The 132152-nt window shown below is 39.5% G+C and overlaps 2 protein-coding genes, 4 long non-coding RNA genes and 1 pseudogene across 12 annotated transcripts; 4 read left to right on the top strand and 3 right to left on the bottom strand.

Moving 5' to 3' along the window:
• Positions 1 to 7333: 7333 nt before the first annotated feature.
• Positions 7334 to 41907, bottom strand: BEST3 (bestrophin 3). 2 transcript variants are annotated; one of them, XM_044229325.1, is made up of 9 exons: positions 41756 to 41907; positions 38522 to 38616; positions 37819 to 38052; positions 27325 to 27479; positions 25837 to 25914; positions 25596 to 25748; positions 22100 to 22180; positions 20214 to 20365; positions 7334 to 8838 (listed from the first exon to the last, which is right to left on the bottom strand). In XM_044229325.1, exons 1-9 carry the CDS (start codon positions 41905 to 41907, stop codon positions 7896 to 7898), a joined length of 2043 nt encoding a protein of 680 aa, XP_044085260.1. In that variant the 3' UTR covers positions 7334 to 7895. The 2 variants fall into 2 exon arrangements, with proteins under 2 accessions (XP_044085260.1, XP_044085261.1); XM_044229326.1 differs by lacking the exons at positions 7334 to 8838; positions 20214 to 20365; positions 22100 to 22180; ... (3 more) ...; positions 38522 to 38616; positions 41756 to 41907 and adding an exon at positions 32673 to 32728 and having other exon boundaries at positions 37819 to 37981.
• On the top strand, positions 40258 to 44709 carry LOC122892619. Its single transcript, XR_006381430.1, has 3 exons — positions 40258 to 40380; positions 40723 to 40838; positions 44665 to 44709. It is a non-coding gene; the product is annotated as an uncharacterized LOC122892619 (long non-coding RNA).
• Positions 44710 to 47518: 2809 nt separating this feature from the next.
• LOC122892620 lies at positions 47519 to 51907 on the top strand. The gene is made up of 3 exons (XR_006381431.1): positions 47519 to 47594; positions 50839 to 51011; positions 51745 to 51907. It is a non-coding gene; the product is annotated as an uncharacterized LOC122892620 (long non-coding RNA).
• An 8972-nt stretch (positions 51908 to 60879) lies between these two features.
• On the bottom strand, positions 60880 to 80636 carry LOC122892618. Its single transcript, XR_006381429.1, has 5 exons — positions 80456 to 80636; positions 80120 to 80208; positions 77192 to 77313; positions 62922 to 63018; positions 60880 to 60933 (listed from the first exon to the last, which is right to left on the bottom strand). It is a non-coding gene; the product is annotated as an uncharacterized LOC122892618 (long non-coding RNA).
• On the top strand, positions 72441 to 78788 carry LOC122892617. The gene is made up of 4 exons (XR_006381428.1): positions 72441 to 72636; positions 74002 to 74066; positions 75191 to 75269; positions 78623 to 78788. It is a non-coding gene; the product is annotated as an uncharacterized LOC122892617 (long non-coding RNA).
• On the top strand, positions 79558 to 125204 carry LOC122892615 (RAB3A interacting protein). 6 transcript variants are annotated; one of them, XM_044229330.1, is made up of 12 exons: positions 80784 to 80935; positions 81652 to 81792; positions 95354 to 95629; positions 96372 to 96630; positions 106737 to 106832; positions 113042 to 113119; positions 113976 to 114179; positions 117161 to 117289; positions 118549 to 118661; positions 122105 to 122204; positions 122291 to 122360; positions 124843 to 125204. In XM_044229330.1, exons 2-12 carry the CDS (start codon positions 81782 to 81784, stop codon positions 124923 to 124925), a joined length of 1419 nt encoding a protein of 472 aa, XP_044085265.1. In that variant the 5' UTR covers positions 80784 to 80935; positions 81652 to 81781; the 3' UTR covers positions 124926 to 125204. The 6 variants fall into 6 exon arrangements, with proteins under 6 accessions (XP_044085262.1, XP_044085265.1, XP_044085267.1 ...); XM_044229327.1 differs by lacking the exons at positions 80784 to 80935; positions 81652 to 81792 and adding an exon at positions 79558 to 79580; XM_044229332.1 differs by lacking the exon at positions 81652 to 81792.
• Positions 81747 to 81859, bottom strand: LOC122892718 (annotated as a pseudogene).
• Positions 125205 to 132152: the final 6948 nt, after the last annotated feature.

The raw sequence follows: 132152 nt of genomic DNA, 5'->3' as shown, positions 1-132152 counted from the left end.
CCCCCAGGGCCACACCAAGTGAAGCAGGCCCAGGCTAGGGCGGTAGGCGGCGGCGGAGACTGTGGCCCGCTGGACAATCCTGGGCAAGCAAGAGCTGTGAGGAACTCAGACTCAGGCCACCGGCCACCAGTTTCCGCTGCGGACCTAGGTCATATATCCATCTCGGGCTCGGACCGTGGAACTGTTTTAAGTGCTTCTGCCCTTGCACTTTCCCTTCGCTGGGCTTCTGGGATGCCCCCGCCCCGATCCTTGGGTAATGACCCCCTCGCAGCGAGTGTATGCAGCGGCGAGGCGCCCAAGTCAGCACTACACCGGTAGAGTGGAAATGACCACGGAGAACCTCTCACGGAGCGACCACTTCATCAGGCTGTTTCCCCAGAAGCCCGCATGCCGGGATGCTGAAAGTCAGTGGAAGGGTTTCAGCGGAACCACAGACGACGTGTGGCTTCTGTTGAGGAGACAGAGTATTCGAGGAATTCTAGGGCTGTGGCTTTACACGTGGGCCTCAGGACGGGGCTGAGGGTGGCCATGAACACCCCAGATCCACCCATCTTGGAGAAGAGCCTGTTCCAGGAGGGTGAAGACAACGGTGGAAAGCCCCGCAGGTCCCAGCTGTCACATCTGCCACTCGGCGGATCCCCAGCTGGACAGGGATCGCCTCTGGGATCCCATCCCGCCGTCCTTTGAGCGTGGCAGGAGCCTGAGCTATCCAGCACAGACCTAGGCGGGCGCTCCCCGCGTGTCAGGCGTGGCTCTCACAGTTCGGTCTCGGCCCGATGGAGGACATGGCTTAGATCTCGTGGGCTTCTATGCGGTCAAGTATAACAGGAGTTTGCATGCTTCGGGCATTCAAATGGGCAAATCACTAGTCAAAAGACAACAGGAGGGGGTGCATTTTGGAAACGGTTTGTATTTAGAGGGGAGGAATTGGAGTTTGATGGAGTTGAACTCAGCTTTCTCTTCTCCTGTTCATACCCCATCTTTCTTCTCTCTCAGATGCCACTTTCCTTCAGACCAGTGTATCTGTCTTACAGGAAGTACATGGAACTTTATAGACTGCTCGCTTAGCAGGAGGCGATGAGGGGACCTGCCTCAATCTATGGAGGAAAATAAAATTGGACACCTAACACCACTGTAAAGATTCATAGGAAAATCTAAGAGAGTGGGAGAGCATCCTGACATAGGGGGCCAGAAGGATTTCTTATCCAAAACTGCAAAAGCATTAAAAACAAAACAAAACAAAACCTTGATGAACTTGATTATGTTAAAATTAAGGATTTCTAGTCAACAAATAACAAGGCAGACACTTTTAATAGACACTCAAAGGGTTAAAAAGATTGTTGCAATGTCTAAAACCATTGTTTTAGACTGTCTCCTATTGTTCTAGAATATAGAAGGAACTCCTGAAAGTCAACAAGAAAAACATAGAAACGCCTTAAATAAAAGGGCAAAGAATTTGAAAAGGAAATTCAGAAGAGAAGTCCCAAAAGAATTAAGAAGTATATAAAGGGATGCTTAACGTCATTAGTAAATCAGGTAAATGTCATACAGTGATCGGCAATACTTAATTAGCAGGTAAATGTGAATTAAACAAGGATTAGGTGTCACTTTACACTTGTTAGACTGGATAAATGCAAAACATAGGTAGTGCCGAGCATGGGGCAGGGAGGGGATGGAGGGGAGAAACCATGGGTTGGGGAGGGCCAGCCAGCGCTGTGGTTCCGGAGCGTGTCTGGCAGGAGGGACTCAGGTTAGTATATCCAGACTCTGTGACTCAGTGACTGTGACTCCCAGGATGCACTCCATGGGGGCCATAAAGGAAGCCTTTGGAGGAGGAGCTTACCGTGGAAGGGAGGGAGGCAACAGGGGAGTAGATGAGTAAGAGAGAAGACATCTCAGAAGATGCCAGAGTTAGAAGCAACAGATGGGAGGTACACAGGGAGCTTGGGGTGGGGGGGACCTTAAAAACATTGTAGGGAGTAAATAAACACATGAAGAAACAGATGAGACCTATAACATAAAAATATTAACCTAAGTTAAAACTTGCATCCAGATGGAGGTTGTGTAAGAACATTTGCAAACAAAGGGCTTTACGTTAAACAAATTAAAATAGTTCAGAGGGATGAAACAAACATATAAACAGGAAGAGAAGGACAGATGATGTGGGAGTCGGAGGGTCCTAACTCCCACCCACTTCCACCCGCCCCGCTTCGCGGTTGACACAGCAGTTGCTTCACGAGTGACTGTGAAGAAAAGTCATAATAAAAGGCTGCTGAGATCATCCAGGGTGACACTAAGTCTCTGATGTTATTCTCCTGGGAACGCTGGGAAATCCATGATGTCGCTTGGCCTGTGGGGAGGAGGTAGATATCCTACTCATTGTAACAATTCTCTAATGAAAATATTCCTTCTATACAAAGTAAAATGCCAAATTATTTCTCTAGAAGATATGGCTTATTTGTTTGATCCTCAGGGAGACATAGATAAAGGCTGAAACTCTCCATTATCTAGCAGTGCATTGGCGCACGTTCTTATGTAATGTTTGGTAGAATATATTGTCACCACCCATTCTGTGAGCCACACCGCCAGGCTAGCAATGGTGTTTGGCCACTTTTCCTGGTGAAGAGCCATCCAGGGAATTCTCTCAGGGCAAAACTCTGGGTTCGTACCCACTTTTTCTGGATTTGGCCCATCGGCTCCTTTAGCGTCAGGGAGAAGTTGTGCCCAGCTTGCCGCTGGCGCTCACGGCTGGGGTTCAGCCAGTGGCTGAGTTCATCTGCTGTTCCCTAGTCCTCACTCTTCTTCATCTCTCTTTGTTAGTCTCCCCAATGGTTGTCTCATTTTAACCTTCCTATTGGCCCCAGTCAGGGTTCCCGACCGCGGTATCTGTGGTCAGCTAGCTGTTGTGGTGGTCTGTCCTGTCCAGTGTAGGATGTCTAGTTTAGCAACATCCCTGGCCAGTCGCGCTCCCCAGTGTGACAACCCCAAACATCTCCAGAGATTGCCAAATACCTCCAGGGCGGGGGGACAAAATCACCTCCAGTGGAGAACCACTAGCTTGCACACACCGGCATTTCTGTACACCATCTGTTTGAGAAATGTTCTTCCTTGTTTCAGGGTATAAGATGCTGCAGTCTGTTTGCTGACTCTGTTCGGTAAAAGTTTAAAACCAGAAGCTCCGAGAAGGTGGGTCCAGGTAACCATCCAGCCACATCTACTTGTGGCAAAAAGGTTGGGGCCCATTTCCTGAATTAATTCAGAAATAAAACAACCACCGCACGAAAACGGAAACCCTTGGTCCGAGTTAACTGAGTCATGAGGGCAATTGTGGTTCTTGGGCCGCTGCGTTCCTGGGTCAGTGCCTTTGTTTCCTGTTTGCATTGACCACAGGCGCGTGCCCCGCAGAGATGTGAAGGGAGGCTGGGAAGAGTGGGTGCCAGTGTGCCAGTGGGTTGGAATCCTTCTGGATTCTCTAGGATTTGCAATAGGAGGACAAGGCGGGCATTCTCGAATTGGTTCTTTTGACTCAGTGGCCTTTTTGGTGGGAATACTGTCCCCAAAATTAGGGTTGGTAGAACTAAGAAAAACAGAATGCTTGTGAAAGGACTGAGGATCTTCGTGAGATAGTACGATAAGATGAAATGAAGAAAATCCTTGGTTATGACTGTTAATACCCCTCCCCCCCCACCCAGCACTTCAGAAAATGTTTGTTGTGGGTCACGTACGTGATGATTTGATGAAGGAAAGGCAGGTGGAATCAGATTCGAATTTGGCTCTTGCTTCGGAGTTTTTACAGTTGTGGTGCTTATTCCAAAATACCCAGATTTAATTCCAAAAAGAACCAGGTTTAGGGAGATTAGCTGCCCTAAGGCAGTGCTCTGACTTCAAACCAGGGGTGCGAAATCCTCTAGAATTATAGTGGAAAGAACAGGAACAATTAACGGTTCCAAGTTCCACATTTTGGCTGAGGAGATTGGTGCAGAGACTGGGTGGGGGAGGCACTCATCACCACGGTGATAAGTCTGGTGAGAAGTGAAGGAATGACAAAACACTAGAGAGAAGGAAGACGGGGGAGATGCTGGGAAGTGTAGGAAAGAAAAAAAAAATGAAGCCAAAAGAGAACTGACAAGTTTCTTGAATGAAAGAGATTAGAATCCTTGAGAATAAAGGGACCTCAACAAGCAAATGGCCAAAGTGGAAAGGGGCAAGTCCTTTTTCTTGCAGAATCATGGGGTCATCAAGTTCAGCCCAGCCCATCAACAAGACATTGCTGCCTGGGACTCCCAGCCTTTTCTCATAAGCCCCTCAGTCCCTCCCAAGGGCCAGTGAGGTGGTGCTGAGAAGAGCCCATTTCACAGATGAGACTGCGAGAAGCAGAAGGACAGGGGCTCGTTCAAGTTCACAGAGCTACAGGGGCAGAAGTCACAGGCCGGTTTTGTACTCCTTATTCCATTACACCACATGGCGGCCTGGGCTCAGCGGACTCTCAGAAAGTAGATGTTACAGTGAGAGGATTTTAGAAAAATGATTGAGGACTGAATCAATTTCTCTGGAGAAGAAGCTAGAGAGCGAAGGCACTGAAAATGAGGACATGTGAGGGGATGCCTGGGTGGCTCAGTTGGTGAAGCGTCTGCCTTTGGCTCAGGTTATGATCCCAGGGTCCTGGGATCAAGTCCCGCATTTGGGCTTTCCTCTGAGCGGAGGGCCTGCCGCTCACCCTGCTTGTGCTCACTGGTGCTCTCTCTCTCTCTGACAAACAAATAAATAAAAAATCTTAAAAAAAAAAAAAAAGAGGATGTATGAGTCTTTAAACAAATGGACAATTTTACATTTCTCCATTCCATTTAAACTGTGTTTTCCATGGCTTAGCTGAACCCAGCTGTTCACGTGACAGTTAAAGAGGGGAGAGAACAGCCTTCTTAGTTTTGTGGGGGGCCGGTCATCCCTGAATTCTTGGATGACAGAGAAGAAGTTCCACCGGCCTTTACCTTCCCTGATTTGTGGACAGGACATGGCTAGCTTCTGTGGGCTGAGAGAGAAGGAGGTAAAAGGGGTTTGGCCTCGTTGCACTCTCTGGCTTTGAGGACTGCATCCGATGCATGGGAGAGCCTATTCTAGGGGTTGGACGAGCCAAAACGACTAAGCCAGCAGGCCAGGTGACCATTTATGCAGGGGGTAGAAGTTTCCAGAGCTCAGGAGAAAATGGGCTATGCAGGCAATAAAATCAGGCACCAGAGAAGAAATTTTTTTTTTCTTTTTCCAGCTTTGGTCTGTGTTGGGTATTCTAAAAACCCGTTTTAGAATGAATAGAGATTTCTTCATCTGATCTGGGCAATTGCTAGCTTGAATTTATTGCTGAATTCAACCACATGGGCTCATTGAATGAGTCATTATTCAGCTTGCAGTGCAAGGAGGAAACAGGAGGCCCCCTCAGAGTCTGATGAAGTACTGAGGAAATCAAATAGTTCTCTGGACAAAGGTGCATAAGTGATGGATAGAAGCAGAAATGAACGAACACTTCCCTAGTCTAGGAGAGTGGACACCTGGAGTCATACATTCTGTTTGTGTGTCGTTTATCACCTTGGATATATGAACAAAGATTGCTTATATTTTGAAAGCAGCTAGGTAGAACCTTGTTTGAATTTGAGCAATAGATAAAGCCAAAGAGAAGAGAATTTCAACTTAAGTTGAAATAGCAAAAAAAAAAAAAAAAAAGATAGCAATTTGAGGCTGGGGGAGGGTTAGGGCTGGCTCTCAGCTGCGTTTATATCGGGGCTTGATTGCATAGCCCTTACAAACGGTTTGGGAATATCAGTGCCTTCCCAGGTGCTAACCCTCTTGACCCACATAGAGAACCATCGATGTATAGTATTTCTCCCAATATTATTTCCTTTCAGTCTTTGGAGAAAATCCAGTTAAAGTAAATGTCACTGCTGTCATGCAGCCTGGGTGGCCCAGTTGGACGCAGTGTCTTGTAAAAATGTGCTAATTATAACATTGCATGTTGGGAGTGGTTGGGGAGAAGGGTTCTGACCGCTTTCTTCTGTCAGAAAAATGAAGCGGATGATGGCTGAGTACAAAGGGGGAGCAATGCCCTCCTGTATGCGTACATAAAAGACCGGGTAGGAGCACCCGGAAGGCTCAGTCAGTTGAGTGTCTCATGAGCTGCATGAGTGGCTCAGGGCATGGTCTCGGGGTCATGGGATCGAGCCCTGCATGGGGCTCCACGCTGAGTTTGAAGTCTGCTTGCGATTCTCTCCCTCTCCCTCTGCCCATCCCCCACTCTCATTCTCTCTCAAATAAATAAAGTCTTGAAAAAAAAAAAAAAAAAAGACCAGGTAGACTCAAGCAGGAAGGACCCAGACAGAGGGCCTGCTAAGGCTGGAGGAGTTCGGGCATGGCTCCCTTGGGGCATCCTCCAGAACTGTGGGCGCACAGCTGGCTGATTCAGGGCCTCACACGTGGCTTGACACAGTGAGGGTGCGCCCAGGTTAAGAGGGTGGGCTCTTGAGTCAGGTAAACCTGGGTTTGAATCTGAGCTCTACCCCTTTCTGGCTGTGTGTTATAAGTCACGCTATTTTGCTTTTCCAAAGACTCTGTTTTCTTCATCTTTAAAATGGAGAGAATAGTATACTGACCCATAGAATTCCCGTGGGGATTCGTGAGAGTCTCTGTAAACTTTACAGGCTGCTGCCTGGACCCGTGTGTACTCGATAAGGGGTAGCAATCAGGGTTATTGTATTTGTTAAGTCACATGTAGTCAAGCTTTGCCATACGACCGAGACAGTGAGAGCGGCACTCCTAAGACATGGCCTTCGCCACACGAAGTCAGAGGCCCCAACCAACTGCCGCCCCCAACAACTCCTTGGAGGGAACTGGTCAATGTCCTGTCCCCATCGTGCCGTCCTGGACCCCCTTAACCTCCCAGCTCCAATATCTTACCTCATGCCAAACAACCTGGCAGACGCAGTAACTGGTCCCATGTTGCGACATGACTGGGATTTTAGCGTAAGAGTTTGTGTTAAACACACTCAAGCCTTGTTATTCTTTGGTTCCATAAGCATTTGTTTATGAGATTCCCTGTCCTCTTGGCTTCCCATTTCTCCAGTGTTCTCCAGGGGGTGGGTACAGAAAGAATGGCAATGGCTGCCATCAGCCACCGTGCCCCTTCCACCGGGAGGCTCGAATGCGTCAGGTTGGACTTGCGGACATCTTTGATTGCCCTGTGGGAGGTGCTGCCAAGGCCTCATCGTCTGCAAACCATGGCAAAAAGTAAGGAGCAGAGTTTGCAACAGAAAATAGTACAGCCTGAAAGGTGGGACAGAGTAGAAGGGAAAGACAAAAGGATGAGAGAATAAAAAGAAAACGGAGAAAAAGAAATGGAAAGGAGGTGGAGGTTGTAATGCTGTGAAGCTTAAGAATCAAGGAGTGATCGTAGTTCGAGAAAGTGGTAGTGAGATGGTTAGAAAGCCTCAACGAGTCCGTATTAGGAAGGAGCTTTTGCAGCATTGTGTGACCCATATCCCTCTCTTTATGACTGAGGAGATGAAGAAAAGAGAAAAAGTCGGGAGGAGAGCAAACTTTGTCTCTCTGGGGGCAAAACTGGGGGACTATCGGCTACAAGATCCTTTCCAAAGGTAACATAATCTCTGAATTATAAGCCATAGATATATTATTAACATTCCTTGTTTGGTTAAGATAGGTCACTGTGGTCTGTGTGACTTCTGTGAAAGTCACCTTGTAACAGATGATGTGAATGTATTTGATTTTCTCAGTTCTCAGAAACTAGGATCATAATGCCCTTTAGTTTTAAGTAGCTTATATAGTATGAAGGCTTTTTAAAAAGTTGACCAGTCCTTAGGTATGTTCTGGAACTAATGCTGGAAGTAAGAACCTCAGCTAGAACCAGGTCCTAGAGGTTCTGGTCTTCCTTTGGGTGGTTCCTCAGCTGGCTCATTGTTAAAATCTATGATATCTGTTTCCTTGGTGTCCAGGTTTTCCATTAAATACAGCATATCAGGAGAGGCTCGAGAGCCAGCCACGATGTTGATTCCACTGGTCTCTGAAGATGTTTCTGTGTCAAGTGAGAGAATGGGCTCAGGGCTCATGGGATCTGGGCAGAGGTCCGCTGGGGAGGTGTAGCTGGACTCCAGGAACCCCGGGAGGCTCCACCTTTTCAGGAACTTGTCATCATTAGGGTCTTCCCCAGAGACAAATGTGGAGACATTTCTTTCATCTTTGGCAGAACTAGTCTGGGGACTGGGGTCCCTCGGAGGTGTCCCTTTCTCTGAGGGGCAAGGAATCAATCCCACGGGGACTTTCTGCTGTCCAGTCCCGCTTGGCTCCACCCCAGTAAACTCTGCACTCTGGATGGAGGCCGTGGAGCCATCGGACGCAGGCACTGATGCCTCGGCCACTGTGATCAGTACCTCGGGCACCTGTGGCATTTTGGTGGGGGAGACCCTCACACTGGACTGTGGACTCAGGCTCTGCAAAGTGCTCGTCCGGCTGGTCTCCCTGATGGTGGACAGCTCCCCCAGGCTGGAGTACATCTTGATGCTCCCTTCTGGGGAGCAGGTCTGGTTCGGGGTGCCTGGGACACGGTGGTAGCTTCTGGAGGGCACATCCAACAGATCCCTGGCTGGGCTGACATCACCGCTTGGGGGAAAGAACATGGAGCTGTCACTGGCCTGCCGGCTGTAGCTTCTTCTCTGGGGGCTGGAGGGGTGTTCGTGGGCGCTCAGGAATCTCTTGACTCTCCTAATCACGGAATGGCGGTGGCCGTGCTTCTCGTAACTCCACAGCCAGTCCTCGCCAGGGAAGTCGGATCCGGACAGTCTGAAACACACAACGACACAATGCAGGCAACTCGGCTTTGGGACCCCAACCCTCTGGGAGGTGTCTCAGAATTAAGGAGAGTCTGGAATGTTTGCATTCCAGATCTGGAAATGGAGGGGATTTTAACCTGAGAGAGTCTAGCAGAGTTTCTCAGAACTTTTGGTCCCAGGACCTTTTTAAACTCTGAAGCACTATTGAATACCCCAAAGAGATTTGTTTATGTGGGTTATGGCTATTGCTATTTACTGCATCAGAAATAACTGAGGAATATAAAAAAATAAAACCCACACATACAAGAATGTGCAAGCACGCATTCCATTAAATGTTAAGTGATGACATCATCACGTAGCATGGAGCCTCTGGAAAATTCCACTGCACACTCAGGAAAGAATGAGAGTGAAAAAGGTAGATAACATTTTAGTGTTGTTAGAAAAATAGTTTTGACCTTAAGGACTTGGGTCTTGTGGGGGGATCCTAGTTTTTAGGGATTCCCAGCACTTCCCAGACCATACTTTTGAAAATCACTAATTTAGAGATCTGAACATTAATCAAAAAAAGGATACAATGTGTGTTCCTTCAGCCTTATTACAGGTGAACTAAGGCCATGAACTAACGATGCGTGAACCTCCCAAAACAATGGATCATAGCTAAATGCAAGATCCTGCAAAACACAGCTGACATTTACATTTATTTAAGTACCTCCTTTCATTAATTCACTTAATTACCATGTTCATTGTGTGAGCTGGTACTATTGTGATTCTCACTTAACAGATGAAGAAACTGAGGCTCAGAGAGATTCCTGAGGGCTATGTAGCCTGTGGGGGCAGAACTCAAATCTAACTCCAAAGCCTTTGTTCTTAATCCCTTTTATATGGAGTCTGCTTCAGGGGGGTCAGGTGTTAAGGTAGGCCTGGGAGTGGCCGGGGGCGATGCAGATTAATGAGTAAAACAGTCCTTGCCCACAGGTAATTTGTTACCATCCCTGGTCTGCTCACTTAGGGTTAAGGAAGGAGTAGTGTGAACACTGGGGCAAGAGCACAGCCACAGAGGAGGGGTGTGTGGCGTGTGGCCTGGCCATGCGGCCGGGCTCTACGCAGCTGAAGTTTGATTGATTGGGTCATGTTGCATTTTCAACATTTGGGACATAAAACAAATAACCCTATCCTTTTGAATCTTCTCCTTCAAGGCTGAAATAAAATGGGTAATCGGGATAGGAGTGAGAACTATGTGGTAGTGCCACGTCCAGCCTCCCCGTACACAGTGCACAGACGGCCTTACTGAGGTTCAAAGTTAAACCTCAGCCTGAACCCACACATGCTCGCACTGGCTCTGGGAGCACCCACGCTCCGCTGGCGCGGTCCGGGATTCGTGAGGCCATCCGTGTGACTGTCGGTGGGGACGAGATGCCTGCACAAGGCCAGGTGCGCTTTCTGTGACCCAGAGGGTAAAGCTGGAGCAGCACAATACGGGTGTAACCTGAAAGGGCACAGTGAGCAGCAGAGAGAACGTCGTCGCTCCGTGTTTATGAATAAAAGATGGCTGAGTGAGATGATTAACCAGCTGAATGTCCCCGGGATGGCGTCCGGTTACAACCTCGTGCTGTTCATCTAAAGCCCCAGCAGGGCTCTCGGCTACCGGATAGCCTCTGCCCCGCCCCCGCTCCCCCCACCCCCGGGGCTGTGCCTGGCTCCGATTCTCTTACACATGGACTCCAGAAATGCAGACTCATGCCTCAGCGGCCCGGCCGCCCCCCCTCCTTGGATTTCCTGAGGTCAGATCTGCAGTCACACTTCAGGACTGCACCCAAGGAGGGACAGTGCGATCCTTCACTAAAATGACCACGCTGGGAATCTGAGGCGGAGCTGGCGAGCTCCCTCAATAGAGAGAGCCTCTGTCCTCCATTTGGGGTCTTTACTTTTTATGGGGGATTTTTCTTTCTTGACTCCTCCTGAACCACACAACCCTGTAAGAATGATAGTATCTTCCAAGAAACCCGGTTGTATCATCAGTACTTCAAAACTTTGTAAGCCCTAAAAGGACACAATTTTCTAATGATGCACTAATGTGAGGGACATGTATATTCAATGGGGGCAAGAGGATTAAGGCCCTGTGTCACCAGTTAGAGAAAAACAGAGCGGCTGCAAGGCACAAACTGCAAAAGGGCAATGCTCTTGTTCTATTAGTACTGATTCATCAACTGACACCCGGCAGGGCTGCCCATGAGATCCCTCTGTACCTTCTTGCCTCAGGAGACTGTGGTGTGGACGCATGAGATTTATCCGCTTACCCAACTCAATCTATGTGAGCACTGGTTATGAATAAATTGAGGGCACAAGTACTGTATCACATCATTTAAAAGGCGGGAGAAGCTTGTATATAAATAGCTACATTTGAAGGTCAAGTAAGGTTTCAAGTTGGCTTTGACATCGAGTAGGAATCGAATGGGCAGAGAAGGGACTGAGCATTCCAAGTGGAAGAAATGACTTGAGCAAATGAGACAGGAGAAACTCTAGGGTGTTTATGAGGAATGGGAGATACCTGAGTTGTGTCAAGAGCAGAAGAGTGTCAGGCAGACAGCTGAGAAGACAGCCTTGGACTGTGGTATGGAGTCTCACATACAAGTCTGAGGGATTTGGATCTGACCACAGAGGTGGGTAGTTCTGGACTGTCTTTATGGATGGAGGGCATGACTAGCCGTGTGCTGTTTGGTTGTAGTGTGCGAGCTGGAAAACTACATGGAAAGCAACACTGATGAGTATGGTCATCCAGAAATGCTTTGGATGAGAAACATGACACAGGAACTTTCTATGCTGTTAGTCTGAAGGACCCAATAGGGGGTCCTTGGAGGAACACTTGGCAGCCAGGATCTGGGTAACTGATGTGGTGAAGGAGGCCTTCCTGGTGTTTATGTTCAGTCCAGAACTTAAGAGCGGCAGTGAGACTCCCCAGCACGGTGTACCTAACGACCTTTCCTCCAAGTGTTTCCATGTGTGAATGTCTCACGATCCCCATCTCCTTTCTCCCACAGTCATGGTTCCCGATATGATGGCAGAAACCATGGTCTGAGAACAAAATGGTTTAAAGCTTAAGAGTACACGGAATGGATGGGCGCCTGGGTGGCTCAGTGGGTTAAGCCACTGCCTTCGGCTCAGGTCATGATCTCAGGGTCCTGGGATCGAGTCCCACATCGGGCTCTCTGCTCAGCAGGGAGCCTGCTTCCCTCTCTCTCTCTCTGCCTGCCTCTCTGCCTACTTGTGATCTCTCTCTGTCAAATAAATAAATAAAATCTTTAAAAAAAAAAAAAGAGTACACGGAATGGAAAACATTAAAGGTTTTTCATTTCTCAGTTGGGGAGGCTTGGATGTACCTTTTAGGTCCTTTTAGACTTTTAGACTTTCTTCTCCTCCTTATTTCGTTTTGGAAGTGTCTCTTTTGTATAAAGGTTAGTACAATCCTGAGGCCCAAATATAACACCACTTAAAAATGCCTCAAAACAGTGATAGCGGAAACATTATATTGCTTTACATTAGAGAAGGTCAGCTGAAAAAGGTCTTAAGTTCTGGAATTTGCTTGGAGTTAGATAGGCAGGTAATTAGAGCTCAGAGGACATTCATGGAAAGTGCCATGCAGCCATTAGTGTCCAGAAGATGGAATTTGAGTATTGCCTCTGTGGTGAGGAAAATGATTTATTTCAGGAGCTTACAGAGCCAGGATTTCTGCTGCCTGGGCTGACTGTAACCAGCTGTGTGACCTGAGGAGAGCCACTTAACCTTTCTGTGACTCAATATCTTACTCGATAAACTAGGACAACAGTACTTTGTCTACGTGCCTCACAGGCTGTTGGGAGTTCAAAAGGAGCAATAGATGTGGAAAAGCTTTGATGAGTAGACGACATGAAAAGGACTCTGTCAGTGACTGGCAGACTGTCAGAGGCAACTTCCAAGTCATCGCTGACTTCTCACACCTGGTTGGAGGAGAGGATAGCGTCTGCCCGAAGGTTACTCCCTTTTCTCCTCCCAGAGTATATTTTACAAGTGTTACTACACCTTAGAGCTGCCAACTGACAATGAACATCTTAGAAGGGAGGACGCTGACAGTCATTTCATGGTTAGACGAGGGCACTGAAAGAATGGAGAGGAAGCATGGGGACAGGAGAAACTAGGCTCCTCTGGAGAAGGAAGATGGGGCTGATCAGTGGTTTTTGTGCCACTGGCAGACGTGGCCCAATCCGGCAGTAAATACCGACTGCGCAATGTAAATCATCAATACGGAAGAAATGATATTAAGGAAGGTTGTGCCAAGTACTGGGCTCTTTTTGAAGGGGTGGAGAAGGGGAAGTGGGGGACAGAGACTAGGTTCTGTTAAGCCAGTCAGGCTAGTTGGAGCTAGCCGAGCCAAGGAGGGAGAGCATGCACTATTTCCACAGGTCATACTGGCGCCAGGATCGGATGTGTTCTTATTTCAATCTCAGCTGTTAAAAAAGACCAACAATCCACATTTTAAAGATATCTGTTGAACACCGACAACACCATCAGCCCCACAGTCTCCCTTTCCAGTGACAGATATCTGAGGGCCTGAGCAGCAGTGATTTAATTAAGGGCTCTTGAGAAGCTGCTTGAGCTGGTCAGGGCGCCGAAGAACACTTGTCACCTCCTGTTGCCATAATAAGAGGCAGGGGACAGGACTGCTGGAGATGGCGGCGACTTTCAGAATTCTTGGGCTGTGTCTGATATGGCAAGACCAAAACAGCCCTAATGACTTGAGAGGTTTAGTGCATTTTTTTTTTTTTTTTGGGAGCAAACTTTTTACAAACCTTTCTCACGTGAATGATAGGTAAATATAGAGCTTCAAAAGTTTGAAGGCTAAAAGTAGATGATGCTTGCCTTTTTTAGTCTGGGCCATGTTTTGTTTTTTTTTTTTTAATCAGCCCCCAGATTTATTAATATATAACTGACATAGAATATTCTGAAGTTTAACGTGTATGATGTGATGATTTGATACACATGTGTATTGTGGAATGTTTGCCACAAAAAGGTTAGCCAACATCGTCCCCTCACACGGTCGCCATTTTTTTTTCTTGTTGCGCCACATTTTAAGTGGTATTTTGACAACTTAAATTCAATTAGTTTAGGTCATTTTAACGGAATTTTAATGAAGAATTTAGGAAACTCATATTTAATATGATGAGTTCTACTTCTCACATCAGATTTATTGTGTTTAAATTGCTGGTGTTACTCAAAGTCAGGCAGCTGCCTTGGAGGGAGCTGATAATTTGCCTGAAAATCTATCAGAGCAGCAGGAGCACATGTGGAGGAGCATTTATTCACAGCAAAGCAAAATGCACTCTTCAAACCCATTAGAGGTGAAGGTTGTTATTTATAACCTTCTGCACTGCAGAATCTTGTCAAAGTGGTAGCCCAGGATTTATGAGATGGGAAAGGTAACTCTCATTCTGTGCTGGGAGGTGTGGGGAAAATCCACTGTGAGGAAAATCCAGCGGATAGAAGGCTGCATTCACCCAGCACTCCCCCTTACTCCCTTGCTGGAGGACAGTTTCTAGCAGTGGAGCATCATGGGAGGTTTGCTGAGCCCAGTGAGATGCACACGGAGCTGGCAACCTTCCCTCTACCTTTCTCTTGCCTCCTTGCTAGTTTGAACCAAACAAAGATTATGGCAAATCTGGCAAAAGAACAGGCATATCTAGCCTTCTGTTATCACTCTGGTTATGATCACTTGGCCTCCACAGAGTGACACAAAAATAAATTATGGTCCAAAATGGGGGTTCACTTATGGTCCCCCACATTTCTACACCATCATAGTCTACAAAAGTTTTGCTAGAAAAGGAAATTAAGTCATCTATACCTCTTATGTCATTTAGAAGGTGAAAACTGAGTGCCAATGGTGAAGCCATGTTGGCATATGGAAGAATCGCTGAGAAAGTTCTAAAATTACCAACTTCATGCCATCTCCTTGGGAGGTTCCATCTCTCGACCCTTTCTGGTACATTAAGTGAAAATCAATGTTCCAAGAATACCTTTTTGTTGAAGTTAGTGATTTAGAAATCGAGATATTTTTGGTAGTTTATAACCAAGCATGCAATAGTATACATCAGCCTGTATATTTTTTTTATAAAGCTAAAATATTTTAATATAGTTAGCTAAGAGAGGATTACTGCCCAAAACACCCATCTAGAAGTATATTTAACCACAATCTAATAATTTGCTTATTAAATACAGATTTTGGTATGACAGAGCTACTATCACTAAGAATACATCTGACTGCACCATGCAATCCTAATGCTTTGTGCACATTAAATATATATGTATAATTGCAAAAAAGTAATTATATTATCTCTACATATTCTCAGAACCTTTGGAATAAAGATAGATAAGTAAATAAGTCAATAAATGTTCAATAAACCCCTCAGCTCCCAACGAGAAGAAACTTACAAAAGTGTATATTTCTCCTCTTTTCTTAGTGCATCCCAAAATGACTTCATAGACCCATTCCTTGAGATCATTCTAAAAGCGAGGAAGTGGTGACATATTTGGATCCTGGCTGGAAGCCCAATAAAGCAGTGTTCTTTAAATGGCGCTGCAGCCAGAGGTTCAAGGTTCCCAGGCTGAGAGCAGGCGTCTACATCAGCAGGACACTGCGAGCGAGCACAGCCCCATGTGTACACACTTGTGTGATCCATTTCATAAGCAGCTAAAGTCCCTCTTCTCCAGGACTGGGAATCCTTCAGCTGTTATGGATAGATGTTTCATTTGGGTTTTTTGAAGGCCTTGAAGGGATTGCTGCTTCTTTACTCTTGGTGATTTTGATTTTTAAGATAGGATTAAAGGGAGTTATGAGACTTCAGGTCTTTCATTTCCTCAGAGACTTATAAATTTGCGCTAATAATAATTCCAATGCTTAAAAAAGATAAGGATTTTGGAATGACTCATGGTGCTATAATATGAAAAGCATTCTACCTCTAGCTAGCTGTGGTAGGCTAGGCCTGGCTCTTATTTTTATTTTATTTTCTTTTTTTAAAGAAATTTATTTTCAGTAATGCTGGCTTATGTTTAAGCATTCTGGGTTTTGTTTTGGTAAAGTTTGGTTTCTTAGACGTAAGTGTTTAGCGCTCAGAGAAGACCCATTTGCATTTTTGGGGCTTGGGGTATGTTTTCTTTATGGGGGTCTTATGGACGACTCTTCTTAACTACCGTTTGTGGGTGTTCTTTTTATCTTGGTTAATAATGTCACCACGGTAAGGACAATGACAAGATGCATTAATTAAAATGGCAGCCCTGCAATATATACTTTAAATATCTTATAGCTTTATATTTCAACTATACTTCAGTAAAGTTGAAATTAAAAAAAAAAAAACAAAACCCTGTTACTTCAAATATACTATGATTCCTTGCTATTTTTTACTCATCTTGGCTTGGCATTTACCCTTTGCTGGATCCCCATATTCCTATCCTCTGTGCTAGCTCCTAATTTGTTTCTAAAATGCACCTTACATGCCTCAGCTCCAAGGAGCTTTGTCTGAGTCACCGGGCTCGTTGAACATTTCTTGATTGCCGTGTTTACCACGTTGTATTATAACCAGTCTCCTCGTTGTGTCTGTGAGCTTCAGAGGTATTTGTTTTGCTTTGGTTTTTGTTTTTTGCCTCTGCCAGGCATTTGGCATAAAACCTACCATATACCAGACCGTGAAAGTGTATTTTGCCTGGAATAAATGGATGCCTTTGTTGTGTATGCGAAGATGCAAGGAAAAACACCATATTTTAAGTTTGTACTTGAGATAAAAAATGGGGGACAACTTGTTTTATTTCACTAATGTACATTTGGTAAATGTGTAGAAAATAGGGCAATATTTTGAACATGTTCCTGAATTTGGAGGAGAGAGGAATTGTCTCTAAGGAATTTCCTTTTTATGTGGAAATGAACAGTGTGCCGAACATGAAGGACAACATGACGCAGAGTAATTTCTCAGGTTGCCCCTGGATAGCACTTTTGCTCAGTTATGGAAGGGCATTGCCTTGATTTTTAGAATTTCTGGGTCATGGGAATTGTGCTCATAAGCGTGAAATATTGATATGAAAAGATAAGAGGACTTTTATTTCTGAGTTAAATCTGCTGGGAACATATATCCTCAATAGAATAAGAAAATAAAAAACTTACTCATCCAGGGAAGGATTTTATATGCACAATAAGCCGCAAACACTTGTCTGAAATGTTTGCAACCATACTATTTTGTCCCCTGTTCTTTATTCTCATGCAAAAGGCTCACTGGGTCATCATCATCAATAAAATCACCTGGGCTACAATAATCCTTACTTTTACCTTTGCTTTTCCCTGAGCTTCAGTCAGATGTCTCTATTGGTACTGACATTGTATTTGGTGAGTGAACAATGCAATGCTTAGGGAATCATCTTTTGTAATTTTAGAGGACATCTATTGCTTTTCTTAGCCTAGCAAACCATTCACCCTTTCCTGGTAATACCACCCTAGTTTTCTTAAGACATCCACTCCATATGGTTGGGTAGGGCTGACCACATCCCTTGGTCCAAAGATGGACATGTGAACCAGCCTTGTCTAATCAAAACATCATGTCTCCCCATTGATAGTGATTGGTTCAAGAATGGGCGAGTTAGCCAAGTCCAGCCAACGAATTCGGTACTTGAGTTTGAAGAGTTGGAGAACAGATGTACTCTCTCTATAGGGTTTGCTGAGAAGTTAGGTCATAGGCCTAAAGCTTCTGGCCGCCATCTTGCCATTTTGCATCAGGAGGGGTGAGCCTGCCTGAAACCTGAGTCAGTGGAGAGAAAAGTGGGAACAGAGAGACAGGGCAATAGTGAGTGCTGGTGACATTCTCTGAGCCTCTGGATCCAGCCATGCTCAAAGTGAGGCTAGTCTCTACCTGTGACTCAAGAAAACCCTTTTTTGCTTATAGTTAGCTGGACTTGCTTTCCCACCACAGGCAACCAGAAACAACTTAGACAAGTTGCACGGTCCTTAGACAAGAGCACAGTCCTGGAAGGAATCAACAGTGATGGATCAAAGAGGGCATTTCTGTGAATTCTCCAAAAGCCTGCATTCTTGTAGTTATGTTCCTGGGTTGTGAGGATCCCCTGGAATGGTCCCCATTCATGCAGAGAATCAAGACCAATTGAGCTTTTACCTAATTGTTTCTTTGACTAATTGGTGCTAGAGGAGTCCGGTTAAATGCCTCCCCTAATAGGCTCTGGCCTTTGCCTGTGCCTGTTCCCATGATGCTAGCAAACAGCCTGTCTTAATTGCAGGAATGCTCTCTGACAGCTAAAAACTTAGCTGCATTCTTAAATATCAGATCTCCTAGTTTTCTCTGAAGCATTTTATTTTCTGTCCTACATTTCCCAGAACTAGTTTAATACAAATAATAGCTTAGACCTGTTTAATCTTTCTATGCCTCACTTTGACATCCACAAATAAGAGATTTACACAGGTTGATACTGACAATGTTCCGTGGTCATATCTAGAGTGTTTTCATGTTCACAATCTCGTTTAATCTTCTCAATAATTGTTTGGGGTATTTTCTTTGAGGTCTTGTAAATCCTTAATTCTGAGTTTCTATATTTAGAAATAGGGGAAATATATATTTTAATGCTTTCTAAGGAACATGGACATTCACATGAGAATATAAAATTATGACCATTGGGATGAGTGTGCAGATCAAGATAAAAATCTTGAGACCAAAAAAGTATCATTTTAACCATCCTGCACAAACAACTTATTGGACCACAGCAATGGAGCCCAAGGGCTAAAAAACATCACTGTGACTGATTCTCTGACCCTATCAAATGTGCTGGTTTCTTTTCTTTATAAGTTAGATCTTTGAACACTTTGTATTCATCAGTGATGGGAATGGAGGGAAATGTTAAAGCCTACTGAGTTGTCCAAAAACAAACTCACAGGAAAACACCTATTATTTTTCCAAAACTGAGAAGGATTTCAAAGTCCATGAAACTGTCCCTGCAGAATGAGTGACAAAATGCTGAGAAGTGAAAACCACAGGGAATGACTCTTCATGGAGCCTGAGCAGCCCGCTGGGGGAGGATTGAATACCCAGGCTGGAGGAAGCCCTGGGCAGGAGAGTCTGGGCCTTAGCAGGCCTTCTAGAAGCAGAGGAAAGTCTAGCCTGGAACCTTCTCTAAGGTGAGCTTTGAGGACAACAAGGCAATTCTCCTGGCTCCTAAATCATCTCATTATTTGCCACAACTCCTAAAATTCTTCTTTTTCATCTTTCCCTTTGGATCTTAGAAGGCTTTCAGCCTCAGCGGCTCCTTTAGGGGAGGGGTGCCACAAACTATCATTTGCTAGGATTAAGAGACATTTGGCCCAGGGTAAAGCCTTGTAGGAATAGGGCTGTAGGAATAGGGTGGAAACTAGATATCCTGATGGTAGGGAAAGAGGAGGACTGACCACGGTAGGGGAGAAGACAGAAGGTCCCAGGTGGCAACGACAGGACACGAACTCGCCTCACAAATCTGAGAGCAGGCCTCAAAGAAAGGCAAACGCAGTTTTGCCCAAAGTTATAAGAAAAAGCCTACAAAAGTTTTTGTCTTCTCTACAATTTTTTAGAGGGGTTCTTCTTTTTTTTCTAAATTTGTCCATAGTCTTCTCTTTAAGTTACTTGGAAACTGTGGCATCTGCTTTCAGCAAATATACTTAAACTTCCCCCACATTCACACATTTCTCCAAAATCATATACATCATCAGATTTAATAAAATTATTCAAGAGCTGTGCATGATTTACTTCAGGTCTCGGCCCATTTATTTAAAGCTAAGTACAGAGGGACAGATTGTTAAGTTAAAACCGCAGAACAGAGACTGACTTGTCAACATAGTTGAATTAAAATCCTAGAGAAAACTTTTGATAAAACTTATCTCATTCCTTAAGATTTGCTTGCTCCACGTAGTCTAATGCAGTGCCTGCACACGGTATATGCTTAGTTAATACTTGTTACAAACAAACACATTTAATTATGATAATCATAATTAAATGACTATATAATTGAATAATTAAACTACTTTTCAAATTGGAAGGGGAAAAAAAAGAAGATGGTTTCATAACTATTGGAAATTTTTCTGTGGTAAAAAACAAGGTGAAGTGCAAATTACCCCCAATTACACACATATCACATTTAAACCAGAAACTAGAGTCTCTTTACTCTCAAACTTCCTTGGGCATGTTAATTATATCTGAAAATTTGAAAAGGCTACTCTTCTGAGATGTTAATAGTTAAGAATTGTCATGAAAGTAAATTCAAGATTAGGACATAAAAAATCAGAACAGTGCCATATTGTATTTTCCAAATATTGATGATTTTAAAAAGTTCACTTACCCCATTTCGACAGTTGACCCCAGAAATGAGGGTATGCAGTAGTCTGCAGCTGCCAGCGTATAGGGCGGTCGAGCAGCAGAATCGTCCCAGTAAATGTCCTTCTTCATCTTAGGTAAGCTCATGTGCATCTCATCCACAGCTAAAAGAGAGACCTAAAATCATTGTTTTATTGTTAGAGTAATTCGGATATGAGTTGTATAATCAAAGAGAGTAAGTTCTAGTGGGTGGATGGGATTTGCAGGAGGATAGAACAGTCTGAAAGAGTAAATATACAAATGTCTGTCATTTATATTTGCTGTAACCAAGGCTGCTTCACAGTTGTGCATGTTGTTCACTGCACAAGAGCACTTGACCTTGGCAATGGGGGTTAAGTGGGGCTATAAAACTGCCCAGACTTGGTTTATCAAGCCACAAGCCCAGAATGGAGCCAGCAACGTTTTACCTGGAGGCAGGAGAGACACCTTTTTCTTCTTTGTTCAGAGTTACCATGTTGTCTAATGGCTATCCTGACAGCAAACTCATAGTTCCAGACATTACAGGAAGTTGAAGATTCTCAATATCCCATTCTGTTGATTCCATAAACATAGTTATACTTGATATCATTTCTTATGCATCCTGATTTTTTTGTTTGTTTGTTTGGAAAAGTATATCAGCAAATCTCCACAGCCTGGGGCCATATAGTGCTTTCTCTTCTTGACTTTGACACACTGAGGCATGAATAAATTATTAATCTTCTGCAAATCCAATTCTTCCAAAGAGCGAGTGGCCTAACTGTTATGCTTCCTCCCTGACAGACTAACAGTGTGATTGTTGGAGGAGGTCACAGAGAAGATTTAACCTCTGTTGACCTGAAAGCTGAACCCAGGCAATCACCCCCCACCCCTTCCCTGTTCACTGGAATGTACATTCTGCCTACTGTTCTCCCAGTGGAGCCATGTCAAGGACATAGCCTTGAGAGAGCACCCTGCTGTTGAGACCATCTTGACTGAAAGTAGGGCTGAACACAGTTAAGGGTTCTGTATAAACTTGGAAGATTTTGGCAGGTGGACATGGAGATCTACCTATCTTGTGGCTACCCAAGCCAAGCCTGGTCTGTCAGTCCCCTTGTTTTAGTCAGCCTGCCACCTACCAATCTGGAGTGGCCTGGCTTCCCTTCCTCTGTGCTGGGCCTCCACGTTCAGGCCAGTTTGTGAACTAACAGTGATCTACGGTGAAACATTTGAACTGTTTAAGAGCTGAGTAAAAGCCTGAAGCAAGCAAACAAATTGAAATTCTTTTCTCAGCCTGTGAGGGAGACAATGGTCTGACGACAGTCCTATTGGAAAGGAAAATTCTCTCATACTGGTGCTTCCTGAAAAACCTCTCTGGAATAATGCTGTGGGGTCAGGGTCCTGGGGCCCATTTGGTTTTGTTCAGTTAGATTTGAGACACAGGTTGTTGTGGGCCACATGCCCAGTGCCCTGCTGGGTGGTCATCTGACCACAGGCTCCTACATCACATGAATTCGGGAACTCATCTCCCACCAGATCATGTCTGGCTGTCATTTTATGTCCCTGCTCCCCCCACTTGGATGGCAACACAGAACAGATGAAAGAATGGATGAAAATATTGCTCTGCAGAAAGATGGAAGAGGCTGTGTAAAGCTAATAAAGAAACTTACAAAGAAAATTGGCTTGAACTTCTACTTAAAAGGGACTAATCTTTACTGCAACAGAGACCCAGGACCTGTGAGGTTCCAGAAGGACGTGAGACAACATACTAAAAAGCCTTTCATCTGTGGCTAAAGCTCTGAAGCTCAGGGGCCCGAATCCCGAGTCTATTCAGATTTGAAACACCACAAGGGATTCATTATTAATGTTTGTACAGGAAAGAGAAGCTCCTCTAACCTGCAAGTTTCTGTCAATGCACCAGTTGGTTTCAAAATCATCATCGTCTTCTCCAAATGGGTTGATAAGCTGCTCAGCTACCTGCAGTGGAGAACACAGAGCAAGGCCATCATGATGCCTGTGAAGACTAAGAAGGCAGGCTGAAGGTGATGGAGATGACGCCCTTTGCCACTTCCATGATATGAAGCCCAGAGGGGAGTGGGTCATTCCGCCGACACTGATATTTATCTGCAAGTGAGACTTGACTCTCAGACCACAAATGAGGCACCTGGATGGGCTTGCTCTCTAGTGGATCTGTCTGTCTGTTCTGCTGGGGACAGTGCAGACCCTCCGCAAGAGAAGCTATGTACCGCCTAGGAGCCCAATGATTGATGCTCAGGGGCAGATCTAGCCAGTGAATGTCGAAGGAGCACTGACAAGGTGCAAGGCACTCTGCCGGGCACCTGTGGGGCTATGTAGCCTGTGAGCTGAAGAAATTTACAAGGGCCCAGGTGATGAGACCAAAATTTAACCATGGGGAAGATAAAACAGGAAAGACTTAAAACATAGTTAAAGAAAATAATATAAGGAGTTTCGACAATTATTGGACATAACAGCTAAACGAATGAGTCAGAGAGCTAGCGAGTCATAAAGTTGGAGTTTGTCTCCCTTTGTTTTATTCTAAAGGGTTTTCTGGTACCTGGTCAGTTTCCCACTGGGAAAAGTATAGGTAGCTCCTTATCGCATTTTTTTCCACATATTTTCTAATAGTTGATCGATATGAAATGATCTTACTGTGTTCCAGAATTAGAGAGCCTTGATGAGAGATTTATATGCCAAATATGTCTAGCCTCCTTTTTAAATAATCCCTTTGAGGAGTGACTGTGCGGCTCAATTGGTTAAGCATCGACTCTTGGTTTCATCTCAGGTCATGATCTTGGGGTCCCCATGGGGGCTCTGCGCTCAGCAAATTCTGCCTAGGATTCTCTCTCCCTGTCCTTCTGCTCCTAGCCCTGCTTGTATTCTCCCTGTCTCCCTCAAATAAATAAATTTAAAAAATAATATCTTTGATTTTTATTATCAAGATTGTGTGTGTGTAGGTATGTGTGAGAGAGAGAGACAGGTTGGGGGGTAGAGAGATTTTACATTGGGCTTAGATGGGAAAAAACAAGGGTAAAAAATAAAGGCACCATTGATTAGTTGAGTTTCTATATTCTCAGGCTATTTGGTAGAAAATCTACCTACTTAATTTTTAGGATGTAAGTCTAACCATTAACCACTTAGAACAGCTGTTTTCAACCTTGGGTGAAGATCGAAATAACCTGAGGAGCTTTAAAGGCACTTGATGCCTGGATGCCTCCCTCGATTCTGATTTAACGGGTGCGAGGTTGTGCTGAGTTCTCTGTACTGGGTGAAGCTCCAGGAGATTTAAGTGCGTGGCTGAAGTCGAGAACCACTGACTTGGAGACGCATCTCCCTTGCGGTAAGTGACGAAACTGGGCAAGGCCTGTGCCCCGAATCAGTCAGCCTCACAGCAATATTCCTGTCAAAGTCCCTCACTGCACCTTCCAGGGGCAATCCACTCTTTCTGGCCTGGGGTTGTACTAGGTCACTGGATGGGCCTTAAAAATATTTTCGTTACATCCAGAATTTCACTTTTATGGGATCATTCCTGTATATAATATTAGAGTTTACATTTACCTACCCAAATGATATGTTTCTGGATTGACTATCTCAAGAAATAGCTTTTAGTTTTCTTAGAAGCTCCCTTTTCAGCAAATAACTGAGTAATATACTATTTATAAGGTTAAGATGGGGTGTTTTTTTGTTTTTTTTTTTTACATTTTGAAAAGATTTATAAATATTAGGATGGGCAAGATAAAACAGCTGCTTAGAAAGTGAGATCTTTCCATCTAATCCATTGGGTAGGAAAGCAGTTCTCTCCTTTTAGGGCTGTCTATCTCCTAAAGGAGCTTAGATTGCATTTTCATATTTTGCCTTTAAAAGTATTTTATAAAGGAGCAGAATGTTAATATTTTAGAGAGCATTTCATGGGTGCCTGGGTGGCTCAGTGGGTTAAAGCCTCTGCCTTCAGCTCAGGTCATGGTCTCAGGGTCCTGGGATCAAGCCCCACATCAGGCTCTCTGCTCAGCAGGGAGCCTGCTTCCTCCTCTCCCTGCCTGCCTCTCTGACTACTTGTAATCTCTATCTGTCAAATAAATAAATAAAATCTTTAAAAAAATATTTTAGAGAGCATTCCAGAAGGCAGGAACTGTTAACAGTTGCGTACAGGCTGGGCAAACACCACATGGACACAAAGCAAAGAACTCAGGAGACAGGACAATAAAAGACCAGAATGATCCAGTATTCGGGCCAGCCTGGTGATTTTCTCTCTATAAAACCGAGGTCTTCTTTTTTCTTTAATGGGAGATGAGAGCTGTTAGTTTCTCTTGCTCTTTCTCTGTCTTAAATGGGTAAAAATAATTAAGGATCACTGTCACTCAGCTGAAAATGTTTTTGCCAATTATTAAGGACACGCCTTTACTTCTTGAAATGCCAATATATTTATTTTTCCTGGTTAATGATTCAAGCCAATCAAAGCAAAGGCACTGGAGGGGAAAACTTTGCCACAGCCTAGAAGGCTGCTTTACTGCACCCAAGGTGTGGCTGGCTGCAAGGTCAGCGTTGGACACTTCATTTTATTCAAGTCATCTTCAAACTGTCATTAGATTTCAATTACCTTAATGGAGCCATTGTCTTTGTGTGTATGTATACTACTTCTCTTGCCTTGGGCTGTGGTATTTTTGCAGGCATCCAGGGCAGGTTGAGGGGCAGATGTGGGGTGGAGGGTGCTGGGGGAGGGGGTTCAGGGCACTGAGGGGTGAGGACAAACTCAATTCTGCACTGATGGTGGAACAAGTCCTTCTCAGGACTCTGACCTGTTTTTAATTTCCTGGCAAACCAAATGTCATCATAAATCCTGCTGTTTCTGGTTTTGGTTCTGATGAATCCTTTTCTGAGGCGCAGTTCTAGTTGTGGAAATGGGATGCCTTTAATGTGGGACAGCTAGTAGGATTTCAGGGAGTCACAGTTAACTGCAGAGTTGAGCTGAACCAAAATAATAATATAATGCTAATGCTGAAGCCTGATATACAAGTCATCTTATTTACTCCCTTTCACTCTGCCTAGTTGCCAGCTGTGGCATAAAATATCAAGGCAGTTACGGTTATTACTTTAATTACATTACTAGAATCCTAATGGGAGCACACAAAGACTAAAAAATCAGTAGCTGTAAAAGAGTGTTCTTGTAATCTCTTTGCTTTAGAAGGCTGTAATATGGTACTCCTCACATCTCTCGAATCCCTACTTTAAAAGTAATGACATCCCCGGGCGATTCAATGTTAAATCTACTGTTGAAGGGCTCATGAATGAGTGACTCAGTACAGACCCGGGGTGCAGAGGGTAGATCATGGCAGGGATTACAGAGTGGGTCTCAGGCGCGGAGACCATGGGCTACCTTGAGCCATCCCGCGTAGAAGAAGAACTGCAGGAGCGTGAAGATCGGAATGTAAAGGTCTAGGTCATGCCCCGCGTAGCCTTTGGTGGGATCCAAAAACTGGCGTCCAATCAGGCAGGCGAAGAAGAAGGTGTAGACTGCCAGGGTGACAACCTGCCGCGGAGAGAAGCCTGAGTAAGAGCCCGGTGCCAGGTGCCCACGGCAAGCAGCAAGGAAAAACCGAGTGCCAAGGGCTTGATACCTGGGTGTAGACCAGCGGAATCCCAACCCAGTCGTAGCCAAATAAGAGGCTACACCAAGAGCGGTATTTGTTCATTTCCTAAGGCAGAAACAGAGAAAACATAGTTTACTAAGATGATGGGTGGGGCAGTAAAGGTTTCCTGGGATTTGTAGTGTGGCTGTGGCTTTTAGGAATATGTCCAGAAAGGGGTGCCTGGGTGGCTCAGTGGGTTAAAGCCTCTGCCTTTGGCTCAGGTCATGATCCCAGAGTCCTGGGATAGAGCCCTGCATTGGGCTCTCTGCTCAGCAGGGAGTCTGCTTCCTCCTCTCTCTCTGCCTGCCTCTCTGCCTACTTATGATCTCTCTCTGTCAAATAAATAAATTTTTTAAAAAAACTTAAAAAAAAAAAAAGGAATATGTCCGTAAAAGGATGAGGCTTTTTAAGGCTCTAATTGGTTCTGAGAGCGACTGCGAAAGGAAACATTCTGGAAATGGCCATCAACATCATTCCACAATGCAAAATGGACGACTGTAGTTGGACGTTTTAAAAAATATTAAAAGAAATCAGGACTTTATAGAACTATCCCCTACTCTATTGAATCTATAATTTCCAACATGTATGTTTGCCCAAAGTGGTGATGGGAAGGCAGGCGTTAATATTTTAAATAAGTCATTTCTATCCATTTTGGTACATTACTGTGAGAGCAGATTTTTTTTTTTCCTGTTTCTCTACCTCTTTTGAAAACACGGCAAAAGATTGCTATAGATTTTAGAAAAAAAGAAGCACATCCTCTGCCCCCTGCCCCCATGAGGACTTTACAACAACACTTAACACTGATAGAGAATACTCTCTGTTTCGAGCAGGAAGAACTCTAATCCATTGATTTCCTCCCGCCCTTTATCAAGCATAAGTTATTACATAAGACTGGGAAGAGGAGTTTATGTTAATTTGGGAGTTATTTTTATACCATTCATTCTTTTTGCCTGATACAGGCAGGAGATGGTCATGGCACATGTCTATATAGCCCTTCTGTAAATTTGCTTTTCAGATGAACTCGGGGTTATTTTATTTAATGAAAACATCATTTCATTTCCTGGAGTATCTGAAAAGTTGGCTTAACCTCAGAAAATTCCAGCTGGGGGGATCTGACTGGACGGGTTTATTTTTACTCCAGATTTTATTCTAGGATCGTGGAGCCAGGGATGGTAAACACGCCATGTGGACACAAGATCATTCAGAACTCTTGGCAGCTATTGGTAATCAATTAAGGGACACTTTCTTACAGAGCCTGTTACAAAGCCTAATTCTGTTTAGATTGAGTTTCTCAGCAACCACCAGCAATCAACATGACTTAAAACCTGTGTATTATTCCTGTCCTGCATGTTGAGGGCTCTGATACTGGTTCCAAAGGAACCGGAACAAAGCAGACTTGTCCTGGTCTGACGTTCCATCCAGATCCTTGCTGGTCTCTGATTAGCATCTTACACTGATGATTTGTGAGGTACTTACAGTCATCAATGATTGTAGATCAACACTGTCTCTGATTCTACCTTCCTTTCGGGCTTTCGCTGCAAGATTTCCAAACCAGATGAATGGAACCCAGTATTTCAGATGAGGAGATTTGAGATGGTCAAATAATTTTCTTTCATCTGCTGTCATAAAACCTTTAGCACAAAATAAAAATAGCACAATTATGCAGAATTAGTCTAGCACTAATACATTACCATAAATATTTTCATGGTTACTATGGGAGCATACAATTTGGGGATATTAAAGATGCATAAAAGATGCCTCAAGTAGTTTATACTTGTATTAGAAATAAGGAATGTGTGTGTGTGTGAATGCAAATACATTTTTTAATCTAACAATAATATATCTAACTATATATATTTTGTTACCTAACAATAATATATGTTATCTAAAATAATATATAAGTCAAGGCATGTTGGTAATCCCTCATAGAGATGGCCATTAGGAAGTAAGGTGACATTAAATGGGGACTAGAACAACCGGGAAAGGTTTCCTCTTTAGGTTTTGGTTTATTCATCTAAAATTGGGAGCAAGAATACTTAGAAATGTTAGGATTAATGGGTGACGTGGGTGGCTCAGTCGGTTAAGCATCTGCCTTTGGTTCAGGTCATGATCTCCGGGTCCCAGGACTGAGTCCCACATCAGAGAAGACCTCTTCTCCCTCTGCCTGCCTCTCCCCTTGCTTGTGCTCTCTCTTTCTCTGATAAATAAATAACAAAATCTTAAAAAAAAAAAAAAAGAAATGTTACGATTGAAAGAATTAAGGGTGTTAATATATACAAAGCACTTAGTATAGTGTGGAAACCATGAATCACATACTTTTCCTCCTGCTTGCTTGCTCCCTCCACAGTCCTGATCAACCAAGTCCCCTTCTGTGAAGCCTTCCATGATGTTGGCCTTCTCCTTCCCTTGAGATTTCCCCCCTTCAAATTTCCCCAGACAGTGCTGTTGCCTTGTATTAGGGATTGTCATACATAAAGATTTCTCCTCCTAAGACCTTTGGAAGGGCAGTGAGTGTACGATATAAGGACCTATTTAGAAACTGTCCCTGCTCTCCTTCCCCAGGGGATTTACTTGAAGACAAGTCCCGGAAACCAGCTTCAGGTAACAAAGCCCAGATACAAAGGTGGATCAGTGGGGGGATGCATACTATCTCCCTGGTTACCAAGGAGTATGGGCCCGGCCCTTTGGGAGCCTTTTGGGCGCCAATCTCTATCAAGGTATAATAGGCTGGTTTAAATGTCTACTAGGGTAAATTCTAACTCAATTGGTCACCTAGCATCACTGTGGAGTTTCCTGTGTGTTACAATCTCATTGGCCACCTGTGCGTGGCCAGGCCTGACCGCATAGCCTTTGCCCTTAAAAGCTAGTCTGTGAAACAAAGAAGGGTCGCTCTCTCTTGTAAGAGGTGCGGCCCTGAACGTTCGGTTAGATTCTTGATGCTTGGTGCGAAATAAAGCTTTGCTTGAACTTTGCTTTATATTAGTCTCGCTCCTTTAATCACAGACCCATTATTGGGGCATAACAATGATCTTCATAGTGCCCACAGCAGCATATCTTAAAAGTATAATTTTTACAATCTTTATTTGTGTGTGTGCATGTATATAACACAGTTTGCCTGAGCTTGCAGTGACCTCTCTAGCCTCAGTTTTCCCAGATGTAAAAGAGAAATGATAGTTCTACTTCCCAGGCACGTTGCAGAATTACATGAGATGGTGAACACATGTCAAGAGGTTAACATAATGCTTAGCACATACCTAGCACTCAGTAAGAGCCAAGGCATAATACATTATGAAATTTTAGTTATCCACCCCACCCCCAACATGCACAGTAAGGAAAGAAGAGATCTGAATAAAAGGAGAGGAGAAATAAGGGAGCAGGTTTATTTAATAAACAAACATTTACTGAATATCTACTGTGCACCAGGGTTTTTTCATATAAATATCTACCTTATTTTTTATGTATTTGGGGGTGGGTAGGGGCAGAAGGAGAGGTAGAGAAAGAATCTCAAGTAGACTCCCCACTGAGCACAGAGCCCCCACATGAGGCTCAATGTCATGACCCTGAGATCATGACCTGGGCCAAACCAGGAGCTGGACACTTAACCACTTGAGACACCCAGGTGTCCTCCAAGTATGTACTTTAAAAGCTTGCAGTTTACTCTTGACCTTTTGCTTTTTAAAATATTTGATTGAGTAATTCAAATGCTACAGGAATCCAGAAGGACCAAAAGAATATTAATAAGAAAAGTCAGTCTCATTTTCCCAGCTACATAGTTTTCTCTCTGAAGGAATTACTGTGGCAAGCTTATTGTGTATCTTTCCAGAGAAATATCATTCAGGCTTAATTTTTAAGTACACAAATGGCTTTACACTAAATACATATTTGTTTCTATTTTTTGGTTATATATTGGAGATCTTTTTTTGTTAGTATATACGGAGTGGCATCATTGTTTTTAATGGCTGCTATCTAGCTAATTGTATACAATGTTCTATTTAATTAGTCCTCTTTTGAATAGACATTAAGTTGTTTTCATTTTTTTGCTATTAAAAAAAAAATAATGATGCAGGCTCCTGGGTGGCTCAGTTGGTTATGTGAGTGCCTTTGGCTCAGGTCATGATCCTGGGGTCCTGGGATCGAGCCCCACATCAGGCTCCCTGCTCAGCAGGGAGCCTGCTTCTTCCTCCACCAGCTGCTCCCCCTACTTATGCTCTCTCTCTGTCAAACAAATAAATTAAATTTAAAAAATGATGCAATTACTATTCTTGTACTTATTCCCTTGAACTTTTATGTGGATTTTTTCAGTATTAATTGTAATTTAGTACCAGTAATGTTTTCTGAATTAAATCTTTTTTCAAAAATAAAGTTTTGTTAGATACTAATTTTGAGTTACTTTTGTCTCAGGAATGTGGTCATTTGCTTATGAAATTCTAACACATTCATATGAAAATCGACTTTTGCTCCAATGTAACCTAGTTTATATCCTTAATCACCTGTAATCGATTTACAAACATGATTATTCCGCTTTAAGTAATCCTCCCTCCTTACCATGGAGACGTAGTTTTATTTCAGAGGTGTTACTCTAATAGAAGAGGCGTCAAAGAGAAGAGAGACCTGCTCATTTTGAAAGTCACTGATTCATAGAGCCTTGGAGTTACCTAGATCTCGGTCAGTGTTTTTGAGAATAGGGGCTACTGATCGTGGGTATCTGAGTCCCTTGTGACATCTGTCACCCATGGAGAGGGCTAGGCTCCACCCTCACCTACTAAATCTGACTCAGAACCAGCTCTGTGCCTTACTGTCTCATGTGGGTACTTCTAGAAAATTCTGATTCAGGTGGTCTAGAGTGAGGCCGGGCATCAGCATTCATTCAGATCTTCCAGAGTGATTTAATGGAATTGGGTCCAGGCAGTCACATGTGTACCAAGCTCTGCCGGAAATTCTTTTTTTTTTTTTAATATATTTTTTTATTATGTTCAATTAGCTAACATATAGTGCATCATTAGTTTTTGATGTAGTGTTCAATGGTTCATTAGTTGTGTATAACACCCAGTGCTCATAACTGCAAGTACCCTCCTTAATGCCCACCCAGCTTCCCCATGCCTCCACCCCTTCAGTTTCATTCCTGAAGTCCAGAGTCTCTCATGGCTTGTCTCCCTCTCTGATTTCTTCCCCTCCAGTTTTCCCTCCCTTCCCTTGTGGTCCTCCCCACTATTCCTTATGTTCCACATACAAGTCCTGACACACAGCAACGTTTGAAAATCACTGCCCCGCCGAATGAAGATTCTATTTATTCAGTATTTGAAGTAAACAGGGTATCAACTACAAAGCCAATATTTACCAACAGGAGACTCGTTTTAGATAAGGCTCAGGTTATTTATATTAGCTTAGAAGGAAATTCCTCATGCCTGGGGAATTGGACTTTGTCTAGATGTCAAAAATAAAAACGAGCCTGATCATTCTCTTCTCCATTCTCAGTGTATCTCAAAGTTCTTGCCTGATCGAGATACTCCCCCCCCCTTTTTTTTTCTTCTTTTTCTTTTTAAAGACTTGCTGAGCATGATCGAGCCTTGTTACAAGAGGTTAATAAACTTGACCTGTCTTGGCTCTGTGCTTAAAGATTTACAGCAGCGGTTCATCCTTTACCTGGAAGCCTATTCTCTGTCATTTCATATCAATTGGCTAGCAGTTACATTCTTGGGATTTATGCTGCAATTTTCAAAAAATTACCCCGTTTATATACCAGTTGCAAGCTCTGTCATTTGACCAAAGAATAACTTTACCTCTGCTTATTTTTTATTCAGGAGTATGGATCAATTTGTGCTGGCAAGTTCTTTTTCGGCTTTTTAGCAGAATGCAAATATGTAAAGTGAGGGTTTATTCAGGGCGGACACAAAAGCTAGAGTTAGCCTCTCTCCCAGATAGCACACCCACCCACTGGAAAGGGACAGGCAGAGCAAAGAAAGCTGGAGATTTTTAGTTTTTCAGCCCAGAGGTAAGGAGTACTTTGCTCAGCTCTGTGGAAGGTGGACGACAAACCAGACATTAATGTGTCCTCCAACAGTGCACAGGCATGGTGGTTTTTGCTGCTCCCCTCAGAGTGACATGTCTTACTAAAAGTAACCCCGTCTTTGGAAATCACATCACTGGTCAAGTACAAGGAAATCCACAGATTGTTGGTCAAATCAATTAAAAGGATGTTTGTTATGAAATGGAATTCTATCCTTATCAGTACTTTAGGACACTGTAACCAGAGACCAAGGAACTTTTTCAGAATGTGGTCATTATGCTCATTGCTAGGACTGTGTGATCTGCACACCCACTGATCTGCTGCAGTTTGGTAGTGCTGTCAACTGGGCTGGTCCTCACACATCCTGTGACCTTGACCTGTCAGTCTTCATGCCATACTCCCTCGGGTCCTACCCATAACCCTGACATTGCTGCTTTGTCTTGCTGTTACATCTGCTCAGAGCTCCTCTTGCTCTCTCTTCCTTCTGGCTTTCTGGCCAGGTAGGCTCTGTTCAGCAATTTTCATACATGTGCCAAGAAACCTTCTTAGTATTTCAAATCAGAGTAACACACCCCCCCCCCCACGTTTTTACTTGCAACTAGAATTGTGATTTGATGGAATAGGACCTCCTACTTTAAGGTAAAATGTTACTGCCCTCAAGCCAAAGACCTAATTAAGTCCACTGATAAACAATATTCCAGTCTTTAAAATTTTTCATCTGCCATGCAGTCGGTCTGTTTTGCCTCAGTTGAAGCTCAGGCAGATGTCTTAGGCTTTTAAAGCAGAGTGTGCAAATGAGACTCTATTAGCAGAAGAGTTAAAAGCTCGGCATCTCAAAGCTTGAAGTCAGAATGGGTTTATTGCCAATTCTTTCTGAAAGAGAAGGTTGTGCATTCAGCATCTGAGCCCATCTCAGAGAGATGACTTTTTCAGGAAGATTGCATTGTGCCTGGCTAATTTTCATCTCTGTACTGTACTTTCAAAATGAACTGAATGCAGCCACCGGATTTGACTACAGTGCTCCTTTAAACTCAATGGTAGAGGTTTAGAAATCCCTGTCAGCTGGAAAAATCAAAGGGAGGTCAGAGAGATTGAGGGAGAGAGATGGAATCACATTGTGAAACTGCTGTGGGCAGGATGTGAGACTTTTTTTTCTTTTTCTTTTTTTTTTTAAAACCAGGGACTACAGTAAGATACATTGTTCCCAAACAATGATTGGTTCTTTCAGCTGGTGGTCTCTCTGATATTTCCTGATCAGTTTAGTTCTGTTCTGTTCTGTTCCATTCCATTAAAAAATGCTGATTGTGAGCTATTAAAACGACTTAAGAACCCAGTAATGAATTACAAACCATAGTTTGAAAAGCTTGAAATAGGATATGGTTGAGTGAAATCAGTTTCTAGGATCGCAATCCTGGCCAGAGATAGAGAACCTTTCCTCTTTTCCTCATGTGGATAAAACATCTCTACTCAGCCATATATCCCTGTCTCCTGATAGTTCACCACCTTCTACACCTGACACACAGGAAATAACACCCCCTGAATCAGTGCTCTGAGCCGTCGCCTGTCTGGGTGGCCCAGAATTTTATTTTCCCTGAGTGAGCAGATGTGAGGTGATTTGCAGGTGAGGTTGGAGGAGTTGATAGCTGTTCCCTGTGTTCTGGTACAGTGCTTCCTAAACTCTGCTGCGTGTTAGAGTGGTCGGGGGAGCTTTTAAAACTCTTGATGCCTGGGTCGCATCAAACACCTCTTGAACCCAACGTCTGGGGTGGGAGCCAGACATCAGTATTTGTAAAAGATCCCTAGTGATTTCAACTTGCAACAAAATTTAGGAACATCAAGCCTAGTGCACAGAATTGTTATGCCATTTTAGCATTCTCGGCCTGGGGTCAAACATCCTGCAGAGCATCCGGGAGCTTGTTTGAGGTGGGGACTCTTAGTTGTTAAGCCCCAGACATTCTGATTCCACCAGCTGCCCAGGAATGTGCAATTTAAAGTCCCCTTGATAAATGAATGTAGTCTATGATCACACTTTGAGAAACATTGAGTGGATGCCTTGATTAACTCTTAGAACTGTGTGGAATCTTCAAACCCTGAATTGCTGAGACTACCCATCATGGCATTCATTCAAGTAGGGCTGGTTCCACCGTGCACTTTCTGTACTATGTAGAGCAAGTGTGCATAGGTGAGTCAAGTTTCACTCACAGGATGACATTCTGTCTGTTCTGGGCACAGCATGTGAGACGATAGAGGTAACTGACTCAGCCTGTAAAAGTTCAGCCAGCAGGAAAAACTGGCACAGCTGTGAATGCCACTGTCCCCTTGATCACCTCTCTGGAGCGCAGAGTTGTGGGAGATCTCATGGAGACCAAGGAGCCCCACCACCATGGAATGCATTGGAAAGAACTTGAACAGCCCCCCCACAGGGCAGGAAGTCAATACTATATAACAGCCATTTGATTTTACTTAGTGAGAGAAGATCACAAGTTACATGATCTGAGTATGGGGCTAGCTTTCCAGCCAGTGCATCTAAAGGTAGAACTTGAGTTTCAACAGCCATTTGACAATTGGGAGCTTGCTTAGTTGTATTAATGTTTGTTTACCATAAGTGCCGCTAAAAATTCTGATGGGTTCTCCTCAGGGTCTTTCCTTATAGAAGAAGTTCAAAGAACCTCATGTTAAGAGTCAAGGGCTTTAAGAATACTGAACAGTGTCCTCTCCTCAAATTTTACTGTTTTCTTTCATTTTCTCTCTCTCTTTTTTTATTTAAGTAGGCTCCACACCTGAGCCCACTGCAGGGCTTGAACTCGTGACTCTGAGATCAAGACCTGAGCTGAGATCAAGAGGCAGACACTTTATTGACTGAGCCACTCAGGCACCCCCAATTTTACTGTTTTCTAATCACTCTTATGGGTTACCAAGCACAAAAGGAAACGATTTGGGAGAAATAGAAATACAATGTAGAGATATAAAGTTCAGCTGTAAATACATTTGTGTTTGTCTCTGAAAATGATTCATGTGAGAAAAGATTTGTAGCAATTTTCGCTGATCCTTGAGGACAGGGATCATATCTATTCTCACTTCTAACTGTGCTCCCATGCTCAGCACAGTGCCTAGCATATCATATACACTCAACAGATCTTTGTTAAATAAGCAAATACATGACAGATTTAGCAACAGCTTTAGTAACGTTTCTTTTAGAGGAGTGTAGATAATTTCCCATCACCTATTTCTGTGATTCTGGTGAGTAATTTTGAAGAGAAATATTTTTTTTTCTCCTGATCACTAGGAAACACCAACTAAAATGTTTTGATTCAGTTTTTTTTTCATAATGCAAATACCCAGTTAAGGCCATCGCTTGAACTGGCAAAGGTCTGGAATTGTGCACCTGACCTGACTTAGGATGAGTGACATCTTCCAGGGCTGGTGATTGGAATGACAGAAATTTTCCAGGCCAGGTTTGTTGCCAATAGGCAAAATGATAGAGATACTTCTGTTATAGCTCCTCTGGTAAATAACTGAGAACAGACCAGTTTAGGGAATTTTCAGCATTATAGATGTTATTTTGCACTCTAAGGGTATTTCTATTTCGTATGAGCAGAAATGAACCCATTTTATTTTTAACTTGAGAAATTTAACCTGTAACATCAAAGCATATGTATTGCCCCAACGGTGTTTGATCCTTTTAATTTTCCAGACTACTGGAACTTGACTGTCCAACTTCAAAGCAAGGAAAGTTAGGGGCTAGCAGGTGGGTGACCTAGGTCATCTGGCTCTAGTCAAGAGATTGACAGATGGTTCAGAAGGAGATGCTGGTCATTCTCTCTGCCCTCTACTCAGTTCTGAATTCCCAGAAGATTCCCTGAAGCCAGGCAAAGCTGTTAGAAGGAAACTCCAACCATCTTAAAACCCATTGTCTCTCAGAATATGATCCAGGGACCCCTTGCCTCAGAGTGTCCAGGGGCTTGTTAAATCCATTCATTCCTGGCCACCACCCCAGATCTACTGAATCAGAATCTCTAGGTGTGGTATCTTGGGATCTGAATTTTTAGCAATATTGACTTTTAACAAAATCTACTATGCACTGAGGTTTGAGAACATGTACCTTTCCTGACAGGTGATTTTATGTAGGAAAGTCACCAGACAGGAAGTAGGTTTTCTTGTACCCTCAACATTGCCTCCAGCCTTTGCCCCCACTCCTCTGGGGCCCCTGTGCTTTACTTACTAGCCCTCTCTCCCCTCAGGCAGAGCAGGTGCCCTGGCTCTGGACTCAGGACATCTGCCAGACATTTTCCGCCATCCCTGAACTTCCTGTTCTTCCCAGAAAAGTTGGCACAGGCCAAGGACAGTCAGACAGTGATGGAGGCATGTGTCCAGCTGGGGGGAGAGTGGAAACTGACCCCATGTGCACACTGACTCAGCTTTCTCTGTTGGGGAAAGGAGCAAGTTTGGTGAGCCAGCTGCCAGTCCACAGAGCGGGTGCCCACTCAATATGGTGGACTGTGGGCCAGTCAGGAAGGATCTGGCCTCTGGAGTGGCTCCCCCAGCTCCGAGGACAGTGGTTTGGAACCTTTGCCTTTCTGCCCTGCGCGCAAACTTTATGTCCCTGTGGCTACAAGCTGTCCAATTACTGCTTTTTCTGCTTCTTGTGAGAACACTTCAGAGGGAGCGAGAATAGTACGGACATGTTCCCTGTGATGTCAGGGAACCAGGCCCCAGAGGCACCTGTACAGGCCTAGGCACCCGCACAGGCCTAGGCACCCTCATGGCTCCAGTCAGTTCTGTCCACACAAACCAACTGAGTCACTGAAGTCAGCACAAGGCTTGTTATGCCCATGCATAGAAACCTCCTCAAAAAAGCCCTCAAATACCAATCTTTTTTTTTTTTTTTTTTTTTAAATCTGTTTTCAAGGCCATTTCAGAAAAGGAGCCTGGATACAGCAACCTAATTTGAGACTGTACTCAATATAAAGGCAGAATCACCTCACGTTTTTTGTTTTTGTTTTGTTTTTTAAAGGTTTTATTTATTTATTTGAGAGAGAGACAGAGAGAACATGAGAGAGGAGAAGGTTGAAGGGAGAAGCAGACTCCCCGTGGAGCTGGGAGCCTGATGTGGTCCTTGATCCTGGGACTCCAGGATTATGACCTGAGCCGAAGGCAGTTGCTTAACCAACTGAGCCACCCAGGCGCCCCACCTCATGGTTTTAAAATATGTATTTATTAATCTATCCCAACAAACTATCAGACTGACAAACAACCACCAAGCACAACTACCAGTTTTTATTCGGTGCCTGCCCACAATGATCTCATTTAATCCTCATCCCATTGAGGTCTGCTCTCCTAAATATTAACACACCAAAGAGAACCATCCTCCCAACATGACTTGTTCCCAGCATACTGTGCCCAGGAGCGCGGGTTGAACAAATGCATCTATGTTTTTTTTTGGGGGGGGGGGTTCTTTTTAAAGTAATCTCCACACCCAGTGTGGGGCTTGAGCTCACAACCCCATGATCAAGTGTTGCACCTTCAGCAGACTGAGCCAGGCAGGCGTCCCCAACTCCATCTACTTTGAGGAGTCAAAGAGAGACCAGAGCCATACTGCCTAGACAAAAACTCATGGTTGGTTCCTGCTAGAATGGACTTTTAGAAAAGGCCAGGTAATATTAACATGGTTCTAATAAATATAGTAATTATTATTATAGTATATTTACCTAAAGGCCATGTAACTCTTTGCCATTTAATTTGAAGTTGACTCTCTGCCACTTCCTCTCTTTTGTACCCCCAGGAAACTTCTTGAGAGCAGTGACTATGTCTTACTCATTTTTGCCTCTGAAGACTGTTTCTGGACATAGGAAGTAATCAGTAAATGTTTCTTGGATGAATGAATAAATAAAATTTCAGAGGGATTTTGGAGGGTCCCATCTAGGCTGAGGGGAGTCCACGGAGGGCAAAGGCGTTCACCATACCTGCTTCAACCACGTGGTCCATGGTTGGGAACCTTTTGTACACAGCCGTGCTCACAGAGCGGAAGATGAGCAGAGACGTGAGATTGACGTAGCGCATCAGCGTCCTTCTGAGCAGGCGCCCGTGCTCGTCCCTTCCGTGAACACTGCTGGAGATGAGGAACATCAGCCTGTCCGGCCAGGGCAGATTCACAAACTGGTTCCACCATCGGTTCACTACCAGAGTGACATAAAACCCTGTAAAGTGACAGGAAACGATAAAGCCATTTCTTGCAGCATACATGGTGACCCTGATGCTTTTAGCAGAATTTCAGCTTTTTTAGGGATTGGGATGTAAAAATATGTTGCTATCTGTATCTCAGAATTTTGCCCTTCTAAATAAATAAATAAATAAGAGTAATTTGTGCCTGGCAAGGCCTTAGCACCCAGTGAGTGGGTATTAGAGTTCAAATATTGACAGCAAAAATGGAGCGTTAGTGAAGAGGAAGCTTGATTGTCCAATCGCCAATGATTACCTCAAACTCGTTTGGGGTTAATTTAGCCAAAGCAGTCCTGAAGGAAAACCTTACGGGTGGTTGGGTTTCTATCGCAAGCGGTGGCTTTTCAAGCATGCCTCTCAGCTTGGAAACACTCCCATGCAGAGTCATCGGTGCCATCCTAACGGAGACAGCTGTGTGGCTGCATTCTGCGTGTGACCTATACTTACCAAGCACAAAGGTTACTGGAATTTGTTCAGCATATCTGTCACAGTAAATTGATAATTTTTCAAAGTAACGTTTTTGGGCTCCTGTAAGTAACAATCTGGAGCAAAAATAAAATGCATAGCCCTTTATGATATTATACTTCTGCACCTGCTTTGCAAGTGATACTCAGTGCAAACAATTAAGCACAAATAATTGTAATTTTTTTTTAAGGCACAGTAACTTTTTTCCTACCTGAGCTGATGTATCTCAAAGACTTTTTAATTGCCGAATGGTTCAAGTATCAATGTTTTTAGTACATGAATGTTATTGGCCATTAGACAGTTGGGTTTATTAACTTTTATTTTTAAATACTTTACATTTTAAGCTTTTGTATGATGAATACACTGGATTTAGAGCAAAATACCTTATGAAAGCGTCCAATTTTCAATTATTCATCAAGTATGCTTTAAAAAAAGTATCTTGATTAAGTGAATTAGTTAAGTTAATTACTAAATAAAAGCCCTAAATTTGACATCTTGATCTTACTCTTCCCTGAATATGCTACTTAGCACATTCTTGATCATATGTGCTATACTTCAAGGGATATTATAACTGTTTATTTCATAGTCTACAATTAGATAAAATATAAAACAATGCAGATAAAACTAGAAGTAAAATTTTTTATTACTCTATTTGGTGGGTTGTAGTTATATAATATAAATATAAAACTTTATATTACAGATCTGACCAAAACTCATTTTCTGGTATTATTTGACATAAATTCATTTAATGAAACTATTATTGATGTTTATATTATAGGGAGGGGATTCAGAAGCAGAAGAAAGGTCTCAAGTCATGGTCAAGATCTAGAAAGAGGAACAACACAGATGAATTTGCATGAAAGAATGAGAACAGCTGTTCTAAGGGAAGAAGAAATCCCTTGGAAATCCATTATAACATGTGCCAAGGGCGTGTTTGAGTCAGGAGAACTTGGATAAGGGAAGCAGAGGGATAATAAGGTAACAGGGAGCCACCAGCCAGATTGCAGATGAAAAGCTGGTGCTGAGAGGATTCTGGGGTGCAGGGTGAGCTTGGGGTGCAGGGTGAGCTTGGAATTCCTGCCTTGGCTTTGGAGGAAGTGTCAGAAATTCTCAAGTTAGGAACGGGTTGTGCAGGCGTGTCAAGGTCATGCCAATGACAAGTCACAGCCAGAACAGTTTCTGATACTCAGATGGAAATGGTCAAAGAGGATTTAAACGTGGAAAGCACAGGCCATAAGATCAGAGGAGCCCAGGTTTGAATTCCAGATCAGCCACTTAAAGATTTGGACTTGGAACCTATCTTTAAATCTCTTGAGCCTCAGTTTTCCCATTTTTTGTAAATTGGAATAATAATAACTATGTGTTAGGAATGTTATGAAGCTTAAAGAATATATTATACATACAATTACTTAACATATGATGTCATACTTAATCGATTAAAGAGGCTGTTATTATTAATAATTGGCCAAAGGAAAAAACATTCAGCTATTAGCTACATAGAAAGTTTAGTAGCTAGAAAGTACTAAAATGATGATTTTGTCAAGTTCATCCAAAAGTAAAAAGAGATATAATCAAAGAAATGAATTCTGTCTTTGACTTAGGATTTTTGCTAAGTGTAATTATTTGCTTATAATAGAATTTTAAAATTTAGGATTATTAGTACACATGAGAATGACACTGTGTTTATATTTTCCTACAGGTATGTTTGATTTTCTTAGTAAAGTCAGCCTATAGTTCTTGGTATGCCTTTAATCAAGATTAAACATCTATTTTAATAAGATTTTATAGTTGAACATTAAAAAAATGAAGAATGACTAGCACAATTGATCATTATTATAAATGTAAGTACTTTTTGGTCTAAAAAAATTTAAAAAAATATATGCATACTATTTTATGGGATATAAATAAGATATTTGAGCAAAAGTGGAGGCCCCATGGAGGATTTCTGGCTAGGATGCAGCTGCTCTAAGTGCTCTTCTATCCTAAGCAGCGGTAGCAGCAATAAACTCACATTAGTAAAAATAAACTAATGAGACAATTATTCTGAAACGTCACGTGCCTTCCACCATTTCATATTCTGAAGGATTAGATGACACAAAAATAAATCGTCCAAATAATATTGTATTTATAAGACACAACTGAAAGAAGATTAGAGGTTTGTAAATAAAACTTTCCCTTTACAGATATTTTGATAGGCAGCAAAACAGCTCTTCCTATTCTACTTTTGATAATTATCAGCCGGCCAAATTACTATCCCTCTTCTTCAGATGGAGTCCTGCTGCTGCAAAGAAGAAGGCAGGTAAGAGCAATGATAACACAAATTTGTTCATCTGTATGCGGGAAAGAACAAACTGAACTACACAGAAAAGGAGGAAATACAGCCTCAAAAACCTTCAGCTTTTTTATTTTAAGTTCTAACTTCCCCCAGAGTAGAAATGAATGCAATCAATTTTAATTAAAAAAAAAAAAACTCACAAAGCTTCTCTTTTGTACTATTGATAAAATTTTATTAAGACCATGATTTTAGCCATGAAAGTATTTCTTGGACATGATTTTGCTCAGATTTTCTGTCAGTCTGACAGGCGTAGGTTGTGATGTTGTAAAAAATAAACATCTTCTGTTGTGAATATAACACACCCCAAACTCAGAAGATATCAACAAAATAAATTAGTTTTCAGGCCTTTATTTAGTTGAGGTATAGGTAAGATTGGCAGGCACCATCCTGGATAAGATCTTGTCATTCCAGGCAAAAGATAGGAAAGTTGCCTGATATATACCATTCTTGAACACGTTCATTATGTAGGTAGTTGCTATAAGCTGTCAAATTATAAACTGACATTATCAATGACATAGCTGAGATGGGCACAAGTGATTATTTGTCTGTGGCTTTTGCCATTCCAAATCATCGCTGTGTATTTAAGTATAAATCTTCCCTTTTATACCTCTGGCGAAGTTTGGCAACATGACTCACTGTGATCAGCTAACATGGGGCTGGAAAGAGAGCCACCTGAATATGAGAGAGTCTACTTAACATCCTGAGCATGGTTAGGTGTGGATTAAAATACCGTGTCCTGAGTTGAAGAAGGCAAGAGTGGATCATGCAAAGGAGGAGAGATTACATAATGCAAAAGTCAGCGGCAACCAAAGACTCTGATTTTTGAGACTGTATTCTTCCATGATATCTGATGGCCATAGGAGACATGCAAAGGAAGGTACCTGTACACCAAACTTATTGCCGTGTAAAAAACAGCAAAAACAATAAATTCCCTGTACAGTAGTTTGTAGATGCTGCCTCTCCACTTGAGGAGTAACCTATGAAATCCAAAAAAAGTCGCATTTGCTACTTTACTGGAGTACGTGACAGTCATCTTGGATAGCTTTTCTAGAAGAGCAAGAAGACAAAACACAAGTAAAAAGCAATGTTTAAGTTTGAGCGTTAAGTCTATGTCTCAGACTCAAGCCACTAACCAGCCATCTCCCCATTCTGCCTTGCTCTGTTTAACCGATTTGGAATTTGGCGATAAGCACCTTCGTCTTGCTGAATCTTTTAGTAGGAAAGGGGAGTTAAGTAATCTCTGGAAAGGGTGATATTGGAACTTGCATTCATTTCTAAATGTTATCCAGGTTTTATAGTCATCACTTAGTAATATTTAAATGAACAGATGTGATCTGAGAAGTGTGTTTTCTTAATTCATGGGAAGATTTAGGGTATTGATATGCTATATAAATTGACATTTCCAAAAGCACCAGCCAAATGTACTCTCTGGGTCTTTATTTGCTAAGGTATATAAAGAAGTATCTATTTCACCCTTAAATTTCCCGAGGGGGAATTTATAGCTCTCTACTTAGAAATCAGGAGATACTGTTGAAAAGAAGCAAGCCTCTTGTGGGAATTTAATTCATGGGTCACTTTTGCTGGTTTTCGTTGGATGTGGGTACCTCTGTAGTGGGGCTCTAAGTGCATGGGAAGCCCTCTGTACACTTTTCAAGGAAGGGTCACTGTGATAGTAGTGGACTTTTCCCTGGAAAAGTCATCATAAAATACCTAGGGAGGTTCACTTTCTTTTTGGAACGGACCAAAATGAGGCCCCGATTTGGGTTCTCTCTACTTGGATCTGTTCCGTAGATGTGAGTAGGATGAGAATGGGACCCCAGTGCCTTGTTCCAGTGAGTTCTCTGGAATTCCACTGCTTTTCAACAAGACAGAAAACACTCAAGTTCTGAGTTGGCCTTGAACTAATCCGGCACCACTACTCTGTAACATGGAGCATAAACAGGTAACAGGACAGGTCTCTGAAGTCTTTTTTGCTTCAAAAGGATCTATGAGGAGGGTCTTACAGAGAGCTACTTAGATGGAAGTTATGGAGGTTTTAGAGAGATTTGGGCTAGACCCAGGAAATCAATCCTCTAGCAGATTTCTTACAGGAAGTAGCCTGCAGCACACATTTTATCTAAACGAGAAAACTTCCTGTCTTTATTCGGAGGTGAGAAAACAATCCAATTCTGATTTGCCTAGTTTCCCCGAAGAAATAAAACTCTGGCACTACATTCACAAACTTAAACTTTCAGCATCACTGATGTTAGTAAAGAAATCGGGGCTTTTTGGCATAAGGAAGTGGCATTACGAGAGGACGGCAATCATGCCACAAAACCAGGCTCATTTTCCCATCTTTACCTTGTCTATCTGTCTAATGTGAGTAGAGCCAAAAGGGGGGAGAGGAGCAGAATAAATTAAGCCCACTTCATAATTTGTTCTCCTGGGCAGTCTCATTTTAGGTAACAGTCCTCAACTTGGTTTAACAGCTCTCTCATCTGTTTCAGCCATCAGAAAAATTAAGATCGGATAGAGTAGAGGTCAGAATGAAAATACACGGGTACTCTTTGTGCACTAACCTATTTCTTGGGTTCGGAGGCTCCGGCAGGAAAGAAAATCTTGCAATTTCAGGCTCCCCCTGAAGAGGAGCCTTCAGGTCCGTGCTGTGTTCGGCTTCCCGCTCCGCTCGTGCGCACTCAGATTTCCTTTCCTTCTCTGGCCACCGAGAAGACCCAGAGGGTGACAGGTCCAGGAGTTAAATGTTTTTCCACTTGCGGAGGCCTGTTTATGCCAATTTGCCCACTGATGACAGTTATAGCCGGGAACAAACAGAAGCAACAGCTGCTGATGTAGCTTTTTTCTACTCTATAATTATAACTCCACCTGCCGCCCAAAGTACCCCTTTGAATGAGAAGTCGGAGGTGACGTGAAGGAGGTTGGGCCCTTGAAGTCTTGTTATTCTCATTTTGGTTCTACCCTGGGATCAAGGAAGACAGATCCATTTTCCCCTAAAGTGTTCTGTTTAGAAGTTCACTGGCCACAAAGGGGAATCAGGGTAGTCTGTGTGTGCTTAGGATGAAGAGTGAGTTGTTGTGAGGCCATAAACTGGGGCAGATGAGAATATATACAAAATTTTCACTCGTTTGAGAGGTATTGAGAATGATCTTCCCTTCAAAGCAACAAGCATTTGTGTTTGTGAATGCATGGGCATGTGCGCGTGCGTATTTTAGAAAAGCAAAGAGAATTATTATGTGTGATGATGGCTTGGTGCAGTGGAAAACAGCACACGGATTCATTACATTTGTTACCCTTCTATGGGCAGCTAGGAAAATTTTTTAATAATTCAAAATGGCTTCCATAGTTTTTTTCTTGAGAGAGGGAATACATTGGCATTCTCTAAATAGTGAAATAAATAATTCAGGGCCTTTGCAACCTTCTAAAGTAATGTGTGTCCCAAGAATTGCAACTTTAGTTTAACTGAAATAACAACAAAAGACATATATTTTTGTGAGGAAAGAATAAAAAAAATGCTTATTTTGAAGTTGAGGAATATACATTGAAAAGGGTTTTTTAAATAGCATTTTTAAGTTTTATATGCATTTGCCTGGTTTCTTTATTAAACTATAAGAACCCTAGAGCAAAGACAGAGCATAGGTGTCTAATATCTTGCCTCCATCCCTGTTCACAGTTCCAGAATGAAGTGGATAATGGATATTCAATATGCTTCTGTTGTTTGATTAACATCTTTTTTTTTCCAGTAAGAATTACTGCCTTTATTTTTTTAATTTTTAATTTTTTAATTTCTTTTCAGCGTAACAGTATTCATTGTTTTTGCACCACACCCAGTGCTCCATGCAATCTGTGCCCTCTCTAATACCCAACATCTTATCATCACTGTGACGCTTCTGTGAGTACATTTGGGGGAATCTGTGAACATTTTAAAAGCACATATATCATGCTGCACGATTTACATGTGGTTGCCATGGGAAGTGGTTGACTAGACCGGATGGTGCGTTTATTAGGGTTTGCAAGACTGATCAGTGTTACAGAGTTTGAGCAAATCTAAACCTGAGTGCTTATGAAGTAGAAACATGGAGGGTATTTTTTTTAAAAATTCTCACTTTTGTGTCTCCTACTGAAACATGGCAGGATTCCCAGCAGTAAGGACCATGGAACCGGGGGAGTTGGCCTCCTCTATGGGGCACTGTTGGCTGGTCTCACTTTTAAACAAGGTTAATGACGCTCATCTTTCCCATTACACTGTTTTGAGGAATGACTAATTAATGGTTGAGTTCGCATTTGAAATGCACATTAGTCAATAATGATTAGACTAAATGAACAAACTCTCATTACTGAGCTCTGAGTCTGGGGGCTATTTCTAACAATATCCAGAAAGATGCCTTTCAGAGATGAACTCATTAGAGGGGACAAGCCACTATAGCTTATTTCAAAATATCCAACAAATGCCAAATGGCACAGTTAACGGGTCATATGACTTTTTGAAGAAAACTTTAAAGTTTCTTGTTAAAAATAGACATTTTCCCAGATTCTGAAAGTAACATATGCTTATAAAAAATAAAAAGTAGGGTGCCTGAATGGCTCAGTGGGTTAAGCCGCTGCCTTCGGCTCAGGTCATGATCTCAGGGTCCTGGGATCGAGTCCCGCATTGGGCTCTCTGCTCAGCAGGGAGCCTGCTTCCTCCTCTCTCTCTCTGCTTGCCTCTTTGCCTACTTGTGGTCTCTCTCTGTCAAATAAATAAATAAAAATTTTAAAAAAATAAAAAATAAAAAAAATAAAAAGTAAAACAACGTATAAAGAACAGAGTTATACTCTATATTGCTACCCTAGAGGAGTGATAATCATTTGGCACAGTGTTCATCTTTCCAAATTTCTGCAGAAAATATTTTAATTCCTATAATTAATAGTAAACAATAATATGATAGACATCTCTTTTTGTATATATGAGTGAGAGTATAAATATATGTATACACACAGACACAAACTAACATATATATATTTATACAATTCCAGTCATATTTTGACAGTAAACATCAGGTAATGTGATCCTGACCACTCTGACTCTCAACGATCCTAATAAACACATTTGTCTTTGATTCCAGTAAAGATCCAGTGACAGGAAAATTCATTAAAAAAGAACAAGGGATCATTTTTTTTTTTTAAAGATTTTATTTTATTTATTTGAGAGAGAGAGACAGTGAGAGAGAGAATGAGCGAGGAGAAGGTCAGAGAGCGAAGCAGACTCCCCATGGAGCTGGGAGCCTGATGTGGGACTTGATCCCGGGACTCCAGGATCACGCCCTGAGCCGGAGGCAGTCGTCCAACCAACTGCGCCACCCAGGCGTCCCATAACAAGGGATCATTTCTAAGTAATGAGAATACTGATATTCACCCATAGGTGTCTGGATAAATCACTGGTCATTCCTCAAAGGCAAACAAGAACAAACTGAAGTAGCATTGCCAATTCCTCAAGTAGAACCAGCTTTTAAAAAAGCCCTACATTCATTTTAAACTCTTCTACTTATTTCATTGATGTGAGAAATCCTTTTGTTTTTAAAGAAAGGTATTTTTTTTTAAAGATTTTATTTATTTGACAGAAAGAGACCCACCAAGAGAGAGAACACAAGCAAGGGGAGTGGGAGAGGAAGAAGCAGGCTTCCCGCTGAGCAGAGAGCCTGATGCGGGGCTCCATCCCAGGACCCTGGGATCATGACCTGAGCTAAACCCAGATGCTTAACGAGCTAAGTCACCCAGGCACTCCACTTACATTATTAAATAAGGAATAAGGAATAAGTAAACATGTTTGAACAGGATAAGGGCTTGAAAAAATTTGTGTTACAGAAAGAATGTGTAGAGAGAATGTGATGGATTTGAGTGGACAGGGAGTATAGGAAGGGAACCAGTTTGGAGTTATGGCTGTTCTTGTAGGAACTGGGGTGGTGGGTGAGTGGAATGCAGAGGAGGGACGGTGAGAGAAAGCCCAGAGGAAAACTACCACAGGAGGGAAAAAAAGTTGCAGGGGTTTGGGGGCAGTGAAAGGAAGAGGAAAGAGATGTCTTCTAGGACTCCTCCTTTGTCCTTTGAGCCCACTTGCTTAACAAGAACTACAGAATATGATTTCAAATTTGTTCAAGTGACATGGTTCTCTGTAGAGCACCATGCAACTTTGATGTTTGATTTGATCCTGTAAATAAGAACATCTCATCAGAAAGAAATGGGTGCAAAGTAAAATCACAGGTAGAAGCTCATGGGCCCATAAAAAGTCAAGTTGTTGAATTATGTATGATTAGATAATCCTCAGGTTTTCTGTTAATAATTCTGTTAATAATACTTTTTCTGGCATTTGCTCATTTTGCAATATGCTGGCTCTCTAAAAAAGATAGTAGTGAGGGCTGAAGCCCAAGAAAAATTCATAGGGTAAACTTTCAATTGAGAGCATTCATTCATGCTTTTTTCCCCCACAGCAGGGTACCTTGGCTCAGCTGGTTTGAGAGCATGCACAGTGATATTTTTTCCCTTCAGTTAATTTTCAGTGGGCTCAGAGGGGCTATAAGCTTCTTGAGAACTCCTGCTTTACTCTTTCTTGCTTCTCTTTCCCTATTTACTGGTTGCCGTGAAGCAGCCGACTGGGACAAGCCATGTGTCAGTCCAGATGTACGGAGGTTTCTGATACATCGTGTTGGTGATGGAACGCAGCCAAAAGTCAAACCAAAGTGGGGTTAGGTAAGTTTTTTCTTTTTGACTTCAGGGGAGAAATAGAGAACGTCTAGGATTAGAAAGGATATTGAATTTTATTACAGATGAAGTTCTAAGCTCCTAAGGGACTGGATATTTGAGGAGTCATCATCACTTTCTTTACACCGAGTAATTGCCAACTCAGCAGAACAGCAATGCATTAGTTCAAATTCTGAAGGTTATCTTTTTCTAATGGACGGTACAGAAATGTTGTTCTATTTTAGCGATGGAAGCCTAGAGTCTAGAGGGTTCTTACTATGGTACTTAAAGTGTATCCTGTGCTTTCTAATCAATTATATTTCTTAAATGGATGGGACTGCTTAGCTCAGGTACATTCCTGATCGCTAAAGGAAAAAACAAAAAAACAAAAAATCCTGCAACATAAAACCAACCAAAGAGCAGTATAGTTTTACATGAAAAAGTATACTGCTTATACTTTTTTGCATAAACAATATTTTTTATTCTAATATTTTATATGCAAATCAAATATATTGTTTATTCCAAACAGCTGAGAGATTCTGTTACTTTACCACTGTAATGGTAGGAGGTGGCCATCTGGAAATTATAGAACTATAAAGGGAAGATACAGGTGAATAGAAAAATTCCGAGCATAAATCTCTGGATGCCTCTAAGACACCTTTCCGTCTGAGGTAAAAATGCATGTGGAAATGAAATACAGATGTTGGTTCTGGTTCTCTCACATGGTGTGTTGCTGCTTAATGGCTATTGCTGGAGAGGGCAGTGGGTTTGGAGTAAGAGAATGAAGGAGAAACTTCAGTTTGTGTTCCATATATTTTTGTATTTTTAAAGTAACATCCATATTTTCATATTTAATCATATGCAATAAAAATCTTATTTAATACCACTTCCAAATCTACTCCTCCATCTCAGATCTTTTATCCAACTCCAGAATGTTCATCATATTCTCATCAGCATCTCAAATCCAACATGCCCCAAACTGGACTCCTGATCTTTTTCCTAGAAAATGCTCCATCTGCCACCTTTCATGTCAATTGATGAAAATTCCTTCCTCTCAAAAGGTAAAAACCTTGGAGTCACTCTCAGCTCCTCTCTTTCTTTCCTACCACAGGCCAATCTTCCACAAACCCTCCACTTTCCAAATAGACTCAGAATCTGTCACCTCACTCTCTTCTCACATGCCTGGTCTTCCTCTCCCGCCTCCCGAGCCCCATCACCGCTCTCCTGGCTTGTTCTGGAAGCTTCCCAGCACACCTCCCTGCTCTCCACTTGCTCTCTTTTGTCCTCTGACAAGAAGGCAGAGTGCTCATACTGACAGGTAGGTCAGGTGAGTGGTGTCACTCCTCTGCTCAAAGCCCCTCCATGACTCCCTCTTAAAAGCCCAAGTCCTTAAACTGTCCACAAGGTTCATGGCTGTAAGGCCCCATTTCCTCTCATGTTTTTTTTCCTATCATTCTTCCCTATCCTATGGGTCACATTCCTCTCCTTTCCTTCCTGGAACATATCTGGCATGGTCCCATCCTAAAGCCTGAGAAATGGCTCATCTTTGTGCCTGGAACTCCCTTCTTACAGGTATTCGAGGCATTGTCTCCCTCACTCTTTCAGATCTTTGCTCAAATCTTTTCTCAGTGATCTGATAACCTTACTTAAAATTGCACACTGACCCAGTGCACCTCTCTCCCCCTTGCACTCCTGATCCCCTTTATCCTTTTGCTTTTTATCCACACCATTAATCTCCTTTATTTTTTAAAAAAGATTTTATTTATTTATTTGACGAGCAGAGATTATAGTAGGCAGAGAGGCAGGCAGAGAGAGAGGGGGAAGCAGGCTCCCTGCTGAGCAGAGAGCCCGATGCAGGGTTGATCCCAGGTCCCTGAGATCATGACCTGAGCCGAAGGCAGAGGCTTAACCTGCTGAGCCACCCAGGCACCCCTATCTCCTTTATTTTTAAGAAAGATTCTATCTATGTATCTATGTATCTATTTATTTATTTGACACAGAGAGAGAGAGAAAGCACACAAGCAGGTGGAGCAGCAAGCAGAGGAAGAGGGAGAAGTAGGCTCCCCGCTGAGCAGAGATCCATATCTCCTTTAAATGTACCATCTAATTCACACATATATTGTGTTATTGTCTACTCATCCCTACTAAATTGGAAGTTTCACAAGGGTAGGGGGCTGTCTGTTTTGCTCACTGATGAAAACAAAGTGCACCCAATGCCTAGTTCAATAAATATTTCTTGAATGAATACATCTAAAGGAGAGACTAGAGAGGTTTTCACTTTTTTTTTCATGTAAGTTTCACGAGCACAGATTCCATTATTTTGTTACTTGCTTTATATGTAACACCTAGAAAAGTATCTGGCATCTCATAGGTACCCAGTAAATACTTGTGAAATGAATAAGAGAACATATATTTTTATTCAGATGTTTAAGCCTATCTTTTTCATAGAAATGTTTCTTACAGGATGAAAATGAAGAGACTGGGAATTTTTCCTGCAGTGGTTTTATAGTGCTCCAGAAAGTGAGAGGCTGAGAGCACTTTGGGACCTCTGAGTACTGACTCCGCGTTCTTCCTGGACTGTGGGAAGCTACGCCTGCATTGTGTGGTCACCTCTCTTTTGAATTTGGGTGGTTCCAGACAACCATCTGTAACTCTGCCTCTTACAGTGTTTTTTTTTTACTGACCTCAAGGAGATTTAGTGGAGGATACCACTGTGCTTTAAATAGCAATAAGGAAAGAGGCAGGAAAAAATTGATTCCTTTCACTTCCTATTGACTACCCTTTGGCATCATTTTGTTCCATGCACGGGACTGAATACTCACTTTGCTGGTGACAGATGCCTTGCACACTCATTAAAATAGCAGGGTAATGAAAGAATGAATACAGTAAATGGCCTTTAATGATGGTCTAGGTGGTGATGATATCACTTATGGTACACAGAAGGGGCCTTGAGGTTCTTGACCTTGAATGCCCTTCTGGGATAGGGGTTATGGTTCTTTGTGAAGATTAAATTACCAAGGTCCTTTAGTGGACTATTAATGACTAAATCCCAATAGCAAAGTAATAGTATATGAGGGGTGTAGATATGCTGTTAAAGGGTATTTCAGAGCACCTTCTGACATATTTCAATATTTTTTGACATAAAGATGGAGGTAAATTGAGAATTAAGTCTTGTCTTTACTCTTTAACACCCTCTATGTACCCTGATAGTTTGGGGATGACTCCTATTCACTCTCATCTATTTTTCCCATAGGCTCATGATGAGACTAAATTAAAAGCCCAAAAATGAGTTGCATAAAAGCAAACTCAATAGAACTCAGCTCATAGACCTCATGGCTTTAAGAAAATGAGGTCTAATTGTGTGTGGACAAGGCTACTTTTCCCTTAGCACAGCACTGTCTTGTTACAAGAAGACCAAAGAAAAAGGTAAGTTATATACAGTTTCCTTTGCATTCCAGCAAAACTAGGGGGTTGCTTTTTTTTTTTTTATCTTTGCCTTCCCTTCTGCAAACCCATCTTTTAAAAGTTTAATTTAGTTGTGTTTATCATTAGACTATTTAAGAGAACCAGGATAGTTCTTTGTAAACTTCATTACTATCTAACAAAATTACATATTAACTCACTTTTGACTCCACAATCCCATTTCCAAAAATTCACCTTGAAGCATGCCTCCAATAATGCAAAAATGCATATATATCAAGAAGTCAATAGCAGCATTATTTGCAGCTGCAAAATATTGAAAAGAACCTAAATGCCTCTATGTAGGCCAGTGGTTGAATAAACTATGGTAGTCCACAAAATGGAGTACACAGATGCAGAAAGGATTAAGAGTGATCTTTATAAATTGATAGGGAGTGACTTCCAGGGTATATTGGGTGAAAAAAACAAAATGCAAAAGATTCAAATAAACACGTGGGAAGATATTTGACATCATTAGTCATTAGGAAAATGCATATCAAAACCACTTCACACCCACTAGGATGGCTGCAATTAAAAAATAAACAAACACGGAAAATAGCATGTGTAGGCAAGGATGTGGAGAAATTGGCACCCTTGTGCATTGCTGGTAGGAATGGAAAATGGCTATGGAAAATGGTCTGGTGGTTCTTCCAAAAGTTAAACATGAAATTACCCTATGATCTGGCAATTGTATTTCTAGGTTTTTATGACAAAATATTGAAAATAGGTCTTCAAACAAATATTTGTGTATGAAAGTTCAAGGCAACACTATTCACATTAGCCAGAAGATGGAAACAACCCAACTGCTCATCAGCTGATGGACAGATAAACAAAATGTGGAATACAATGGAATATTATTTAATCATAAAAAGAAATGAAGTACTGATACAGGCTACAATGTGGATGAACCTCAAAAACATTATGGTAAATGAAAGAAGTCAGATACAAAGGTCACACATATGGCAGAGTTCCATTTATATTAAACGTCCAGACTAGGTAAGTCCATGGAGACAGAAAACAGATTAGTCATTGGCAGGGACTGTGGGGAAGGAGAAATGGGGAGTAACTTCTTAATGGTTATGGGGATTCCTTTTGGGGCAGTGAAAATATTGTGAATCTAAGCAGAGATGGTGGTTGTGTGTGAATGTACTAAATACCAGTGAACTGTGCACTTTAAAATAGACAGTTTTATATTCTGTGAATTGTACCTCAAAAATAAAAGAAAGGGTCCCTATGATATGCCTCCTTTCATGAAAGAAAAAGGGGGGAGATAAAATATATACGTATCTGTTCATTTGTGCAAAAGATACACAAGGATTAAATGTAATGAAGTTGGGTACTCAGCATTGGGAGGGAGTGAGGTGGGAGGAATGAGGAAGTAGGAGTTGGTAGCAGGGTTGGGAGAATGACATTTACCTGACACTTTGTTTTGTAGTTTTGGATGGCTCTGACTCTTAAAACCATAGTACTGTTTCACATATCCTCAAAATAAAGAATTAAAATCAACCAGGATGTGAGGAAACCCCAATTTGGAATACAAAGAGTAACAAATGGATATAAATACTACTGATGAATATCATAACCATACTAAAGAAGTTAGGGAAGAACCAACTAACTCTGGAAGATAGTATTTAGACTGTATAATGTAAGGCTAAAGACAGAACTGCCTGCAAATATTATCCTCTAGTTTGTAAATTTTTTTCCTCAGGGGTGTGGGTTAGCAATTCTGAAACTACTTTATCTGTATACTAGGATAGAAAAAATAAGTAATGAGCTTCGGTGAGAAATGATTGATTCCAGGAGAAATACAAAATGAATCTGGAATAGCTTATGGTGCCATAAAGTATGGAAGTACTAAAAAATGATGGCATGTGTAAAAATGATACAGGAACCCACTTGAAAGAGCTTCTAATGAAAGGTGGGACAAGTTGAGCTAAAAAATAACAATATAGTAATGGATTATAACCTGGAAAATGAAATAGGTATCCCTGAGTTCATGCTGATACAAATAAATAATTGAATAAATAAATAAATGGGGAGAAGGAACAACTCTTCTTTAATAAATATAGAAGGAATGATAGAAAATCAACAAAAGGCAAAGACAAGAATAGTTAATGGACACTAAAAGCAGTGAAGATTAAGAATGTTGAGAGATAGGATATTTACATAAACTCAAAGTATTTCCTAACAAGATAGTTTTACTTACAAAAGGATAAATAGTGCTTTATAGAGATGAAACCTGGCTAATACTGTACAGCTAAGTGATCAAAGTCAACTTCACCATTAAAAGTCATTGACATCAGAGTCCTTAAGATGAGGCACTGAGAAAGGCATATCCTCACTCTCACTGTATTCCTACTTCAAATGCATAACCTCAACTTAATACCGAGAAAACACCAGACTAATTGAGGGATATTCTACAAAATAATTGACCAGTCTTTGAAAATGTCAAGATCATGAGATATAAAGAAAGACTGAGAAACAGTTACAGACTGGAGGAGATTAAGGAAACACGACAATTGGATCTTGTACCAGAAAAAGGACATGAGCAGGGCAACTGGTCAAAACTGGATAAGGTATGCAGACTAGTTAGTAGTATTGTATCAATGCTAACTTCCTGGTTTTGACCACTGTGTTGTGGTTAGTTAGTAAGATGTTAACAGTAGGGAAGCCAGGTGAAGAGTATATGGGAAATTTGGTGCAACTTGTCTCTAAGTCTAAAATTCTTCAAAGTAATAAGTTAAAAGAAAAGTCTTTCTCACTTTAAACCTTTTTCTTGGGGCACCTGAGTGGCTCAGTGGGTTAAGCCTCTGCCTTTGGCCCAGATCATGATCTTAGGGTCCTGGGATCGAGCTCAGCGTTGGGCTCTCTGCTCAGCGGGGAGCCTGCTTCCCCCTCTCTGTCTGCCTGCCTCTCTGCCTACTTGTGGTCTCTCTCTCTGTCCAATAAAAATAAATAAAATCTTTTAAAAAAATTCTACAAAAAACCTTTTTGTTTATTTTGCTTGCTTTCACATTGAGCTGAGGCAAGATTTTGAAAATACGGGTAGAGTGACATCATTACTTTCCCTTTCAAAAAAAAATAAGAGATTAAGGAAGGAATTTGGGATTATTAAATTAAGATGTTTCTGGTCCCTCTCCCTTCCTAGAGAAAAGATTAAATTGAAATAGGAGAATGGTGTGGCAAGATGTGGGGGAGGGGATCCAGTGGGATGAAATGATTTAGGAAAATGTTACCATCCCTCTGCCTGAATGAAAGAGGGGAGGGAGAGGTTAGTGGAACCCAGAGAGCGTAGCTGAATGAAAAGGGCACTGGATAGGATATGAGGGTGCCTTCTGGGGTAGGACACAACCAACTGACAGTAACAAAGCAAGGGAGCCAGGTGAATAGAATGGCTCAGTCTTACTTGTCTCCTGCCTTCCAAGCTTCTGCCAGGGCCTCCGACAGGCTGTACCGAACCAGAAGCCAGAGGTCAGTTTAAACATACCTGCCTTTAGAGATTCAGAGGGGAGTATAGGGACCTGGAGTAAGAAAGGAAAGCTATCAAGTACTGAGATCAGCTAGTCTATCCCCCTCATTTTGCAGATGAGCAAAACAAACCTCAACGAGGGAAAAAAAGGCATCCCATGTCACAATAAAAGGCAGTGTGATCGGGCTGAAAACCCTTTGGTCTTTGAGTTGAAACACCTAGGTTCTGTCTTGGTTTGGGGCTTCAGTTTCCACACCTATGAATAAATGAAGTAGACTAAAGCAGTGGTTCTCAGATTGGGGTACACCTACCCCTGGCATATCCCTGAAGGCTTTGAGGAGACAAAAGGGCATGAATAATTTTAAGTGTGTCATTTTTTTAGACCCACACCTTCCTTATATATATGTATTCTTATCTAAAGTTAATGTGTTTTCCTTTTGGTAATGGTTCTTCCACTTGACAAAAGAAAAGCATTCTCCTTGGCCATCTCAAATATTACTATAATGCATTATTTCCAGATGTGGGGGCACCAAATGAAGGGACATTTTGAAAATGCATCGTTTTGGGGGCATATACCTGTGACAACAAACCAGAGACTTTCAAGGAAGAAATATCGAAAGGAGCAGCAGTTACTGAGGACCAATATGCATTCACACATAGACTTTCTGCGAAGGGTTCGGATCTTACAAATAAACATTTCACATTTCAAACCTAAGTTTGAAAGCGGGTCTTTGTTCTTTTAGGAGGAAAGAAGTTTCTAGAGACAAACGAAAAAGCCAGACTCTTAACTATAGAGAACAGACTGGTGGTTATCCATGGGGATGTGAGGGAGTAGGTAAAATAGGGGGATTAAGAATGCACTTATTCCGGGGCGCCTGGGTGGCTCAGTGGGTTAAGCCTCTGCTTTCGGCTCAGGTCATGATCCCAGGGTCCTGGGATCGAGCCCCACATCGGGCTCTCTGCTCAGCAGGGAGCCTGCTTCCTCCTCTCTCTCTGCCTCTCTGCCTACGTGTGATCTCTGTCTGTCAAGTAAATAAATAAAAATCTTTAAAAGGTATGTTTAATTAAAAAAAAAAAAAAAGAATGCACTTATTCCGATGAGCACTGAGTAACGTACAGATCTGCTGAAACACTGTATTGTATGCCTGAAACTAATACAGCACTGAACATTAATTATACTGGAATTAAAAATATTTTTATTAAGGGTGCCTGGGTGGCTCAGTGGGTTAAGCCGCTGCCTTCGGCTCAGGTCATGATCTCAGGGTCCTGGGATCGAGTCCCGCATTGGGCTCTCTGCTCAGCAGGGAGCCTGCTTCCTCCTCTCTCTCTCTGCCTGCCTCTCTGCCTACTTGTAATCTCTCTCTGTCAAATAAATAAATAAAATCTTTAAAAAAATATTTTTATTAAAAAAAATAAAATTGTGTCAAATCTACCTCGATGAAGCTGTTAAAAACATTAAAAAAATTTCAAATCTGTTTCTGATTTAAATGATGAGCAATTTGAAATCTTCCTGGAACTGGTCATGCCACATACCAGGCTGACTGGCACAACTGTAAATGATAATATGCAATTGTTTCTACTTCTTACACATACGGTTTTATTATTGTATAGAGCTCTTGCTCTATATACAGAAAAACCAGTTCATGGTGAGTTAGACAAGACCAGTTGTTCACTTCTTTTGAACACTCTTTTTATTTTATTTTTCAAAGATTTTATTTATTTATTTGACAGAGAGAGACACAGCAAGAGAGGGAACACAAGCAGGGGGAGTGGGAGACGGAAAAGCAGGGGGAGTGGGGGAGGGAGGAGCAGGCTTCCTGCGGGGCTCCCATTGGGCCTTGATTCCAGGACCCTGGGATCATGACCTGAGCCATAGGCAGATGCTGAGCCACCCAGGCGCGCCTTTTGATCACTCTCAAACTCAGACGTAGGAGTTGCCATGCTGGCTCAACCTTAGATTTATCTTACTCTGGTGTCTCCCTGAGGAGTAGCAGTGATCTCTTCAATGCCAACTTTAAGGCTAATAATTTCCAAGTTTCTAATAGTTGTCAATTATAATTCTGCCTTCCTTACATTCCTCTAAACATCCCCTCCAATTCTTGAAAATAGTATTATTGTTTTGTTAAAATGACAACATGCTCACTGTAAAATTTCGAACAATTCTGGATAGTAAAATGGAAGGACAAAAAAATCCCAAATTTCACCCATCAACAATAACTGTTAACATTTGATGATGGTCTTTCCAGATACATTCTATGCCTAGAGACACATGCATGTTATTTTCCATAAATGAGACCGTCTTATGCATGCTGTGTGGTAATCTGCCCTTCCATCGAACGCTATGCTATGAGATGTGTGCTGTACATTACACATTTTTTTTTAGTTTATTTATTTATTTGACAGACAGAGATCACAAGTAGGCAGAGAGGCAGGCAGAGAGAGAGAGGAGGAAGCAGGCTCCCTGCTGAGCAGAGAGCCCAATGCGGGGCTCGATCCCAGGACTCTGGGATCATGACCTGAGCCGAAGGCAGAGGCTTTAACCCACTGAGCCACCCAGGTGCCCCCACATCACACATGTTTTATGCATGTGTTCAACACTCCATTTAGATTGTTTCCAGTTTTTCACTTTCAAAAAACTCTGTGACAAACATTCTTGTGCATATTTCTTTTCATGTTTCTGCAGTGTCTCTGCATTAATGGATTGTATTAGTTTTAGATTGTAGACACCTTTGAGAATCTAATGAGAGCTATGTACTACCTCCCTTGCAAAAACACGTAGTCATATACCTCATTTTGACTCTGACATTTTTTGTGTGTGGTTCCTAGATATGCCCCTCGAAGTTCATCCTTGCTGAGGATACTTGCTAAAAAGATCCTTGGCCTCCAAATTAAGAATACCTACTTTAGGGGCACTTGGGTGGCTCAATGGGTTAAGCCTCTGCCTTCAGCTCAGGTCATGATCTCAGGGTCCTGGGATCGAGCCCCGCATCAGGCTCTCTGCTCAGCATGGAGCCCGCTTCTCCTTCTCTCTCTGTCTGCCTCTCTGCCTACTTGTGATCGCTCTCTCTGTCAAATAAATAAATAAATAAATAAAATCTTAAAAAAAAAAGAAAAGAATACCTACTTTAGAGTCAACCTGTAAGTTTTAATAGCCTTTAAATTTATTTATATTAATTTATTACGTGTGAAGAACTCATATGTCTCTCTGTCTCTTTTAATTGGGTCCAACCCTCCAGGCTCTCTCTAACTTTGGAGGTTTGGTGACATAGTAAATAATCAGATTACATAACTTTCCATTGATTGCCACAGGGACTGATGTGATTTTGAACATGGAACAATGCATTCCATCTAACTTTATAGGCTTTAAGAAAGTCTCATAAACAAAAATTTCATAGGTTAAAAAAAAGGTATTGGAGCATTTGATTCCTTCATTCAGCCTATAGACATTGAGTAGCAGCTCTGTGTCCATCTTGGTGCTGGGAGCTATGAGTAAGGCTTCCATCCCTTCCTTCAAGGGCTTCACTGTCTAGAAGGAGAGTCAAGCTTATGGACACATCATTGTCAGGTGGGGATAGATTACAATCTGCTCTCACAGGGCAGCATGAACACAGAGGTGTGAACTAGCACACACTCAGGGAACTTCAGTGGGTCTGCGTGACTGAAGGGGAGCGGTCAGGAGGAAACAGCCATCCTCTTGGAGGTGTTATTAGCAAACCTGCTCTTTTCACATGGCCCATTCTCCAGCCCCACCCATCTGAAAGTTCTTCCCTTTTCTCTGGACACAATATTTACTTCACTACTCAGGGAGACTCGCTACTGACTTGAAATCCAACCATGTCCTGGATGGCTAAAGTGAATGTAGGAAGCCAAGTGGTTTGAGGAATCACTTAGGTTACAACCCACAAGGCAGCTAGCTTGTTTGATGAAAACATCACTTCTGTAGATTTGCAGATATAGATGTCCTAGCTATTCAATTGCTCCAGTAGACAAAAACCAGGAGAGACCACAGGCCAAGTTTACATGTAAGTAAACCTAAGTGGTAAATGGTTTGCTTCTTGTCCCGTGGAGTGTGCAAAGCTTGTAGAACACACACCGATAGGCTGAGAAGCTTATTTTTGTGGAGTTTTTTGGTTTGTGTGTTTTTTGTTTTTGTTTTGTTTTGTTTTGCTTTGCTTTGTTTTGCCATACTTTATACCTCTTGGCTTGGATGTGATAGTTTCAGTGCCCTTAGAAAGAAACCACTACAGGGGCGCCAGGGTGGCTTAGTGGGTTAAGCCTCTGCCTTCAGCTCAGGTCATGATCCCAGGGTCCTGGAATTGAGCCCCACATCGGGCTCTCTGCTCAGCGGGGAGAGCTCTCTCTCTCTGCCTACTTGTGATATCTTTCTATCAAATAAATAAATAAAATCTTAAAAAAAGGAAAAAGAAAAAAAAAAGAAACCACTTCATTTGTCTTCAGCACAGCCCAAAGATCTCTTCAGTAGCTTGACTTCGTTTAGAAAGGTGAATCTCACCCATCTGTTGTGGCTTGCAAGCCATTTTAGTCCTCACCTCTATCCATTCCCCTCGTTTTTTATGCTGTATCTTTCCTCTTTCTTCACTGACCTCTTTTCTTTAGGATTCTCACGTTTGGATTGCCATTCACTGGTGACTTCTAGGTCTTCACATTTGCAATTCATCCTCTGCTCCCCTCTTTTACCTGCCTTCCTGAGTCAGTCCTGGGGTGCCTGGCACATGACAGGAGGCCATCCCCCAGCTGAGGCCCTGGGGGCACTCATATTACCCCCATATTTGAAAGAGGAGGAGAGGAGTGTTAACAATTTCCCCCAGGGTCATACTTCTTAAGAACAGTATTCATAAAAATATTTTACTTATATTGACTTCCTCTAGGATTTTGATGTATGGTTGTTCTCAGGATAAAAATTTAAAATAAAAATGTTTGGGTGTGCGTGCACTTTTCATTCAAAGTGAAAGTATATGTTGATGCACAAAATATGTTTTTAATGCATTTATTATTTACAAATATGAGTCACAGGCATCTGAAACCAAGCCTATTCAAGCCTACTGAGAATAGGAACAAGTGGCATTTATATAGGACAAAGGAGGATGACTGCTAGATCTGTCAGCATCCCTGTCACTGCTCCAGGTCAGGGACTTTTAGGAAAACCGTTTTCAAATCTCTGCAGTATTTCTTGCACTTAATGGTTTTCTTTGTTTTGTTTTGTTTTGGTTTTGGTTTTTTTTGCACATTCAATGTTGACCAAAAAAAACACAATGCAACAAACGCAAAGAAACCTCTTTATGTTAGTTTCTAATGTTACCTAATTTTGTTTTTGATGTAAAATGTAAGTTTTGGGGGCACCTGGTGGCTCAGTGGGTTAAAGCCTCTGCCTTTAGCTCAGGTTGTGATTCCCAGGGTCCTGGAATCGAGCCCCACACTGGGCTCTCTGCTCAGCAGGGAGCCTGCTTCCCTCCACCCCACAATCCCGGCCTGCCTTCTGCCTACTTGTGGTCTCTGTCTGTCAAATAAATAAATAAATCTTTTTTAAAAAATTAACTTTTCTCCCTTCACATTTTATACTTCATTGATGTGAATATATATGTGTTTTTCAAATCTGCTTCATACCTATAGCCAGGGATCCTTTTTTAAGGTTTGAATGGTATTTATGTTATTATAATTAGACTATTTTCTCCATTTTCTCATCAGTAAATGGGAGATCACAGTAGGGTAGACCTAGAGTCAGCATTGTAATGAGTTTCAATGATTTAATACATTTAATGACAGCAACAACTGACATGACTTGAGTATTTTCTATATACTGGATATCACTTTGAGGGCTTTGCATGTATTACTACGTTTACTCTTCCCCAGAACTCTGTGTGGTAAGTCCTCTTATCACCACCACCTCCCTGTTTTTTACCCACGGGAACCTGAGGGGGCTGAGCGTTGGAGTAATGTTCCCAGGTTACAATGTGGCAAATGGCAAAGCTGGGATTCCCATTCAGGCAGGTGGGCTTCAGAGCCTGCCTTATCCACTGTGCTATACCGCCTTTCAGGTAAGCTAGTGCCCGGAAGAGCCAGCCTGTGGCAAGGGAGGAATTTTTTATAAACACCAAAAAGTATAATCAAGAGTGTGAAATGAATGTTTTTATGTTCCTAACGTGCAGTGCAGTCTGGCTAGGGCATCTCTAATACTTGATAGTTGCTACTGTGGAACATTCTCAGGCCCCTTGCTTGCTTGTTTTTCTGAATGCCTTTAAACATCTGACTTCAGGTAGGAGCACATGAGTGGAAAGAGCATGAGGTTTAGAATGAGAAAGTGTTCGACTATTCTAGCTGCGTGGTCTTGAGCAAGTTACATACCTCTCTGGACTCCGGACTTCTTATCTGCAAAGGTGACAATAACATCTGCTTCAGCATCTACGACAGGAGGCATGAAATGATTAAATATTCAAGCACAGAGAAATACACTCAGGGAAGGGAGATAATGAGTCTAGAATGTGACATCCCGTGCCCAGCACTGACAGCATTGTCTTTGCTGCCTCCCTGGCTCAGAGTTTTGCCAGTTCTTGATGAAGACGAATATTAGTGTCAGGATCTCACTGAATATGACTGTTTCGTTCCTTATATACTTATGTCTTGAATGCTGTCTATAGGAAATTGTGTATTATACTAATTCTATAATCCACATAATAATTTTTAGCGGATCTTTTTGTTATTTTTGTCAATACTGAACATACAGAGCTTTTTTAACATACAATACACGTTTCTAATTTGTGACATTAGCAAAAATTCTGGTGTGCAAATGATATAAACAATTTGTGGAATAGAAAACATAATTAGTTAGCCATATATGGGAAGTAGCTAAGCCTCTCTAGAGATCAAAGAAAGGCAAAACAAAAGACATACATCATGTTTCACATATGAATAGATTCTGAGCTAGCGAGGGTCATATTTATTATTGATGGGTATATAAACTGGATAAAAGCCTGTTGGAAGGCTTTTTATAACATATAACAAGAATCTTAAATATGTTCATGTATTTTAAGATAATTTGTTTCTGGAATCTAGCTCTGAGAAATAACATGAAGTACACAGTAAAAGCTTCTAATATAAAGTATTCATTGTGGTGTTACTTATAAGTGGGAAAAAACATTTATGCCCTATAAGCTGCAAATAGTTAAATGAACAAGATGTTCTTTACATAATGGATTACTGTGCAGTTATTTAAAATTATGCTTATAAATAATTTGTAATGACATGGAGAAATACATGTAATATAATTAAAGTGAATAGCAAGAATGATACAGAATGACCCCAACTAAGTAAAAAAGAAAGTTACAAAAAATACAAATATCTGCAACTAAGTGTACAGAATGTTAATAATAGTTACTAGTGAGGTAATGATTATGAATAACTATTTTTCCTGCTTTTCACTTTTTTGTATTTTCCAGTTTTTGTTCACAATGAGTGCCCGCTATTTTACAATAGTAAAACCCAGAGCAAACGCTCCGTGAGTGAGGATTTCCTTGGTAGGATGAGCAGCAGTGTCCGTTCCAGAAGGATGCCTCAACAAAGCTATGTCCTGTCCCTGTGCTCCGTATTACACTTTCTCCCAGGGTTTTTGTGAGAATTAAGTATTCTACTACGGGTAACTGAGGCCAGTAGAGATTGCTATACTGGTGAGACACTTAGAGAAAATTTAAATTTTACAACCTTAACAGCAGACATGGGAAAGGTGTTGTGAAAGGATTGTTTTACATTTCCAAAGAATTCTCAAATTTCCTTAGCTAGTTAGCTTCCTTGGGCACTCTAATAACACATAACCTCTCAGGAATATTTTCTTTCTGTGGGATGTGAGGATACATTTATTTGTATGTATTGGCAGCTTTATCAGAAGCATACCAGGAAAGAGAAAACTAGTTTTAATTCAGTCAGTTGCTTTTTAAAAGGTTTTCACCACCTTTTAAAGAGAAGGGCTCTGGTTTATCCAGGACAATTCTCGTCTACACTTGTGGTCCTGGTGTAATTATTAATACTACCCTCATTTTCTCTCAAAATTGTTCTGCTTCTGAGAGTAAGTTACATGGTCACCCTTGCAATTTCAGATATGGGGCGGGGGTGAGGAAAGAGTGGTACCATCTGGATGCTGACTCTTGATTGGAGGGGGTGTGTGGGAGGGACAGTTGGCTCCTGGCAGCCAGCTTGCGGAGAAGGAGCCAGCAGCAGTGCCTGAAGGCACAGAAAGTAGCCCAGTTGCCAATAAACACTGGCCCACAGGCTGTGTCGCTTAGGCTAATTAGTTGTATATCTATTACTTGATAGTGATTTTGATTCTGACAGCATTGGCTCTTCTTGAAGGTGGACCAGAACATCTGTCTAGTTGACTTAAGACACCAAAGACATACCTGTCCCAGGCTTCTTTTCTGTCAGCCCATTCTGGCGCCTGGCATTTCCACCTTTAGAATCATGATGAATTGTTAGCAAAGTAATTCAAATTATCATCTGGAGAGAACAGTGCAAAAGAACAGGGGAAACAGGACAATTAAGGAATTGGAAGACTCTTCATACCAACTCTGTTCTCCCCAGCTGAAAAACCCTGAGCAAAAGACTCAATGGCTCTGAGGTTCATTCTCTGTAGCAGTAAAAACAGGGGACTAAAACCCGTTTTGCCTACTCCTTGGGGGTAGTAATGTGACCCAAATGATGATTGTATATGGAAATGCTCTGCTAATACGAAAGCACTCTGCAAATACCAGAGACTGTTAGTATCATTAAGTCTTTAAAAACAAAGTAACACATTCGCTTGAGCTAATAGCGTCACTTTGGAATGCAGTGAGCAAGTCCTGGGGGGGGGGTCCCACAAATTGGGCAAATTTTGATGGGTGGCAGCAGGGAGGAGAGGACTGAAGCAGACTGGTGGATCATCTGAACCATCTGGAGAGGGTTTTGGGGCGGAAAAAGGATTGGTGGGCTTCATCCCAAGAGCTTGAGATTCAGTTGACTAGACACAGAGCCCAGAGTAAGGAGGAGGGGGGATGGGGAAGCTGCTAAGCAAGAAGCAAAAGGGAGCAGACAAGGCTATAAAGAGAGCCAGGGGGGAAGAAAATAATAAAACTCTCTTGCTTTGACAAGTTGTTTTTTGTTTTCTGTTTGTTTGTTTGTTTGTTTTCAGAGCTAGCCTGGCTAGGAAACTAAGGACTAAAATTAATTTTTGTAATTTTTGGTTATATTGCCTCCCGACCCCCTCCCCGCCTCTCTCCAGTTCTAGTACATAAACTCCATGTGGGTGGGGATTTTTGTCCCTTTGCTTCACCGCTGAATTGCAAGCACTTAGAACATTTCCTGGCGCCAGAATAATAAAAATTGCGTAGAGGAGTATTTGCCTGTTTTCCCCACCCATCCCATGACTGTAATTTGAAGTTGGCTAATTTTGTTAATGCAGTTCTGAAGCTCCTGGGGGTAGTAAAGTTCTGAAGCTCCTGAAAGGAGGGCTGTCAGACTAGGTTTAGGGTGAGGGCCTTGGTCCAGGTCAGGAAATGGTAATTCTCACTTGTTCGGTAATTGCTACTTCCACCACCAACCCGAATTCTTTGTTGGTGACTTGCCAAGTTCTGCCGTCAGGACCGTATTTGTGTTCTTCTGGCTCTAGCTCTTCTAGCACTAGGACTGCCCTACCAAGAACCGAATTCTTTTTCAAGTTGAGTTTAGGGGCACCTGGGTGGCTCAGTGGGTTAAAGTCTCTGCCTGCAGCTCGGGTCATGATCCCAGGGTCCTGGGATCGAGCCCTGCATCAGGCTCTCTGCTCAGCAGGAAGCCTGCTTCCTCCTCTCTCTCTGCCTGCCTCTCTGCCTACTTGTGATCTCTGTCTGTCAAATAAATAAATAAAATCTTTAAAGTTGAGTTTAATTGGTTACAGGAGTCCCCTTCTTATCTGTGGGGGATACATTCCAAAACCCTGAATCAGATGGAGCCTGACCCTATACACACTCTCTTTTTTCCTATATATACATATCTATGATAAAGTTTAATTTATAAATTAGGTACAGAAGAGATTAGCAATAATAATCTAGTAATGAAATAGAACAAGTATCATATACTGTAATAAATGTTCTGTGAATATGGCCTCTCTCTCTCAAAATATATGATTGTGCTGTATTCACCTTTCTTGTGATAACGTGAGACGATATGATGCCAATGCGATGACACAATGATGTCGGCACTGAAATGTCTTGTTATTGTACTAATGACCTTCTGACAATCTGTCTGGAGGAAGAACGTCGGTCCAGACCATCACTGTCCATGGGTAACCGAAACCCTGGAAATTGAAACTACAGATAAAGGGAGTTGTCCCTTATAAATTAACTTTATCATAGGTATGTATTTATAGGAAAAAACATAGTATATATAGCATGTGGTGCTATCTGTGGTTTTAGGTATCCTTAGGGATCCTGAACATATTCCTCACAGATAAAGGGGAGCTACTAGCTTCAATATTCAGTTTCCTGGGGTCTTAGTTTGGGTCCTCTAAGACAAGAGAAACAGAGGCAAGGATGAAATCATGGCCATTTTACTTGGAAAATGCTAGCTGAAGATGATGAGGGTGAAGAAACAACAGAGATGAGGTAAACAAAGATGCAAAGCCCTGGGGTGTGATGTGTCCCCACACTGGCCAGGGTTTCATAATGGGCCTGGCAAAGACATGGAAGGTGCTCAGCAGGTATGTTGCTTGGTATGCAGGACTCTTCTGGAAAGGCTGCAAGAAAAAGATATCCTTCAGAGTAGTCCTCTGCAAGAAGGCAGTGGAGGAGATTTTTCTGTTCAGATCCTTTCTGTCTCTCATTTCCCATCGACCAATGTTCACCCAGTTGGGAGGTAACTCCTTATAGTTCCAGCCCTTGGCAGCCACTCAGAAGGCCAATTGCTGTGCTCCATGTTGTGGCATTTCATTCAAATCTAGAGAGACAACTTGATGTGATAAGGCTTAGTATGTGGGGAGTAAGGGCTATGTGCAGGGCCAGGGTTCCAACTTCAATTCCAGACAGCTCAGGGAGTTCAGCAAAGGCAGAGGTTGTGTTAAGGGTACAATAAATGGTGTTAGGGTTGCCTTCAGCAAGAAGAGGCAGTAGAGAAATTCTGAAAAGGAGCCCAAAGATTGCATCTAATACACTTGACTTGCAAAATGGAAATTCTTTAAAAATGGAATCATACATGTTATTCTAATACTTGTTTTACTTTAAAAAGTCACAGCCAAAAAATAAAAATAAATAAAATAAGTCACAGTCATTTTCCCAATCAGTATGTTGTGATCATTCTTTTTAACAAATGCCTAAGATTCTAGACAATGTATATGCTGTGATTTATTTTGCCATTTCCTTATTGATGGACATTCACATTGTTCCCAATTTTCCCCATTATAGTAATTATCCTTAAGCACTATGTATGAATCTCTCTGGAGGATATATTGAAAGTGCTAAAATAATCTGAAAAGAAAGGTCTTATTTAAAAGCAGTCACCACACTCGTCTGGACCTCTACTGATCTGATCCATGTGCCGGCATGAATTATGGCCTATTGAATTTTACCCAGGGTTAGGCAGTTCTGAGTTTATGCCCCTGACTACAATCTGCTGGCTTTTCAGATGGAGGTCTGCAACATTGACACAGCGTGCTACCCTCCCAGGAGGCTCCTAACTCAGAGAGGAGATTACTTTCCATTTTTCCATATGTCCAAAGCCTTTCCATTTGAATTATTTTGTCAGTGAATGAGTATCTTGAATAAATAAAGAAATGAAATTCTATGCATTCTTTCCCAAACCCTGTCATCTAGGGAGATGTAATTAGTCAGGCAGTGGCATACCGGTGAGAATTTGGACCAGACTGTGCATTCTGTCACCAGGGGTTTGACATGTTCATTGATAAGAAAAACACCACATGGGGGCACCTGGGTGGCTCAGTGGGTTAAGCCTCTGCCTTTGGCTCAGGCCATGATCTCGGGGGTCCTGGGATGGAGCCCCGCATCAGGCTCTCTGCTCAGCAGGGTGCCTGCTTCCCCTTCTCACTCTGCCTGTCTCTCTGCCTACTTGTGATCTATGTGTCAAATAAATAAATAAAATGTTAAAAAAAGAAAAAAGAAAGAAAAAGAAAAACACGACATGGAAAATTTTACATATCTTCTATCTCGGGTTTCAAGCATACGTTGGAGGGAAACTCTTTTGCCTTATGTTTTTATCTTGTTAATGCTCTGACACCATGATAGATTTGAAGGTAATGACCCCTTATGGGGAACAACAGGGACTCCCATCTTCTTTTCCTCTTTTCCAGGCAGCTCATCCTCATCAGCCTCCAGCCCACTGAGATGACCTCTGAAGATCATTCTGGTACCACCTCCTCAGTCATCCTTCAGTGGTTAACTATGGCCTTTCTCAAATGTACAATTTTTCTGACTGTAATAAACCCATCACTTTACTTTAAAAGTCAACTAACCCCTTCAGGCCATAAATTTAATTATAGTATTAGATACAAAATATTCTTTATTCTAGTGCCCTTTTGATTTGTTTCTCAGAGAATCTTAACAACATAGACCTGTTATAAAATATAAATCAAATTTTACATGAAGCTACTTAAAAAATTGATCAGACCAAACAGAAAAGACAAAATTATTAATGTAACTTAGCCCTTAAAAGTATTTGGCTAGTAGTGTTGAATGAACTAAAGAGTGCTTGTATAATCTTAAAAAAAACAAAACCTGACCCCTGAATTTAGAACCAAAACTATATGTTTTTATTTTGTATGGTACCATTAAATATTTTAACACACACATCTTATACCACTGTATTGATTATTTATCATATTAAGCCTGGAGAATTAGTTGATAATTTCAGGTGAACAAATTACAACAACCATTTTTAGTTATGATAGTTAGGATATAACTATCCTAAGGATATAGATGGGAATAAATCTAACCAAAGAGGCAAAGAATCTGTATGCAGAAAGCTATAGAATATTCATGAAAGAAATTGAGGAAGACATAAAGAAATGAAAAATGTTCCATGCTCATGGATTAGAAGAAGAAATATTGTGAAACTGTCTATGCTACTTAGAGCAATCTGCACATTTAATGCAATCCCTATCAAAATACCATCAACTTTATTCAAAGAAATGAAACAAATAATCCTAAAATTGTATGGAACCACAAAAGACCCTGAATAGCCAGAGGAATGTTGAAAAAGGAAACCAAAGCTAGTGGCATCACAATTCTGGACTTCAAGCTCTGTTACAAAGCTGTCGTCATCAAGACAGTTATGGAACTGGCACAAAAACAGACACATAGATCAATGGAACAGAGAGTCCAGAAATGAACCTTCAACTCCATGGTCAACTCATCTTTGACAAAGCTGGGAAGGACGTCCAATGGAGAAAAGACAATCTCTTCAATAAATGGTGTTGGGAAAATTGAACAGCCACATGCAGAAGAATGAAACTGGACAATTTCCTTATACCACACACAAAAATAGACTCAAAATGGATGAAAGAACTAAATGCAAGACAGGAATCTATCAAAATCCTTGGGGAGAACACAGGCAGCAACCTCTTTGACCTCAGCCACAGCAACTTCTTCCTAGGAACATCGCCAAAGGCAAGGGAAGCAAGGGCAAAAATGAATTATTAGGACTTCATCAAGATCAAAAGCTTTCATACAACAAAGGAAACAATCAACAGAACCAAAAGACAACTGACAGAATGGGAGAAGATATTTGCAAAAGACATATCAGATAAAGGGCTAATATCCAAAATCTATAAAGAACTTATCAAACTCAACACCCAAAGAACAAATAATCCAGTCAAGAAATGGGCAGAAGACATGAAAAGACATTTCTGCAAAGAAGACATCCAAATGGCCAACAGACACATGAAAAAGTGTTCAACATCACTTGGCATCAGGGAAATACAAATCAAAACGACAATGAGATACCACTTCACACCAGTCAGAAAGGCTAAAATTGACAAGTCAGGAAGTGACAGATGTTGGTGAGGATGCAGAGAAAGGGGACCCCTCTTACACTGTTGGTGGGAATGCAAGCTGTTATAGCCATTCTGGAAAATAGTATGGAGTTTCCTCAAAAAGTTGAAAATAAAGCTACCCTATGACCCAGCAATTGCACTACTGGGTATTTACCCCAAAGATACAAATGTAGTGATCCAAAGGGGACACACTCACCCCAATGTGTATAGCAGCAATGTTCACAATAGCCAAACTATGGAAAGAGCCTAGATGTCCATCAACAGATGAATGGATAAAGAAGATGTGGTGTATATATATAAATATATACAATTAAATATTATGCAGCCATAAAAAACCCTGAAATCTTGCCATTTGCAACTACGTGGATGGAACTAGAGGGTATTATGCTAAGCGAAATAAGTCAGAAAATGATCTCACTGATCTCACAGATCTCACTGATATGAGGAATTTGAGAAACAAGACAGAGGATCATAGGGGGAGGGAAGGGAAAAGTGAAACAAGATGAAACCAGAGAGGGAGAGAAACCATAAGAGACTCCTAATCTCAGAAAACAAACTGATGGTTGCTGGAGTGGAGCAGGCAGGGAGGGATGGAGTGGCCAGGTGATGGACACTGGAGATGGTATGTGCCATTATGAGCACTGTGAATTGTGTAAGACTGATGAATCACAGACCTATACCCCTGAAACAAATAATATATTTTATGTTAATAAAAAAATCAGAAAAAAGAAGAATGCTGCAGTGAGTAACTTTGTATATGTCATTTTTCCTTGATTAGGGATCAAAGGATTATTGGGATTTGGAGCACGAAAGGGAGTCAGTTGGAAACATGGGAAGTGAGATGTCAGAAAACAGAATGATAGAATTAAGATCATAAAGTTATTGATAATGACAAAGTCTGGAGCATGACTAGGAGTGACTGAGATATGGCAAGAACAATGCTATTTGGATGGAGGAGTTAAAAAAACTGAGAGACTATGGTGTTGGATGGATTGCCTACAATATTTATCAAAATCACCAAGAATTAAGACTAAAGAGAGAGATTACCAGATCGTAGTTAATATCACTGAGGAGCAAGAGCAAATGACCTAAGTGTCAATGAATGACAGCAAAAATGAACGCTATTAGGGGTGAACTAATCTGCTAACAAGGGCTTTAAAGTTGGGGGATTTTAGTGAGTGGAGTGCGAAAAGTCTGAAAGTGACAATGAGAATAAAGAGGTGGCCTGCCCCACCTGAAGCCCAGGTGTATGACCTTGGAGAGAAACAGTCACCACTCATGATGGTTGCAGGGGAAGCAGTATCCTCAGGGAAGAGCCAGGTTTCTAGAGCAAGGAGGTGAGTGAAATGCAGAGAGAAGAGGTTAAGGATACAAGGAGTTTGGCTAGTGATAGCCGAATTCTGGAGGGCACAGTGAAAGGGTTCCATTTAACTACACAGTGTTCACAAGCAGAACCTCTGCTGTAGTTTGGCCAGTAATCTCTTTTTTGCCTGAAGTTCATCTTCTAGTAGTTTTCTTAAGAAAGGCTAGTAGGAACAAGTTTATTTGGCTTTTGCATATTGAAAACTCTTTGTCTTTAGTCTTTATACTTGAAAGACAGTTTGGCTAGACTTCAAGTCTCTGTGTCCACCGTCTCTATTTGAGTATCTTATCTATGTTGTTCCACTGTCTTCTTATAATGAACAGTACTGTATAGAATTATAAGACCAGCCTGATAGTTTCCCTTTATAAGCAACTTATTTGCAACCTTACTCAAAGGATTCTTTTTTCTTTTTTTTTTTTGTCTTTGTAGTCAGCGAGCTATTCTAGGTAAGATGTCCTTAGATTATAACACAGATTTTCAGTAGAAGAGTTGTCTTTTAGTTGAGCAAAGTTTTCTTCAGTTGTATCTTTAAATATTTATTTTCTTCCATTATGTTGAGTCTTTTTTTGGGGGGGGGGAACACAAATCCCCTTTGCGTGTTTTCTCTATTATTTTGTTTCTAATCTTTTTTTTTTTGAGTGTTATTTTATTTTGCTTGTTGTTCTCGTTTCTTTTTCTATATTGTTATCTTAAATATCTTTTCTTTTTTACATTCCTTCTAATTTTATCTTTATTTCTTTGAAGGTTTGTTTTTTTCTACTGCCTTTCTTCTTCTTCTTCTTTTTTAAAGATTTTATTTATTTGACAGACAGATTGCAAGTAGGCAGAGAGGCAGGCAGAGAGAGGGGGAAGCAGGCTCCCCGCTGAGCAGAGAGCCCGATGTGGGGCTCGATTCCAGGACCCTGAGATCATGACCTGAGCTGAAGGCAAAGGCTTTAACCCACTGAGCCACCCAGGTGCCCCACATGTTAACACTTTTGTTAGCAGTGTCTAGCTGGGTCTTCTTGCTGTTAAGATGCATCCCTATGTTTTTTTCCTGTCTACTTTCTCTCACATAATTTCTACTCAACTTCAGCTGGTTTTGGCAACTCCTATACATGTTTTAGAATCTGGGCAGGATACTAGTGTCCTAGTTTGCAAAAGAAAAAAAATGGTTGGTGAATTTGGGGGGAGGGAGATGTAGGTTATGTTTATAATCTTTGTGGCTCTTAAATCATTTCAAAGATAGAAAGAGAAAATACTAATATAGCTAGTCATGCTCATACCAGAAGTTCTAATTCCTTAGAACCATGATGTCCACATTGTATGGATAATCAGAAACTCATGTGTGTGTGTCCTGAATTGTCTCCTAATGATATTCAAAATTAGGGAGTAATAGGATAGCATTAAGAGTCCTTCAGATTTACTTAGTCAACTGTTAATAAAATGTGCAATAGCATTCCAAAACTAGGAATGACTCATATCTCTTGGCCAGGCCTTGCTAAAGCCTCAGAATTATGATATGCTGGAAATTTTAAGACCCCAAGAGACAGACTAATTAAGGGTCTATATTCTTATTATTCATTTACCCTGTCTAAAATACCATGCTAAGCAGTACTCAGTTATTTCCCATACTACCTCCAGTTTGCCTCAAGGTCAGATATTCTACAATTATTTGAATCGTTTGGGTACTGAGTTGGCATTGCTGGCACTGAATTGGGGACAGAAGTCCATTCCTTGCCGCCAAAAGTGTCTTGTCTGCTTGTCTGGCAAGATTTATTTCACATGGGGATGATGTCAGAGTGTTTCTGGTCCTGAAAAATATTTACCTAAAACAGAAACTCACCGATTAACTTTTATTATGACAGTGACCAATACATATAGGTATGAGACTGAACAATTCTTGAGGTGTCTGGACTGTATTCAAGCAATGTACAGTTATTTCTATTCCAAATTTTTTGTTACTGAGAGTGCCATCCGCCTGGATTGCAATAGTTTCAGGAAAGAGAGCCATGTAGACAGAAATTCAGGACAATTTTGTGATTCATAAGCCACTTTTCAAATTCTAATTGAATTTTTCCTTTTTTGATAGTATAGTTTCTTTTCAGGTCTCTGAAATTAAATTCTTCTCTTCACCAAGCTGCACAGATAGAAGAGTTACTTGGTAATTCAAACACATCTTGAGGTTTGCATGGCAAAAGCAGCTGCAGAAATGTAAAATATGGTTCATATTCATCAGAACATGTGTCTCTGGAAATATAGACTTTATGCTGACCAAAATAGTATAACACCACTTCAAAATCTGTAATGCCCAGGGGCCACAAGCTCAATTCACAAGCCTGGTTTGAGCCTGAGCTCTTCATTTTCTGACACAAAAGCCCTTCTTCCTTTCCCCTCTGGTTTCAAGCTCAGTGTCCTCAGGTGTTTCATCAGATCAGAGAGAAAACACAATCTCTTAAGGCTGGCATGTTGAGTGAGTTGGGCCTCTGAGAGCTCTTTCAATTCCCCAAAGTCCTTGACCTCAAAACATCTCTTTAACTAGTTCCCATAATGTGGCCTGAATGCATTAAAACAAACCTAACTGTACACACTGCTTTGTCTTTGTCCAGCCTGCGGATGGTTAAGGGCACAGGCGTAAGAAACGCTGACAACCAGGACAACCTCCATTCTTACACCGGGAAAAGAATCTTCAGCAGCTCAGGTCACAAGCTTGCCTGATGAAGGATGCAAGGAGCATCAGACTTCTCCTTTGTCTTGAGTGAGTACTGAAGCGTTCCCTCCCACCCCACTTCATGGCAGAGGCCCCACCTAGACTAAACACCCATCCTTATGCCAAACTCCCCAAATTCCTTGCTGGCAGGAGAACCCTTGAAAGCTTTCTGTGTTCTAGCTAACCCGGGGCAATTAGGTTACCTCCTGAATGTTGCTTTGTAACATTCCATTCCATATATTTGTCAGGTGGGCTGTGCATCTTAAATTTAAAATAAATATATTTACGTTGTTAAGTGTGTGTGTGTGTCACAGTGGGTTTCAAACTTTTTTTTGACATCTGGCAATTTGATATGTAAAGGAAATAAAGAACGGCTAACTGTATAAAAGTGGGGCAGAGAATAAACATGCATTCCCCTGTCTTAAGGCCTGTATGAAGCCCCTTTCGATGCATAGTCAATTTTTGTGAATAGTGCATAAGTATATAAAAAGGAGATACATTCTTATTTTCTCTCATCTATTTATACAAATTTATAAACATATAAAATCTACATTGTTAATTATGTTACTTAGGGTGGCTTTTCTATCCTTACTTATTTTTTACCACTTGATCTGTTCTGCATGAGAGGTAAATTTTCCATGTGTCCTGTTGATTCCTCCTTGAAACTGCTGTAGTTTTTTCTTTATAAATTTAATGCTATGCAATCTGGTATATAGATTTTTATAAGTGTGAGATCTTAATTTTGTATCTCATGCTTTATTGTTATACAGTGCCTGTCTTTGTCTCATTTAATACTTTTTTCCCTAATTAAGCTTTGTTTGAGATAAAATTTTGATATTGGCTTCATTTGCTTAGTATACTTTCATCTCTCCTTTTGTTTTCACTCTAAAGCACTTTGCTTTCATTATCTTACATGTATAGCACATAGTTGGGATTTGATTTGATATTCCATCTGAGGAAACTTTTCAACTAATTGGTAAATTTAATCTTTTTATATTAATCGAAATGAAAGTTATGTTCTATTTTAGTCCACATATAATTTTTGTTATACTTTTAGTTTATATTACTTGTTTAAATTGTTATCACTATATGGCATATATACTCTTTAGTAGGCATGTTTTTGAATTTGGAAGGCATGTATTTCTGGTCCAGTGGGTATCTTAATAACCTTATAACTATATTTTTAGATATTATTCAAAGCAATAAGCAGTATATTTCCTCTCCCTCCTCTCCCATTCTCTAATCATATATTTTTTGTAGTGTTCACCTTATTTCTTTTCTCTCTCAACTTCTATTGGTTGTTTCATTGCTACATTGTCAGGATTTATAATTTACTCTCTGTTCTAGGACCATAATTGTCACACTTATTTAATTTATATTTTTTTAAGGGTGGAATTTAATCTTTATTTACAGGACACTGCAAGAGAGGAGATCCCACATAGAAATAAGAAACCCACCGAGAGGAGGAGCTTTATACGGTTTGTACAGTTTGGAACTGGTCAAGTAGAGTTTTGTTGTAAAAAGTGCTACAATAACAGAACACATTTAAGAAGAGTTCTTAATAGAGAAATAGTAGGACAAACTTCTACCAAATAGAGCATACCACAAACAACTTTCTGCCTCAGCTGTACAAGCTAAAAGTTAAAGGTCCCAGCAGTGCCATCCTGAACCTGGAATGTATGTCACACTTATTTTAGATTTAATTCTACAGTTAAATGGATTTAATGATCATGATCAGTTGTATTTTTTTGTGTGTGGGTTTTTTTTTTTGGTTCTAAATTGATCTCTTGTTTGGCTGAAGCTCATTTTCTACTCTTGTCCTACAAAAGGGCTCATGATAGCCATATTGTTTGCATGTCCAAAAATGTTGTACATTACATTTGTATTCAAATAAGCTTCTCTGGGGTGCCCAGGTTGTTCAGTCGGTTAAGTGTCCAACTCTTGATTTTGACTCTATGTTTGGTTAAAATTTCCTTTTGCTTAATGGCAAGGTTTTTTAAAAAATTTTTATTTATTTTTTAAAATATTATTTATTTGAGAGAGAGACTAACAGAGAGCATGAAAGGGTGAAGGGTCAGAGAGGAAAGCAGACTCAGACTCCCTACTAGGCAGGAAGTCTGATGTGGGACTCAGTCCTGTGACTCTGGGATCTTGACCTGAGCCAAACGAAGTTGCTTAATCAACTGATCCACCCAGGAGCCCAATGGCAAGGTTTTTAAATGAAAATTTTAATTTGGCATTTTTTTCCTGTTCCCTCCTCTTTTTTTTTTTTTAATGGTATCTTTGCATCCCTGTTCCTTTTTGATTGATTACTCATCTTTGAAGAAGAGGATTTCCAAGTTTTCTAAGATAACGCTATGCGCAGAATGTTGTGCTGAGGAGTGGCCTGGACCATGTTCCAGTCTAACAGAAAACCTTATGATACAAAGGTTGTGTGTGACTATCCTTTAAATTCTCCTTGTAAGAGACTGGCATTTGCAGGACTGCTCAGCTGCACCTTTTCCACCTTGCCTCACCAACAGAATGCTTCCCGCATATACGGTATGTTTGAACATTCATCTTTCAACTGCGCCTTACCTCCTTCTCTTTTATAATAAATCAGGTTGACTGGAGGCCCTGCTGCCAACCCATATACTTGATCCCCTTGTTTCAAATGCAGGATTGTTGGTTTTGACCCTAAGGTAAGTCACTTCCTTGTGTGAAAGTGTGTTTTGTTGATGTTTTCTGATGACTTGTAGCCATCCACATTTTACCCGATTGGTTGAGCCTCAGTCATATCCTCACCCTTAAAGAGGCAGAATTCAGTTCTACTTGAATCATATGGACTAAACATGGTGAAAGGGTACTTTTCCAAATAAAATCACCATGCTGATTTCGAAAAGATATAATGGATGCTGAACATGAAAAAGAGAGAGAGGGAGGGAGAAAGAGGATATTTAATCTCTTGTTGCATTAAACAGATTCATCCTTTGAAATGTTTCCCCTTTTCTGTATTTATTGCAGTGTAGGCACTCGTTATCTCATAGTAGCTTCCTATCTAATCTTGCCTCCCATTCCCCCTTGAGTACATTCTAGGCATTGCCACCCAATTACTCTTCTTCTTCTTTTTTTTTTTAAAGATTTTATTTATTTATTCGACAGACAGAAATCACAAGTAGGCAAGGAGGCAGGCAGAGAGAGAGAAGGGGAAACAGGATCCTGCTGAGCAGAGAGCCCTATGTGGGGCTCAATCCCAGGACCCTGAGACCATGACCTGAGCCGAAGGCAGAGACTTAATCCACTGAGCCACCCAGGCGCCCCCCAAATTACTCTTCTTAAACAACTGTTTTCTTTCTTTCTTTTTTTTTTTTTAAAGATTTTATTTATTTATTTGACAAAGAGAGAGATCACAAGCAGGCAGGCAGAGAGGGGAAGCAGGCTCCCTGCTGAGCAGAGAGCACGATGTGGGGCTCAATCCCAGGACCCTGAGATCATGACCTGAGCCGAAGGCAGAGGCTCAACTCTCTGAGCCACCCAGGTGCCTCTAAACCACTGTTTTCATTTCACCCTTGAACCCAAAATCTTTTAGGAACTCTCTTCTGACTCCCAGATGCCACATTCCTCAGTTTGGCGTTTATAATCTCCCAGGGTCTGGCTGCTGCTTATCTCTGCATATCTTTCCAGGCACTAGCTACCTGTTCTTGTCCCATGTGCCACTAATCTGCAGGGCTCCCCATTACTGAACCCATTGTGTATTTTCGTTATAATGCCTTTGCTCTGTTTGTACATTCTATGCCATCACCACTTCTCCCCTCCTATGTCTGATCTCAGATGGTGAGCCAGAGACTGCTAGTTATCTCTAACATCTGTTCTATTTTCTTCAGTATTAGAACTACTGATTTGTAGCTCAGTACATGGCTATTCAATAGAAATGACATGTTCAACGCTACTTATAGTTAAGTTCTGACCAATAAGGGGTAATTAAGTGCAGTGACGTATACAAGTTCTGCAGACTTTTTTTTTTTTTTTTAAGATTTATTGATTTATTTTAGAGAGTCAGAGAGAAAGAATGAGTGGGGAGGGCAGTGGGGAGAGAATTTCAAGCAGACTCCTTGCTGAGTGTGGATTCTGATTTAGGGCTTAATCACAAGACTGATGAGATCATGACCTGAGCTGAAACCAAGAGTCAGACGCTTAAACAACTGAGCTACCCAGGTGCCCCTGCAAGTTTTCTTAAATAAGAGGGGTGTGTCCTCTTCTGCCCCTATCTCTTTTCTGCTGGCTGGAAATAAGGATGTGATGGCTGAAGCTTCAGCAGCTATTATGGATCATAAGGTAGAAACTGCATGTTCAGGATAATAAAGCCACATGATAAAGAGAGCCTATGTGTTTATTAGAGAGCCACCGTAACAACCCTGAACTGTCTATACTTACATAAGAGAAATCATTTTATTTTGTGTAAGCTACTGCTATTTTGAGTTTTTAACTGGTACAGAAGCCAACTACTCCATTAAAATACATTGTTCAGGATAATTTTCTGGTGGCCAGTGATAGCGATCCATTAGAAATCTAAGTAAAATGGGAGGATTCTTTTAAGAATACAAGGATTTGTCATAGAACTTACGGGTAGGAATGAAGGAAGCTTCAGGAATATATCGGAGCCTGGGACTGTGGGAAAGCTTTGAAGTCCTCTCATGGTGTCTCACCTCTCCTTCTCTTCTCTCTTACTGTAGATTATTTATGTACCTGGCAGAGAGAAGCAATAAATAAGAATGTGTTTATTAGATGACAATTTAGGTGTCTGTGAGATAATATGGATCTGAAGCCAATTACCAAACTTTTCCTTTATGTAAGTAGTTTGTTAAAGTGACTCTTTGAAGGGAAACATACTCTTTAGTGTCTAAGCTCTTGTGTTAGCCTTTTTCTCTCAGCCTTCGAATTTTTTGCAGTTTCCAACATCAGTAAAGGGGCCTGAGATGCAGAGTTGTCCATAACTGATCTAATAAAAGACACTTCAGAGCAGTTCTGTTTTTGTACAGGAGTTGCAAAAGGAAAATTTTATGGGAATACAAACACTGGCTCAGAAATAATTCTTTTGCTAGACAAGGAAATGATAGATATTTTTTGGGTTATTTTTCCTTCTAACCAGCTTCCCCCCTTCTTCTTCGTTTTTCTTTTTGCATTGTTACTATTTACTGTCTGTGTTCCTGCTTTTACCAAGTTTTTTGCCCTTGAAGGGAATTCATGACAGCTTATCAAAATGTTTTATAAGATATTTTATATATTTTACCTAGCATTTTGAGTTGCTTTTGGTGGGACAATCGGCCACTCTTTAGTCTGTCATACTACTGGACATGAAGTCTAGTATGCTCTTTAGAGTTTTAACTTCATTTGTTTGCAAGATATTACCCCATATTCTGAAGACCTAGGCCCTAACTTTGGTAGCCCAATTTCCCTATCTGTAAAGAGGAAGACTAACTACCCTTCTAAGTATGTCCAATTGTTCTCTGTCAAAGACTCGTGAGATAATTAGTGTGAAGTCAGTTTGAAACTGGAAAGTACCCTATAAATTTTCTGGACTTTATAAACAAAAGAGGCAAACAAACAATAAAAAATCATAACTAAGGATAAAAAGCATAGAATGACTTGTTCAATTTAAAATTTCTAGATATTTGCAATCATCTTATTCATTTTCTGGCATCAGGTATGGATGGGAAAGTCTTAAGATTTCTTTAAGAAATACAATATTATTTACATGTTGTATTTGACACTAATTGTATAAGTTATTTTTTAATGAAAGAGAAAGAAGTCACATTTAAGCATACCACAAAATCTGTCCTCATGTTTTTAAAGTTTTGTGAAGGATCTGTCCCTTTAAAATATGGGTGAGCAATCTAACCTAAGATGCTTACAACACTTTATATACTTTGCAGGCTGAGATTCCGAGTGTCTCACACTTTGTAATGTATTTTGGTCTCTGTGCTGCAAGGACAATGAAATATTATTATAGGTAACTACTCATATCACTCTTCTCATTCTCAAACTGTGCTCACAGGTTAAGAATGTGAGAGGAAACACCTTTAAGTACACCTTTAAGAGCCTCTTGGATGCCAGGTGATTTGCAAATGGACCAACCTGAGACTCAGGCATGATGTTACTGTTTACTATTTCCTGTAGATGTTCCATGTCTTAACTACTACATTGAACACATCATAAGGCCTGTCCTCTAAACATTTATTTTTTTTAAAGATTTTATTTATTTGACAGAGAAAGAGCACAAGCAGGGAAAGTGGCAGGCAGAGGGAGAGGGAGAAGTAGGCTCCCCGCTGAGCAGAGAGCCAAATGCAGGGCTTGATTCCAGGATCCCAGGATCTCGACCTGAGCTGAAGGCTGACACTTAACCGACTGAACCAACCAGGTGCCCATCTTCTAAACATTTATACCAAGATAGTACATTTGCACGTATATCATTTACTTATCTGCATATATGGAGCCAGTCCTACTACATGTGAGGTCTTACGCTTCTTCTCCAGAAGCTCATAGTTATTAGGAAAGGAGACAAAACTACAATTATCATTCTATGTGATAAGTGCTAGAAAGAGACAAGGTCCTATGGGAGCACAGTCAAGAGCAACCCGTATTGAGGTGCAATAGGGTTGGGTGGCAAGCAACAGTGAAGGGTTCACAACAGAACTGATGCTTAGTCTGAATAATGAAGGATAAGCAGGAATTAGGTAAAGGAAAAGGAGGAGGGTCAGGACTTAAGAAAAAGGAGTAGCATATGTGAACATGACATGTATGAGAGAGTATGACAAGATTGGAGAACCCAGTTTGCTGTATGCTGAATGTATTTATTCCACCTAGTTACTGTTATGCCTGTCTCCCTTGCTATGTTCCAGTTCTTGGGGTGGGATTGTGTATAATGGTTTCTTTGTTCCCATGTAGGCACAGAGATGGAGCACATAAATGATGACTAATGGTATTCATTCAGGACATGACACGAATGACAGGAGGTAAGGGAGAATAGTTAGAAGTCCATTAATGGAGGAAGGTTATTATCTAGTGACAGTGAATAGGAAATGGGATAGATTGAAGAATTAACTTGGGAATGAGAATGGTTAAGACTTGCTCTATTGGCAAGGGGTATGAAAAAGTAAATAATGACTTTCCAGGTTTCTGTTTGGATTATGGGTGGACAGTAACAGTAATGTTATTAATAATAACAGCTGATATTCATTGGGCAGCCTGCATCAGGTAGTACACTGTTTTACATGTATTACACCATTTAATCTCTCAATGACTCAGTGAGGTAGATATGCTTATTATCCCTACTTACCTTTGAGAAAATCGGGAAAATTAGAGGTCTACTTGCCCAAAATCACCCAGCTAGGGACAGTGATTTCAGTCCCAGGAATTCTGATTCCTGTAGTCATACACATAATGTACTTTTCTTCACTGCCTCTAACAAATGTGATCAATATTTAGAATGATGGTCCTATTCAATATTTGGCCCATAAATTGCATGTCTTTTACTAAACACAGAGATACATACGGTGATCGCCTCTTTTTGATCCGATTTTGGGACCTCGATTCTGTATTTTTCACTTTTTCTACCTGGAGAATCTAATGTGGGGTGGACGTCTGATAAAAAAAAGTTAACACAAAAGATGAGAGAAGGCGGGTACAGAAAGGACATTCTCGAATGCTCAAGTCGCTGCTGAAATGATGGAATCTGGTTCTATCAGGCTTCCTCTGCCCCCATTCCCAGGAGCGCGCACACGCGCACACGCACGCATACACACACACACACACACACACACACGTCGTAAGTTACATATACATATATGGACGCCAAGTTTCAGGTTGGTTCTAGCAGTCCTCAACTCACATCGAAGGTTCATTTTCCGACTCCTGGACAGTCCAACACGAAGTTAACTCGAGGCTGCCTATAGAGCCCAGGGAAACACCTTCTGGCTAGGCTAGCGCTCGTTTCCAGGGCAACCGTCCGCGGAGGCACCTGGGGCACGCGCCCCGTCACCTGCGAAGAGTCCCGCCTGACGCCAGGGGGCGCGGGAGCGCGTCGGCTCCTCCCACCCCACGCCTGCCCCACGCCAGCCCCACGCCAGCCCCGCCCCCGCCCCGCCCCCGGCCCCGCCTTCTCTCCATCGGGCCCGGCCGCTCCTGGCTCCCGGCCGCGCTCCCAGCGCAGGCGCAGTCCCGCGCTCCCTCGGCGGCTCCCAGCGCAGTGCGCCCACCGCGACGGTCGGCCGGCCGTCCTCTTCTTCTTCTCCTCCCTGCTATAGGGCGCGCTCCGTACAGCGCTGAGAGCGCCCCTGAGCGCGGACAGTGACCGCGGTGATTTCGTCAGGTGAGTGCAGCCGCGGGAGGGAGAGGCCCCAGGCGCGGAGCACCGCCCCCCTCGGTGCCCGCGCGCCTGCCTCCCTCCCGCGAGCCGGCCTGGAGGGGCAGCCGTGGCAGGTGCAGATGCCGGCGCAGCGCGCGGGGACCCGGCCCAGCAGCCCCTAGCCCGTCAAGCGCGCTCCCCCGGCTCGGCACGCGGGCTTTAGGACCCCCGGCGGGAAGGCTCCGCGCCTCGGGGTGTCTGGGGGTGTCTGGGGCCGCTGTGGCGTCGGGCGGCGGCGGCGGCGGCGACTCCTCCCCCGCCCCCCGGACGCGGGCGCGTTACTCATTAACTGCGCGGTCCCGAGCGCCCGCGGCTGTGAACCCGAATCCCGGTTACCTGTCGGCGGGGCGCGCGCGGCTGGCTGCTGGGGGTCCGCGGCCGCGGGGTGCCGGGGGGGTGGGTGGTTGTAAGAGAGTTCCCGAACAAGTGTGGTGCCCGGCGCTGCGCGGGACCTGGAGTGGGGCGAAGCAGTAGACTTGGACTTGGAGTCTTAGTAAAGGACAAGCGAGGCTCCGGGCCGAGACGTAGAGGTCACCCTTGGCAGGTTTCGGCGGAACTTGGGGGGCCAGAGCAAGCGCCGGGAGTCGCGCCTTAGGCGGCAGCGCATTTCGGCCTGACTTTTGTTTCGGGGAATTGAGACGAGCTGCACCGACGTAATTGTAATTACACTGCCCTTCCAGTGTTGACAACTCTCTGCGACTGCCCGGGGACCAGCCAGCTCTAATGGACTCTAGAAGTGATGATGTTAGGTGGAATCTGCAGCACGTGAAGAGTTGCCAGTAGTTATGGGACTAAGAAAACAAATCTGTAATGGCTAAAGGGTAAGGTCTGGAAAATTAAGAATGCTGAGTTACAAACTATAGAAATGATCCCTGAAAGTATAGTCTTAAGAATGCTGAGTTAATATTGATCCCTGAGAAGCAATTTAGTTTCGTCGAAATACAGCATATTCTGCGGCTACCTGTTCCACACTCCTGTGTTTCTCCCTACAACTCCTTTCAGTGTGGGGAAAAAAGCCGTGTAATCTTTTGCAGTGGAATGATTACATAATTGGAGAAGACCGATAAGCGGATTAAAACAAAACTGTTCTATTGTAAATCGATTGAAAGACCCAGTTCTGTTCATTGTCCTCATTATTTTGTTCCTTATTATTTTCACGGTTTCTTTAAAACGGTGAATGACAAATCAAGGAGAAAAGAGGCAGAATAGATTAGTAGACCGATCACAGTAAATATTTGATACTGTTAAATATTCCACCAGTTTTATGGGGCCTTGTTCTGTTAATATTTGTCATTTATTTACTAGTCCTGCTTATTTTGATGGAACTTTTCATGTTTGGACAGACACTGAATCCCAACTGTGATTTATGTGACCTAATGCTAAAACCCTTGTGGAATTTAAAGAAGTTAAACAGTTCTACAATTTTACTACAATAGTGTATTTCTTACACTATATATATATATAAAAATATGTATATAACATATATATATTTATACACACACATATATATATAATATATTAGTCTGTACATTTATTAACCAAAGTGGATACTTTAATATAACTCCTCGTTTGTGTTTGGCAAATAATTCAACTGTGATATTGAATACCTCACACCTTTTCCTAGGATGGATAGTTGCTGTTTGGCCACTTGTGGGTTTTCTAATTAGATACACTTTGACTTTTTGAATTAGCATAGTTGTGCATATGCTTCCTTTAATACTTTTTCCTTGAATTTTCTCTAAACCTCAATTCCCCACAACATATACACAGACATTCCACAAATAATGTTTACAATGGTAGGTTTCTTAGAAATCTAGGCCCGTCCCAATCAATTCTTTATATGGTGGAGCAAAAACTTGAAGGTGATAGTTTGCATGTATGATTGTAGTTAGTGCACCTTTTATTTTCTTTCCTGAGCAGGACTGACTGAACCAATTAGTTACCTAGCAGTATGAAAAATTATTAATCGGTTTTAAAGTTTTAGCTCTGTTACTTACATGTGACCTTCAGTAAATTGTTGAATCTCTCAGAGCTTATTTTCTCCATTTGTAAGTGGATAGAGTATTAGGTCAAACCATGTGACTGCCAGTTTTCAGCTGTTTTTAACATGGTTGAAACTAATATGAAAATCATAATGGTGGGATGAGAATTAAATGAGATACTCAGTTGGGGGAAAGAAACAAATACTAGCTTGGTAACTGGTCTATACCTTGTTGCTCTAGGTACTTTGATTCTTTTGGTCCTCAGGACTTGCTGGGATATAAGCGGTATTACCACCTCTAGATCGGGAAATTGAGATTCAGAGAGGTAAAATACCTTGCTTCTGGTTACTTAGTTGTCAGTGGTCATATAGATGATTAATGGCAGAGCCAAGCCGGGATTGAAAACTGAGTAGGCTGCCCAAAATGGAACTCCTCACATGCTTGCTCCCTCCATTCCTTTCTACATCTTCTGTAGAAGAACATTGTAATTAAAAGGTGATTGCAGAAGAAAGGTGTTATTGTCATTTGTATTTCTGGGTAAAAAGTATCCAGGTTTTCTGGTGACGGTGATACCACTACTGCTTCTCCTACTTTTGAGCTTATAGCTTACCACGTGGCAGGTTCTGCTCGAAGCACTATCTGAAGTCATATACTCTGACAGTGATTTAGGAGTTAGCTAATGCTTTATCCCATTTTATAGTTGAGAACATTAAGACACTGGAAGGTTATGTAGCTTGCTTTAAAATCTCACAGCAAATTAAGCAACACGACTAGATTAGAAAAGGCAGTTTGTTTTTAATGTCTGTGCTCTTCGCCACTACACTCTGCTGCTTCATGTGTAGATTGTAATGCCGAATTGTTTTTAATTAAGCTTTTATGAGATACTTAATATAATAAGTAATTCTTTATGTGTCACCAGAGATTTTCAAATCAAATATTCATTGAGCATCTACTCTGCAAGTCACAGTGGGGGGGGTGGTTGAAGGAAAGTATTCATGGAATCTAGAAGGCCTTATAATCATTCCCGTATCTTTTATAAGGTTCTCAAAATTTATTTATTTTTTATTTATTTATTTTTAAAGATTTTATTTATTTATTTGACAGAGAGATCACAAGTAGGCAGAGAGGCAGGCAGAGACAGGGGATAAGCAGGTTTCTTGCTGAGCAGAGAGCCCAATGCGGGGCTCGATCCCAGGACCCTGAGATCATGACCTGAGCCGAAGGCAGAGGCTTAACCCGCTGAGCCACCTAGGCACCCCAAGGTTATCAAAATTTAGAACGTATATGTCACATATGTGTTGTAGTTTTAATGCATGCCAAATAAGACAAAGCGTTAGAATAGTTGGAGAGCGGGGAGGAAGGATGAGTTGTTGGTAGAGATATTGCGTGTTGAGGAAATGAGGGAAAACTTCCGGGATATTCTGAGGGAGTACACTTTTTCAAGTGTAAAGCTTTGTCTTAGAGTTTTGGTTAAGGTGTAGTTCATTAAAGGACAGTAAATTGTTACTAAATTAATTACTTAAACACACTTGGGTATTTTAAAAATAAAATATCTGAGCCTTTGAAAACTCCTTGCTAGCTAATTCCTCCCTTTCTCTGCTGTTCTCCCTAGCTTTGCCAGCTAGTAGTTGTGTGTGTGTGTGTGTGTGTGTGTGTGTGTGTATGCACGTGTGTTTTCTCTTTTATGCTTCCAGAGTACTGAGTACATGCCTCTCTTTTGGTATTCATTAGTTTTGGTATTCGTATTGCGTTGTAAATCTTCACAGTGTGTTCTCTTTCTCTAATTTACACGTGCTTTGAAGGCAGGGCATAAGTCATCCTACCCGCCATTTTATAGCTTTAGCACTGGGTCTGGAACCTATAGGTACTGGTCTGTGTAGTGATGGGTGTCAGTGGAAGAATATTACGATATATTGAAATTGATCTGGCAGCAGTAATGGAAATGTGTTCTGAGTAAGAGCTGTGGGGACTAAGGAAAGAAAGGGAAGGATATTCTTCCAGCAGCTAGCATTAACTTGCTATCTTTGTTTTTCTCTTCTGCTTTCCCTTTCAACTTACAACTAAATGAGGTAGTTTTATAAACTTAAATTCTACCTAGTCATGGTTAGAAGAAAGTGAAAAAATAATCTTGATTTACCTTAGAATATTGGCAGCAGAAAATGAGATAGCTGTAGCCATTAGCTGAGATTACTTAAATCAGAGGAAGAGAATGGAAAATTTTGAAGTTGTTCAAGTTTGTGGGGATTTGTTTCTTGTTGTTAAGAACAGGGTTGTAAATGTAATTATAATGGAAGTTGATAGAATTCTACGTATATGGATTGACAATCTGGTATAAAGAAACTATGCAAGAATGAGATTACCTTAGAAGCTTAAAAGAGGGGCGCCTGGGTGGCTCAGTGGGTTAAGCCGCTGCCTTCGGCTCAGGTTATTATCCCAGGGTCCTGGGATCGAGCCCCACATTGGGCTCTCTGCTCAGCAGGGAGCCTGCTTCCTCCCCTCTCTCTCTGCCTGCCTCTCTGTCTGCTTGTGATCTCTGTCTGTCAAATAAATAAATAAAATCTTTAAAAAAAAAAGCTTAAAAGAACATATAGATGATAGCTTAGAATTAATTAAATAAGTGAATTGTAATATGATGGGTTTGGATAATGTTATTAAGTATTTGTTGGGAGCGCCTAGGTTGACAGATCAGGATCAGATATAAAAAAATCATCCAAAATAAGTTAAAAAAAACAATAAGTCAAAGTGTATTAATTTCCTTTTAGGAAGAGAATTGTATTTGAACTCTATACCTCAGGAAAAAAACAACAACCCTGTTTTCCTTTTTATATCAGATAAATAAGGATCCCTTCTGGTTATAAGACCCCTTAGATTTTTACAGATAGCACACGTTTGTATTGTGCTTTGCAATCTATGCAACATTTTTACATTGACTGTTAAGCCATTTGATTTTGTCAGATACAGGCATGAGGGGTAATACCACCCATTATAGACGCTGAAACTGAGGTCCAGAGAAATTAAGTGACATGTGCAAGTTTGCACAGCTAGTTAATGACTGAGCTAGAAGGAAGGTTTTCTAAAACTACTTTGATAAAATGCTCAGGATCCCCAAACATTTTAAAAACTCAGTTTCTCTAGTCTTGATATTCTCCCAAGGTGCTTACTGTTGTATCTGTATTTTTGAAACAAAGGTAGCCTGGAATCACTCTGTACTCTTTCTGCTTTGTTATTTATTCTCTCTCTAAAGACTCTTACTGTTTATTTAGCCAAAGAATATACACCTCAGTGCCTGTTGAGTGTTGACATATATTCTTATGCAAAATAAGGAGTCGTCTGCTATTAAGAAAAGTATTGGAAAATGTTTTTTGTATTTCTTTTCTAAGGATTTGTAGTTAAATACAGTATTAGTAAGCCAGTTAAGTTCTGAGTATTTTCTGAAAATCCTTAAAGAATCTGCAATAACTAGCATCTCTAAAACATATTTGCATTCTGTAGAATTGGTAAATGCAACTTAATTTGTGCTCTGTTTTAATAAGAGTGGAAAGATTGTGTAGCTTGATTGACCATCTGACTAATTTTTCCCTTCGGTTATTTATTAAATTTATGCTTACCAACATAGGGTGCTTCTAAAAATATAAATGTGATCTTTTTTGTTAATATCAACATGTTTAGTGAATGTTAATGAAAAAATGATTAATATGTTCCCCCTTTTTTATATTGTATTTGAATAAATTTGAAAGCTGTCTAATTGTGGAGAATTTCAAGTAAAATCAGTAGGTGCAAAAACATAGTGAACCTCGGAGTTCCTATCATTTAGCCCAGGAGTCCGCAAGAAGGGTCAGTCCTGCTACATCTACTTCTCCCCTTCTTGTATTATTTTGAGCGAATTCAGGCATTGTATACTTTCATCTGTGAATATCTCAGTATGTTCTTTTAAACAATGAAGGGCAGTTGGCTATAATATGGTTACACACTTTAAAAAATTAACAGTAATTCCTTGGTATGAAGTAGCCATATTTTTCACATAACAGTAAGACCACAATAATAAAATCAAGCTTCTGTTTATTTCTACTTACATGCCCATCCCCAAGTTCTATAAGAGGCTGAATAAGTATTTTAAATCCCACACAGCATCTAAATGGAGGAAGAAATGATGATAGCAAGGAAAATAGACTAGAACTCAAGGCAATAGTGAATGCTCATTTCAGGAGCTGTGTGTTAGAGAAAGGTTAGTTTTGCCTTCCTGGAAGTAAGACGAGGGTTCAGAGAGTGAACAGTACTCTGTTCAGAATGCTCGCTCACTCACTCGTGGTTCGTTGAGTGAGACCTCTTAGAGAGCCTCTGTCTTGACCTACCCTTTCTCTGAATCCTGCCTCTTCCCCCAAGTCAGTTTTCCTTTTGAAGTGATTCTTGGATGTAGTGGAATCAGGTGGCAGAATCACACCAGGGTTTGAATCCTAGCTGTTATTTATTGACCATTTGACTTTGATAAAATTAATTATTCTCTGAGCCTATTTCTTTTTCTGTTAAAAAAAGAATCCCAGTTCAAAGGGATACTGTGAGGAATAATTAGAATAATGTATACTATGTATATATGTGTATGTCATATGTACAGAATGTATGTGTATGTATAAATATAGGTGACACTATTAGAATGTTTTTCATGTGTGTGTATGTATATGTGCATCTCCATCCCTTCCAGTCTTGGAGGTATGGCCTTGACAGTGAGCCCTGGGTGTTATACACAGATAATGAATCATGGAACACTACATCAGAAACGAATGAAGGACGGTATGGTGACTAATGTAACATAGTATGCAAATAAACAAACATCAGACCCTTGTAACCTCTTGGCTAGCCTGTTGCAATAACCTCTTAACCAACTGCCTCTAGTCTCTTTTCTCTAAAGTCCTTATGGCCTTAGGAATCATTTTTTTTCTAATGACTGCAGTACAGTGTATCAGTACTTGCCAAAGTGTAGATCTGACCATCTCCTCAGGATAAACTACAAGCAGCATTTTCCATATTAAACGAAGCTTTTAATCTATCACATATTTGCTTTTCCAGCCTGATTTTCTGTCACTCTTTCTTTTGTTGTTTCATTAGTGCCATTTTTCCCTGACTGTCCTGTTTTATTGCCCTGCCTTGTCCACCTATTGGATTCCTACTCAGCATCTAAAATAACTTATATTTTCCTCTCCTTGAAACATTTCCTTCCTCCCACACTTCTCCCCACAGCCCCCACGGTAACCATTTAGTGGCTCACAACAGGCTGTGCGCTGTCTCTTCAGTCCATTTTCATAGTGCCATTCTTAGAACTTGTTGCCAGGATTTGCCCTGAGGAGATGTAAGCTGACAATCATTCTTCCTTTCTAAATAGAATAAACACAATTGATAAAAAATTTTATTAAATGCACTAATATTGTATATGGGTAAAATGTAGTTAACAAATATGTTTTAAATGTTAGTGGTTTTTAAGGAAGTGTATTGTTGGGATTTGTAACACTTTAATTCATTATACACTATTGAAATAGCAACCTAATTTTTAATGACAGAAGCTGTTTCTTCCAAAATTCATGCTAAATTAAGAAGTCATTTGGGAATTAATAAAAGCATCTGGACCTTCCTCCCTGCTTCCCATCCTCCAGCAGTCTGTTAATAAATTGAAAGAGGAAAATAATACATATGTAAACATCTATGTCTGTTAAATACAGGATGTGGATGCACAGTATAAGTGTTTGCTTTGTTGAGGAACATTTACAACAATACACTTGTAATTTTAACAATATTTTTAAACCAAACAACCATCGTTTTTTTTCTCTTTGATGAAGATGATGTTTGTGCTGAGATAGTTTGACAGAATATTTGGCAAGTATTAGTCAGAAGATACCTTAGAGATCATTATAATTAGTAATAATGAATTTTAATTGGTCAGTGGCAGCCATGGTACTAAGCCCTTGATGAGTATTGTCTGAGTTAATGCTCAGACAACCTTATGAGATCAGTACAGTTATTAACACCGCCCCCCCCCCATTTTTTTCAGGTGAGAAATTTAGATTTAGAGCTCTGAGGTCAAGTTGTTAGTAACTGATTGAGCTAGGACTTCAGTCCAGTTCCAGAGTACAAGGTTTTTGCTGAGGTAGCAAATACTGGTTGTCAGACCCTGGTCTTCCTTCTCACATACAGATACACTTACAACCTTAAAATCAGGATCTTTGGGTCCAATTTCATCACTAAACAGATGAAGACATTTGGGCTCAGAGAAGTTTAATGTCCTGCCCAAGTTTGCGTGTGTAAGTTAGAGTCTGGTCAAAACTAAAACCTTACCTTTTTTCTTCAGGTATTTCTGTTTCTGTTCTGCTGTGATGCATATAACCTCCTGCGTTGGATATTATTTACTTTCTGAAGCGTGTGCTTGGAGAAATTGTAGTAAAATAATACTGAATTAAAATTATTTAATTTTCAGGTATTAAATTGATATGGGAAAAGATTAAGATTATGGCTTTAAAGTGTTTTTCCCCTTAGAAGTAAATCCTTTGTTTCTCACTTGTTAAGTAAATCAAATAAGGGAAATGTGCTTTTTGTGGGAAAATAGATTTTATTTGTTCTTTTGGACTATTAATTTTGGACTAATATAAATTGAGTTTCTTGATTTCATTTCAATTATATATGCATATCAGTTTTATCCAAGTGCTTCAGTTTTTAATTGAAAATGTTGTACCAGCAATTCATCTTAATTTCTTGAGTTATCCTAAAGATGCCTTGTATTTTCAGTTGGAAAGTTCATATTAATTAGAAAGAATTTTACGACATGTTATTAGGATTTCTCTAGGTATTCATTAAATGAGTTAATACATGTGAAATTCTTAGCAACAGTATCTGACACATAGTTAACTTTCAGTAAACATTGACTGTTGCTTTTGCTATGATAATACTTCTAGAAAGAAAAAATAACGTGAAATACATATGGGTGATCAGAAGTAAATTGTTTTGGTCAACTTTTCCTTATAATTTAATGTCAGCTTTATTGCTTAGAATTCAGTAATAATAAAACCAAATAGACTGTAGTTCACCCATAAGAATTTAATGTGGTCAACCTTTTTCACACATTGGTAGTGCTCCTGAACAGGTTTAGTTTATGAATTGGGATAATCTCCAGAAGAAATTAGGTTTTTTTGAATTACTCATTACTTGATGCAAAAAATAACATTGCTTAAAAATAGCAGCTTATTTTACTCATCTAAAAACTTTGAATATGAAGTAATTCTTAAAGCTTCCATATATTTTAAAGAGCAAAAGATTTTCAGACGAGTGTGATTGGTGGCTCATTACCAGCTAAGTTACATCTTATGGAAATTGCATATGCTTGAAAAAGGGACTGAATTTAACCTTAAAATAATCTTTTCAGAAGTGACTTGAATTTAAACAAAGTTTAAATGTATCCTACAGAATGAAAACCTTGTAGGGAGAGGCAGTGACCAGAGGTCCTGTCCTAAGTGTTACATGCATTTCTTTTCATTGTCATCACGAAAGGTAGGAAACCCAAGCATAAGTGGTGCCTGGGTGGCTCAGTTGGTTAAGCACCTGATTCTTGATTTCAGCTCAAATCATGATCTCAGGGTTGTGAGATTGAGCAGGGTACACACTGTTGTGGAGTGTGTGAAGGATTGTAGCAGCACAACGCACTGGTTGTGGAGCCTGCTTGGAATTCTCCCACTCCCTCTCCCCCTGGTGACCCCTGCTTGAACACATTCTTTCTTGCTAAACAAAACAAAATAGCCCAGGCACAGATTTCCAGATGAGGGCACCTACGCACATGTTGGCCCAGTAATTTGACAGAAGCAGGATTCAAACCCACCTCTGAGACTTGCATTTTACGTTCATTACTTTTACTTCAGTTTATAGCATATTTGTATTCTCCATAAAGGCTTGGCTTTCATACCTCAGACATGCCCAAAAAGCCCTTCCAAGGGCTTTGTCTTTCTCCTTAGTTCCTACTTGTACCTGATTCTTTAATTATACCAATTTTTAAAATAATGAATTGACTCCCTAGCACCCATCGAAGGGGACCAGGGGGATTTTGTTTTTGCTTTTATTTTTTTTTTAAGATTTTATTTATTTATTTGATATTTATTATATTTTTTATATTTATTTGACAGGCAGAGATCACAAGTAGGCAGAGACAGGCAGAGAGGGGGGAAGCAGTCTCACTGCTGAGCAGAGAGCCCGATACGGGGCATGATCCCAGGATGCTGGGATCATGACCCGAGCCGAAGGCAGAGGCTTTAACCCACTGAGCCACCCAGGTGTCCCGATTTTGTTTTTATTTTTTTTATTTTTTATTTTTTATTTTTTTTAAGACTTTATTTATTTGACAGAGAACACAAGTAGGCACAGAGGCAGGCAGAGAGAGAGAGAGAAGCAGGCTCTGCACTGAGCAGAGAGCCCGATGTGGGGCTCGATCCCAGGGTCCTGGGATCATGACCTGGGCCGAAGGCAGAGGCTTTAACCCGCTGAGCCACCCAGGCACCCCTGTTTTTATTTTTAATAACATCATGAATTCAGCGATTTAAATTTTTTTTTTTTTTTTGGTTCCTTACAGATACTATCTTTTTGATGTTCAGATTGTCCTATCTTTGGTTAGTGAGAATCCTTTTGATACCACTCCAGTAGTCTTTGATAGTTTCTTGCTTCCTGGTATAACAGGATGTTCCAGGGTCTTTTTGTACGTTACTGTGCTTGGCCTGGAAATCAGCCATTTCTCTAAGGAGCCGTTGTTCTTTTTTTGGTACGAAATGGTATTACGCTGGGCACAAGGGGTACTTACTCATTGCCCCTGAGTCGGTTACTGTTGTTATTACCATCTCAGTGGATAAATTTAGGAATTTTTTTGTTCTAATAGAATTTTTTTTCTGATGGATTCATATTTAAAACTTCAGAATTTTTACTTCTTTGATTTTTACATTTGTATCTCTTCTCATATGCTGAAAATCCTTAATTTGGAATGACATTAACATAACTTATTTCCTTAATATTATAAATAATGGTTTTATGACAGCAACATTAATAATGTGATCACTGAAAATAGTTAACAGCTTTTTTCACATTCCTTGGTCTTTGGAATATATTTGTTAAGTGTGTACAATTTTATGTTTTAAAACCACTTCTATGTTGTTAAGCTACTATCTCAATACACAGCTAAGTTTGTTTTATTTTTAGGGATTCTTTTTTAAAATTTAGTATTGTTTTATCACTTACATGGTTCCAAGCTCAAATTCAAATCTATAAGACAAGGTCCATTTGAAAAAGTCTAGCTTTCATACCTGTCTCCTCCTGTTCTCTCCCTCTTCTCATAGATTACCTGTTTCTATTAGTTTTTGGTTTATCCTTCCGCTTCTAAAATGTAAGTCTGCATCCATAGTAATACATCTATATGTCATATATACATATACAATTACAATTATATATGTACATAGAAATAAATTTGTATTTTCTTTCTTAGGTAAAAGGTAGCTTCCTGTGCATAGTTATTCATCTTGGGTTTTTTTTTTTTTTTTAAGATTTTATTTATTTGACAGAGAGTGAGATCACAAGTAGGCAGAGAGGCAGGTAGAGGAAGAGGGAGAAGCAGACTCCCCGTTGAGCAGAGAGCCCGATGTGGGGCTCGATCCCAGGACCCTGAGACCATGACCTGAGCCGAAGGCAGAGGCTTAACCCACTGAGCCACCCAGGCACCCTTTTATCTTGTTTTTTAATTTGTCTGTATATCCTCAAGATCCCTTCATAATGATATGAAGATAGTATTTATTTCTTTTTACAGTTGTCTCATGCTTCATTATGAGGTACATTAGCTCATTCAGCTTTTGCTATAACAAGAGTGTAGTCGGTCTTTTGCTAATGTTGCTAGCATTATGCATGTATCTGTTTTTCTTTATTAGTTGGGATAAAGGCCTGAAAATGGGCATGTTGGTTTAATGAATATGTCATTTTGCCAGATATTGTCAAATTTTCCTCAATAAGATTTTTACCATTTTGCATTTCTAGAAATGCAAATGCTTTCACATTCTATGATTCGATAAACTTGTAAGAGTAATGATGTGAATTAAAAGTATGTGGGATGGATGAAAGGAAGTATCAGATAGTTACTGATAAAATGTCAGTTTATTGAAAATCCATTTTTTCCTCGAAAGTGAATGGATTAGTAAACTATATTCAAGTGAAAATGAAATTTTCAGAGTTAGAAGTTTAGTGTATGTTTGTATTATAAATAAGGAATGAATAATATTTTTTTGGATGAAAATAATAAATTGAGTATTAAATACCTTACGTTCCTTGTTAATATGATCTTTCATTTAACAAGTGACTATTTTGGGTGAAAAAGCAAGAATTAGTTTTATTTTGAGGACTCAGACTGTTTGCTACAACAAAGAAAACATTGATTGGATTTGAAATTCGGCAGTTTCAGATTTAATAGATATAGTTTTCATTGTCCATATATATATATATAACCTTGAAGGTTTGTGACATGTTGTAATTGTACTTTTGAAAGAATATAAATATTGGGTCACTTCTCCTTTCCCAGCTTTACTGCAGCCTTTTTGTTTAATGCTTGTCTTATATTATTATTTTTTTAAAAATATTTACTTATTTGTTGGGGTTGAGGGAGAGCACACTTGTGCACAAGCAAGTAGAGGGAGAAGCAGGCTCCCCTCTGAGCAAGGAGCCCAATGTTTGACTCCATCCCAGAACCCTGGGATCATGACCTGAGCTAAAGGCTGATGCTTAACTAACTGAGCCACCCAGGTGTCCCTCTACTTGTCTTATTTTAAACACTTTTTATTGAGGATATGAAAGAGTAGAATTTTGCAGCTTAATGAATGAATTTTTTTGTATTATAAAGAAATTAGGAGTTACATTGGGGCCTGTGTTTGGGAATTTGGGAGTGGGAGGGTATCACTAGTGATTAGCATATTTTTATTCTGGGAAGGAAAAAATTGGGAAAAGAGTTTGGATTCAGATCATAGAAGACTTGATTTTCAGGCTGTTAAATTTGGACTTTATTCTGTAGACACTGGAAAATCAATAAAGGATTTATAAGATTTATATTCTTCAAGTGAAAAATTTGAGGGGTATACTTTTTAGTTTTAATGTAACCTTCGTGATATAATTGAGTAGTTTTGAAATACTTTTTCCTTATGGAAACATTGAAATGTACATGTTATTGTTAGTGGCTGACTATAGTAACAAATTTTTATTGAGGCCATACTGGGTGCCAAGTGCACAGCACACTACTGAGTACTTTATTTGATTGATCTCTTTTAATCCTTACAGCAGCCTGGAGAATGGAGAGAATGTTGTCATACCCATTCTTACCCCATCAGAGGAGAAATTTAAGGCTTAGGGAAAGATAGCACGTTATCCCAGATTGGATCCTAGACTTATAAATAAGACTATTATTGAGACAGTCTGTGAGATTTGACTGGAGCCTGTTGATTAGATGGTCATATCGATCAGTATTAATTTCCTGACTTTGATGGTTTTGTGGTCAGACAGGAAAATGTCCTTGTGCTGAAGATAGATATATTGAGATCCTAAGCAGTAATGGGCATCATGTCGCAAACCCATTCGCAAATGGTCCAAAATGTTAACAGTTTCATAATCTGGGTGAAAGGTACATAAAAGCTCTGCACCTCTTACCTAAATTTGAAATTGTCATTTGATCCTTGATCAACATGAGTTTGAATTATCAGGGTCCACTTACATGTTGATTTTTTTGGATAAATACAATACAGTACTGTAAATGTATTTTCCTTATGGTTTTCTTAGTATTTTCTCTAGTTTATTTTACGAGTACAGTGTATAATACATATAAGTATCAAATCCGTGTTAGTTGATTGTGTATTGGTAAGGTTTCTGGTCAACAGGAGGCTAACAGTAGTTAAGATTTTGGGTAGTCAAAAGTTACAAGTGGATTTTCAACTATGTGGGGATTTGGTGCCTCAGCCCTGTGTTCCGAGCGTCAGCTGTATGGTGTAATGTATGTATCTCATTCCAAGCATGTACATATCTTTACTGCCTCTCTTACTTACTCTAATGTCATATGATAGACATTGATTAAAAATATCAAGCAAATTTTTATTTCTTCCTCATTGTACTTACTAATTTACTCAGTTTAACAGCGTTAGCTATAACTTGCAAGTTCATTTCAAGTCACATTGTTTGCCTTTTATAATATTTATACTCTGAGGTCACTTAATAAATGTTAAGTGATTATGGTATTTTTTCTTTGTTCTTTTAAGTTTATACTTTATATGGATTATTAGACATGTTTTAAAACTTATGGGTCTTATTTAATTTTAAATGTCACTATCAAAATAACTGCCTGCTTTTTGTTTTAACATAGGTTATCTTATGATGAGGCTTTTGCTATGGCTAATGACCCCTTGGAAGGCTTCCATGAAGTAAACCTTGCTTCACCTACTTCTCCAGACCTTCTTGGTGTGTATGAATCAGGAAATCAGGAGCAGACTACCTCACCAAGTGTCATCTATCGGCCACATCCTTCAACTCTGTGCTCTGCCCCAATTCAGGCTAATGCCTTAGATGTTTCCGACCTTCCCACACAACCTGTGTATTCATCTCCCAGACGTTTAAACTGTGCAGAAATATCTAGTATCAGGTAGGAAATCTCAAGATCCGTATTTGGAGTATCATGTTAAACAAATGGACAGTTGGTTTGGTTGCCTTAAGTTGCCTTAAGTTATACTATTTTAGAAAATTTGAATAAGCTTGTCCATGAAGAGGAGCAATACATATTAATGTTCAAGAGCAAGGGTCAGGAAACTTCTTATATGAAGGGCCAGGTGGTAAATATTTTAGGCTTTGCTGGCCATACAGTCTCTGTTGCAGCTATTCAGCTTTGCTGTTAAAGTATGAGAGCAGCCACAGACAGTTTATTCACATAAATGAATAAACTCCAGACAGACTTCATGTATAGACATTGAATTTTGAGTTTCATGTCATTTTCTTATGCCACAAAATATTATTATTTTTATTTTTTTTAACCATTTGAGAATGTGAAAAAAAATCTTGGCTTGTGAGCCTTGAAAAACAGGTAGCAGGCTGGATTTAGCCTGCATTTAGTTTGCTGACCCCGTTCTAGAGTAGGACTATTAAATAGAACTTTCTGTGATCATGAAAATGTGATAGCCAGTGGCTGCATGTGGCTAGACTTGAAATGTGTTAGCTTTAGCTTGACTGATTTTAATTTTTAATTAATTAATAATTTATAAGTTAATTTTTAAGTTAATGCTATTGTTAAATATAGTGGCTATCACATTGGATAGTGCAGTTCTAGACCTTTGTGTTTATGCCAGTTCTGTGTGAGCATATACTGATGTTTTCTGAACTTTCCTTTATAGCATCCATGTTACAGATCCAGCGCCTTGTTCTACCTCTGGAGTCACAGCTGGGTTAACTAAATTAACTACGAGAAAGGACAACTGTAATGCAGAGAGGGAGTTTTTACAGGGTGCTACTATAACAGAGGCTTGTGATGGCAGCGATGATATTTTTGGGTTGAGTACTGATAGTCTGTCCCGTTTACGAAGCCCATCTGTTTTGGAAGTCAGAGAAAAGGGCTATGAAAGATTAAAAGAAGAACTTGCAAAAGCTCAGAGGGTAAGCAAAAAAGATGCTTTATTTTTCCGTGTTTTGTATTTGAAAGTAAGATGTATTCATGACATGGGGCAAGCCCAATGAAGTCTTTGCAGCTCTACATTTACCTTCCCATATGTACAGCCTTAGCTCCTGTGGGGCAGCATCTAGGCAACTGTGAAAATAATGGAATAGTAAAGAAGCTCATCTGAGAGTACGCACTGCCTACAGTGCCTGCTCCCTGTCATATTACATCATCATTCATACCAAATTGGTGGGTTATGTTTCACATGTGGGTTTTCCCTTTCTTGTGTGTGGTTGACTTTACTTGAAGTCATTCACTTGAAGTCATTTAGTCCAAGTCATTTTATTTTGAGGAATTGTTTGGTAGTAATTATCTTTGGCATTCAGCTGGGCTTGAATATTTTCTGTATCTTACCTTGGAGAATTTTCTTTTCTTGGTAATTTGTTGTATTTCCCATTTGGTCATCTTTAAAGTTTCTGCTATCTTTTCCCAAATTTGTAGCTATTCTTTTTCTGTGACTGTAATTAAATTTCAGAGGGAAATTTATAGCACCAAATATTTATTATTAGAAAAAGGGAAAAGTCTTAAATCAGCAGTCTAAAAATAGCAAAATCAGAGCAAGCAGAAGGGAAGAAGTAATAAAGAGCAATGTCAGTGTCAATAAAGAGCAATTTCAATTGTCATTTTTGGTCAATTTTTGTCAATGAAATTGACAATTGAAAAACTAGAGAAAATGAATGAAACAAAGTGCTGATTCTCTAAAAATATCAACAAAACTGACAAACATCTAAGAAGACTGACAAAAAAAAGACAAATTATCAATAGCAGGAATGAAGCAGGATATCACTGCAGATGCTGCAGATGTCAAAAATACAGTAAAGGAATAATGTGAACAACTCTATATAAATTTGACAACTTGGGTCAAATGAACTAATTCACATTTAGAAACTTGAGAGGATAAGACATCCTATATGTGTAATTTTTAGCCTGTTAGGACATTTCACAAACATATATTCCCACCTTCTTTGCTACTATACTTGTCTCTTAAGAGTGTAACACTGATTTTTGTATCCCTGGTGCTTAGCATAATACAATATGATGCCTGGCATATATGTCTTCTCATTAATGCTTCAATGAGTGGCTGATAACTAAATAGCTGTGCAGATATGTTAAAATATTTTTGATTAAATATTTTATCAAAAAGAAAAATCAGTAGTCTTTTATGTTTTTCCAAAGGAAGGGTGTGGGATGAGATGTGATTGTAATCAGCTTCTGCCATCTGGATCTGACTCTGTTCTTTTAATATACAGTATTAAGTGAAATCATAGTTTATGTAGAGGTAAACTATCGAGCATATATACCCATCATTGAGAATAAATCAGTGGTTCCTTATTGATCAGAACAAATTACTAATTTCTTAGGTCAAGTTGGGATTTTCTTTTGAAATCTTTAATGTGCTATATTTAGAGGTCCTGTTGAGGTAATTGAAATAATAATGATATGTGAACACATACATATGGTGAATTATGAAGGGTATAGTATAGTATTAATACTTAGAGTTCAAGGCTTGAAAATACCTCTTGAAGATGGAATATTTCTTGAATTTTAGCAACTTATGAATTAAAATTGTATCTATAGCCATTCTCTCTATTCTGATTATTCTTATAAGAAAGACCAGACAGTTACCATCTTTCTATTCTTGTACCCTTAATCTATTTTTTTCTTCATATATAAAGTGAGTTTCTTTTTTAAATCCTTTCCAGTAATCTCTGCCTTTTAATTGGTATATTTAAAACATTTACATTTAATGTGATATTGATATAGTTTGGTTTAAATCTGCCATTGTACTGTTTTGTTTTCTGTTTGTTCCGTCCATTCCTTTTTCTTCCTTTTCCTTCTTTTATGCCTTCTTTTGGATTAATTCCACACTTTTTTGGTGATCTCATCTTATCTCCTTTGGCTTATTAGCAATATATCTTTGCTGTGCTTAATAGTATGCCTATTTAACTTATTCGTGTCTACCTTCTGATGATGTTATACTACCTTACATGTAAGAACCTTACAAAAGTGTACTGTTTGTAGCCTTTGTGCTGTAGTCATAGTCTGTTTCACGTGTTCATATGCTTAAACTGTGCAGTGCAGTTACTATTTTTTGCATTGAAAAAGAGATTTAGATGATTAGAAAAGAATCTTTATATTTACTGGTATTGCTGCCATTTCCATTGCTCTTCATTTCTTCATGTAAATCCTGGTTTCCATCTGATAATCATTTTTCTTCTACTGGGAAGACGTCTTTTAGCATTTTTGTTGTGTATGTTTGCTGGTGATAAATTACTTTTAGTTGTTATGTATCTGAAAAGGTATCATTTTCCCATCTTTGTTTTTGAAAGATATTTTCACATAGTCAAGAATTTTAGGTTGATAGTTTTTCCGTGTAGTACTTTAAAGATGTTGCTCCAGTGTCTTCTAGCTTGCACTGTTTCTCACAAGTAGAGAGGCATTATCCTTTGTTCCTCTGCATGTGATGTAAGATTCCTTCCTAGCACTGGCTGTAAGCACTTTGATTATGGTGTAGCTTGGTGTAGTTTTCTTCATGTTTCTTGTGCTTGAGGTTTGTTGAGCTTCTTGAATCAGTAGTTTGTTAATTTTCATCAAATTTGGGAAGTTTGGGCTATTATTTCATAAAAAAAACTTTTTTACATACCTGCCCTATCTCTGCTCTCCTGCCAGGCTCCTATTACATATTCAGTAGACGGCTTCAAATTGTCCCACAGCTCACTGATGCTCTATTCATTTATGTTTTAATCTTTTTTTTCATGTTTGTGTTTCATTGTGCATAGTTTCTGTTGCTCTCTCTTTCTTCAGTGTCACTCCTCCTTTCTTCAGCAGATTTAATCTGTAAATCCTATAAAGGGTATTTTTATCTCAGACATTGTGGTTTTCATCTCTGAAAGTTTGAGTTGGGTCTTTTTAATATTTTTTGCTCTGTTTAATAAGTCCAGTCTTTCCTCCAGCTTCTCAAACATATGAAATACAGTTTAATAACTGTTTTAATTCTTGTCTAATAGTGCTTTCTTATTTTTGGGTGATAAGCTTGGCCAAATTGTAGGACTCACCTAATTTGTTTCATATATTTGGAGGATCACTGTCTGCTGCTGGGTGCCTGGTGTCTTAAAAATTGTTTTATATATTTTTTCCAGTTTTTTAGTTATATCAGGTAGGGTTGTGAATGTGATCCTTGTTACTCTTTTTTTTTTTTTTTTTAAGATTTTATTTATTTATTTGTCACAGAGAGAGAGAGCATACAAGCAGGCAGAGTGGCAGGCAGAGGCGAAGAGAGAAGCAGGCTCCCTGCTGAGCAAGGAGCCAATGCAGGACTCGATCCCAGGCCCTGGGATCATGATCTGGGCTGAAGGCAGTGGCTTAACTAACTGAGCCACCCAGGCGTCCCCTTGTTACTCTATCTTGATTGGGAGTCAAAGTTCTATTTCTGTTTGTATTGTTTATTCTGCGCCATCCTACTAACCCTAACCCCAAAACATACACTTGACACACATGGTCCAATAATTTTGAACTTCATGAGGATAAAGATTGTACGTATTTTTTGCTCATGATTGTATTTTGAACACATAATGGGTTCTCAGTATATTTTGTTGATTAAATGAATCTATACATATGTATACAGTTACATTATTATAGAATAGACACACATATTAGTTAGGGACATGCTAGGTGCTAGTAAGCAACCCCTAAATTTTAGTGACTTTATCTAAAAGAAGTTAATTTTTATTTCTTGAGCATTCTGCAGCAGAGGCACATAGTTGATATGCAGTTTTTTATGAAATAATTCAGGGATCTGTGTTTCTTCTACCTTGGATCTTTGTAATCTTTTTGAATTTTACTGTTATCTGTATCTAACCAATGAAGTGAAGGGAAGAGAAAGTTTGGAGAAAGGCACACTATTCTAAAAAGCCTTGTCTTTGAAGTGACACATAACTTCTGCTCATATTCCACTGGTGCAAACCAGTTTTCTGCTGCTGCTTAGGTGTGTGGTGGGCTGGGAAGTGTAGTCCCTGGCTGGGCAGTGACTCCCAGCAACAAGTCCATACTGTGGATAGGGGGAATACCCATATGATCACTGATTTTGAGATGCAGGGATGCCAGAGATGATGTATTCTTCACTTATTTGCCCTTCCACAGGACACTACTGAAGACCAGTGTTGTTGGATTTCTGAGGTAGAAATTGGGCTTCAGTTTACCTTTATTTAAATGTTGCTTCCTGGACTCTACCCCAGATTCTGCTGAAATAAAAATTATTGTATTGAGGCTTAAGGATATGCATTTTTAATAAACTCATTTGTTGATTCTTGTATTTGCTATTTGTGATCCTACTGGTATAATGTGTTACTTCCAATTTTTAATTATTTTTCCTTAAAACAGAATGAAATAACTTGGAAAATAAAAATCAGTGGAATAGCTTGCGGCCAAATAAAGCCACCCAGAAATGCATACCTGTGTCAAATTCATATTCAGCATAGTCCTACTAATTGTGGCCATGGTTCTTTGTCATAGTACTGACAGCATTGTACAAGACCCTGTAGGGGACAAAAATAAATCAGATTTGACCCTGTCTTTAGATGTTTATTAGTTGGGAAGAAATGACATGTATTACATGGTCATGCTTCACTGAATCTGAATTGTACATTTTTTCCCCATACTAACCATCGTGACTCTCGTCATTGCCTACTTGTGTATGACTTGGTTATAGTTTTTCATATTGTAATTAATTCAGTTGAATTGTGTGATTTGGGTTCTGTATTTGTTGGTCTTCATTACTGGCTTAAATATCTTGAAAATGACTCATTATGATAGGACATTGAAACAGAAAGGTATATAAAAAAAATCAGCTTAAAGAGTTCTTATTATAAGTATAAAATGAACTTTTTTTTTTAAGATTTTATCCATTTTTCGACAGAGAGAGATCACAAGTAGGCAGAGAGGCAGGCAGAGAGAGGAGGAAGTAGGCTCCCCGCCAAGGAGAGAGCCCGATGCAGGGCTCCCTGAGCTGAAGGCAGAGGCTTTAACGCTCTGAGCCACCCAGGGGCCCCTAAAATGAACATTTTAAGTGAAAAAAAGTCAAATCGTTTCATTGACAGCATTTTTTCTTTTGATATAAAAATGTTAATCTTAAGAACCATAGTCTTAAATTTGATGGAATATACTTGAACAGAGTCCTGAAGTTCTGTGTTTTGAATATCTCTCAAATTTCTTTTCTCCAGTACAACCACTCTAAATTTGTATCTTGCCTAAAATATAGCAGTAATCAGTGAACCGTTTTTCTTGTCTCTAGTCTTTTTTTTTTTTTTTTTAAATCTCAGCTACCTCACCACACTTCCAAATGACAATTTTGAATTGCACATCTGATTACTATCCTGTTTAAAATCCTTCAGTGACTTCACATGGCCTTTGAGATAATCTCCCCTTGTCTTTAAAGGACATCCTGATTTCTAAGCCAGTGCTTTTTAGGATGGGCCATAAACCTACTTTTCTGGTATTATCTTTTTTGTGGTGTTCATCCCTTCTTGTCTTTAACTACTACAAAACATACTAGCTTTAGCGTATGGATGAAGGGAGAAAACTCTGAAAAGGGAAATTGAGCTCATGTTGTAGAGGGCTTTTAGTATTTAAGGTGAGGTTTATACCACTTTGGTAGAGGAGCTATTCAAGAATTTTGCCTTCCTGAGTGACATATGTATTGCTCTGATTGCAAATTTCTCAAGGAGCAGTATCTTGGTTTCGTAGCTTGAGAATTACCATAGTGACCATGGAGTAGGAGATGTTGAATGCATTGACTTATATTTCATATGTAATTATAAAATAGTGAAGTTTTAGTGTTTGAAAGAACCTGGCATTAAATTTATGCAGTTATAGATTTATAAATTAACTCAGGGAGAACTGGCATCTTTATGATATCTTTCTACTCAAGAACATGGTATGTCCTCTGTCTCTTTGTTTAGGACTACCTGTGTTTTTGCATTTGCCAGTATTTTAAAGTTTTCATTTTGCATTGTAGTCTTCAGCATTATGAAGTTTTTTTGTTTTTAGTGATTTTTGCCCTGTATTCTGTGTAGTCTGATATGATTCAGATTCTCATTTTTATTTGTATTACATTTTTTAGTATACTTCTGCCCATTCTTTTATTTTTAATCTATCTGAATCACTTTGTTTTAGGTATGTCTCTAGTCTAAAGCGTAGAGATGGATTTTGCTTTTTTAAGCCAATCTGAAAACCATTTTCTTTTTAATTAGATGAGTTGCATCTGTGCACATTTATTGATAAGCATGCTACATTTGGGCTTGTTTCTGTCATACAACTTTCAAATGTCTGCTGTGTGTGTACAACCTTTTCCTATGTTGCTCTGTTTTCTTTGTGTCCTCCTCCTTTTTGGTATTTTGGAAGGTTTGATTTCCATTCTAGTTGTTATCTTCCTTTAATCAAAGATATATATACTATATTGTAATTATATATATATCTTAGCCTTTCTTTAGATATCGCCGTTGTCTCCTGCCATAAGCAATACTAAACTTACCTGGTTACTGTTTTTCTCATATCATTTGGTTTTAGTCAGACTGTTATTTCTGTGTTAATCTCGATGCTCTTAGATATATTTAGTTTATACTAGTTGAGTTGTGTGCCTCAAGTTATAGTCCTTTACTTCCCATTAGTATTTAAGAAATTTGTGAATTAAATTTCATCTTTCTCTTATATTTTGTGTGTATTATTTTTATTTTCCTAAAGCTTACAACATTTGAATAATTGTTTTGTCAGCTTTATCCCTATTAAAAAAAATAGACTTTATTTTTTAGAGCAGTTTTAAGTTTGTAGTTAAATTGAGAGGGTGGCACAGAGTTTTCATTCACTCTGTCCCTGCACTAGCATAGCCTCTCAACACTATGAATGATACATTTGTTATAATTCATGACCCCTAGATTGGCATATCATTATCCCAGAGTTCAGAGTTTATATTAAGGTTCCCTTTGTTGTATGTTCTACTGATTTTGACAAGTCTATAATGACATGTGTCAACCATTGTAGCTTTATCCAGAATAGTTTCACTGCCCTAAAAACCCTTTATTCTCTATTTATTGCTCCCCACTCACTAAATGCTAACATCCACTGACCTCTTTTTATGGTTTCCATGCTTTTACCTTCTCCAGAATGTCATATAGTTGGAATCCTACAGGATGTAACCTTTTCAGATTGGATTCTTTTATTTAATAATATGCATTTATTTTCCCCCATGTCTTTTCATGACTTGTTAGCTTATTTCCTTTTAATGCAGAGTAATACTCCATCCTCTGGATGTACCAGAGTTTATTCATTCACCTGCTAATGGACATTTTGGTTATTTCCAAGTTTTGGCAGTTATGAATGTATAAATATCTGTGTTCAGGTTTTTGTGTAGGCATAAGTTTTGAGCACCTTTGGGTAAATAGTAAGGAGTGTGATTGTTGAATCATATGGTAAGAGTATGTTTAGTTTGATTAAAAATGGCCAGACTGTCTTTTATTTTTTTATTTAAGATTTTATTTATTTATTTGACAGAGAGAGAGAGATCACAAGTAGGCAGAGGCAGGCAGAGAGAGAGGGAAGCAGGCTCCCCACTGAGCAGAGAGCCCGACGTGGGGCTCGATCCCAGGACCCTGAGATCATGACCCGAGCCGAAGGCAGTGGCTTATCCCACTGAGCCACCCAGGCGCCCCAGACTGTCTTTTAAAAGGGGAATTGAGAGTTCCTATTGCTTCCCATTCTTGTCAGCATTTAGTGTTGTCAGTGTTCTGGATTTTGGTCATTCAAATCGGTGTATACCATTGTTTTAATTTGCATTTCCCTGATAACATATAATATGAAATATTTTTTCACTGCGTATTTCTTCTCTGTATCTTTTTTGTTGAAATGTCTGTTCAGATCTTTTGCCCATCTTTCAGTCAGGTTGGTTGTTTTCTTACTGTTGCGTTTTAAGAATTTGTATATTTCTTATAACAGTCCTTTATCAGATATTCTTTTGCAAATATTTTCTCCAGTCCGTGCCTTGTCTTTTCTGTCCCTTGATGTGCCCATCTTTTAGTGGTAGTTCTACAGTGAAATATATTTGTTTCTCACCCCCAGTCTTTAGTGTTAAAGCTTCTCCAGCTTCTTCTGGATTATGTGAATCTTTGTTCTTTACTCGATCCCTGAATCATGCTTATATGAGAGATATTCTCTAAAGTTGTATAAGTTTATAATTCTTTGTCTCTGGTCTTATACTTGAAGGAGTTTGGCTACATATCAAATCCTCATTTCACATTTTTTCCTTGAGTATCTTCAAAATGTTATTCTGTTGTTTTCTAGCATAAAATGCTATTGACATTTAATACCAATCTGATTGTCTTTACCTAATAAAGGTGACCTGGCTTTACCTCTAACTTTTTTTATTATGGTAGCTTCACATATTTGTGTTTGTTTTCCATATTTAAATGGGTTGGATTTCCCTGGACTATTAGGAGGAGGCTCCTGTGAAGGAGTAAGATAGACAAGAAGCTTTCTCAGTTTTATGTTTAAGAGCTTTCCCTTCCATTGTTATTGTCTTATCTTTGTAGCCTCTTCTGTCTCTCTGGGGTAAACCTCATTCAAGAAGGTTTTCTCTTCTAGCCCTGTTTCTCTACAAACTTTACAGATATAACATTATGTCTAGAGATGATATTTCTAGAAACAGAAGAAAAATACTTTTATACTACCTTCTGTGATCTGTTTGCTTTGGAACCTTGCCAACCTCTTTCTCCTTTATTTTGTCTGAGCCTTTTCTCTGTCAGTCTCCATTATTCCTGTCTTGCAGTTTGGTTTCAGATACCGTGAGTTTTTCCTTTGGGGTGGGCCGTGTCCTAGAAGGTTCTCTTTGCTGGATGCTTTGCAGTTCCCTGAGAGTTGAGGGCTTTACAGTACTGTTTGCTGCTTTAGGACTGCAAATAGGGTTTCGTACTCCACCTGCAGCTTGGAGCTTGTGGAAACCTTTTCCTTTTTCTCCATTTGTTCTCATATTTGTTCTCCCAGTTTCCATTAGGGTCAAGTCCTCTTTTTTGGGGTATATGTAATAATTTTTGGATCCTGAGGCTTCACAGGATACCTCTATAATCCCTTCTACTTCCTGCTGTCCCCTCCACATGGTTGCTGACTCTGCCATGTTGGCAGTATAGCCACGTTCTCTCACAGTCTAAGATTTGTGGGGACTCCCTTACCTAGTGTTGTTGAAGATGTGGTTGGTCATTGGGTACTTCTGATATTTTGGTTGATATATTTGGTTTTCAGGAGTTGTCTGAATTCAAAAACTATGCTGCTACCACAATTGCAATATAACTAACCCATTATTTTATTAATGCAATTGTGATCAATATATAGGAAGTTTGGATTTTTTTTATCCCTAAATTTGGAAGATTAATTTAGGGCAACATATAAAATTGCATGTTATTTACATCTTAAAAGATTTTTTTAAAGCATCTACTTGATACCTTTGAGAAGTCCTAGAAATGAGGGTGTGATCTTGTCGTTTTCATTCTTCTTAGTTTTAAGTGCAAATATGTATCATTTACCTCTGGTTGCAATACTAAATGGGTATAGTCTCCTAATGGAAATTTTAATTGCCATATGGTACTTAAAGTTATCGTAAGTGAACAAATTTTAAAGTAAATATGAAAAAAACCCACTCAATTTTTATTGAAATGGATAAATGGAATTAAATTTTTTTCTGGATGGAAATAAATATGTTCAGAAAAAAGGGAAAAAAGAATGAAGTCATTTAATTGTTTATTTTCACATGTAATATGTAATCATAATCTTTGGATGTCTCATGAAAGAAACATGAAAATTTAATATGTGAGTTAGAATTATTTATAATTTTAGATTTGCCTGATTGTCTTCCACATAGCAAGTGCTAAATAAACATTTTCAGTGTGAACATTGTAGGAGGGGACTATTAACATATTGTAATTTTATTAGTAAAGATTATATAGTCTGCTGAAGCTAACTTCAAACTATGGAAATTCAACATAAAATGATCGATTTCTCATAGGAACTGAAGTTAAAAGATGAAGAGTGTGAGAGGCTTTCTAAAGTACGAGATCAACTTGGACAGGAATTGGAGGAACTCACAGCTAGTCTGTTTGAGGTTGGTCTATTTATGTCTTGGCCAAGAGCAACATCTTGATTTTTATATATTGATAGAATTGTTTCTTGAGGGCGTCTTGGAAAAGATATGCTTAGCTTCACACATAATTTATAAATCATCTAAGAAAAATTTAATCTTCAAGAAATGTAGAGTCTACAACTTAAAATGATGGGAAAATGAAAAGATTCTGTGGGCTACCAGTATCAGGTTGTTTAAAAAATGTCTATGTAGAAAGAAAGGAGGTAAATTTTAATTTTGTTTTTATCAGGTATTTAGGGGTTGCTTTAGGGTAATCTTATAATATGACTTACAACCAAGATACGAAGCCTTGAGGTAGCTCTCTGATAGATGATGGTTTGAGGATTGTTAGAAGGCCCACCTGTTTATCTCCAGGCTGCCAACAGGACCACAATTTCTGCTCAACTCAAGTGTGTTTGTCAAATGGGGTGCCATTGACATTGTCATTTTCCATTTTTAATGTATTAATCAAGGTTCTCCAGAGAAATAAAACCAGTAAGATGTGTATATATACACATACTGTATATAAAAAGAGATTGATAATAAGGAATGAGCATAGGTGATTATAGAGGCTGGCTATTCCCAAGATCTGCGGGGTGAGTCAGCAGGCTGGAGACCCAGGAGAGCTGAAGCTGTAGTTGTGGTCCAAGTCCATAGGCCCGAGAACTGGAGAACCGATGATGCAGTTCTAGTTCCAAGGCTTACAGGCTTGGGACCCAGTAAGAGCTGATGTTTCACTTGGAGTTTGAAGGCAGAAAAATTCGCTAGTACTCCAGGGGCTCAGCCTTTTTGTTCTGTTTAAGTTGTCAGCTGATTGCATGAGGCCCAGCCACATTATGGAGAGAGAACAATCTGCCTTAGTTAACCTACCAATTCAAATGTTACTCTCATCCAGAAACACCTTCATAGAAATACCCAGAATAATGTTTGAAATACCTGGCATCCAGTGGCCTTGTCAGGTTGACACATAATATTAACCATCATACTTGGCTTTGGCCCCAAAATGCTAGTCATTCTGCTTGATCATTTTGGCAACTTTTGCAAGTTGTAAACTTGGATGGGGAGAGGACAGTACTTAATTTGATTAAGAACCACTGTTCTAGAATGACCCTTTTGGGTTAAGACCTTGAGCGTTTAAAAGTGCCTTATTCAGGGGTGCCTGGCTGGCTTAGTTGGTTGAGCATGCGACTCTTGACCTTGGGTTCATGAACTTGAGCCCCATGCTGGGTAAAGAGCTTACTTGAAAAGAAAACCAAAACCAAAAATGGTTCCTTATTCAAAAAGGTTGGTATGTTACTGGAATGACTAATGCGTTATCCTTGTTAATAATTTCTTTTTTGGGTGCCTGCTGGCTCATTCAGTAAAGCATGTTACTCTTGATCTGAGGGTTGTATAAGTTGAGCCCCTTGTTGAGTGTAGAGATTACTTAAATAAAAATCTTAAAAAGATAATAGTACTAATTTTTTTTCCCTCTAAAAATTTGTTTTTAAAATTTCGAGTGTAGTAACAAATTTTAGAAAAATTTAAAAATTTTCCCCCTTGTATTATTTTTATTTATACAACATCTATTTCAGTTTTAGAAGTATGCATAATTTCTTACATAATTTTAATCCTAATATATTTTGTATTTTTTTCCTCAAATAACATGTTTTCATATTAACTTACATGGTCATTATCATGAGAGTCATAACCCACCAATTGCATATTCCACCATTTCTATCATTATAAGTAACGTTGTAAACAAGTTACGTGTGGGTTTCTTCAGATGTGGATTTTCCATGCTCCCTCTGCTCCATGCCCCTTTGCCCTGTGTTCTGTCTTTTTTGGGGGTAATTTTTTTTCATGAACTGATTTATTATTATTTTTTGTTAACTAGTCATCAAAGACTAGAGGATAAGAGCTATATGACTTACTAATTTTTGTTTGTAGAAGTAGTAGAAACCTTAGACTTTTTCTTCCAGTGTTGTCTGGCCAGAAGAGAATTTTGTAATGATATATGGGTACTAGAAGAAAGCAAATATACTAAACTTCTCACCTGCCCACCAATAATTTTAGCCTTGCTTCCATTCCTCTTTTCTGCACTTGCACGTATATTCTGTTAGATGAAGTTGGAAGAAAAGAAATTAGAGGAAACTTCTCCCTCTCCATAGCAGAATGTGAAGGATCAGAACAGGACGCAGTTTTTGCAATAAGTTAAAATGTATATCTTAAAAAAAAAGTTTTGAAACTCCTGATCTTTCTCTGACCTGACAATGGCTAATAGCCTTGACACCGTGTATACTTTCTGAGAAAGAAGTTTTACTGACAAAAGATGATTTCAGTAAGAAGGAAATTGTATTCAGACCAGTTATTTATGAATTTTCTAAAAAGTTGCTAGAAGTTTTTCTGTGGTCTGTTGTGTATTCATGATCTCAGTTTACCATTGTCTTATGAAAAGACTTTTTGCTTGTATTTTAGGTAATATGTATATATAGTTTTTTAAGAATTAAAGATAATGTTGAATAAACAATATGCACAGCTTTGATAAACTTAACTTGTAAATTCAAAATAGGAATTTGTTGTGTATGAATAATCTTGAATATCATTAACTTTGTAGCAAAGTTGGGTCTTAAAATATCAAATACAAGAACTATAAAATTTTATGTATGTTTGTATGTATATATATTCCCACCTAGTATCTCAGATTTTGAGATAATATAAAAATGAAGTAGGAAGAATGCTTTACAAAGTAGTTGTAAAAGAATGTGAAAGAATGCTCTACAAAGTAGTTTCATTTGACATGGGAAAAAAAAGATAGGTAGCCTTAAGATTTTTTTCTTTTACATTTTGTCAGCCAGTTTTAGTAAATGTCTATGATATGCCAAGTTTTCTCTTCATAATGCTATGAGACATATAGAGCAAATTGCTCATTTTATCTGTGAAGACAGTGAGGCATAAAAGGTTAAGGAGCAATGTTGGGATTCAAATTCATAACCCTGACTCTTGTTTTAAGTACTGTGAAATCATAAGTGGTACTTTGTCTCGGGCCACAGAGAAGCAGTCCTCATTGAGGCCTTTCCTTTATTTCACATTCACAAGGAAAATCTTGTGACACTAACTCTGGAATGTAAGGTAAATGCATATGCCTTTTTACTATGAAACTGCTAATATCACTTTACAAGCCATCAGTATTTCTTTCTTAGACCAAGAGATGCCAAACTTCTGTTGAGATCATGTACCTCCATCTGTAAAAGAAAAATTTAAGCATGTACCTTTATTATGATGAAAATAAGTAATATTTATTGAGGGTTACCTATGTGGTAGTTGCTGTTTTAGAGCATATATACTTACAAGTTACATATATATACACTAATATAATGTGTTATATAATTATAAAATAAAAGTTTTAAAAAACAAGTCAATAGTAAATACTAAGTTTTTTATATAGTACAAAAATATTTTAGTCTCGCTAAAATATATTGTGTATATGTGTATATTCAGTGAGTGGAGTATGATTGAATATGTTACCACCTTGTTTTTGAAAATCTTGTTTTAACAATTTATGATTCAGATGAAGTTCTGGTCTAAATTCCTTTTTTTAAATTAGATGCAATGCAGCTGATAACTCACAAACATATAGATCCAAATGGAAGAAGTACATCTTTTCCTGTATGAAACCATTATACTGAATTTTCATTTCCATTGCTGGTTATGTGAAGGTTTCTCCAGAATATTCTCTAGTGAATTGTCTTCTCTCATACCAACAAATTGTCTTTGCAAATTAATCAGAAGATGTTGAGTTTAAACATTATTTTAAAGAAAGAAAGAAGAAAAACAACTTCATTTGAATCCCTGCTAACCAGATAGGAAGAAAATTCCGTTTTCAAAGTCTGTAAGTCGTATAGATGTGAATGCTTGTATCAGAGGTCTGCACACTACATACAGCCTACAAGGCAGAACTAGCCTATGCCTATGTTTGTGCAGCCTTCTGAGCTAACTGGTTTTTACATTAAGTAAGTGGTTAGGGCCAAAAAAACCCAAGAGAACTTTGTGATGTGAAAACTGGGATTCAGATTTCAGTGCTGATGAATGTTTATGGATATGGCTGCCTCCACTGCTGTTTGTTGTCTGTGGCTGCTTTCACCCTGCAGCAGACAAGGTCTGGCTTCTTGAGCCCAAGATGCTTACTGTCTGACCCTTCCCAGAAGAAGTTTACGGACTCTGGGTATACTTGGATCATTTTCACCTTTAGAATTACAGAGTGATAGACAATTTTCACTTTTTTGGAATCTACTATTTGATGTCTTTTGTCAGTTTGCCAAGTCCGGTGTGTTATCTTTTCAGTTACTGCTTCTGCCTCATTTCTAGTGCTCTCTTCTCTCCTCTTGCGACTCAGTTACATGTAGCTTACACCTCTTCACTGTGTCCCTCGTACCTCTGGGGGAAAAGTCGCCCCAAATTCCAACTCTCTTCTCTGGGTTTACATCTTCTCCTGAGTCTTGGTCCCCTAGTTCTTCACCATTTTGTTAGCTCTCTAATACCGTCAGACACATTAAAAAAAAAAAAAAGTCCAACTTCTGTAATTAATTGTCCATGGGAGGTTTGGTCCAAGTTGCACAGTCCTCTATTAAGGAAAGCAGAGTGCATTTCCAAACATTTAAACAGATAATCTCTCCTTAGCATGAGTTGCTTTTGCATTTATAGTTAAAATGTCACTTATCCTGAGGGGGTCAGATTAGATATGTTTATTATTTTGAAAATATCTGCCAAATAGTGATCTGTTGACAGCCACTTGTCATCACAGAAAAATTAAGCAAATCTGAAACATATGTTATTTTAAGAATAAAACCACTTTTACTTCATTAAATCGGCAGCTCTTAAGGACTTTGATAGAAGATAACCAGCATAATTGTGCATGGGAGATTTTCACAGTTAATCTCATCTCATTATAAAACATTGATAGTAATACTTCTCTTACTTAAGCTAATGTGATCTGTAAAGTCATGTTCATGGGCATATAAAGAATCCTCAATTCATTACTACTGTAAAAGCAAATGGGAATGCTGCTGTCAGACTCTGATGTGGAGAATGTTCACTCTTCCACTGAATAGTTGACAAACATTACTATGTGCCATTATCAAACATATATTAAATGTCTTTGAAGCTGATTTCTTTCCTTCCTTCCAACCAACTTCCTTCCTTCCTCCCTCCCTCCTTCCTTCTCTTCCCTCTCATAAACTGTCAGTTGAAGTTCTAACATACATGTTCTTAAATCCCAGGGGATTATCTCAAACACCCTGTATATGGTTCTAGTCCATCCTAAATCTTTAATGGGACTATTCCATACAACAGAGTATTTTTTTTCTTTAAATATAGGTAAGATCAGTGACTTTCTTCCTTAAAAGATTATAAGGTTTCATACTGCCCTTACTGTAAAACCCAGAATTCTTACTTGGATATTTTATTTGATTATTAGAATGTAAACTGAATGTAAGCTCCTTAAGAGACAGGGACCTTGTTTTTTCCCCCAATATACTATCAACACCTGGAATAGTACTTCACAAAGAGATGTCATGAGTAAATTTTGATGAATAAATATAAGAAAAAAAAGGAATTAAATACCTAGAGTTTCATATTTATGGTACTGAAACAAATAAGACCTTATTAATATCTAATCTGTGATTTGCCTTTTTAGATTGCTCTGCATAGAATTGTCACTTAATATAATTTTGTGACTGTTTTTATTGGAAGCTCTAAGGGTTCTCAGCTATTATTCCTATAAACTGCAACATTAGTGATGTGTTAATATTTTTACTTATCCCTTTTGTATGTCTTTGCTATGACTAATAATATTTATATATATATTGTGGCCAAATTACAGAAACCTAACTACAGAGAAGTTGGGTTTGACATGTAGGATGTTTATTTTCCTTCAACACATATGCAGTCTTTACACAAACATTAATCAGGGTGGTTGAACTCAACTTGGCTATGTCAGTGGTATTAGTACTAAAAGAAAGTACGTATTCCTAATTCCTACCAGTTTACCTACCAGATGACATTTGCTATTTCAAGAGTTGATATTGAGTATTTATTATCAGGTTTAAGTTTGGTAGTATATCTTTGCTACAGTCATAGACATTTGCTGAAAAATTTTTGAAAACAAAGGCTAGATACTTTGTTTCCAAAATTTGAGATCTTAACTTTTTCAGGAAGCTCATAAGATGGTGAGAGAAGCAAATGTCAAGCAGGCAACAGCAGAAAAACAGCTAAAGGAAGCACAAGGAAAAGTAAGTCTTTGCTACTTTAATAGTAAAAAAATAAAAAATCAGTGATTACTGTTTTAAAGATACTTAAACATTTGTTAGATTTTGTTCCTATTGTAAATTAGGGCCTTATTTTAGAAGATTTGGAAACTATAAGTAGAAAACAGCTACCACACAGATGCAATTAATAGTGAACAGTCAGTACTCATTTATATTAGAACCAAAGGATTTTAAGTCTTGTGAATCACATGTATTATCAAAAGGATCATAAATCACATTTTATTTATTTATTTATTTAAAATGCTTTATTTATTTGCCAGAGAGAGAGAGAGAGAACACATAAGCAGGCAGAGAGGCAGGCAGAGGCAGTGAGAGAAGCAGGCTTCCTGCCAAGCAAGGAGCCCAATGCGGGACTTGATCCCAGGACTCCGGGATCCTGACCTGAGCCAAAGGCAGCAGCTTAACCAACTGAGCCATCCAGGTGTCCCTTTAAATCACATTTTAAAGTCACTATTTTTCTTCATTAGCTGGAAAAAAAGCCACCAAACTCTTAATAGATTTTATTATTTTAAGAATGAACCACAGCTATTCATAAGCTATTTATATTTTGAACATTTTGAAAATTCACAGGAATTAAATATTAGACATTTTGATAATTTTAAAAATTTCATTTCGTGTTGTGAAATGCAAGCATGGCCAAATGCAAACCATATAGAAACATTAAACAACTTGGTTTCCCTTTCTTTTTATTACTCCACCACAAATATACATTAAATTTACATGTCCTCTTTGAAAAGAAAGTGTTTTGAGCAGATAGCTAGCATTTAGCTGCATCTGTCATAAGACATAGTGTATGGAACTATGTTGATTTCTTTTCAAGATCGATGTCCTTCAAGCTGAAGTAGCCGCATTGAAGACCCTTGTCTTGTCCAGTTCTCCAACATCACCTACGCAAGAGCCTCTGCCAGGTGGAAAGACACCTTTTAAAAGGGGGCATACAAGAAATAAAAGTACAAGCAGTGCTATGAGTGGCAGTCATCAGGACCTCAGTGTGATACAGCCAATTGTAAAAGACTGCAAAGAGGTAACTCGTCAAGGACTGTCCCCTCTGACTCTCTTGATACTTATTAATTCTCACCACTGAGCTGTCAGTTATGATTTTTGCCAGCAGAATTTTTAGTACAAAATATGCAGTATTAAGATGGGGGAGGCTTTATCTAGAGCTGGCTGCTTTCAGGGAATCTTCAGTTCCATTCTCTACTTGGCTGACCTTGGAGTTACCTGCTAGAAACTTGGTAAGTTTCTTAATCTTGATACTTAATTTAGGGAGCAAACTGTCATGTGTTGTATAAAGGACAGTGGGTGGCTTTAATGATCTGGCTAGTCAAAATTTGTTGGTAAGATGCTTTAGTAGAATATGAATATAAGAAATGTGTGAAAATAAGGTGATTTTCTTGAACAGCACATTGCTTTTACTTAAATTCTGGGGGGGTAGAGTTTTATATCAATAAGAGAGTCTTAGAGTTAATTCAGATAATTAAGCAACAAAAACCAGAACTAATGGTAGCCTTATCATTTTAAAATATGTTGTGAAGGTAACTGAGATACTGTGGAAATATTTTGAGCTGCTTTGAGTAAAAATTGTATAATTCTAAAATTTTTTTTAATTTTATCATTGCATACAATGAGAAAGCATTTTCAATGGGATTGATCATGGAGCAGCCCCTCCCTCTTTTTTCCTTGAAAAGCTATGTTTTACATTGTTTTATTCAGGTTCATCATTAATCTTTAAGCAGCTGTATCTGCTCATTTGGTTAAGTTTTTGCGTAGAAGCCAGGATTTTATTAAATTGAATAATCAAGGTCATTATGTACTTCAATTGAATTGCATTTTGGTTGCTTATTAATAAAAAAGGTGCTAGTGAGAGAGACATTCAATAGATGACCAAATCTGAATGTGATGGAATCTAAAATCCATGTTAAATATTTCAGAAACTTTTTAAAATCATAACTTTAATTTCTTTGAATTTAATTAGCATTTTTAATTGCTTGGTACAACTCAAATTTTGCTGTGGTTTCTCAGTGTGATTATAAAACTTGTTTTCTGTTACATACACTTACAAAGTGTAAATATTTTCTCATGGGACATTTTAAAGTTCTGTTTTTAATTTATGAGGTCTCATGAAATGTGAAGAAGCAGCAAACAACTTCAAAATGATAACTTTCTGTTTTCCAGATATATCTTGTATTCTAATGTTTTGTGAAAACTTGTCAAAAAGCTTTATTAGACAAAGGAAACACATAAAGTTGACCTGTATAAGCTTTAGAGAAAGGTAAAACAGTTGGAAAGAAAGTGAACCATGTCCATGTTTCTGGAGAAAATGTGACAGGTAGTCAGAAACAGTGTTTGCAGCATAGTTTCTGAAACTTAAAACACATGTCTGTGCAAGTACACACGCATGTATTATGCAGGGCTTTGCGATTGAGTCACTTAGACACAAATTTGAACTTTTACAGGTTCCTTGATCTGTAACCTTGGGCAAGTTATTTACCTCTCTAAGCCCTAGTTTTCTTATCTAAAAAAAAAAAATGAAGATCATAATGTCTGTCTTGCCCAGTTGTGAGGGTTGAGTGTCTGTGGGGTGCTTGCCATGGTTCCTGGCGCAAGACCAGATTGTAATAGTTTGTGACTGCCTTTGAGCTAGAATCTTTCCTTGGAGTACCACTCACCTGTTCGGGGGCTTATGTCCGTTAGAGGGTAAACTTTACAAAGAAAATGAATTTGGAAATTTAAGTATTATTTATATGCTGGGTGTTTTTTTTTTTTTCCCAATCTTCTTGACTTTAGTTTTGATTCAAAGAATTTATGGATTGGAATGAAAAGAATTCACACTGAAGGTGCCATTATATGCTTTAAAAGAAAGTGTAGGAAAGCTTGGATATACTCAGCCTTTTATTACAGTCATATAAATCACCTTCACGTGCCACTAAGCTGTCCTGAAGGCCATAGCAGCCATCAGTGTGTCATTTATGGTGTGCCCAGCTCTTCTGGATGAGAGTGCCTTAGGGCTGCAGGAGGATGAGGGGCACTGCCGTGTTGGGCAGCCAAAGGCAGGTGTGGCTTGTGTGTGACAGGTAGGATTGAGCTGAGTAGAGGGCATCTGGAGGGAAGAATACTTGGGGAAGACTTATTAAAGGGAGGAGGAAAGAGGGACAACTGGAAGAGTGAATAGGAAGATGGGTGCCAACCTGGGTTAGTGCTGATAATTGAGACAGTTGCAATGCCAAAATATATTTCTCTAAGTGTTATGTGTTGTTGTTGTTTTTAAAGATTTTATTTATTTATTTATTTGACAGACAGAGATCACTAGTAGGCAGAGAGGCAGGCAGAGAGAGAGGAGGAAGCAGGCTCCCTGCTGAGCAGAGAGCCCGATGTGAGGCTCCATCCCAGCACCCTGGGATTAAGGCAGAGTCTTAAGCCACTGAGCCACCCAGGCGCCCATAAGTGTTATGTTTTAAAGATAGTCTGTTTAGGAGATTACAGATGTGCTGCTTTTAGTCTTGCTGTTTATGGAGTAAACATTTTCAAATTATTTTGAAAATGCCCTCAGGTAAAGCGGAACAGTTAGTGTCATTTTTGACCCAAACTAGTTTCACAATTTAGTCTCCGTTTATTCATACACTGTTTAATTAACTTGGCTCCAGATGACTTTTTCAATATTTTCAGAAAAGACTTATCACTTGTTTTATATTCAGAGCAGTGTGCACATGTGTCTTAAGAGGAGCTCCAGCATTTCTGGGGGTGGGGCGGGAATCAAGGTAGCATCACTGGACACTGTTGTAGATCCATTGAAAAGAGCCAGTCAGTCATTTGGGGTTTGGATTTTTTTAAGAAGAAAGTTGGTACCATGTATTATAATGCATCAAGAATGGTTCAATTCATTATTTTAAATGAGTAAGATTCTTTCCTTGCTAATGTTTATGTTATGTTTGGGTTTTATAAAGTGATTTTATGTTTGTACCTTTAAAAAGATTATTTTGTGTTTTCTTCTGGTTTATTTGTTAGGCTGACTTATCTCTGTATAATGAATTCAGATCTTGGAAGGATGATCCCACAATGGATAGATCGTGTCCTTTCTTAGACAAAATTTATCAGGAAGATATCTTTCCATGTTTAACGTTCTCAAAAAGTGAGGTAATTTTCTTTTATTTTAATAGGAATGTGTTAGAGTAGTTCCTGTACCTTTTGTTAAATCATGTAAAAAATTTTCTCTTATGTGACTAAGTTATAATAACATGTCATGTTTTATCCTTTTCTGCATTCCAAACAAAGATCATGATCATTTCTTGGCATTCATTTACAGAACATCTTTGCTTACATGAGCAGAGGGTCATTCCCAGTGAAGTACGTGTTTTACCAGAGTAAAGCAGTAAATGTGCGTGGGGGTTGGGCTTAGTTCTTGATTCTCAGTCCAAGGTTCAGTGGAAAGGAAGTTCTGTACACTCCAAGGTGTTCATGTGATTTATCTGTACCTGACAAAAAAAATCACATTTAGCTTCTTCATCTTTAAAATGGAAGAAAAATGCCTTTCTTGCCTGTGTGTCAGGGTTGTTAAGAGGTTGAAATGAAGTGAAAAAGTACACACAAAAACTTTGAAAAAAAATACAAGATACTATACAAATGTAAGGTCATAATTTTAATTTGTTCTCACATGTGGAAGGATTGTCTATAAATATACTGTCAGTCACTGTTTAAGAAATGTAGTCCTAAGAGTCTTAAGTTAAGTCTTTAGAGGATTTAATTTTAACATTACTTGTAAGGAGAAGTTAAAATGGATAGTAAAACACTTTCGATGTACATGTTATTCATTTTGACTCTGTGTCTGTTTTTGGGTAATCCGTTCCGAATTACTAGTCTCGCCAGACTGAAGAAATTTGCCAGTTTCATCTGCTGTTGATCAGTTGCTACCATCTCCATCTGGGCATTCAATATTTGATAATCCTGCTAGTTCTTTTGTAGGTCACTCTGGTGCACATAAATACAAATTCAGCAAATATATAGCTGTAATTGTATGTATTGCTAGGTTATGAATGACTGGCAGTTTAAAAATATGTATAAATTTAGCAAAATAAAACATTAGGGTATTCATTTTGAAGTGGCATCATTAGTGGATGTTAATTGTGGTTAAGAGATAGATAGATTGGAATTAGTGCTCTCAGTTCTCTTCTAGATAACAGGAAAAGTTAGTTAGCTATAACTGCATTGCCTTTCATAACAATATTTGAGTTATAAAAGAATTCAAGACCATGTCATTTCATTCTTTTCTTTTGGCCTAAGACCAAACCAGTGGAGCCTGGGGAAAGAATAATTTTTAAAAATTCAGTTCACTGTAGAATACAATTTTAAACATTTTAATGCTGGCATAGCATCTGATACTTTCTGTTTTTTTGAAGTTGGCTTCAGCTGTTTTGGAGGCTGTGGAAAACAATACTCTAAGCATTGAACCGGTGGGATTGCAACCTGTTCGATTTGTGAAAGCTTCTGCAGTCGAATGTGGAGGACCAAAGTATGTTTTCAGAACCATGTCTTGTGGAAGACACTGAGTTTTTAAATTTTTATATGTTGTAATAAATTTAGTTTTTTAGTTTTAAATGTGATTAAATTTCTTGTTAGTTTTCTATTTAGTTTGTGCAGCCTAAAGACAAATCCTCAGATAGTATGAGACATGGCATTTCCAATTTAGCATCCAAAGAGGGCCCTTTTAATTACAAAAATATGTATTTTAGACCAGGTATTAAAGACATTTTTTAGACCATATGTTGTGACTAATTAGTTGATCATAAAATCAGCTTAGTGGGTCATAAACAGAGTTTTTGTTTGTTATACATATACATCCAGGTTTTGGTGTAAATGTATTTCTTCCTGTGGGTTGCCATTAAGAATAGTTTGGGAAGATAGTGAATTAGACCAGGTCTTATCAAGCATGCCAAAAAGATGCCAAAAAGACTTCGGTAATCCTCCTCTTTCATACTATCATATAAAGGATTCTCACTTTGGTAAATAACCAGTTCTGTCTTTCATACATGACAGATACTTGGCAATTACCAACCTTCAGAGGTAAGACTCCCACATTTCATAGTAGGGCAGGTTTTCACTCTCCAGTCCCGGATGAGGAAAGTCTGAAGCCAGTGGTTCCTAGGACCTCTGGCAAAGCTGTTTGCGAAGTGACTTGGAAAGATTTGGAGGAAGCTGCTTAATTGGTGGTTAAGAACTAGATCTATATAGGGGACCGGAAATCTGACAGAGCTGGAAAGCAGTAACTGACTCCTGTCTGGGTCACTGAGAAGGTAGAGAGAAAAGGGCCGCTTGAAATGAGCTAATAGGTCTGTGTGAAAGCCTGTGGGAGAAGTCACATGGTTCTTCCTGATTGCACAGTGTTCGTGTTCAGGTAGCTCTCTGTGGAGAGTACCTGGTCATGTGTTTGCTCTGTGAGCCAAACCTCCACCACACTCCCTGCATGCTGTGACTATAGAAGAACGGCCTCTGAATCATGGGGAAGGGATTTATATTCCTAAACTTTCCTCTTTCCACGAGCGCCTGAGTATTTTTATCCTGATCATCAGTGATAACAGTTTTTGTGCTTTTAAGGTCTATGTATATATCTTATTTTAAGTATGGTAGATACCAGTTTTTATTATAGAATTTTAAATTTCTTCTTGCATCATATGTACCACATACTGTACTTGTGCAACTAACACATGGTGACAAATGAAGATACTAGTTAAGGTTGATTTATGTAGTAGTTTAGTAAAATAACATAGATTGGGCTTAGGGAACAGATTACATAGTTTAGGGATATTGTGCTTGTAGGAATGGGGTTAGATGCCACAGTGTTTGTAGTGCATGTTGTGTTGAGAAGCTTCTGGAAGATACTCTTCCCTGAAATGTGAAGTTCGGCCTTGGCCAAGGCTCTTATGGACTAGGTGGTGAAGAAAATCATGACATAAATGGCTCACACTATAGGAACTTTGAGGAAGCCAAGACCTGTCCCATGGGTGGGGATCAGGGATGGGAGATTTGATCTAGGTTTTTGAAGCAGGAGTGGAATTTGGGTAAAGAAAAGTACATATGACTGAAGGCCTGGAAACAAGAAACTTTGTGTTCAGAAGATGGTGAATGTATGGGGGGAAGGATGTGACAAATCTCAAGAGAACTTTGGAGAGGAAAAGATTCAGGTGGGGATAGTAAAAGGAAAGGGGTTAAAAGATGGTCGACTAGAAGAATGGTGTGATATTTTGGAAGTTCGTAGGAGGGGCTCTGGTTTAGGGAAGAAGACAGCAGGTCTAGGTTTAGACATATTGACATCCCCAACTGAAAATCAAGATAAGGGTTTAAAATCTGGAGACTAGAGCTGCTTAGAGGTATTGAGGAAGTGGAGCATGTTAACAGAATGCTGGCTTTGGACGTCAGAAGACTTGACTTGAACCTTAGCTCATATAAAAGTGTGTTGGGTGTCACAGTTCAGAGACGGCTTTAGAAATGAGGTAAGAAATACTTTCATTATTTCAGAAGTTGATGCTTAAAACCACTTTAGCAAAGCCCTTTTAAAATTAGACAAAATACTAGACTAATAGGTGTGTGTTTCCAGAAGAGTAGTGTATATGTTGATTTCTATCAGTTAAATGCTTACTTTTCTTCTTGTGTAAATTATACTTTTGGAAGTTCCAAAGTCTTCAACACTTGTGCAGTTTTAAAATTTCTTGATCTTCTCTCCTTCCTAAGCTAGTAGTTAGTGTTTTAAGAATATCGTTACAGCTCATTAAAGGAATTTTCTAAGAAAGGAACAATGAGGCAAACTTTCTTTGGGAAAATACGGTAATCCTTTTGTGGTCAGAATGGCCACCTCCAAAATTATCCTATTTATAAAGTTTCTTTTCTTACTATTTTATTTATTTTAAAGACAGAATGAGAGAGCATGTGAGCAGGGGGAGGGAGAAAGAGGAGGAGAGAATCTCAAGGAGACTGTACACTAAGCACGGAGCCCGACATGGGGCTCAATCTCACAATCCTGGGATCGTGACCTGAGCTGAAACTGAGTCAATCAATTAACCAAGACAGCCGGGTGCCCCCAAAATGATCCTGTTTTAAATACACATTCTCCATTTGTTTTCTTAATATGGAGGCACATTTGTATCATATTTAAGTATAGCTGAAATTTAATGTTCATGTAACATTTTTCGTTACTATATAATTTATAATGTTATTTATTTTTAAAAGATTTTATTTATTTGACATAGAGCACAAGCAGGGGGAGCAGCAGGCAGAGGGAGAGGGAGAAGCAGACTCCACACTGAGCAAGGAGGCTGATGTGGGGCTCGATCCCAGCACCCTGGGATCGTGACTTGAGCAAAGGCAGACGCTTAACCGACTGAGGCACCCAGGTGCCCCTATAATGTTATTTAAAATGCTGTCCGCCACTTTATTTTAATTACAGCTGTACTTATTTTGCCTGGGTAGGGAGTGGTAGTTGTGATCAGCCATGGTCCTAGCTTAAGTGGGTAACACCTGGGCTGCTTCAAAGTCGGCCCTGATAGACAAACGAGCATCACTGTATTGACAGGTGGCTATCACTTAACCAACAGTCATTGAATGTCTGGTGTGTCTGGTCTGGCATTTAAAGTTGAATAGATAAAGTCTCTGCCCTCTAGAGTCTTAGAGCCCCATTCCAGCCAGAAAGCCATCATACGAAATCTAAGAGTCTGTAGTGTATGCGAATAGAAAGGATGGTATTTCTGAGGATGGTGCACCCTTAGGTAACTATTGAGAGTCCGTACTTTTGGGAGGCAGCTTATTCCTTTGTATTTCTCAGGCCTGTGTGCATCCAGAATAGTGCCAGCTGCGTACTAGGTCTCAGATATTTGTTGTCTTAGTGAACATGAAACGTCTATGGAAGATAGGAGCAAAATGCTTTCAACTTTAAAAAACTAAAATTTTGTCATTGTTTTACAGAAAATGTGCTCTAACTGGCCAGAGTAAGTCCTGTAAACACAGAATTAAATTAGGGGACTCAAGCAACTATTACTATATTTCTCCTTTTTGCAGATACAGGGTAAGTAACTAAACCATGAATTTTAACTAAGCCCCCTTTGATATGAGATGTTTGACTGTTTATGACTTTTTTTCCTTTTGACCTAGATCACCTCTGTATGTAACTTTTTTACATACATTCGATATATTCAGCAGGGGCTTGTGAAACAGCAGGATGGTGAGTGTTCCTAATTGGTTACAAAATATTTACATAAATGTCAGTAAAAAGTATAGGACATAATAGTAATGCTCAAATAAACTTTATTATTGGTAAATTCATATTGAATCTCTCATAGTTCTAATAAAATGGGTGGAGAATTTGGGAACTAATGTCTTTTAAAACATATTTGACCCTTAGAACTGCCTAATTTTACTCTGATATGAGTTTTAAGCAGAATCTGTTATAACTCTAAGGGGGGTATATTGATAAACCAGGTAGCAAATGTGAGGGGAGTAAAAAGCTTATCGAAATTATGCCTAAGAAATAGAAGTAAGTGAGCTCTAGACATGGTCAGATTTATTTTAATTGGTGAAAACCATGGGAATCTAATGATAATTTTTTCTGTATTTTGTACTTTCATATGTGAATTAACAAAGCAGTCATGAAGATAGTTCTGAATGGAATAAAGGTTACTATATGCTGAATCAGCCGAAACATATAGATGATATATCCAAGAGAGCCAACCTCATGCAAGTGTTTTAATGTTTTTAATTCAGTCTTTCATGATTACTGATGATTCTATAGCCACATGGCTTAAATGCCAGGCATGAAAATGCATAAGGCCCGGCAACTCCAAAGCAGTGTTTCTTCTATCTTTCTTTCTTTCTTTTTTTTTTAAGCTTTTATTTATTTATTTGACAGAGAGAGACAGCGAGAGAGGGAATATAAGCAGGGGGAGTTGGAGAGGGAGAAGTAGGCCTCCTGCCTTCCTGCTGAGCAGGGAGCCTAATGCGGGACTCGATCCCAGGACCCCAGGATCATGACCCAAACCCAAGGCAGACCTTAATGACTGAGCCACCTAGGTGCCCCCAAAGCAGTGTTTCTTGAATACATGTGATTGTTTTAAAACAAATAGCAGATACTAAGCTAGGGATAGGTCCGTACCCATTTTTGTTTGAATTCAAGTTGTAGAAAATTTCCTATTCATATTTTTTTAGGGACTGAATATATTTTTATATATAAAAACTAGAAGAAGCCTGTTATCTTTCAGTCATGTAAACCAGTGAATCTTAATTCTGTGGAAAGGTTAGTCATGCTAATAAAAACTTAACTTAGCATTTCAAAGCTTTGGTATGAGAAGAATCATATTTATTTAGAATCCCATATAATTAAATTTTAATGCCTAAAAGAATGAGGGTGAAACCTCTCATTAATGTTGAATTTCAAAAGGCTGAGTAGCATAAAGTAGTGTTTAAAGTGTACAATACTTTCTATGACTTTAATAAAATTGAAATATTTTTTAATACCTGTTGGTGGTTAATAGGATTTAAGCCACAGAAGAGATGATTTATGTTAAGTTAAATTGCCAAGTGTGTTTTTTCTCCTTGTTAAAGTAAATTCTGTAGGGAAGATAAAAGGTAATTTCCTTTGTGAAAATAGGGAGAAATTGCCATGAGTAGTAGTGGAGGTATAATGGTGATGAAAGTGGCCTCTTCTCTGGTTTCTCTCACTCTTCCAGGTCACGGTACTTGGTACATATATAACGTGTAGATTTGTAACAATTAAATATTACTAATTTAAAAATATGTGTGTTATCTGTGCCTTGTGTCAAACAGGATTTAGGGCAGCTAAATCTAATGCAGGGTACTACTAACATTTTGAGCTGAATAAGTCTTAAGTCTTTGTCGTGGAGGTGGGGGCTATCTTGTACATTGTAGGATGTTTCCCATCGTTGCTGAGCTTTCCTCTGTAGATGCCAGTAATGAAAAATGTATACAGGCATTTTGTCAGAGGTACCCTTGAAGACAAAATCTCCGCTTCTTGAAAGCCACTGATCTAAATCAATCTCTAATCTGATGATATGTCAGAGGAAGACTTTTTGTCTGAAATATAAAGCCAACTTTTTTCCCCATTTACAGAGGGGGCTTGCCAAAGTAGGGAGAATTGAAATCTACAGTTAGTCTCTACATTTATTTTTATTTCTAATTTGAGCCATATACAAAACATTTCTCTGTTATTTCTCAAAAAGAATGTTACTGAGTTCTCTGGACTGCCTTTTGTTTTCCTCTTTTTCCTGTTTTTCTCTGTGTTGGTGTTAATAAATAGTGGAATGGCCAAGATGTCGCAGACTAAAGTGAGAAGATCCCTACATGAGAATAATTGAGGACTGGGTATAATTCCTTATAGTGGCAACATGATTTCCATTTGCTCAGGGCACTGAAGCATCTACCGTCTATAAGACTAAAGTGGTCATTGACACATCTGACAAATAGTTGTAGCAAAACTGGTGAAAATTGCTCGTTTATTGATAAAACTGGGATGCTCACAAATTTGTGAAAAAATTTGTATGACTTAGTAGTAATATGGCAAGGCATTAGGTATGTCATTAGGAAATGCCCTGTTGGCATTTCAACTAATGTTAAATTTTCAGTGAAACAGCTAAAAGGTAATTAAGATGTTATTTTATGATTTTTACATGTCTCCTTTTTTATTTGTATAGTTGATCAGATGTTTTGGGAAGTTATGCAGTTGAGAAAAGAGATGTCATTGGCAAAGCTGGGATATTTCAAAGAGGAACTCTGACGCTCTGCCTGGGACCATGCATGAACCTCCCTGAACACCTGGAAAATGGCTGCATATTTTTATGGTTACTTGATATTTATTTCCAAGGAGTGGGCCCAAGACTTTTTCCCTCTTTTGCAGATTACACTAAGAAGTACTGTGATTTCTTTTAAATTGACCTATGCTGTGTCTGCTTACTCTTTAGTTGAACATACTATAAAGAATTACAGGTGTACTAGTGATTGTAATATTTAGTTGCAAAAAAAAAAGCTAAATAAATAAAGAAATACATCAACTTTAGATTGAATATGCTTTTGCTTTCTCTTCTAGCTCTGACACAGCGTGTAGGGTAAGCTGCATGCATTGATTGTAGCTTTCAAACTGCATAGCAGCCTATGAGTGGCGAGGAAGAAGGCTAAGTGGACAGAATTAGCTCTGTCCCCCCACAAAAATGGGTTTATTTCTATCTGTTTTGTAGATTGGGCTTCAAAGAAGGATTTTATTTAAAGAAGGCAAAAAGAAGAAATCAGCACCTACCCTCTCCATCTAGAGAATGCTACTGTTAGTATTTCTCAAGAAGAGTCTTCCACCTTTCAATATTTTCTACCTACATATGCATATTTCTGAAACCAAAAGACTTTCTTCTTTAACTTAAATAATTTAAATATTTTTTCTACATGTCTTTAATCACTACATGGTTTTGACTGTAGGATGTTAATATACTTTGTTTTGAAATGAGCTTAAAACATTTTTTTCATATCATAATGCTGTGATGAATATCCTTATGCATACTTCTTTGCACATTGTTGGGTTGTTTCCTTCACATAGACTTGCCTAGAAGTAAAATTGTTGGGTCAAGCTATATGTGTATTTTAAAATATTTGATCTGCTTTGCCAGATTGCCCTCTATAGAGGTTGAACAAATTTATATTTTACAGCAGCATTTTATGAGAGACCTAGTTTTCTGAAGATGGCATTGTTTTCAATCCTATCCTCAAAGATTTGGTCAACCTTAACCTGTAGAAGATTCAATCACCAGGATGGGTAGGAGTCTACAGATAAAAGGATATTTGAGAATGGTATGGTGTGGTAGAAACCATCACTACCCTACCAAGCTGAGGAATCTGAAATTGAGCATGAAAAGAACTTTGAAACTAGAATTTTATGTCCTGATAAATAATTATTCAAATGTGAGGACATAATAAACATGTTCTCAGACCTTCAAAACTTCAGAAAATTTTCCATACAAAGATGCAAATTAAAAACACTTTTGGAGAAAGTACCTAAGTGTGAATAGAAATAAATCCAAAAGAGGCTGCAAGAGATTTGGGGGAAAAGAGATACTTAAGGAAATTGTTGATGACTTTAAAAGAATAAAAGGTAAGGGTAAAGAAAATAATAAAGTATATAACAATCTAGAATTAAAATTCTTTACAATGTCAACACATTGGCAATGGGAGGAGACCATAGATTGTGTGGGTAAAGTTCCAGTCTTGTTACATGGAAGAGAGAGATACCAATTAATTGTGAAGGACCAAAGGAAAAAAGACCAAGTAGAGAAATAAATAGTGTGATATGGAATAATATAATATATAAAGCATAAGGACTTGGAAAGGTTAAAATACAAGTTATATAACTTGTTAAAAACAAGTTAAAATACAAGTATAACTACAATGTAACATTTTGTGAAAAACAAATGAATAGAAACACTCAAATACAGAGAATAAACTGGTGGTTGCTAGAGGGGAGTGGGGTGGGCATCAGACAAAATAGATGAGGGGGATTAAGAGGTACAAACTTACAGTTGTGAAATAAGTCACAGGGATGAAAAGTATAGCATAGAGAATATAGTTGATATTTTAACTTTGGTGACAGTGACTATACTTAATGTGGCCATTGCATAATATATGGAATTGTTGAATTACTGTTTGTACATCTGCAACTAATATGTCACCTATACTTTGATTTAAAAAAAAGAGAGAAAGTAGTGCTTCGAGGGAAATTGTAGCTTTAAATCTTTTTTTTACTTAAATTCAATTTACCAACATACATCATTAGTTTCAGATGTAGTGTTCAGTAACTTATCAGGTGATGGGCATTAAGGAGGGCATGTGATGTGGTGAGCACTGGATGTGATATGCAGCTTTAAATCATATTTTTTAAGTGAACTGTGTTCAATTAAGTTACAGAAGGACAAGATAAAAGTAAAGGAAAGAGATAAGAACAGAAATAGAAAGCAAGGATGCAATAGAGGATCAGCAAAGCTGTGTGTTGACTGAAAAGGTGAACAAAATAGACAAAAATTTCTGTCAAGTTACCATGGAGAAAAAGAGAAACTATACAAATACCCCATACAAGGAGTGAAAAGCGTATGTCATTATAGATACTACAGATACTAAACATGAGTATTAGGATCATCCCAATATATTTGAAAATTTAAGCAAAAGGGTAAAATTCCTAGAAATGTTGTATATTGATTAAAAAGAAACCAAAAGCCTGAGCAGTACTATTACTATTCAAGGAGAGGCATAGTTAAAAATCTCACAAATAAAACTCTAGGTATAGACAGCTTTAACAAACTTTAAAGAACGAGCTCTTCTAATCTTACTTGTATTCTGGAGAATAGAATTACTATGTTTCATACATCAAATACCAGTATAACCTTGATAGCAAAACCAGATTGGGACAGTCCGTACAGGTAAAAGAATGGAAGATTATAGGTCCATTTTGTCATGGTTAGAAATGCAAAAGCAAACAATATGACACACTGACCAAGTGGCATTTATCCCAGGAATGCAAAATGGTATATTAGAGGGGCATCTGACTAGCCCAGTCAGTAGAACATGTGATTCTTGATCTCAGGGTCATGGTCATGAGTTTGAGTCCCACAGTGGATATAGAGATTACTTGAACTTTTTTTTTTTATGGTATATTAGAAAATGTATAAATCTAATTCACATTTACAGAATGAAAGTGAACACTGAAAAAAAATTAAAAAGAATAAAAGCGAAAAACCATCCAATCAATAGATGCAGAAAAACACTCTAATTTTTTCAGCTTGATAAAGGATATCTTAAAAAATTTTATAGTAAACACGATCCTAAGGTGGGAAATGTTAGAAGCATTTTCTTTAAAATCAACGATGGAACAAAGATGACTACTGTACTCACTCATATTCAAAATTGTACTGTAAGTGTTAGTGCAGCAAAATGAGGAAAATATACAGTGGTTGGGTAGGAAAAAATAAGAATTATGCTATGATTGTCTACATAGAAATGTCTCCCATCAAATTATTAGACATAATTGGAGAGTTTAGTAAGGTGGATCGATATATATATTTGTGAATTGTACATATATGCAGCCACAGTTAGAAAATAAGATATTTTTTAAATTTTTTATTTTTTATTTTTTTTTTATTTTTCATTTTTTATGCACCACACCCAGTGCTCCATGCAATACGTGCCCTCCATAATACCCACCACCTGGCTCCCCCAACCTCCCACCTCCCCCCCGCCCCTTCAAAACCCTCAGATTGTTTTTCAGAGTCCATAGTCTCTCATGGTTCATCTCCCCTTCCAATTTCCCTCAACTCCCTTCTCCTCTTCATCTCCCTATGTAACAACTGCAAAAAGAATTCTGAAGTACCTAGTGAGAAATCTAACCAAATATGTGCCAGGTCTGTGGAGGAAAAGTTATAAAACTTAATTTAAAAAAGCATTGAAAAGGACTAGAGTGATCTATGTTCATGAGTAGAAGGACAATATTTTTTAAGAAAATGAATGTGTAGATTTAATGCATCTCCAAACTAAATCCCAAAATTTCCGCTGGAATTGACAAACTGATCAAAATTTGTGTGGCAGAGTAAAGAATGAAGAATGACCAAGGCACTTCTGAAGGACAAGAAAGGAGGAAGAATTCATCCTACCAGAAGCACATTTTATGAAGCAGAAGTATTTAAGGAAGTGGGACACGGTGCAGAAATAGAGAAAATGGCCAATGGATAGAATAGAGAGCTCCAAAGTAGACCCACATGTATTTGTAAATTTCGTATTGACTGAGAAGACGGTAGGTCAATGATAGGACTTATAATTAAATGGAGCTGGCAAAAAGACAAAGGAATGTATGAAATTGGATTTTTTCCTTACACCATACAAAAAAACAACTGTTTAAATGTCCAGAAATGGTAGAACTTCTGATGTAGAAAATAGAGTTGAAATTATAGGTGAAATATATTTTGAAAGTACAGGTGGATACCTTCCTATCTTATAAGAACTTTTTTTTTTTAAGATTTTATTTATTTATTTGACAGAGATCACAAGTAGGCAGAGAGGCAGACAGAGAGAGGGGGAAGCAGGCTCCCCGCTGAGCAGAGAGCCCGATGCGGGGCTCCATCCCAGGACTCTGGGATCATGACCTGAGCCGAAGGCAGAGGCCTAAACCACTGAGCCACCCAGGCGCCCCTTCTAAGAACTTCCTAAACTGAAAGCAAAAGAAACTATAGAAGATGGCCATGAAAGGAAGTTGTGCTATGTTACAAATTGTTAATTTAGAACTTTTGTTCATCAAAAGGCATATTAAAGACAAACTACAAGCTATGAGAAGATACTTGAAAAACTTATAACCAAGAATAGATTAGTATCAAGATTATATACAGAAATTCCACATATCAAAAAGATAAAAAAATAAATAGAACAACAGGAGATGGCTGGAACAGGTCTTCCACAGAGTTGGAAATTCCTGTGGGCTAATAAGCTATTAAATGATCTTCATTTACTAACTGGGAAAGCAAATCAAGACCACAGTGACAGGTTTAAATTCAACTGGCAAAAATTAAGCCCCATGAAGTCATATGTTGGAGAGAATTTCAATAGGATTACTCATTAATTGCTGGTGGAAATGCCAAATGGTACACCTACTGTGAAAATTCATTTGAAAAGTTGAACATTCTCCGTGGCCCACCAACTCAGCTTGTAGGCATATACTCAAGAGAAGGACTTGTACAAAGTGCCATGGAATGCATCTGTAAGAATGTTTTGGAAAAAGTCCAAATGTCCATCTAACAGGAGGGTAAAGTGTTGTGCGCTCACATAAGGGACTATCACGTGGCAGGCAAAATGAATGAACATCGGCTACATGCAATGAAGCAACTTAATATAACACAGGAAAAGCAAAATTGCTCAGAAGACTGTATGACAATACTTTTCCCATAAAGTTCAAAAACCAAAACTGAACAATTGTTTAAGCATGTAGATATATATAGAACAAAACTATTTTTTAAAAACCCAAATAGTAATAAACCCGAAGTTTGGGATAGGGTTGCCTCTGGTATGGAGGAGGAAAAGAGAGAGAAGTGGGAAGAACAAATATAAGAGTAAGTCACTGTTGCTGTTCTAGTCCGTGGGTTGGATGTTGGGTTCACTTGTCATGAAGAGTACATATATGAGTGAGGACAGACTATTGGTGGTGTGTTTTGAACCAGTGCTCCTTGCATTCAAGAGCAAAAAACAGGACCTGCTGATGAATTGGATTTGGGAGAGAGGAAAGGAGAGAAGTAGGGTCCGAATCCTAGGCTTTTGGCTTAAGCTATTATTGCATTTATTGAGATGGGGAAATCTGGGATAGGTTCAAATTATGTATGCATGGAATAGAGACAAGAACTCAGTGTTTGATGCGTTAAGTTTTAGAGGCCCATTAAGCATCAAGATGGGGATATTAAGTAGGTATTGATATACAAGTTCAAATTCAACGATTAGGTCAGGCTAGGTGATGCGTTTGGGAGTAGTTTAGCTGTGGAATCAGATAGGAGTTTAGGGATACTTTGGAGATGGAGAAGTATGGCACTGGGAAAGAAAAAGCCTGCAAAGAAGGCTGACTACAGAGGAGCTAACAAAAATGGTGAGGCAAAGGAGATGGAATAATTAGTGTGCTGATGAATCTTGGCTCAGGAGAGCATTTCTGGACAGAATTTAATTGCCTAGACTACCTAGACTTTTTGATGAATTTCTATAAATAGTTTCAGAGCTGAGGAGAGAGCCTGGCCTAATGGAGAGAAGTTGGATTAGGAGTTGCTCAGGAGAACTGCATTCTCCAGGGATGGTTCCCAAAACTGATCAGTCAGGTCACCCCTCCTTTTTGGCCTCTTCAATGAAGGGTAAATCAAGTGTTCTCTGTTGTCTCTCCCAGCTTTAGAACAATCCACAACCTTTGACTCAGGATTTATACTGGAAGAACAAAGGTTCATTTCCTGAACATTGGGTTTCAGCCCTTGAGTGGCAACCACCGACCTACCCACTCTGCACCACCACCATGTGAATTCTGTGTGTTTTCATTTTGTGCAGCTAGAGTCTTACATGAGTCTGCTTTTTTGTTGTTGTTGTTGTTTTAATTTATTTTTTTATTTATTTTCAGCATAACAGTATTCACTATTTTTTCACCACACCCAGTGCTCCATGCAATCCATGCCCTCTATAATACCCACCACCTGGTTCCCCCAGCCTCCCACCCCCGCCACTTCAAACCCCTCAGATTGTTTTTCAGAGTCCATAGTCTCTCATGATTCACCTCCCCTTCCAATTTCCCCCAACTCCCTTCTCTTCTCTAACTCCCCATGTCCTCCATGCTATTTGTTATGCTCCACAAATAAGTGAAACCATATGATAATTGACTCTCTCTGCTTGACTTATTTCACTCAGCATAATCTCTTCCAGTCCCGTCCATGTTGCTACAAAAAAGTTGGGTATTCATCCTTTCTGATGGAGGCATAATACTCCATACTGTATATGGACCACATCTTCCTTATCCATTCATCCGTTGAAGGGCATCTTGGTTCTTTCCACAGTTTGGTGACCGTGGCCATTGCTGCTATAAACATTGCGGTACAGATGGCCCTTCTTTTCACGACATCTGTGTCTTTTATTAGAAACTTCGTTTTTAGAAGTTTTCTTTGTTGTGTTTTTCCCTCAGTAATTTTGACTCAATGTTTAAGACAGAGAGGTCAAAGCAATATGAATTTATATTTGCGACTAACTTTTGTGCTAGAAAAATAGTTCATTCCACCCCCCCATGGAATGTAGTACAATTACCATTCGTCAGACAACTACGTCTCTTATCTTTGATATAGACAAACAAGGACCCAGTAGTGTCTGTTAATTTTTGTGCAGAAGTTCTTGACAGAATTCCTCCTCATCGTTCACATGTATGTGGGTCTTGTGTGTGCCAGGTGCTGCTGTAGGTGCAGGAGATAGAGCA

This window comes from Neovison vison, chromosome 12 (genome assembly GCF_020171115.1).
Source record: "Neovison vison isolate M4711 chromosome 12, ASM_NN_V1, whole genome shotgun sequence".
Classification (NCBI taxonomy): domain Eukaryota; kingdom Metazoa; phylum Chordata; class Mammalia; order Carnivora; family Mustelidae; genus Neogale; species Neogale vison.
The sequence above is the reverse complement of the archived record's forward strand: the minus strand, read 5'-3'. Positions and strand labels throughout refer to the sequence as shown.

Bases quoted from the DNA above. Each gene is read 5' to 3' on its own strand.
- BEST3 (XM_044229325.1), bottom strand. From the start codon at position 41,907: ATGACTGTCACGTACTCCAGTAAAGTAGCAAATGCGACTTTTTTTGGA. The intron at 38,617-41,755 runs GTACCTTCCTTT...TTTTTGCTCCAG, and splicing joins GCAATAAGTTTGGTGTACAG to ATTGTTACTTACAGGAGCCC. The intron at 22,181-25,595 runs GTAGCCCATGGT...TCTCCACTGCAG, and splicing joins TCTACGCGGGATGGCTCAAG to GTAGCTGAGCAGCTTATCAA.
- LOC122892615 (XM_044229328.1), top strand. From the start codon at position 89,221: ATGTCCTGCCCAAGTTTGCGTGT. The intron at 117,290-118,548 runs GTAATTTTCTTT...GTTTTTTTGAAG, and splicing joins TAACGTTCTCAAAAAGTGAG to TTGGCTTCAGCTGTTTTGGA. The intron at 122,361-124,842 runs GTGAGTGTTCCT...TTATTTGTATAG, and splicing joins GCTTGTGAAACAGCAGGATG to TTGATCAGATGTTTTGGGAA.